The sequence below is a fragment of the Bos indicus genome, chromosome 3 (assembly GCF_029378745.1).
Source record: "Bos indicus isolate NIAB-ARS_2022 breed Sahiwal x Tharparkar chromosome 3, NIAB-ARS_B.indTharparkar_mat_pri_1.0, whole genome shotgun sequence".
Taxonomy (NCBI): domain Eukaryota; kingdom Metazoa; phylum Chordata; class Mammalia; order Artiodactyla; family Bovidae; genus Bos; species Bos indicus.
Window position 1 is genome coordinate 25,943,306 of NC_091762.1, and position 134,132 is coordinate 26,077,437.

A 134,132-nucleotide genomic window follows, 5' to 3' on the forward strand; every position below is an offset into this window, starting at 1 on the left:
ACAGATCTTTGCCTTCCCAAGACAGCTGCCCGTCACCCAACTGCTCTAGTCCAATCTCTCAGGAAGTGCTTTCCAAGTGCTTAACAAGTCTGACAGTAAAATGGGCTCCCTCCTGCAGAAGTAAATGCCTTCCTTGTCCCTAGGGCTGGTCAAGCCTGGGCTACACAGTCCAACTGGGTCTTACCATCCTTCCCTGAGGGTTTGGACTGGGAACTTGGTGCTGGGACTTGGTGCTGGTGTGCTAAGAGAACCAGAGCAGCTCTGTTGGGAGTTGGTCATGACCTCTAAGGCTCCTTCCTACTCTACAATGGACAGAATTCTCCTACTGGTTACAGAAGGAAAGAGGCTATCTTTTACCAAGGACCCTCTGGGTCGTGTAGGTGGCATTGGTTTTATGCACATCTAATTTAGTCCTAAGGGCTTCCCTGGTGGGTCATCTGTAAAGAATTCACCTACCAATGCAGGAGACGTGGGTTTGATCCCCAGGTCAGGAAGATCCCCTGGAGGAGGGCATGGCAACCCTCTCCAGCATTGTTGCCTGGAAAAAAATCCCATGGAGAGAGGAACCTGACAGGCTACAGTCCACAGGGCTGCAAAAGAGTTGGACACCACTTAGTGACTAAACAACAACAAATTTAATTCTAAACACAATGCACAAAGAAGACATCCTCATACCCACTGTTTTCATTAGTCAGGAAACCTAGGCTCCAGAGATCTAGTCTTTGCCCAAGCTCATGCAGCTCATCACCCACATCCTGAAGGCGGTGTCCTGTCTGCCCCGTCACACTGCCTCCAAAACTACAACTCCAGACACACACCTGGGAAGCTTTCGGGTTCCTGTGAGTCTGTAATTGAGTGTTCTCGTGACATGCACTCAATGTAATGGGAGGAGGTCTGGAAAAACAAAAATATGTTCATGAGATGTAGCGGCTGACACTTGGGTATTTCTGATCCACATGTTGTGGGGTATTCAAATCTTTACAAACCAACCTGAAAAAAAGTTGAGGGGGGTATGTGTGGTTGTGGTTGTGTGTGTGTCCACTCAGACATGGACCATCAGCACGTGTGTGAACAGTTTGGGAAGCATGTTTCCACAGGTGAACAGTTCATTTATTTCATTTCTCAAAGCACAGAAAATGAAACCAAACCAAAAAAGCACCTGCTTTTGTTTACAAGATGGTCTTCAAAGATCTATGTGATTTGCAATTTTAACTTTTTTTCCCTTTGGGGTTTTGAATCATTTATTAAATAGTTAAAAGTTACATGAAGTGGCATATTCTCAGTTCTTAGAAACCAGTCTCAAGAAAACACACATCACGACTTAGCCAAGGGAGTAGTAATTAAACTCTTGCTGGTCAGGTTCTCTGGAAATTCTTATCTAGGGTTTGCATGCATGTGTTGAGGCCAGGAAAATCAGACCAGCCCAGCAGGCTTAGTGAGGGCCTGGTAGAAGGGAGGGGAGGAGAGACAGGCTGGTAGATTTCAAGCCAGAAGACCTGCATTCTTTATCTGCTTTCTTCTGGAACTGCAAGAACCCAGCAGGACCCAGGGGCAAGCAGCTTATTTTTAGAAAGTGCTTCAAGTCCTCCGCCAGCATATGCAGGCATGAAGAGAAGAGCTTTCTGGCCCAATCAAGAGGCTGCCAGCATCCCCAGAGGGAAGAGAGTGGGAAGGGGCCCCCTGGTCAGGACTGGCAGCCTGGGGCCTCTGGCTGAGGATGCTCTCCTGCTACTGCTCGGCCAATGGTAAGCAGGCTTTGAACCTGGAGCAGAATTCCAACTCCCCCAGCAGGGAGGTGTCCTGGTGGAGAGGGCGCCTTAGTTCTGACCTCCCCCACCCATTCCAGGGCACACAGAACATCCTCAGCCTGCAGCACACTGCTCAGCCCATGGTGGACACCCAATAGGCAATCATTCCTTTTGACCTGCAGAGCCATCAGAGGAAGCGTGGATATCCTAGCCACTTAAGAGGAGAGAAGTTCTAAGTGGATTGCGTTTCGTTCAACCTTTAATGAAGACGCACAGCACATATGGGTCCAGGGAGCAGAGAGACACAACCGAGCTGTGGAGATGGTGAGGCGGTGATCCACCCATGACAGTCGTCAGTAACTCAGCACAGCCCTTTTCCTGCGGAACTAGAAGCAGCCTACGGGCCCTCTCAGCAAAGCCACTACATTGGATGAGGACTGGCTCTCAAGAGGGGACCTATCTGCTATCCTGATAGTGGTGTGTGCTCTGGCCCAGCTTCTGTGCTAAGTTTGGAAAACAAGGCATGAATGAAAGCTCCTGAACTCTAGAAACACATAACTGGGGGAAAAACAAACACCTGGGGGGCTGAGGGGCCCCTTCCTGCCTGCCTCCCTGACTTGGGCCACCTGCTGCCTGGTGTTGAAAATGAGATGCTTTTCAGCTCAGGAAACCAAGCATGCAGAACCACAGGAGACACTGGGGGTCTACCGCAGAGTCCCCCATCCCCCATGAGGCAAGCTCCCTTTCTCCTCATATCAGGACCCCAAGTCTCTCCTCTGGGGACCCTGTCACTCTGGGCTGCAGGCTGTGCCCCTTCCCCACCCCAGGCGGGCCCCCCTTTGCCTCAGTGCCCACCTTCTCCTGCCCTCATACTAGAAGCGACCAGGTTGCAGCGGACTTCCTGAAAGCCGCTGGATGTGAGAGTGCTTGGGAAACCCGCACCGAGCTGCTCCAGGGACTGCCTTTGAGCCATTCTTTGCGTTGGTAAAGCTCGGCTTCCCCGGAGGCTATGGTGTGCTGGAACGCTGTGCCCTCAGCAGTCTCTTCAGTTCCTCCAGTGTGCATTTCAGGGCCCAGGGGCCATGTGCACACAGCCAGCAGCCTGGGGAGACCCTTGTCCAGGGCATCCTCACAGGGGATCCTACATGAGCAGCAGGGAACCTGGAGCATGTGTACAAGGAGGAGACAGTGTTGTAATATCTTCATTTATGCTGTGCTCAGCACAGCCCCAGGCACTTTTTATTACCTTTGTCATCATCCTCAAACATGCAGGAAGCCCCTGCCTGGGGCACATGGCTTATGTTATGTGGCAGCTGCAGTCCTGTGGGAGAGGTTATTCACATAAAGTGACAAATGCCATCCAACAGCTTCTGTGCTCAGAGCTGGATCAATAGGACAGACACGCACAAGCCCACCCAAGTTCTGGTAAGCATATCAACAAAAATAAAGTCAGAATCTGAATCAAATTCAGGAGGAGAAGGGGGTGACAGAGAATGTGATGGTTGGATAGCATCATCAACTCCATGGATATGAGTTAGAGCAAACTCCAGGAGATAGTGAAGGACAGGGAAGCCTGGCGTGCTGCAGTCTACGGGGTCACAAAGAGTCAGACAGGACTGGGAGACTGAACAACTTAATCAAGTATCAGTTTAAGTATCAAATATATCATATCATACTTAATCAAGTATCATATATCGACAGTTGGTATTGCTTTCAGATTCCTTAAAAAGCTAAGTTGATTCCTTTGGACCCCAGGAGCAAAGAATTACTAGGCAAAGTTTTTCAACTTCTTTTTTTGTAAAAAGGCAGTAAATCATTTTATATTTTAAATAATGATTACTTTACAAATATCAAGTTTTTAAGCATTTGCCTTAAAAATAACATTCTATCTATCAGAGTCTGTGATCTGGACTTTTTTTTTTTTTTTTAATAATGGGAGAGATTTAGCTCAGGGATTAAACTAAGAAACCGATGGAAATTTGGCATCTGGTTGTGTCCACATCTTTGTCAACTCACCGACTCACACAGAACATCAGCTGCATCCCCCTCTTTCTCCCAGTACAGAGACTGTGCCATTTGGATCATGGAATGGGCTGAAAAACAGTCAGGTCCATCTGCTTGTGGAAAACTCACATGTTCCTGCTGTCTAAAAGAATCATATCCCCGCAGAGGGTCAACTCAGCCACACACATATTCTCTACAAAGGGCCTCAGAAGCGTGTCCCTTGACATGTCTTTCCCTGTGTCGATTTCACCCTAAGTAACCCCTCCTCTCACTTGGGTAATTCCCAGCCATGCTTCAGGTCTCAGGTTAAATGTTGCTTCTTCCGGGAAGTCTTCCTTGGCTCTTGATTAAGTCGCATTTCTACTTTACACATCTGACCATCATTCCTTACATTGGGAGCCTCCAGTTCTATCAGCTATATGTCCTAGAAAGGCAGGGACTTATCCACCTGTCTTGCCCAGGTTCAGCTCTGCATGAATACCACACAGCAGTTATGTTCAAAAAATATTCCATGAGTGAGGAAATGAATGAATGAGTGAGTGAGCAACAGACATTGAGGCCTGGGTACTCTCATTACTTTTCAGGCATGAGGCTCTCCATAGCCAGATACTTGGGGGCTCTTTTCAGGCAAACATATTTTATCTCTATATCGAGCAGAAAGAAATGTGAATCTGCCACAACACCCAGCCCCAGCACTCTTGAGGGCAAACTCCAGCCTACAGAATAGACTTATATGATCTTCGTCCATCCATTCACATGCTGTCTGTAGCTCCTTCCACCCCATGTTGGCAGAGTCAAGTTGCTGCAACAGTGTAGGCAATGACCTGACTGTTCACTATCCAGACCTCTGCAGAAAGTGTGCCAAGCCTTGATCTAGGACCACAGAGCAGATGAGGATCAGAAGAGGACGCAGGGACAAGCAGAACTGGAGAAACGGGCAGCACAGGGGTGAAGGAAGGCCCGGGGACATAGAGACCTCCTCCAGAGAGAGGGTGAAGGTGCAGTGGGGGCAGTGAGGGTGGGAGACTGTCAGGTGAGATGGTCAGAGCCTAGGAGGAGCCTCCAAAACCCTACATGTGCTGCGAAGAGCATGAGCTTTGCTGTAAGACCACTGGGCTGGAACCTGACGTCATCGTGGTTTACTACTGACTGATCTTAAGCAGGTCACCTCACCATCTGGATCTTTGATTTCACCTTTCAAAGAGAAACTGCTTACATCACAAGGTTTTGGTTAGAATTCGATGAAATAAGACTGATCAAGTGATTCTGAGGGTTAATACAGTGCTGAGTTTTCCCAGACCCAGGTTGGAATACAACCCTGCCTCTTTCTAACTGTGGGTCCCTAGGGAACAGTCTGCCCCCGTGTGCCTGCTTCCGCATCCCTTAGAGGAGGAGGTCACAGGTCCCAGCAGGGCACTGCTGTCAGGACAGATCGCCAGCCCACACAGATGAGCGCCTAGCACCGAACCCAGCACCAGGGGCCGGCTTCACTCTTAGCACTGAACCGTCTGGTGCAGACCTCAGTCCCTGGTGGGTGCTCAGAACTGTGATCCCCTCGCAGCCTTCCTCCTGCTGGTTGGCAGGACCTGGTGCCAGGGATTCACGGCTCACCCTACTCAAAACTTTCTGTGTGACTATGGGCAGCCAAGGGGCCTCTCTGAATGGCTAGAACTTGTCTTATTCAATGAAGGTGTTGGTCCAGGTTCTTTCTAAAATCTCCTGGTGGTTAAAAAAAAAAAATCTCTTGCAAACCTTGGATGAAACATCCAGCTTCCCCAACTTCTCCCTCAGGGATTTTGATGCTGGTTGTCTGGCCTGGGACCCAAGTTGGAATCTGTCATTGAAACAAATCCTTCAGGTGATCCTTGACATCAAGGTGGTTTGGGAAACACTGGGATCAATAAGGTTTCCCTGCACACTCCAGTCCCACAGCCCATGCATGTGTGTGTAGGGTGGGGAGGGGGTGGCGAGGTATGTCCTTGGTTAATGAAACTGTTAACTGAGCATTACGTTTCAAAAAGACTTCAGATTTTGGGTTGTCAGCTTTCGAGAATTAGTCACCACAGGATCACTTTGATGCCCGGGTAGCCAGTATTGCAGAAGAGACCTGTTTGTTTCTGTTCTCTGACTCATGGCTGATTTCTTCCAAGGACCTCTGCCCTCTCCCAGAAGAGTGCTGAGCCGAGACCTGCAGCTGGAGTATCCTGTCAGCCATTGCAGGCTTCATTTCCTAGAGTTTCTAGAAAACTCACCATCTTTCCAGCCCCTCAGCACAGAAGGCCGCATTTAAGGGAGGCAACCCACTCCACTATTCTTACCTGAGAAATCCCAGGGACAGAGGAGCCTGGTGGGCTACAGTCCACGGGGTCGCCTACAGTTGGATATGACTGGGGGACTGAGCACGCAGGCACCCCATAGCCCGGAAGGGAAGCCCCCAGCGGCGAAAGCCCAGTATCAAAGGCAGGAGGCAGACTGGTGGGGGCGGCAGAGAGCAAGAATTTGTAATTAGGGCTTGTTGGGGGGAGGGGGGGAGGCTATCTGAACCCACACCTGCCCATCACAGCTGCAAGCCTGGGGGCAAGTCTCTTTGCATGTCTACAGCTTTGTCATCTATAAACACTCCTGCACAAAACTGCCATGGGGTTAAAGGGAGCCTGTTTAGAGCTCCTGGGTGAGCCCATTGAGGTGTCATGTGCCTGTACCATCTACACACGTCACCACTCTCCGGTCCTCTTGAAAGCTGCACCTGCATGCCACCAAGTTTCTAGTGGCTAGACCTGGTTTTTCTTAGCCCCTTAGACTGTGGAGATGCAAATAGCTGTGCACCTGGAGAGTCATTTAGGTTATGTGCCCCTCCTAGCCCTGTTTCTGACCTCAAAGCAAAGGCATTGAATGTACAACCTTGTCTTTTGAGGCAGGACAGTCCCAAAGGGTGAGGGTAGATAAGCCATCACTTACCTGAAGAGTGGATGGGGAGAGACAGCTGGGTGATGGGTGGGTGGGAGGAGAGTTCCAAGCAGGGAAGACTCCTCATAGACAGGCCCTGAGGTTTGAAGGAACTTTACATGTTCAAGGATGTGAGAAGTACTCATTGGGGATGGAGAGATAAAAAGAAGCTGCCCACACGAGTGATCTCCAGGGAGAGCATTGGAGCTGGGGAACAAGATATTTTTATTTTATTTGTTTTTATTTAAGAAATATTTATTTATTTCACTGCACTGAGTCTCAGCTGTGACACTTGAGATCTTTGCTTACAGCATGTAAACTCTTAGCTATGACATGTGGGATCTAGTTCCCTGACCAGGGATCAAACCTGGGTCCCCAGACTTCCCTGGTGATTCAGTAGGAATCTGCCTGCCAATGCAGTGGACCTGGGTTCGATCCACTGGTGTGGGAAGATCCCACATGCCAGCTAAGCCCACGTGCCGCAACTACTGAACCCATACTCTAGAGTCCAGGCTTTGCAACAAGGGAAGCCATCACAATGAGAAGATCGAGCGCTGCAATGAAGACCCCGCACAGCCAAAAAAACACCTGCCCCCATTGGGAGTGCACAGTGTTAGCCACAGGACCACCAGGGAAGTCCCACAAGATAAAGATGATCTGGGGGGAACAGACTGACAGGAGCAGGGAGCAGAAACAGAGAGTTAGGTTCTGAGCCCCTTCTCAACGTGCTGTTACTTGCAGCAGTTCATTTAAGTCTCGTGACATCCTTATGAGGTGGCTGCTATGACCCCTGTTACTCTGGGCCTGGGCAGCCATGAAGGAATGGGGCTCAGAGAGGCTGTGGCTTGCCAAGAGGCCACCCAGCTGGTGAGCTGTGGAGTCAGCTCTCTGAGCCCAGGCTCTTGCCTCCTCAAGCCTTACTGCCTTTTCTGTAAATAAAACATCTGCACTTAGTGGTCCTCACCTCCCATTTACTCCTTAGCCCCCTACAATAGCGCTTTGTGCCCCTTTGGTCTCTGCATCTGCCTCTGCAGTCACAGGGATGTGCCATGTCTATGCTCTAATCCATGCCAACCTCTGATGCCGCCAACCAGCACCCGCTACTCTCCTTGGCTCCTGGGACATCACACTCTCCTGGTTCTCCACCTGCCCCTCAACAGCCCTAAGTCCAGCTCCCTGCAGGGAACTGAATTCTACCAACGAGGTGAGCTTGAAGGTGGATTCTTCCCCAGTCAAGCCCCAGATGAGACCGCAGGCCTGGCCACCTTGACTGGACTGTAGCCTTGTTAGACACCCTGAAGCCGAGGACTCAACTAAACTGTGCTCAGATTACTGACCCTTAGAAACTGTGAGATAATAATGTATTTGTCTTAAGGTGCTAACTTTGCACTAATTTATCCAATGGCAATAGGAAATGAAGACATTTAGACTCTTCAACTCTTTAAACAAATGGAGGTGAGCTCTTTCTGCTGTAAGCAGGATATACCCCTAACAGAAGTGTCCCAGCCCCGTGGGACCAGCTCATCTCACTGGCTTCTCCCACACATCTTCCTGTATACCTACTTTTCTATCATTCCTTGAGCCTATGCTTTCTCTGCCTAGAATATCTGTCCCTTTTCTTGAGCTGTGCCCTCACATTTATACCTGGACTATCTGAAACGACACCTCTTCCATGAAACCCTCTGAGATTGACCCCTGCTGGGGGATTTCACCACTATCTATTCCCTCCACCCATGTCCTGTGACTGTCTGAGCTGAGATCTCACCCACCACTCAGTGTCCTCTGACTCTTCTTATTGTATACCCAGAGCCTATGATGTCATAGGGATGCAATAATGTGTGTTGAATGTATGCAGAATCCAGCCCAGCATACCTCCTCCACCACGAATACCACTGCCAGCGGGGGAGTCTGTAACCACCTTGAGTAGAAGACAAGGCCTGGCTTTCACCATAGCAGCCCACTCGAGGAGTGTTATCATATGATTTTTATGTAAGTGGGGAGAACTACCTTCACAGCAGAGCAGATCTGGGCGAATGAAGGGCCCTTTTGTTGTGCTTGGAGCCAGGATGGTTCAGGATGCGTAATCTGACTCCCAGTAGAGCAGAAGGTAGGGGCGGGGAGCAGTGGCAAGCACCGGAGCCCAAGGGGACCACAGAGGTGACGCAGACCACAGGAAACTCCAGCTGGGGAAAAGCCAAGGACAAAATATCTGATGTTCATTCTGCAGTTGTCAGCATTGCTCTTAGGGTAGCAAGATTTAGAAAAAAATATTTGGGGCATGTTTATCTGAAATAAAGATTTAACTGGATGTTTTGGATACTGTTTGGATATATACTTGCTGTGATATAAATACCCGTTCCTATAAATTTTCAGTCAAGTCTACAATAAACACTGTGCCTTGTATGATTACATGTTATTTGTGCATATAATTAAGTAAAAATCTTTCCCTGAAACTTTTGTTATGAATATATCTCACAGACATACTAGGTTGCAAGGTAAAACGTATTTCTGAGTTGTGATCCAATTAGCTTGAAGGTCACCAATTTATCAAATGAACACCACAGACCATAACATGGAACATGGAAACTGGAACAGTATTCTTTTTCTTATCATCACCCAGAATGTCAGGCCACAGACGCTCAGTAAATGCATACCGCTTGAAGGAATGAAGCTAGGGGGTAAGAGAGAGGAGGAAAATAACACATGTCAGAGCACTGATTTGGCGATACTGAGAGCATGTATGGCCTTATCTCTGAGATTTCTGGGCACTGGGGAAGCAGAAGTCAGGCTGCAGAAGTAAATGGAGATGAGACAATGCCGGCAGAGACTGAGAGGCACTTGTCTTGCTTTGCATTGAAAACACGAACATTCAATATGTGCCCAGAAGTGATGACACAACAGCTGCTGCTGCTGCTACTAAGTCGCTTCAGTCGTGTCCGACTCTGTGCGACCCCATAGATGAGGGCCCACCAGGCTCCCCCGTCCCTGGGATTCTCCAGGCAAGAGCACTGGAGTGGGTTGCCATTTCCTTCTCCAATGCATGAAAGTGAAAAGTGAAAGTGAAGTCGCTCAGTCGTGTCCAACTCTTAGCAACCCCAGGGACTGCAGTCCACCAGGCTCCTCCATCCATGGGATTTTCCAGGCAAGAGTACTGGAGTGGGATACCATTGCCTTCTACTGCTACAAGAGAGGCACACTCTATTACTATGCTGTCCAATAGACGAACAACTAGTCACATGTGGCTATTTAAATGAAAATTAATTTTAAAATGCAGCTCCTTAATCACGGCTGCTGGGCTTCCCAGGTAGCACTAGGGGTAGATGATCTGCCTGCCAATGCGTGAGATGCAGGTTTGATTCTCTGAGCTGGAAGATCTTGTGGAGTAGGAAATGGCAACCCACTCCAGTATCCTTGCCTGAAAAATTCCACAGAGGAGCCTGGTGGGCTACAGTCAGTCCATGGGGTCCCAAAGAGACATGACTAAGCGACTGAGCACACGTGCGCGTGCACACACACGCACACAATCACAGCCGCTAGGTGGCTGCTGCACTGTGTCTAATGAAGTGTTAAATGGCTACCACATTGCACAGAGCAGGTAGAGAACATATCCATCATTGCATAAAGGTCTATTGGACAGTGCTGCTCTAGAAAAACATTTGAATTCCTCATGTCCACGTTGGCTTCAATAAAATAAGCCTAAGTTAAACCAGTGCACACTCCGAAAAAAACTCCTCCTACCTGAGACATTCTCCAGAACCTGCAGAAAAACTGTTGGGATTCCATTACAATTTATACACAGTGAAATCACATCAGGTCTCAGTGAGTGAGAGTTAACTCTGGGAGAGTTCAGTGGGGACCTCACAGATGCTGCTGGACCTAGATGCGGTCTGGGGGCAGTCTGGGCATTCCATGTCCTCGTGAAGTTCTCTCACCAAATCCAGAAAGGATTCGTGATGACTAGAAGCAGCTCACAATCTTCTGGACGAAATGAGCAGGGAAAAGGAAGGCTGGGTGTATTGATGGAAGGCATGAGGGTCTTGCTCAACAGAACAGGTTGGAGCATTCAGGCTGGGGTAGACAGAAAACGGTGAGTAAAAGGCAGTCATCACAGCCAAAGTCCAGTTCTACAAAATTCAAGTGACAGAGAACCAACAAATTCTGTCTGTGATTTCCATGTGTAAATTTCATGAATTTCATATGGCAAGTTAATAACAAAAAGAAATGTGATGGAAGACGAGATGTTATTATCCATCAGAGCTGTCCACTGAGGCTCTGTTATTAGGGATCCTCCTGACTTGCTGAAGTGAGAAAGTCACTTCTGAAATTTTCAAAATAAAATTTCCAGTGATATGGGAAAATCTCTCTCTGTTTTTGAAATCACCATGTTCCAAAAGATATTTTCCCTCCTCTGCTCAATGTATTGGAGAAGGAAATGGCAACCCACTCCAGTGTTCTTGCCTGGAAATCCCGGGGACGGGGGAGCCTGGTGGGCTGCCGTCTATGGGATCGCACAGAGTCGAACACGACTGAAGTGACTTAGCAGCAGCAGCAGCTCAATGTAAAGGTGGCTTTTCATCATAAAAAATTGTTTACTTTTGTGATTTATGACACCCGGCATTATATTCATCTTATCTCTTCCGCAATAAGATAGGAATTTGGAGGTGGCTCTAAAACCATCTCTGAACCATAGTCTGTGATGAGGCTGATAAAAGGTAAGTAACTTGTCCAAAACATGAAAACGACATGTTCAAAATCCCCTGCAAAGAAAAACATTCTATTCAATAATATAGTTGGATCGTACAAACATTCTGTTGAATGAGAGAGCATGTTCTAAAAGAATGAAATTTTAAATTCATTTCTATCAAGTTCAAAAGCAGGCAAAACTAAACAATGGCACCCAGAGGTACATAAAGAGGTGATAAAACTATAAGGAAAAGGGGGAAAAAACTGTTACAAAGGTCAGGAGAGCAGCGCCCGTGAGGAGGAAGAATGATATAATTCCGGGTTCTTGTGGGAAAGGTTTTATTGGTTAAACTGGGTGGTAGTTATAACAAATAAGAAAAAGTGAAGTATACATCTCCTCGTCTCATTGATTAAAAAAATTACTTTTTAATAGTACAGATGAACCAATTTGCAATGCAGAAATAGAGACACAGACAGAGAACAAATGTACGGACACCAAGCGGGGGAAAGGGAGACGGATAAGCTGGGAGATTGGGATTGAAATATACACACTGCTGTTATAAAACATAACTAGTGAGAACCTGTAGTATAGCACCAGTGGGAAAAAAAGAAGGTGCAGTCTGTCTGTAGGATATATTAAGTTAAGCTTAAAAAAGCATTCCAACATATAGTAGATGCAGACAAATACTGTTTGACTCCACTTATTCAAGATTCCTAGACTAGTCAAACTCATAGAGTCAGAAAGTACACTGGTAGATGCCAGGGGCCATGGGAGTGGCAGGGTGGGGAGGGGGAATGGGGAGCTAGAGTTTGATGGGGACCGTTTCAGTTGAGGCAGATGGGAAAATTTGGGACATGGATGATGGTGAGAGTTGTACAACGAGGTGAAACGTACTTAGTGCCACTGAGCTGTACCGTTAAATATGGTTAAAATAGGATGTTTTATATTATGTGACTTCTACCACCATTAAAAGAAAAAAATGCTAAAAAATTATTTTTTAAAAAGCTCATTCATTTGGATACACCTGTCCAGAATCAGTGGGAATTCCTGGGTGGAGCAGGCCATTTTTCTGAGAATTGAACCTTTCAAATATGGGGTGGGTGGCACGTGGGCTTTCATGGGGCTCTGCTTCTTCTGGCAGTGCCTCGGTTCCTCTTCCTCTACAGGGGTTTCGAAGTGCAGTCCTTGGGGAGCTCTGCAGGGGTGAGTCAGAGCTCCTGAAGGAGTAATCAGCACCCAAGTGAGGCTCCAAGTCCCAGACCAGCTGCAGCCCCGCTGCCTGCCTTCCAACTGCTTTACATATACTGGGAACTCACAAGGGACTTCAGTTTTAATATGACTTTTGATGCTAAAAGAAAAATGTAGGAGATCTCTGGGGTATCAGTTCTCCCTTCAGTAACAGACATACTATTAAGAAATACTAAAATTATTATTTTTTTAATTCTCTTTTCCAGATTATTCACGAAGAAAACTTCCTTCAGGCTTCCCTCTGGACCCTGGACCCTGAAGCCGCAGGTCCTGCTCCCTGACTCCCAACCTCCCCCACTTCCAACTGCACTCTTGCCGACTTCTGGGCTGAGGAAAGGGCTGCTTCCTTGGAGTTGTTCTTGTTCAGTTGTGAACTTGTGTCTGACTCTCTGAGATCCCATGGACTGTAGCACGCCAGACTCTTCCGTCCTTCAGTTATCTCCTGGAGCTTGCTCAGATTCATGTCCATTGAGCCGGTGATGCCATCCAACCATCTCATCCTCTGTTGCCCCCTTCCCCTTCTGCCTTCAATCTTTCCCAGCATCAGGGTCTTCTCCAGTGAGTCAGCTTCCTTGGGGACTGTGGGCCAATTTCAGCAATGCTGGCTCATCCAGTCTTCTTTAGGAAAGGTGGGGTTCCTCAGAGGTGGAACTCCAGTCCACCCCAGTCCACATGAGGCAGGGTGCATAACTAGGCCACAGGAGAAAGGAACTGGGGACCAGTTGCAGCCACTACACTCTAGATTTTGCAGGGCTAAGCCATGTGCTGCTAGGCCTGAGGTCACTGCCTAGATTTGTCTTGTCGCTGGGGCTCTGGGACTTTCCAGGTGGTGCAAACGGTAAAGAATCCACCTGCCAATGCAGGAGGGGACTCTAGGAGCCTCTGGCATAAGACCTCTGGCCTCCCCTCTGACCTTCTGGCTTCTAGAGCTGCTGATATAGGAGTCCTTCACCATGCAAGCTGCCCAATCCCAGCTAGAGTGAGCTGAGCACAGTGAGAACCAGTCATATGACTGCCTGGGAAGCCAGAATGCAAGGGACTGTGCTCAGAAAGGCTGCCCAGTAGGATGGCAACTTAGGCTGGAAGCTTGCTGGGCAGCCGCACCAACCCAGCCACTTGCCATTCAGAGAACAAGCTCCCTCCAGAGCAACTCGCCCATTGTGGCTCTGAGACTACATTCAAAGTCATGAACGGGATGTGTTATGTAACCAAAGGCAACAGTTCATCTCGGCCTCACTCCAGAACTTCGTTATTAAAAAGAGCTAGGACCATTTACTGAGTTATTACCATATTTCAGTCATTCTATTAAGGGTTTTATGTACATTTCTGGGTCAATCCAAATCAGTCCTCTCTAAATGTTAAATATTTCCCCCCATTTTAATAATATGGAAACTAGTCCATGGAGAAGCTTGGTAACTGTCAAGATTACCCAGGCAGCACAGGTGAAGCCATGTCTGAATGGCCCCATCCAACCCACCTAAGTGTCAACAGCCATTACTCTGCTGCATGCAAAGGGTGAGCCCATGGTTGCTGCCATCCATGGGTTTCGATATCCCCATCACCACATCACTATGGTGACATGCTTCCTCTACCATGCTGTTTCCAGTTCCCCTCTCCTTCCAGTGCCCATTATAGCTGCCTGACCTTCACTTTCTGGGGACATTCCCATGTCTTGTTTCTCTACAGGGCCCCATGCAGAGCAAATGTGGCCAATGCAGGGTCCTCACTGAGCCCCCAAGGAGCCTAATTTGGGGGACCCCAGGTCAATTCTCAAACTTCTAGACCTGCCATATGTGTGTCTACATGCATGGCTACAGTCCAATATTATATTTTGGACTATAAAGAAAGCTGAGCATGGAAGGATTGATCCCTTTTAATTGTGTTGTTGGAGAAGACTCTTGAGAGTCCCTTGGATTGCAAGGAGATCAAACCTGTCAATCCTAATGGAAATCAGTCCTGAATATTTATTGGAAGGACTGATGCTGAAGCTGAATCTCCAACAGTTTGGCCACCTCATGCAAAGAACTGACTGATTGGAAAAGACCCTGATGCTGGGAAAGATTGAAGGCAGGAAGAGAAGGGGACGACAGAGGATGAGATGGTTGGATGGCATCACCAACTTGATTGACATGAGTGTGAGCAAGCTCCGAGAGTTTGTGATGGACAGGGAGGCCTGGCGTGCTACAGTCCATGGAGTCACAAAGAGTCAGACATGACTGAGCGACTGAACTGAACTGACAATCCAATATTAGATGACTTGGTGGTATTGTTGAGTTACCAAGAAAGATAAAATTGCCCTTGGTGATTTGTGAGCCTCAGACAAATACTGGATCTCCTGTGTCTGTTCCCTTAAATGGTGGCAACACTTGTACAGACCTCACAGGGTTGTTGTGAGAATTATATTAATACAAGCAAAGTGCTTAAAACTGTGCCCAACTCATCATGTTAGGATTATTACTATCATTGGTATTGTCAACTTACTGCTCTTATTAAGGCAGAAAAGTACCTAGTGAATTTTAGAAATAATTCTATCAGGAAGGTAAAACTTTTGAAGGGCTGATACTCAACGGCTAATCTCTGGGTATGTGAGACCCCAGCTGGTCCCGCACTCCTATCGCCTAGGGGCAGGATAACTCAGAGGCGTGGCCCCATAAGGCCACTGGAGGTGAGAGATAAAGGACCAGGGAGTCCTGGGGTTAGTTTGATCTTTCTCAAATTGCCAAAGTAAGATTCCCTAAACAGCAATGCCCCTCCATCCAGTGTCTTAAAGAGATTGAATAGCAACCACTTAGAGGAAACTTTCTATTTATTTATCTTTAAATTTTTATTTATTTGTATTTATTTTATTTATTTGTATTTATTTTTAAATTTTGGCTGTGCTGGGTCTTCACTGCAGTGCAGAGGCTCAGTAGTTACAGTTCAAGGGTTTGTTTCTAGCTGCAGCACACAGGCTTAGATGCTCCATGGCACATGGGATCTCAGTCCCTGGACTGGGGATTGAACCCATGTCCCCTGCATCAGAAGGTGAATTCCTAACCACTGGACCACCAGGGAAGTCCCTAGAGTAAGCTCTTCGATCAGAAAAGCAGTATTGTTGTAATGATCTTGCTCTCTGATGGTTTCATTGCTTCCCACCCACATCCTTTTGCTACAGTTTCCAAAGACAGATACCAGACTTCTGGCCTTTGGGTGAAATCAAGCACAGCCTCAACTGCTGATTCTCTGGCTCCCACCATGGCAGGTCCCATTGGAAGAGGTGGGTGGATGACATGGGCTTCCTGGCTGGCTCCATCAAAACTGAATCCAACCTCAAGCTCAAGAGTTGTACTCAGTGAACATTATTTCTATCCTGACCACACTGTTATGGATTCTCTGCCTATGCTGAACATGGCAGGAATAAAGATTTGTTTTTTACTAATAGTTGGTCCAATTCAAAATGAATCTTCAGACCGCCACTTTCAGCTGTTCTTACCCTCTTGCCTGAAACCAGACAAAATATGTGAGAGACACTGGGTGTCAGGCAGTGAAGGGAAGTGATTCTAAAGAGATGAGAAACCAAGGAACTGAGCCTGAGAGGGTGTCATGGGCTTTTGGGGGGTATGTTGGGTAAGGGAGAGAAGACAGCTGATTTGGAGAGAATAGAGATGAATGAGAACATTCCAGGGAGTAAAATACAATGACTGATGAACATAAACAAGTATGCCACATGCCCATGGGTTTATAGAACAAATTCTATAAAGCTATTTTTGGTGATGCTCCCATTTGTAAAGGGCTCTGTGATTGTTCTGGGCCCACGTTCACGTCGACACCCACACCCACCACACCACTACAGAGCCTCGCTGGGGCTCTCCCCGCCTCCGATCTCACCTTTGCCCCTCCCTCCACTGCACAGTGACCACAGTGATCTTTGGCAAATCTGATGCTGTCCTTCACTGGCTCAAACGCTTTCAATGGTTTCCTGCAGCTTCCTTGGTCCCCAGAGCACACATAAACTCATTCCATAAGACCTAGCTCCGAGGTTGAGTTATTCCCAGTCATTCCTTCCAATGAACCCTACCACTGTACCCCTCCATTTTAGTATGATCCACAGTGTGACTCTTGTGTGCCTTTTTTTAATCATTAAAAAAAAGTTTTAATTTTTTTTGACATGGACCATTTAAAAAATCTTTATAATGTGTTACAGTATTGCTTCTGTGTTATATTTTGGTTTTTTGCCTGTGGGATCTTAGCTCCTCAACCAGGGATCTAACCCCATACCGTCTGGATTGGAAGGTGAAGTCTTAACCACTGGACAAGCAGGGAAGTCCCTCTTGTGTGTTTTATATAGTATTTCTCAGAAGCCCACCAGCTCCTCCCAGGCTGCTTCTCGTCTGCCCTTGGATCTCCAGGGCCCAGAACGGAGCCTGGCATGGAGTAAGCACTCCTAGAGCACCTACTGAAGAGAGTTGACCCTCATGAGAAGGCTGAGGTCCAAGAAAGGCCCCCAGGGCACTCCCATGTGTGACATGGCCAAGGGCCCTACCGTAGGTCAGGCCTCCTCTGAGCACCCAAGTCCTTCACAGCTGTTCTGAGTCACAAAGGTCACCATGACACCAGGCTCAGCTTAGACCTGTGGGCTAAGGCCTCTACAGATGGGCTGATCCAACACCTGCATTTTGCAGGTGAAGAAACTGTGGCCTAGCAAGGGCCGGTGCCTGGTCTGAAGCCACATGGCCTCACATGCCAGACTAGGATGCAGTCTCCTGGGCTCCAGGCCAGTGTCCTGCCAGTTTTTGCACCAGGTTTGATGGGACCAGTGGGAAACTGGTGAGTATTTTCCACATAAAGAGAGAGCTTCACCTCCCCCATCTTCCCTTATCTCCAGCAGTAGAAGGCTAAGGAGAGGAAAAATGGGAGGAGACTTGGAAGGTGATGCAAGGCCAATGGTGGAGAAACTAGAGCTTTCTAGAGGTACCAAGGCATTAGTGTAGGCTCTTCAAACAGGCTGACTTAATTGGAACAGGGCTTCCCACTGAAGTAGTGGTCAGTCGTATCCGACTCTTTGTGACCCCATGAACTGTATAGCCCACCAGGCTCCTCTGTCCATGGAATTTTCCAGGTGAGAATACTAGAGCAGGTCGCCACTTCCTACTCCAGGGGATCTTCCCAACCTGGGGCATCAAACGACTGCCTTTTGAATCTCCTTCATTGGCAGGAGTGCCACCTGGGAGATGCACGCCACCAGGGACCGTGAGGTTGCTGTAGGTGATGGGTCCTGACACCAGAAAGCAGCAGACCATATCTCACATGCACATCAAGGTCTTTGCTGGAAACTCTCAGCTCAGTGGATGTAGAAATCAAAAGAGAAGATCCTGGGTAGAGAGCAGCAGGAAATCTGTCCCTGGATTCTATGGTCTGGACTCAGGAAGGGTCAAAGGGTCAAGGAGGTGACCCTGGAGTAGTGGTGACAATCACTGTGAGTCCTACCAGTGAAGGCCAAGCCCAGGAGCCAGCCCCTAGTTGCTGGAGCACAGGACTGGCCAGCCAGGGATGTGGGCTGGAGCCCCAAGGACTAGTTGACCTTGGGGAGCACCAGGAGCCAATGTTTGTCCTATAGTTATAATCCTTGCTCTTTCTATATTTACTTTCCTCTGTTCTCCTTTAAAATGTAGTAAAGTGTTGTTTTAAAACATCCAGATTATCTCAGCTGGCTCTGGGAAACCAAGGGTGTTGGTGGTGCCTATGCAGGGACGGGGGTGGGGTGTAGCTCCAGAGAGAAGGCTCTAGAGGGGCAGGAAGAGCTGCTGGCCACTTTCCAGGCCCACTGGAACATCCTCCTCACAGAGTTAGGCCTCAAGACTGGGGATTTTACCATGGGAAGTGAAAACCTTTTACCACCACCCTCTGAGCGGACTTCCAATTCTTAGACTCAGTTTTATCCTACAAATCACAAATCCTCTTGATGTGATTACCATTCAGTACACAGTTCCTCCCCAGGAAGAATTTCTTTAAAAAAAAAAAAAAAATCTAAAGTTAAAACGCAATGTATTAACAATAGTCAACTAAAACCACAAAGACAAAACCATGTTTCTGCATCTGATCTGAAAGTCTAAGAAAATGACAGGCAGGTTGATCTCTCTTATTGAATATGGGTGGGCAACTGTTTAAAATTCAAACTAATTCTGAGTGTGTGTGGATGTCTAGCTTATTGGTTTGATGTTTCTGGTTACTCTTTCTCTTGCTGAGAACTGTGACATGTGATCCCATGAACGAGTGTTTTCTGTGCCCTGGAAGGTCATCGTAGGAGACTGGGACCCCATTTCCAGCTCTTAAGGACCCTCTGGCCATCCCTGTTCTTGTGGTACATCTCCTCCTCAACCCTGAGGGTGTGCGTGCATGTTAAGTCACTTCGTCATGTCCGACTCTCTGCGACCCTATGGACTGTAGCCTGCCAGACTCCTTTGTCCATGGGATTCTCCAGGTAAGAGAAATAGGTTGTCATGCCCTCCTCCAGGGGATCTTCGGACCCAGGGATTGAACCCACATCTCTTATGTCACTTGCATTGGCAGGTGGGTTCTTTACCACTAGTGCCACCTGGGAAGCCCAATCCTTAGAGCTGTGGTGTCCAAATGCCAAGTGATGAGAATTATCTGAGGTTGGTGTGACCCCAGACCCACTGAATCAGAATCTTGGGGTGGGATCTGGGGAGCCCAATTTTTAACTAGCACTTCAGGTGATTTTACCATGCAATCTGAGGACCAAAATGAAGGCTGAAGAATTGCCCTGTTTACTGAAGAATCACCCTGTTTAAACACACAGTAGATGTGCCTACATACACAAGCTATCACTTATTAACTATCTGTTTACTGCTAGGGTCTTTACTAACTTTAGCTCCTTTACACAAACCATAGCAGAGAAGCACCCCCCTTTCTACAGCCAAGGAAACCAAAAGGTTAAATAACTGACCAAAGGACACGAAGTTGGGAAACAGTGCAAAGTCCATCCAGCTCTTCGGCCCCCACCCACTTCTCATTCTCACTGCCTGTTCCCTCTTGAATGGGAAAGACAGGCACCCAGGAGGAACTGAGCGTGCGGGCTGCTGCACGTCGTCATCTGCTCCACTTTCTCCTTCCCCAGGTGGTGGAGCTTTGCCCACCACTTAGTGAAGCCCAGCGTCTTTCAGATATTCTCTTCATGTCTTTGAGCCCTCTTGGCTGATTCTTGACAGGGCTGAGCCTGTCTCTCATCATGGCCCCTCCATCACTCTGTCCCTTGAACACCTGAATGGCTGTAGTCACACTGATGTCATTAGTGCCCTCCCATCCCCTTCTGGACTCATCAGTTTTCCCGTTTGAAACCTCCATCCTTCTTGAGGGTTTGCTAGGTCAGGCCATCACTTCTCTGAACCTCTGACAACCCATGTGCCTGCTGCAGAAGTATGGGCTGAGCTTCTGGGGCAGGGCAGCCTGAGCCAGATGGGACAGACCCTGCCAGACACCCAACTGAGGTCACAGTTAGCTGCACTTTCAAACAACAGCCCCAGGGACCCCAGAGAGAAGTGGTCTCTGGAGTCTGAGAGTCAGCCCCAGGATGCCAGAATAAAGGGCTTGTTTTAGCCTCAGGGCAGCATTTTGGGATTCTGGGGGGTTATGGGCAGGAAGGGTACATTTGACTCAACACTGAGGGGTACAACTTGAAAGTCTCAAGCACAGTGTCTCAAGTCCTCTGACAGAAATTATAAGGAGTAGAACCAGCCTATCTAATAGGAGTTTCAATATTTGAGGGCTCTATGCAGAACCCAGGCTTCCTTGGTGGATTAGCGGTAAAGAATTGGTCCGTCGGCCAATGCAGGGGACGCAAGTTCGATCCCTGGGTCAGGAAGATCCCCTGGAGAAGGAAACGGCAACCCACTCCAGTATTCATGCCTGGGAAATCCCATGGACAGAGTGGCCTGGCAGGCAACAGTCCATGGGGACACAAAAGAGTCGGATACAACTTAGCGATGAAACAACAACAAAAGAACCACCAAGGGAGAGAGTCCAGCCTCTCGGGGAACACAGGAGAAGCTGTGATCCTCATGGGGAGTAGGAGGTATGGTGGAAGCTGGGCCAAGAAGTCCACCTGGGGTCAGAGGGCAGTGATGTCTATGTGGCTAGACCGCCCCCCCCCATTCAAGTTCAGAGTCATGGTGACAGCAACTGACGCTGGCAGGTGCCATGGGTCATCACAATGAGACCCTGAACAGGGAGCTCACAAGGAGGCTGTGACGTATGGGTGACAGGACTGGTGGTCTGCATTTCCATCTGGTTGAGGGACATGTTTGGAAGGGGGGCAAGAAAGAAGAGTTTTTCTCCTGTGCAGCAACCTGTCATCTAGAATAAGAGCTGCCAAACTATAGCCAGGGGCCACATCTGTCTTGCTATCTGTTTGCTTATAATAACTGGCAAATAAGAATGGATTTTTGCATTTTAAATGGTTGGGGTAAAAAAAAAAGTGGTATTTCACGACACATGAAAATTATACAAGTTCAAATTTCAGTGTTTGGAAATAAAGTTTTACGGGAACACTGTCATACCTGTTTATCTACAGGTTATCTCCAGCTGTTTTTGTGATTTAAAAAAAAAAATCAGAGAGGAATAATTGTGACCGAGACTGGCCCACATAAACCTAAATGATTGCTAACTGGTGCTTTACAGAAAATGATTGCTGACCCTTATGCTAGAAAAATCCTTGTAACATCCCCCAAAAGTTATTTATCCAATTGGTTTCCACGATGGTGGGATCAAAAACTCCCCCAAGCCAATCCCACGTGGCTGGGCAGAGTGTCCCCTCCACCTGGCTGCTGAGGCTGCTAGAAGCCACTGAATGCTCTCTGAGTCGAAGAGGCCCTTGTCTGGCAGAGAAAATGTAATAGTGTGTGAGGGAGAGGAAATCTCCGGCCGCGAAAGCCCTGGCTCCCTCCAGCTCCATTTGTGCCACTTTCCTGGGCTGCTAGGTCCCTGGGGGAGCAGCCCTGATGGGGGATGAGGGGGCTGGCTCTGGGGCTCAGGCAGGAGGAACATCTGAAACAGCAGCTTTGGAGAGAGGAAACGCCCCTGCCATGCAAAGTCCTCTTTGTTCATCATCACCATTATTAGAAATGTGCACATCCCAGCAAAACCAGTGGGTCACACAGTTACAAAAGAGCCTGCCACACTGGAGCAGGAGGGTTCTGGGCTTTTTCAGCATATAGGTTCTAATTCCCGGTACAGGGAAGTTGTTCAGTGAAAGAACAGAATGACTTCATTATACAGTGAGTTCACCGTGGTTGTCCAGAACAGTATCTTTCATTCTCTGCTGACCCTCTGCCCAAGGGCGGGGGAAGGAGGTCTGAAGTTCCAGGGAACTGTGTGAGTTGGCAACCCCTTGGAAATGGGGCTCATTGGTTGTACAGCAGGAATTATGATGATATTGCAACCCATGGGCCAATGGGCAACAATGGGGCGGTCTGCCAGGACACAGCACTGGCTGGCACCCCAGCTTCAGCCTAGCAGCTGGGCACGGTCCACATCATCTTGGCTCCAGGTGTGAAACTGTTCAGCCCAGGTTGAGCAACCCCTAAGCAGTGATGTGGGCTGCGACACATCACTTAACATCTCTGAGCCTTGGTTCCTCATCAGCTAAGTGGGAGGTGGGAGGAAGAGGCATAGACTACCCTCACTTACCTGGCAGAGCTATCATAGCATTATCAATAGTACAGGTGACACCCTTAACTGACCTTGTAGATTTCAATAAATTGTAGCTAGTGTTACCAATAACTTCCTGATGTCCAGCAGAACCAGGGAATCTGCAGCACACGTGTTAATGCCTTCACACAGTCTCTCTCAGTGCCCCAAGCAGACTGTAAGCTCCTGGAAGGCAGAGGATATCAAGGAATAGATATCATCTAGGAACATCTGGTATTGGGCTTGGGGTTTTAAATCAGATGCTTGCTTTTCTAATTCTCAGCAACCCCAAAGCGTGTACCACCATCATCGACATCATCCTGAGGAAAGCTGGGCTGGGAGCCATGTATGAGAGTGCACAAGGAGCCGGGGAGGCATACTGAGTTTGGAACTCTGGCCTTTCTCCTCACCTGGGGTCCCTTGCACCCTGCTAGGTATGGGGCTGGCACTCCGGCAAGAGGCTGGTAGCATAGAGCACACAGCCTCTGATTTGACATTTCCTGAAATAGAGGCTGTGGCCAAGCAGGAGCCAAACTTCTAAAGTCAAAGGCAAGGGAAGAATCCTTTTCCTTTGAGTAGTACCCGCAGTAGGATGGAAAATGAGCCCACTGGAGAGCTGCCTGTAGGACTGAGCTGTAGAGACGGGGGCTTCTCTCCCACCCCACGCTGATCATGTAAAGGCCAAAGAAACTGATCCCTCACCTTGGGGGAGAGATAAAAGGCACAAGGACAATCAGGTACATGGAGTCAGCCTAACAGAAGGGAAGAAGGGAACCTGAAATAGCAGGGGTAGCAGAGGAGTAAGAGTCTGCCAGGAGGCTGCTTCCCCCAGCCTCCAGCTGACCCAAGCCAATGTCAAGATTCTTTCTGAAAAAATCTTTGCCTAGCTGGTGTTTATTCAAGGATAAGATGACCCAACTACCACTATATTTAGTGCATGAAAATCCACAGGTGTGTGACTCCAGGAACTGCTTCAGGTTTTGCTATTAGTTTTCTGAGTCCCCTCCCCTGTGGGTTTCTTGTGCCGTAGCTGTGGGTGAGCTGATTTCCTGACTCCTGTACACTCTGCCTGCACTCCCTCACCCCCTTCTTTGGCTTGGGGGTAGTTTAAATACTCCTCTATCACGTAACTTCTTCTTTAAGGGAAAAAGGATGCTGTTTCCATTTTAATTGTGATATTAAACTGTATGCCAACCCCAATCCAGTAGAGGCACCTTATTTCAGCTTAGTCAGTTGGCTTTATTTTTGTTTTAAACTGATCAGTTTAGTCGGTCTCTTCGGCCTCCATTTAATAACATTTACTAACCACAGACTCAGGAGGTGTGCTCTTTGCTTTCCAAATGCTCCTGTTGGAAGTTGGGGTATTTGTTTTCCTCACCTCCTCCACATGCTACCCTGTAAAATACAGGTTGAAGGCCAAACAGCATATCATAGAAGAGCTAAAAGCTTGAGTCCCGAAGTTATTCACCCTATAGCCCTGTCCTGGCTCTTTCAGCTGTACCATGGTCTGGTTTCCTCTGTGAACAGAATCGTCCCCTCTGAGTTGTCGTGAGAGTCAGTGCAAACACTTAGCACAGGACACAGAGCTCAGTGACATTCCTGGAACATGGTAGCAAGCCTGCAGTAGGTCCCCCCACTGTCTGTCACCTGATTCACAAAGGGATGGTTGTCTGAGAAAAGCTGCTGGCCTGTCCAAGGAATACCTTTCCTGTACAAGTGGAAGCAGATCTATTACCAGGCAACTCAACACCTCCTTGGCCCTTAAGAGGGGCTGGCATAACAACTAATATTGTTAGGTGATCTGTGGTTTACAGAGTGCCTTTGGGGGCTTAAGAGGGGGAAGAACAGGGCCTTGGAGTCAGGCTATTGTGTAAAGGCTCTGCCTTGGGAGTGCTGGGAACTTCTGGTCCTTGTCTGAAATGTGGGAATACTGCTCCCTGTCACCAGGTCGCTGAGGTCCACAAGCTGACATGCATGTAATATAATATGGTAAACACTAAAGCCTTGGTCAAATGTGAGCAACAGTCATTCCATTTTTTCATGGCTTTAGCTTCCAACAGACCCCTTGAGCAAAAACTCAAGACACTACACATATCAAACAGATGCAAATTGTTTAGGAGACTCACTGTTCTGTTGTCTGTCTCCATCTCTGCCTGTCTCTCTCACACACACACACACACACACACACACACACACACACACACACAGTATAGCTTCAGAGCCCTCCTTCCCAGGTAAGGCGTCTGAAAGAAGGCAGGTGACACTTGCTTCTCATGCTTTCCCCTGGGACCCCTTGGAAGACACTTCCTACAGGAAAAGGCAGCCTGAGTGGTGACTCTGATGAAACAGACCTGTGACGCAGCCGTGGCCAGAATAGGTGAGCCAGCTTGCTCCTAGCCAGGTGCGGAATCACCTTCCCAGGCATGAAACCTAGCCTCCCACCATGGCCCAGCTTCTGTGGCTTTCTGGTGGCCCTCACAGCCATCTGCTCAAGAGAGGGATGCCGATCAAGCAGCTAAGAGACATGTGGTTCATCTGCCCGGCCAGCACATTCTTCCAGACAGCATTCACCCTCGGGAGGGGGACACAGCCCTGGGAGGCAGGAAGCCAGCACTGTGGGCCCAGCTCTGGCGCTGTCACTCAGGGCAGGAAGTCACTTGACCAATTCCCCCTTAGCTTTTGGGAGGTGGGGGACCACTCACCTTGGTGCTTTCCACCTCTTTACTAAGTCCCACCTAGACTTGCTTCTCGGCATCCTGTGCACAAGGAGGGGCAGGCCTTTTGAGAGGATGAAGGTTTAATAGAGGGCGTGTCACAGTTGCCTGTGCTTCTCCCTGAGGCACAGGATAAACCCTCTCAGGTGTTGTTAATGCTCTTAGCATCTTCCAGCAAATGCTAATCCTCAATTTCAAGTAAGTGACTCTTCCAGCCAAGTCACTCCTTGGAAGGAGTGAAGGAGGAAAACTGCCCACTAATTTCAAGTGTGCTCCTGGAGATCCTGGGTGGCCATGGCAGCAGTCTTCCAATGCTGAGGAATTACCCTCAGAGGTGATTCAGGAGTTCTACTAAAACACCATAGGGGAAAAAGTCTGTGGGGGATATTAGGTGGGTGGGGAGTTAGGAAGAAAATAGCAGAGTGTGAAGTTTGCAGCCGGTAAGTATTGACCTTGTTTAGGTCGAGAGCTTGTGGTCAACGGAGTTACAGCATTCAGGAGATAACTACTCATTCCAGAGAACTGAGCACCACCACTGTCCACATCAGTTGCTGTGTGTGTAAATATTGGTCTGGACGATGCCTGGACTCAAATGTCTCCTGGCATGAGAATGAGGCATGATAACACATCCATGTTGGTATCCAGGATTCAGCCTCCTGGTTGCTAGTGGCCCAAGTTCAACTCCTCTAGGGGCAAAAAAAAAAAAAGCGAAGTTCAACATTTGCACAGGTTCAATCTCTGCCAGTTGTGTGGGAGGAAGGCCGGAGGAAACGAAACAAGCAGGTGTTCACAATTCAGGTGAAGAACTAATGTAACCCAGTAAGTAAGCGAGTAGAAACAGAAGCGGGGGAAGGTGGCCTGGGAAGCCAGGAAGGTTCGAAAGCTCAGCTGAATTCAGGGGCTCTGGGACCAGAGGGAGGCCTGCTCAGCAGAGGAGGTACTGATACAAGGCTGAAGCTGGCTTGTATACAAGGTGAGGGACTCTCCCATCCTGGCACAGCAGAACCTTAAGCAGGTTTTAATGTCTGGGAGGAGCAAAGGCAAGTCTGTTTTAGAAACAGCCCTCGGATGAGTCAAGAAAAATGGAGGGGAGACCAATGACCTGACTCATGAAATAAACCAGGCGAGAGGTGGAGGCAGTGCCAAACATTTCAGAAGGAACACTCAGTGCAAACGAGGAGGAAAAGGATCCTGGTGCTGGCTGGTAAGCAAACAGAAGAGTGTAAAATTGCTCTTTGACGGATCCTGATGCCTGTGGCCAAGGAGGGAGCAGAGGGAAAGTCACTCTAAGCCTCACGAGCAGTTCGAGGCCCAGACCAAGTCCAGCCAGGGTGCATTGGTAGCTAGAATGGAGGTAGTCTTCAGTTCAGTTCAGTTCAATCGCTCAGTCGTGTCCGACTCTTTGCGACCCCATGAATAGCAGCACGCCAGGCCTCCCTGTCCATCACCAACTCCTGGAGTTGACTCAGACTCATGTCCATCGAGTCAGTGATACCATCCAGCCATCTCATCCTCTGTCGTCCCCTTCTCCTCCTGCCCCCAATCCCTCCCAGCATCAGAGTCTTTTCCAATGAGTCAACTCTTCGCATGAGGTGGCCAAAGTACTGGAGTTTCAGCTTTAGTCCTTCCAAAGAATTCCCAGGGCTTATCTCCTTCAGAATGGACTTGTTGGATCTCCTTGCAGTCCAAGGGACTCTCAAGAGTCTTCTCCAACTAAGACGCCACTGATTCAGTGTTGACAGCGCCGAGATGAAGGGGAGGGTGAGGAGGCAACAGGGATGGTGCAGCTGGGAGTCAGGGCTTCCAAGAAAGGGTCATTAGATAAACAAGCCAAAGCAGTGATCTGGGAGGACCACACATAATGGACTCCAGAGAACTCTCATCCTCAGACTGGAAGGTTTAAGAAGGAGCAGCAAGAGGCAGGTTGAAGAGAAGGGGATGAAGGATTTTACACAAAGACAACCACTCATGTTATCACTCCATCACTTCTACACTTTTCAAATGTGAAGAAACCATGATAGCACTGGTATCTAGTACAGCTGAGGTTGATTTGGTTCTTACTGAAACAGGTCTGGGGCCAAAGTCAAACTCCAGACAACCGAGCCTTTAGCACTGAATCAAACAAGATGCCATTGAAGGTGGATTTCACCACCTGTTAGCTGTAATAGAGATGCTGTGATCGATAACAAAGCTTAGTTGAAATCCAAATATTGTAGGAGCTACAGCCCCCAAACGTAACCACACATCCCTTCCCCTAGAGAAAGCATCATCTTTCAGACAAGTATCCAAGGCTGATCATGTTGATAAGCACTCACCACCATGCTACATACTTCCTGAAACGTAAAATAAGTTCACCATCCAGGAGACACAAAGAAATGAGCAGAGCTGACATGGTCTTTTTAAATAAATCTTTATTTCTCAAACTCAAAGCTTTATTTCATCAAGTTCTAACACATTTTGCGTTGACAAGTGATTTCACCTGCATCCCATGAGAAGGTCAGTGGCCATTACCCCAAAGAGGAAACCTCACACAACCTCGGAAATTAATATTGGAAAGGCTATGCAAGTACAGAATAACAAAAAGCTTTCAATTTAGTCTAATTTGTATCTTTTCATCTATAGTAATTTGGAAATTAATGGATAAAGACTTAATTTTCCTAAAGTAGCAATTTTTTTAAATTCACTAAAAAAAAAAAAAAGACCAGATGGCTTGAGTTTTAAAACGCCCAGAGATCCATATTATTTAACGACTTCCTCTTTAGTGGATGGTCTTCTCACCTTCGTATGCAAACACACTTGACGATTTACACCAACTCCCACTAGCCCAGGCAAAACTCTAAGCAATTTCTTTTGCTTCCACTTAAAACTATTTTTTAAGTGATAGTAAACAAGATTTAGAACTTGACCTCACAAAAAAGCATTTTCTTTCCTGATCCTCACCTTGGAAGTCTCCACAAATAATCCTGAAAGGTTGCCTGGTCTTTTAAAATATATCCCCTGCTATACACCCCTCCCTCGGTGCTCTGAATGGAACTGGCCGAACCAGAGTATGTTCCAAAGTCAGCTGTGACATTCTGGTCTCTGCCAGATGAAAAATTCAAATCCAGCCTTGGCAACTAGAAGCTCTTTCACCTCACAGAGTCCACACCAATGGTTCTTCCCCAGTGTGGAGCCCAAGTCACATACCCAGGAAGCAACTTCCCTGGGGAGCATCAGGGTCTCTGCTCACAACTACATTTGTTCTCTGGAAGAGGAAGTTTGAGCTCAGAATCCAGCTGCATCCTAAAACAAGGCACCGGGACCAGAAAGTTAACTAAAAAGGAGGTGTTCCTCAAGTTAGGAAGTCGCTTTTGAGTGGCACTATTTCCCAAAGTTCACAAGGCAGTACTAGTTCTAATCTACTGTGAAGGCAATGGGCCAGTGCCAGCAGAGAGGGTGAAGGACAAGAAGATCTGGGCTTTTAGCAATTTGATTACTAATGCATCACCACAAAACACAGGTTAACACACAGCTCTCCTGTGACTCTAATCCCCAGGGGGTAAAAAAAAGTCAAACTGGGGGAAAGAAACAAAAACAAACCTTGAATGCCAAACCACATCTGTTACCACATATTAGGAACCTAGCATCTTACCTACCCACCTCTCTCCATCTGCCAGGTCCCAGCTGTGAGCCATGCCACCTCCCACATGCAGTCAGCAGGAACCCTGATCTGAAGGTGTCAGTGATGTAGTTTGGTTTCAGAGCTGAAATTATGGAGTGAGGAATAGCGTCTCACTGCCAAGGGAAGATTTAAAGGTGAGATGAAGCTCAAGGCCAGGAATTTGATGTGTCCTGTTCTGCCAACACAAGGGGGGATAGGTACTGCTTTAATCCTGCGGCTGCTCAACCTGACTCCAAGAAGCAGGCTGGGCTAACAAGCTGCATGCCTGCAGAAAGCATCAGAAAACTGCTCGGAGCCCTGAAGCAAACGTGAGGCTGCTTGCGTTTATATTAGAACTTGCTCTTGAACTGTGGTGCCCTTGGCCACTGCCAAGTTTCACGTTACTCAATACACAAAGAAGAGGAACCACTGGACTCAGTACAGGTTCTGAGTACCTGGTGCTTGTGTGAGCAGCACAAAAGGCAGGTTCCAGCTAGAATTTCCAGACACTTGAAATTCAAGGTTACCTGGTTTATCCTGAGGCAGGCCAGAGGCTCCTAGAGCAGGTAGAGACACCGCTAACCCAGGAGGTGTTTGCGAGTGCAGCTTCGGAGAGTGCATTTTTTTTACCCTGGTGGTTCTAGAACACAGGTCTACTCTCCAACTTCAAAATGGCTGGGCTGACCAAGAACTTCAGGTGAAGGGCCATCCTGCAGCGGTGGTAAAGAACTCAGGGGCTTGAGATTTCTAGCAACTTCTGTGCCTCCCTTCATCCTAAAAGGATTAGTACCAGACAGGGAAAAAAAAAAAAAAAAGGAAGTAGAAAGAACTCCAAGGTCAAACTGGAAATTTAATTATTTGATGCAGTTCTGACCCCATCTTCATCTGGACCCTGGTTACCCTGATCCATGAGCCTTCTTCCAGTAGAAGCAATACTGACTTCTGTGAGCAAGTGCTTATGTTGGCGGCTTCATCATATTTCAAAGCTTTGGTTAAACAGATCTGTTATCTTTGTGTAAACATGTTGCCATCTGACCACAATGGCAGCCTTTTAAGGTTGTGGATGATCACATAGTTTTTAAAGCTGGGGTTCACTCTTCACTGCCCTTTTTAACACTGAAGCACCCCAGGGCCCCCTCCATGCAGAACCAGTCTTGACTCAAAGCCAGCAGAGTCAACTGTAACTATCAGCTCACAGGTAACAGGAGCTAGTTACACTAAGAAGTGGCTTCTATTCGCCTTGTCCACAACAGGGATACCAACTAAGCCCTGGGTTTCAGTCACACTTGATCTGCTTTCTAGAGGACCAAGACATCACATTCCAGAACAACAAGAACAAAAAAACCCTGAAAATATAATCTTTAGAAAAAGGTAAACCACTCCTTTTCTACTAAACATTATTGTAACTTCATTGCTTCAAGCAAGGAGAAAACAATCACTCAGGGCTTGGGATTCTTATGGCCACAGGAAAACATCAAAATCAGGAGTATGGATTTGATTAAATCACTTAAGAAACCAAGCTGGCTGGCACTATGGCGTTTCTCTGCCCTTGATACCCTAAAGTGATGCTTTCTAAGAGATCCCACAAAAAGTCTCAAAACACAAAGTCCCTTATCTAAACCTACTGGGAAAGCAACAGTGGCCTAGAACTCTCCCATTTACTAAGCTTGCTTCAGACTAGAGAATAACACTGTTTTCCTTCTAAAGTGCGAGTATAAACAAGTACAGTCAATCTACCAGCGTAAGGAAGATTCTTTTTCATTCTCTCAATTCTTCCCAAATACACCAGAAATAATCCTCTCGAGGTGCCTTGGGGGCTCGCACGCACACAAGGCCCCACCAGTGGAAGGAGTGTCCACCTCCCATGCAGCACAGGGACAGCAGGTGCGAATCTAAAGCAATTTCAAACCAGGTTGTGAGTACCTGGTGCTTGTGTGAGCAGCACAGTCCACACACGTGCGGAACGCTCCACAGGTCACTCGGATCTACTGACGTTCCTGTGTTCACCTGCTGTCCAAAAAGCCTGGAGAAGGAAACCACTATTTTTTGAAAAGAAAACAAAAACAAAAATCAGCCAGAGTACTCCAGAAAAAAACAGCCAGTCATACTTGGAATGTGACCAGAATGGGTTTCCAATTAAAACATGGGAAGCCCCTCATGTCAGTTACTGCAATGACTCTAGACTCGGCACCATCCTTCGTCTTGGGAAGAGCAAAACAAAAGCGATGAGCTGATAAGCAGGGGCAAGTGTCATTCAACAAGAATTCCTTACTTAAGAAAAGAAAGATTGAACATTCACGTTTCCTATTTACAATCACCCCCCACCACCACCACAATTCTACTTAACGTTATGTTGCATATTTTATTTTGTTTTTCAAGTTACATTTCAAGAAAAGGTCATTTTTTTTTTCTCTCAGCAATACCTCACAATTCCTTGAGATAGCATAGCATCTAAACCATAAACCATATCCAACCAGATCATAAATTCTCCAGCTATCGGCTTTGGTTTATTGAGACAAATCCTCAGCTCTGCTGACAGAGAATAAACATAAGCAATTTAGCCCCTTGAACAAAAAATTAAGCCACAAGAGCACCCTCATGTTTATCAGTTTTTCTGCCTGACTAAAACAGATACAAGAAAATAAGACCATCCGCACGACTTTCATGTTAAGTGCTGAGAATTCCAAGTGAGGGCTGACATCTCCTCCCCTAGGCTCCAGTGAGGAACCCAGCAACTGAGGCTCCTCCTGCACTGCCCACGTGCTTCCCAATCTCAACAACTGCCCGGAGCTCAGACGTTCAGGATGTGGCGTGTTACTGTCTGTTTTGGAAAGATGTGGAGAGGTCATACTTCCTTTAGCATTTTCCAAAGTGGCACTGGAATAGCAGGTCCCTTGGCTCATGATACACTGGAGACCCATTCCAATGGGCACACAAAGAAAAAAAAAAAAAAGCCGAATCAGAGCTGAGTTCTGCTTTAAAAGCCAAACACCTACATCTAGAAGGAGGCTCCCCTACCTGAGCCTTGCCCTGCCCGGGGTGGGGGTGGGGGGTTCCCCCCTGTGGAAACCCTCAGGTCTCAAGGTTAGTTACAGGGCAGCCAGGTGGGGTAGGGCTGGCTGTAGGTGAGTGGGGGGTGGGCCGCGTAGTAGTTGCTGAAGTTGCCGTCGCTGACGTAGGGAGCAGGCTGGTAGTAGCACGTGACGGTGCTGGCGTTGGGGATGATGTTCTGCTCGGCCAGCACGCGCAGGGCCAGCAGGGAGATGAGGTTCAAGGTCTGCCTGCGCTCATGGCCCATGAGGCACACGGTGCTCTCGTTGACCACCCTGCGCAGGGTCATGAGGTAGTCGTACTTGCTCCTCTCCTCCTCGGCGAAGTGGTTCTGCAGGTAGGTCTCCAGCTTCCTCTGCTGCTCAAGGATGTCGGGGAAATCGATGAAGAACCGGGAGCACATGTAGCGCTCCAGGGTCTTGATCTCATCCTGGTCGGTGGGCCGGAAGTCCCGCACCAGGAGGTTGCTGTACTTGAGCAGCCCCCCGCCCCGGATCTCCTCGGGGTTTTTGGTGGCGATGAGTCTGTTCTGCAGGTGGTCCAGGGCTTCCTCGAAGTCCCCATACACGCTCTCCCCAATGACCGTGGGGTGCAGATGCTCGGACAGGGGATGGCCAGAGCAGTCGTAGAAGAAAAGCAGGGAGTCCAGAATGATCTGGAACGAGTCCACGCTGAACTCAAACTGGCGCCGGATGGAGTCAACGAACTTGAGCTCCACGTTGCGCCCGTTCTTGTTGGAGAGGGAGATGAGGCTCCAGCGGTCAGCGTCTGTGCACACCTTCACCAGCTTCTGGACGTACGCCTCCTTCAGGGTCGTGGGGCTGATCTTGAGCTTATTCACGCCCTCCGGCAGGAAGTTCAGGAGAGAGCACAGCACCACATCCCTGACCAGCTGAAACTCGGCCTCTGTGGGAAGAGCCACGTGAAAGATGAGGTCCAGGTCTTTGCAACCCAACCCATTGTCTTTGACCAGGACGTGGCCGGCCGCAGAGCCGTTCAGCCGGATATCCTGCACTTTGATGCCTGCCTCCTCCAGCCGGCCACGGACAGTCTGCACGATGTCCTTGAGTGTGATCTCCAAGGTGGGGAAGTTGCCTCGGCCATGGATGGGCACCACCTCAGTCAGGACCTCGTGCAGACGGCTCACCTGGTCCCAGGTGAGCACGCTGAAGGACACGCAGTCCCTGGTACTGCTGCTCTCCTCGGCCATCTTGGGGGATGTTGTTGCCAGGGAAACTGAAAGGGAGGGGGGAGAAACAGAGTTAGGGTTCACTTCTCTGTGTCAAAGCAGCTCTGGGGACTCAGAAACGAGGCTGGTCTCTCTCTGAACATCCTCCTTACTGCCAAGTGGTACCTGCTGTCGGGTGCTATGGTGAGGATTAAATGAGTTAAACACGTCTAGAACAGTGTCCGCGTGGAGTGAGGTCAAAATACACATCAGCTTACCCTGTACCAATCCGACAACTTGAGCATTTTGTTTTCTATGCGGTGTGTTTGTTTTGCCCATTTTGTCTTCATGAAGGTAGGGTGGGGGTAGAATTTGTGTGTGAGGGCAAGCAGACAAACTTACTAAACCAAATAACCAAAACACAGCATCATTCAACAGAGGGTCTATAGGTTTTGCTAATTTTGCCTCTCCTGTTTTTGGCTCCCTATCTACATCCTGAGCTGGCTGACACACAGGCCACAATGCCAACACAGAACACAGGAGCCACAAAAGAAGATTTCTTCCTTCCATGAATAGATGGATTCTCAACTTTAGGCTTAGTCCTGCTAGAATCAAGTATGCTGGTACCCTCTTCACCTTCAGGACCCGTCAGCCCTGTAACAAACACTCCTGTCATCCAGGGCTGGGCCAAGAAATTGTCTGAAAGACAAGATTCCTGAGTAAGAAAGGGTTAGGTCACCTAAGTACTGGAACTGCTGACCCAGCAAGGAGGCCCCACCCAGGATGTGGGAAACCTCCTCAGGGAAGTGTGATTTTTCAACTCTATTTTGAAAAAGAATCCCTTCAACCTACCCAAGGAAAACAAAGTTAGCACTCAGTACTAGGAGAAAAAGGTTTCCCAGGTGGCTCAGTGGTAAAGAATCCATCCACCGGCCAATGCAGGAGCCACAGGAGATGCAGGTTCAATTCCTGGGTGGGGAAGATCCCCTGGAGAAAGAAATGGCAACACACTCCAGTATTCTTGCCTAGGCAATCGCATAGACAGAAGAGCCTGGAAGGCTTCAGTCCATGGGGTTGCAGAGTTGGACACAGCAGAGCAAGTATGCACTAGGAGAAAAGCATGCTTCTCCAACATCGCCTGCTAGAGCCACAAAGTTACCCTGGCAACTTGCAACTAAGTTATACTGTTCAGAAAGCAAAACAACAGATCCCTGGAAATTCTGATGTGGAATGACAAAAACAGATATATTAGAAAGTCCAGGTGCCGTGGCTCCACATGGGTCACGCATTAGCTAGATGGATGGAAGAGACTGAGGTGCTGTCCTCAGACTTCGCAGCAAACAGAGAGGTCTGCCACCCGCTTCACTTCTCTGACTTGCTACATACACAAAATCCATCCCAAGGACCTGCAGCTTCACTCACTGGAAGCTGCTGCCTTTGCAAGCACACCCAGGACGCGTAGTCCTGGGCTTCCAACTTGGGTTTTCGGTCCTGTGCTGGTGGTGCCCGGGGCCCTTGCCTTATCTGCAGAGCTCAGATTGATGGCACGGCTGTCGGTCTGTGTTGGGGGCACTAATGGACATACCAAGACAAGCAGCTTTCCAGGAGCTGGCCAGCAAGAAGGAGAGTGAGAACATGACATCTCAGTATGAGAAAGAAAATGTAATATGAAGGCAGAAGAAAGAAGTGTCAGTTGACTGGGGCAAACAGGAAAGTCACAGGAAAGCTCATTTATGGGGCAGGGATATGAGCCAGCAGAAAGGCCACAAGAGAGCTCCACTGCGGTAGAAGGCAGCAGGCAGTCAAGAACCTGGTGAGTTGTCCAATCTGGCCATCATGCGCCTCTCTCCTCAAGTCAGATCACAGGCTCCCTTTCGTAGGGAGGTTAGGGGACTGAACTTCCTGGTTGGCAGTGGGAAGGTGGATGATCATGTGATCAGAGTAGAGTCCAGGAAGACCGGTGCAGGATGGGTGCCCTTCTGCTTATTGCTGAAGCATACTTGTCAAGGGGAAGATGAAACTTTCCCTGCAAACCTGTTTGGACACTGTTAGAAAGCCCTGGGCTATCTAGATTATGCTATCAATACCAACTGAAATTTGTGATGAAATATTTGACATTTACTGTGGCTGGCCTTTGGCTTCAAGTCAAATTTGGGACAGTAGAGATCTCTCTTTAACATGCTCTTATGTACACTTGGTTCTTTGTGGCCCCTTTAATGATGATGGGCAGAGCATGAAGTACACTTGTGCCAACTGTGCAGGACACCACACAATTAAGTCCAAATGACTATAGAAAATCATGGCTCCAGCTCTGCTTCGACACCCTGCTAAATTATGATTTGGTGACACAGATTTCTGCCAGGTACGCTGACTTACCTATAAACACACAACTTGCTTTACACTGTGTATCAGATCTTAGTGTGTTTCCAAGGTTCGTATTTCTGATATGGGCATGAGAAGTCACAGCAACACAGGAGCTGAGATTCAATCAGTACTTGGAAAAGGAGGAACAATTAATTTTAAGAAAACCTCCAGGAAGAAACTCAATAATGCTGTAGAGGTGAACAGGTGTAGGAATCACTTTTGTCCTCACTTTTAAGGACTTGTTTAAAAAAAAAAAAAGTCATCTAGAGTTAAAGTCAGGACTGTTCCACCTCCAGAACAGTGACTCTTAACATTAGAACTAGGACATCTTAGACCTGGGAGAATATGAGGAAAGCTATCACTTGTTCTTGGTTGGCGGGGCGGGGGGCAGGGGGTGGGGAGCAGTGGGAAGGTGCGGGAGTACATATGCATGAAAATGTTCATATATTTTTAAATCTCTGAACTTGCCATAGATTCAAAGTTAGAATCTATTTTAGACTGAAATTTTGTAAGGTTCTAATGGGAGGAGGGGCAGAACAGTCAAAAAAGTTATGAAAAAATGGAAAGAGGTCTACTAGCCTGGTAGGAGATATGAAGCCACAAAAATTGAAACAGCATAGTACTGCCACACAAAGATGGACAAATTTATAAAACAGAATTTTTACAAATCAGAAGGAAAATCTAGTACATAAGGGGATTTACCGTATAATAAAGAAGGCATTCAAAATAGAAAAGGGAAAATTGAGACATTTGGATAGTTATTTAGATTTAAAAAATAAGACGCCTCTTTGCTTGTGTCAATCTAAGATCCAGAAGATGAATCAAAGACTTCATCTTCTAGTGTAAAAAAGATGAAGCCCTAAGAGTACTAGAAAAAACATGAAATTTATGTAAATTTACACAGAATAGGTATTCCTTTCTAAATCACACAGCAGTCACAAAAATTGATGCATTTGCCTATATAAAAATTAAAATATCTATAGGTGACAACACTATAAAGAAGTGAGAAGACAAAAGTAGGAAAATACTCATAATATTAGACAAAGTACTCACTTCCTTAACAAATAAGGAGCTCTCATGCATCAGAAATACTAGAACCCCAAGATAAAAGAAAGGGCAGAGGATATAACAGTGGCTCAGACACCTATAACATATTCAACCTTACCTTAAGGGATGGGCAAATTTAGACTTCATGTATCAGTTTTATCTATCAGACTAGCAAAGACCAATAAGCAGACACTTTTGGTACACTGCCCATGGGTTCCCTCTGAGGAAAAATGTGGGACTCTCAATTTTAAGTGGACCTGTTCTTTGGCATGCAATTCTACTTCTGGGAAGTCTACCCTGGATTTTATTCTATGAGTATACTTGCAAGTATGCACAAGGATATTCACTGAAGCATTATTTATAAAGCTACAAATACTCATCAGTAAAGAAGGTTAAATGACTTGATGCATCTATACAACAGGATACAAATGCATGCAGTTGTCCCTAAGAATGGTGGTAGCTCTATCTGTATGAATATGAAATGCTTATGAAGATTAATAAAAAATCAAGTCTGAAACTGTGTGTGTAAAGGCACAAGTCTATGCTTATACAATCAAAAATCCCTGAAAGGATACATAAGCTCAGCTTACATCAAATACCACTTCCAGGCTAGGGTACAAAGAAAACTTGTTTTATTTCTTTTGAATTTGGAACTTACATATATATTAATTGAAAAAAGTTAAAATCTTATGAGCCATGTTCCAAAATCTCTCCCCTATGAAACTTCTAATCTGCTACCTTGTTTATTCTCTTTAATTCCTTTCCTTGAAGCCCATCCCACTATCCCCATACCCATGTATCAACACCAAATGCACTTAGAAGCTTCCCCCACTTTCAGCCTAAAAACTGATCTCTAGACAGGCAGGATGAGGAGGAGGGACAGTTCTGATCTGGAAGGGCTATTATGCAATTTTCTACTTATGTGTTGTCTAAAAGAAGACGTCCATTGTGGGTCTTTTACAAAAAAAAAAAAACTCGTCTAGTGTCATTCTATTTAACATACAAAAATGTCTTCTGTAGTTTCACAAGAATTACTATTTCCCATTTCAGATGTACTATAGCTATGTCTATACACATAGCTATAGTGAGAGAGCTATATGTCTATAGCTATATGTGAGGTGGACCATAAAGAAGGCTGAGTGTTAAAGAATTGATGCTTTCAAATTGTGGTGCTGGAGAAGACTCGAGAATCTTTTGGAATGCAAGGAGATCAATCCAGTCAGTCTTAAAGGAAATCAACCTTAAATGCTGAAGCTGAAGCTCCAACACTTTGGCCACATGGTGCAAAGAGCCGACTCTGGAAAAGACTCTGACGTTGGGAAAGATTGAGAGAAAGAGGAGAAGAGGGCAACAGAGGATGAGATCATTAGATGGCATCAACTGACTCAGTGGACATGAATTTGAGCAAACTCCAGGAGAGAGTGAAGGACAGGGAAGCCTGGCGTGCTGCAGTCCATAGAGTCAAAGAGTTGGACACAACTGAGCGATGGAACAACAACAGCAGCTATCCTCATGGTGCTGCTGATTATTGCTTGCAGTTGCAAGAACCTTAATAAATGCAATAAACACTTTTTCAGGAACCCAAGATGCCTATGGTTGGCATCTTCCATGTCAACAACTTCTGACACATATATGAATAATGGAGTTAATTCTCAGAAAAAAAAACAGTCTATATAAAAGCACAGTGTGGGACATATGCTAAGTCCATGGTATAGTTGGTGTTTTGTTTTGTTTTGTTTTTGCTAGCCTTGAATTGGTCTATACACATTTGTCCATTTAGTTACTCTTTAGATTCAGTCGTGAAGCCTGAGGTTTTCTCTGTTTGTTGCAGATAGAAACATCATTTTAAAAATAGCTTTTATTTATTTAATTATTTGGCCATGCTGCTTGTTATGCAGGATCTTAGTTCCCCCACCAGGAACTGAACCCATGCCCCCTGCAGTGGAAACAGAGTCTTAACTACTAGAACGCTAGGAAAGTCCCCATGGTATAGTTTTTAATTCTCTCGATTTACCATGACTTAGATCTGGAGAAGCTCTTGAAGCTATTGAAAGCTCAAATTTAGGTTGTGTTTGTATTTGTGGTTTAGCTTATGAGAAGTGTCCCAAATAAGTTAACGATGACTATTAGAAATAAATCCTTCGTTTTCCCTCATCCCGCCAAACAATTTCAAATACCAAAGCACATTTACAAGTTACTTAGACAAACGTGGGATTACTAGAATAAATCTAAGTCATAGGCCCCAGTGCTTAGATTACACACCAGAACTTTGTGTCACAGTAGTTTTTAACTACTAGAGATCAACACTGATATAATCCCCATATAAGAGAATTACTTGAAACAGTCTCAACTCATGAAAGGCCCTGGTTAAAGGCAAATTCTAATTAGCAGAATTAACAAAATAGTAAACAGAACACAAAATAATTTGAAGCCTGGTAAATTCAAACTAAAGTACTTTTTACTGTCTTCTTACTGTCTTTACTGTCTTTTTACTGCCCTTTTACTGCCTGAGAAGCAGATTCATTGAATTTGCTCAATAGAAATTGGGAAAGCTGGCAACCATGATATCTCATTGATTTTAAGGCACCTTTTCAGGCACAAATGAGGATGAGCAGTTGCCTGCTCAGTTTAAGCTACTTAATCTTCTAAAGTTTGTCTCATGATGAACAACTATCTTAGGTACCCTTAAATTCCCTTTTCTTTTAGCATCTGGCTGAAGCAGCAGGATAAAATACACACATGAGTGGAAAACAGCTTTACAGAGACGGCAGCACAAGGTAAGAGGAAAAGATGAACTAAAGCCCGAAGATGAGACCAAGCTCCCTGAGGACAAGAGGATGTCTAACTTATCTTTGTTTCCCACTGCCTGGCACACTCAAGGCAGTTGGATCTGAAAACCACTCTGAGCCTTCACTGAAAAGAAAAAAAAAAAAAGCTATTTCCAGTCCCGGTGGTTCAGAGGGTAAAGCATTTGCCTGCAATGTGGGAAACCCGGGTTCGATCCCTGGGTCGGGAAGATCCCCTGGAGAAGGAAATGGCAACCCACTCCAGTACTCTTGCCTGGAGAATCCAATGGACGGAGGAGCCTGGTGGGCTATAGTCCATGGAGTCGCCAAGAGTTGGACACGACTGAGCAACTTCACTTTCACTTTCAGTCCTGCTCCCTAGTTTATCTAGACCCCAGAAACAGGAGTGACAGAGACTATGAAAGCATGATGGGACTTAGGGCAAGCAGAAGGACAGGCAAGTGGTCAGGTTGGAGACAAATGCTAAGAGCACTCGTAATACTTTCAAGCCTTATGGTCGAGGGCTAGTGTCAAATCAGCACTGATTCCTCTGTGCGCCCGGCATTACAGGAAGAAGTACCCAGAGTCCTAGCACATGTGGAGAGGTCCATCTGTGAAGTTAAAGAATGGTGTGTATTTAAGTCTAGGTCCCGACATTTGTCATGGACGTCCCAGAAGGTTCTGTGGAAAAACTGCAGTGTGAATCAGGGTGCTCTCGGCTGTGGCAGCCTCTCCATCCAGCCCACAGGCAACTGAGCGGCGCCTCTGCCCTGGACCCCGCTGTGGGCTCAGAACACAAAGACACTCAAACACTGTTCAGCATTCCTTTGACGACAACATGCCCTCATACTGTTAACCAGGTGTTAACTCAATGGTCTGGATCTTCCTCGTGACCCTTTCCAGCTCAGGGTCAGAGACTCGGCCGTGGACAGTGGACCAAGCCTGCTGTCAAAGTCCAGGGGAGGTGTGTGTATATGGAACAAAGACCCTCACCACCCCTGGTTCCTGGCCCTGGGGGGAACCTTGTGCCCGTGGCTGCCATGTTCCACATGAACTCTTCTCCTCTGTGGACAACCGAGGGCACTTTAAGCAAAAAGGAACTATTTCCTTGCTTATAAAATCCTAGAGAATTTAAATAGAAGTGAAAGTAGATAGCAACACACATCATAACATCCCATCCCACCTCTTCCCTCATCTAGCTGAGTGAATGGAAACCACAGCTCTGGGCCTATTTCTTTTTTCCTATAAAATGAAGGTGTACAGGTGTGCGGACAAGCAGACAGAAGAGCACTTAGTACAAGCCACTCCATGTCCAAGGCCATCAATCCGTACAAGCACTCTACATGAAAGTAAAAGTCATTCAGTCGTGTCTGACTCTGCATGGACCCCATGGACTGTAGCCCACCAGGCTCCTCTGTCCGGGGAATTCTCCAGACAAAAATACAGGAGTGGATTGTCATTTCTTCTTCCAGGGGATCTTCCTGACACAGGGATCCAACACCAGTCTCCTGCATTGCAGGCAGGCAGATTCTTTACCGTCTGAGCCACCGGGGAAGCCCACACAAAGGATAAGGATCAGGAAAGATCAAGTGAATTGACCCCAAGTCCTCAACTCTGGAGCTAATGTTCTGACTCTCAGAACTGGTGGCAAATTCCAGGCAGGTTGAGTTCTGCCAGTAGTGAGTGGCAGGTGGGGAGAGGGCAGTAAGCTCATGCTACACACCCACATGTACACTGGGATGACCAGTTCTTGCTGCTACCAAAGTGATCTTTTCTGAAACATAAATTTTATTGGTCTTATCCAAATAAGGGAGAAAGCTGCCTTCTGCTAACTATTTAACCATGACACCTTGTCTTCCCATCACTCCTCATCACCACCATTTACACTAAAGACAGCAAAGCTTCAGTCAACCAGCCTTCACTGCCAGGTTGAGCGCAGACTCCAGCTGAGCAAAAGATGTGAATCAGGATTCGGTGGCTTAGAGGTGCCCCTCAGAGAGGCACCAGTGAACTGAAGCCCTTGCCAGGGTGCAGGAAATCCCAGTTCTCACGGCGGGGGTGCCTGCACATCAGCTGTTTCATAACAGAAACATTTAACTAATTCTCAACCACATCCTTTCCTCACTGGCTTAATTTTACCATATGCTTAGATGCTCTGGCCAGTACTAAGAGGTGCAGAGCCTCAGGGGCTCTTCCTATAGAGACGGCCCCAGGTCGGTGCCCTATGAGCCACTAAACCAAATATCTGGCAATGTCCCAAACAGACGGCATCATCTACTCAATGGACATGAGTTCAAACAAACTCCGCTAGACAGTGAAGGATAGGGAAGCCTGGCAAGCTGCAGCCGACAGGGTCACAAACAGTTGGACACAACTGAGCGACTGAACAACAACAACAAACAGGCAGCAAAACAGTGCTGGAAGTTCATCTGGGTCAACCTGTTTGATTCCTTAAACAATCCTGCAAGGGAGATACTATTTCCTTACTTTTAAAGGTGGGGAAGCTAGGGAACAGAGAGACTACACAGTGTTAACTGTCCAAGGACACACCACTCAGAAGAGACAGAAATGGGACTTAGGAGGCTTCCTGGGAGGCAGGTAGCTTTGGCGTACATGCTGGGGTCAGAGCACGGATTTGAAGGTAAGCTGGTTGCTCAGGAAGCTGTAGGAAGAAGATGGCAATAAGAAGAAAAGAGAGAAGAAAGGTATGAAGCTTTGTAATAAGATGGTGGGAAAGAAGTTGGCCAGAAGTGCTAAGGCCCCCTAGGTGGAGTAATACCATACAGCAACTGGCAAAGCAAGGTCTTTAGAACCAAAGTATCTAACAATTGTCAGCACAGAACTCTCGCCCTCAAAAGCATCACGGATGTGAGGGTGTATCCAGCCTGGTGGGAGCCACCAGAATTGAACGTAACTAAGTACAGACATGCTAAATAGTCATGAGAATGAGTGTTGTAAAGGAACAATGGCTGAGAGGTGAAGGCCTTGGATACTCCCTTCTGAGGAAGCTCCAGGATGCTGGCCAGGTCAGGAGTGGTGGTGATTTCAGAGAAAGCAAGTGAGGAAGGGACAGGGAAGCCAAGAATGGAAGGAGCTGGGGCAGTCAGCTTGCTGAGCATTAAGAGGAAACAATAATAGCGCAGGAGGGAGCTTTTAAGAATGAGCTGATCCAGGTCTGGATCTGCAGCTAAGGTGCATGCTCTGCTCACAGAATAAAGGAGCAGCCTTTGGGAGTTGCTCTGGTGACTGGAAGATCAGGACTGTGAATCTGCTGACGAAGCAACAGAACAGGATACTTCCTGCAGACAAGAGAGCAATTTGATGGGATCTGAGAACAGATAACCCCACTGGAGCTGCAGAGAGGAGGTAGACAAATTGGCAAGAAGTGACCAGGACTCCAAGGGCTGATGCAGGAAGGAGAGCTGGAACACACCTGAAAACAGAAACTCCTGGAATAGACTGACAAACGCCTGCACATTGAACCTAAGGCTGGACACCTGCCTCTTTTCCCATCAGCATGTAGTCTGACCCCTGGCAACCTTTTATCCTCGAAAGAGAGTCATGCGCTTGGAATGACCATGGACTTCATATATGCTGCAGCAGATAAGTGGGCAGAAAGCAGAAAAACCAGGGTCAACAGGGATTCAGTCTTCTGCAGTGAAATCCTCCTTCACTCCTTGAATTCCTAGGGTGGTGAAGGCCAAAGTTATCTAGGACCAGGGAGCAGCCTGAGGAAGCCTTCTGTCTGCCAGCCCCTTGGCAGGCCTCCGGATGAGCCCAGCACCTGCAAGGCAGCTACATTCTGAAAACTCTCCCACCACCCCAAAACACACTACAAAGTCACAGATAACCAAGACGCACACCTGTGGTTTATGTACATGGAATAAGAGTTTACGTTAGCAGACAGCCCAGAGCAACAGAACCAGATACAATAATGCCCTGTTTATTAAAAGTATAAGAAAATACATTCTTTGTTGACTTTTTCCAAGAAATTATGTTTGCAGCTGAAGTTGTGATGTTGAAGCTGAAGCTCCAATACTTTGGCCACCTGATGTGAAGAGCCGACTCATTGGAAAAGACCCTGATGCTGGGAAAGAATGAGGGCAGGAGGAAAAGGGGAAGACAGAGGACAAGATGGCTGGATGGCATCATTGACTCAATGGACATGAGTTTGAACAAAGTCCAGAAGATGGTGTAGGACAGGGAAGCCTGGGTGCTGCAGTCCATGGCGTCACAAAGAGTTGGACACAACTGAGCAAATGAACAACAACAACGTTTACAGTTGCTTACTCAACCACCCGCAGACACACTCCACCTCAGTCAGAATAAAAAGTGCCCCTTGCCTCAAAGCCATGCCCAGTTCTCAGGTCAGTGATACAACAACTCAGCAGGTGGTCTTTTCTCATTCAGCCCCGGCACACTCAGCCAGAAGCCTCAATCTGTTTTCTCAGTTATCAGCCTCCTCCTGGCCATTTAGCTCTGATGTTTACTAGAGTCAAAAATTTTGGTTCAGTTCCCACTGTGACTGTGATGCTGCCTGAGCCAAAGGCAAAGAGTGTCCCAGGTGGAAGCGGAAGCAGGCACAGAGGCAAGTGTCCCCTCGCTCTGCCCAGGTTTTCCCGGAGAGAGGCACCTACCAGCCGCCCCTCCCCACTGATGCCAACATATAGTTTTCCTAGCTATCAATGCCTGGGCCCCACCCACAGACACCCACCCTAAGATGACTCCGAACAGAAAGCTCGCTCCTGTCTTTCAAAATAGGATGCTTAAGCAAGTGTGGCTGGAGAGATAACACTGGAAGAAGTCATGCTGTGGCAGCAAAACAGCATGAGACAGAATCAAAACACTGGCCCAGATGTTATAACAGGAACACCACAGAAGTTCAAGTGCTTAAAGGAATACCCTGAATCGTGGCAAATGCAAATATTAACAAGATCAGAACATAGATATCTTTGGAAGGGAGAGAGGCATAGAAGCCTTGATGTTTCCAAGGTGTCAGCATGATTATACTACATACACAACTGGAACTGGAAATAATCCTTGTTGCTACTGGGTACCTCCCTCCCTCCTACCAAATGCCTCTTTCTAAAGCAGAGATGTTACTGGTCTGAACTCATTTAAAGAGATCCCCAGAGCCGGTCCCACAGTTTCAGACATTGACTAGGCTGAGAAAATAGGACGATTCCAAGGAGACCTTACAGTAAAGATGAACAAGTTTACATACAATCCATAGGGTTTAAGGGCTGAGAGCTTCCAGGTTTTATCAATGGTTATGTCCACAAGCTACTTTACCATCTAACTTTCTGGTTCAGAGCTTTGAACAGTTGTCAGTTGTCTAAAAGGACAACTCAGTCAGCTAAAAGCCCCATCTCATCACAAACAGCATACTTGGGCCTTATCAGCAAAGGGACAATCAACTCTCAATTGCTCAAATGCACCACAGCACTTCTCTGACTCTGAATACATACACCCCCTTCGCTGATACCTAGCAGGAGCTGCCTTCATTTCCATGAGTTACATATACAGTTCCATGCCAGTTTTAGTTTTGCACAGATCCTTCCCTGCAGAGTTAACTCGCATAGCAGGTATCTGACCTCCAGGTACTGAGCATGGTGGCAGCCAGAGCAAAGACCACCAGGCTCAGTGGCCCCTCTGATACTGCTAAGAACAGAAATTTATTAGGTGGGAGGATGAGGAGGCAGGGAGGGACTGAAGGGATAGGATTTAAGTGAAGCAATGAGACCATGGAGTGATGTCTATTTCTGCACCAATGGCCAAACCACCCCCTTGTCTTTGGTGTCCCCCATTGTGTGAGCCCGACCATGCATTATGGCTCACTGGGATGCTTGTCATCAAATGAGCATTTACCAAGTAACATCAAACAGCATCATGTGTTGCTGTTATCAGGCATCTTGTAGACACCTTTTACATAACAGCTATTTCTTCTCCCATTTTCAAGTTTTAATTGTTGACTAATTAAATTTTGGATTCCCGATCCCCAGCCAGTCTCAGAAGATTTTTACCTGCAATTCTTTGAAATTCTATAACATTATGATTATTCCCTAGGAAACTATAGAAAAACAAGAGAACGAGTGCAGGACTGGGACTCAAACATCCTGTATTTCAGTGTCAGGTTTGACACACACAGTGAATGATTAGATAGGCCACAATGACTGAGCTTCCTTTCATTCTTTCGGATATCAGAGTGCCTACAGCATTCCGAGCACTGCTCTAGGAGTGTACAATCCGTGAGGAAGCAAGAGACCAAGATATCTGCCCTCACAGAGCTTAGATTCTAGCTCACACTCCTTCTCTAAAACCTCTTGTTATTAACTCTTGACTCCCACACACAGAGAATCAGGATTTGAGAATGAAACATTTCTTGCAGATGGCCTGGATCTGTGCCACCCGATAATGCACCACAAGTCGTCGGGCACCTGAAATGGGACAAGTCCAAACTGAGATGTGCTGTCTACATAAAATATACACTGGATTTCAAGCACTGCGTACAAGGGGGAAAAGTAAAATAACCCATTCATATTTTTATACTGATTACACATTGAAAAGATAGTATTTGACATGACGGGTTAAACAATTTTTTTTCACCTGTTTATTGTAATGTGACTACTAGGAATGTAATCGTGATTCATATCTCTATTGTCCTTCTTACAATGAAGAAACTAAAGAGGTCAAATCTGAAGAGATAGTGGTGCTTCCAGGGCCAGAACCCAGGTGTCCTCACAACTAAGGTGGCTTCAGAGGCGGGGGAGGGGGTGGGGGGAGTGGAGGAGGATGAAGATAACAAAGGGGTTGGGCATGGGAGACAGCAGAAGTGCCCATGCCTCATCCAACACCCTCAGGCCAGCACCTGGTCACACAGCAGGTGCCCAGGCAGCACCCAGTTCATCTCTGTGTCTGGATCAGCACCCTTCCCAGGGCTGGCCAAGCCCACGCACAGTCAGTTGGCTGCAGTGGTACTGACACCCTCAACCATCACAAGCATGGGTCAGGGATAAACAGGGCATGTCTGGGGGAATGGGGTGGCATTCCAGGCAAGGATCACCCCTGCTCCCATTCTAGTAAGGACTACGCAGGGCGAGAAACGCTTACGATGCTGATACGAGATGGTGGGAGCAGTTAGTTCAAGGTTCATGGATAATTTTCTTCTCAAAATGCGTTTACAGGGAGTGAATATAGAGACAGATGTGGAATTTTCTGTGCTCATCCAACGTTAAGATCAGGTTTGGGAAAAAAAAAAAAACAGAAAATAAGGTACAAGGTAGAACTGAAAAGAAGTACTGATGAGGAGGGGATGGGATACGGGCATCACCAGGTGGGGTAAGAACATAAGTTTCTGAGAAGGGTCCAGAACTAGGTCAAAACAGAATATGGGGAAGGAGGAGGAGCATTAGCTTGTTCAAATATTTGTGTGTTCCATGAGGTAAGGGAGGGCAGTTAGGAAGGGGGGTCAGGAACGAATGGAAGGTGGAAAGGTACAGGTCCCAGAAGAAGCCAGTCTTCTAGAGGGAGGCGTAGTTCCTATGAGGTTTGTGAAGGTGCTGGAGGTGGTGGGTGGAGAGCTGGCCGGAGGGAGAGAGAGGCTCTGGGCTGCCGCTCTCATGAAGCAGCGGTCTGCAGACCGAAACCAGGTCAGCGATGGCAGCGGGAAACAAAAAGTTCAAAAAGAGAAAGACTCAGCAGATCAAGCAGCCGAGTGAACATGGAGAGAAAGGCTGAGTGAGCACTGTGAGGCTGTGCTGGGTGGATGGGCAGAGAGGAAGAGCTTGAAGGGAGTGGGTTCTGGAGCTAGGCCTGAGGACTTCCAGCTGTCAGCCAATTAGTCGTCACTGCCCATGGGCTCCAAACCTACACCCTGGAGGCCTCTGTTTTTAAGAGGCCCCGAAGCCACCCAGCATTTTGGGCCTGCAGCTTTCGATCCAAAAATGTGTTCCAGCACCTTGGCCCACCAGGACACCATCCCCTGAAAGGTGCTTCCCTCTCTGGAGGAGTGGCAGTGGACCTAGTTAACAGGCACGCAGGCCTGGCACCCGGCATTCAGCAATGAGCACAGACTCCTGCCTTCCTGGGGCTCACATGCGAGTGGCTGCAACAAATCAGCAGAATCCAAGTGCCCGAGGACATTCTGAGGCTGGCCCAGCTCCATTTGCATCCAGAGCATTTCCACGGGCCTTTTCACATACCATTCCCTTGGCCTCCTTGGCACCTGGCACAAATGCCTGCCTCGGAAGCACTTAACCACTTACAGACTCGGTCACTGTTATCCAAGAAATAAACACTTTATACAGTTGGGTGACCAAGACTCCCAAAGGCTCCGAGACTAAAAAACATCCTACGTGGAGAGTTGCTTAACGTCAGCAATTATTTCTTCACATTTGTTTTCCCCTATTGTTCCAAGAGGTTCTGCAAACAGTTCTAGAACAGGCTACAGGGCCCAGCTGCACAAAATCTATGAATTCTAAACAATTCATAAGGCTTCTTTACACAGTTGGGCTATACAAAGATGCCATTCCCATTTAGAATTCCTCTAAACAATTTAAACTCCAAAATTGACTTCCTCATTAATCATGTAGTGAAAGGATAAAAAAGTTCGAGACCAGCAGCTCCGGAAGCATCACAGATCAGCACTACTGCTGTACCCAAATGGCTTTAAACACATAAGCGTTTCTTGAAACACAGAGGTGTTGGCTTCATCACAATATTGCTTATGCCAATTTATTTAACATGTTACAGTCAAAACACCAAGATGGCAGAAAGCATTTTTCTATGTTGTCTTGTTTACCTCAGTGACAACACACAAAAGCAATTGCCCTTATCTAACCCGAGTAATGTTTTATCGCAAGAAACACCTCAGATTCTGCGTTGCTTCCCTTTAAGTCCCGCCCCCATCCCATAACAACAAGATGCAGCCTAGAGTCTGGGAAACCCAAACACAGAGACTGAGAAACCCAAACACATCATCACAGGTTTAACTTAACTCATGAAACTAGTCCTGGGTATCTACAAGATGTTTTCTTGGTAACACTGAAAGGGTTTACCACATCCGTTCACTGTTCTTGGCTTGTCATTCTTTAGGGACTGACACCATACACATAACATATCAAAGATGAAAATCCAGACAAGGGTACTACATAATTGAGCAGCTGAAAAAATCATGACATTTTCTAATTTTGTATCGAATGTGCCAAGTTTCTGGCACTGGGAGAACAAGGACGCTATAGTCCACAGGAAGTTATCTTTACTGCCAGGCAGTTCCTCAGACTGTCATAAGTGTGAAGACTTCTGTGTTCTGATGGGCAGTGCTCAATGTGTACAAGCCGGCCTGGCTTTGAACAGGACGACGCAGACTCAGTGGGGCACTGCTGGGGGTGGGGGTGGGGCCGGGGATTGGCTGCAACTCAGGATGTGATTCGGATGGCTACTTGCACTCCCAGGAGAGCTGAGGATGCTAAGTAGGCAGAGCCGGGCGCTCGACTAAATCATGGCCATTCTGACAAACAGGCCAAGTGCCAGCCAATCCTTTCCTTCAATTGCCCCAGCTTAATCTCTGGATACAACATAGGTATCGTGGAAGAAACTCAGAGTGCTGCTGCTTATTCCCTGCACACACAGTAACTTAGGAAATTTGGGACTGTTGTTTGGGTAACAATTTAGAGGCAGAAAAAAAAGTTGTTGTTTTTTTTACTTTGATGTTAAAGTTATCCACAGCTACCTGAACAATTATATACAATATACCCAAATCTGCTTTCCAAAAACTTCTTATTGAGAATAAGTGGACTCTAAAGGTGTGGGTATACCTTAAGACACAAGCTTTGAGTTATCTCAAGTAAAAGCTTGACTCCAGAGATACTAAATTTTCTATCTTCACAAACAAGAATGTCAAAGGGCAGAACTCCTGCTGGCTCACCTCCAAGCTTCCCTGAAAGGGAGAGAGTCAGCGTTTTCCAGTGCCCACCCCCAGCCCCTTGGATAGCAGGGTCTCAGGGTCTCCAGTTCAGGACTCAGTCCCTCCATAACACCTCTGCGGATTTAAGAAGGCGCAATTCCTGGTAAGCACTCCTACCCCCTTGACAGCTCTGGCTCACTAGCCAGCTGGCTTCCCTGCCAAGTTACTCACGCTGAAAGGTTAGTGTAGCCAACAATGGCCACTCACATCCCACCCCCACCATCACCACCCGCTGCAGGCAGCTGGGCCAGGCCAGGAGCCTACTTCAGGAGGATTTAATAATCTTCACTTTACTTCCTGGGGAGCTTCAGGTTCCCATCCCACCTACCAAATCTCCTGAATACCAACTGTCACAATACAAATGATTACACGGTCTTTACAAAGGCTTCCTGTAATAAGTGCCCTGCAACACTCCACGGTGTGCATGTTATAACTCCATTACAAACAAATGGACATTTCAATGACAGCAGGTCCCTACCTAAGACAAAGATTTAGTCAACCCTTCAGAAGCCTCCCTTCGGAACAAAAAGAAAAAAAAAAAAAAGAAGGGGTGGGGGGCAAGGCAACTGAGCGGATCCCTCCCGCGGGGTCCAGCCCTAACAGTAGGTTCCAGTGAGCCCGGGTCATCTCACATTCTCCAGAGAAACTCGCCAGTCATTTCCCTGGAAATCCTCCCTTTCCTTCGAGGTAGCTCCGTTCTGTTTTCTCCGGCAAGTGTTCGGCCTTTAGGTGTGCAGGTTACCAACCTGTATCTCTTCAGGTTCGTCCCCCTCGTCCGACTCCCTCCCACCGCCGCGATCTGGACTGCGACACCTCCCGGGCACCGTGCCTCTAAGCCGCCCGCGGCTCCGCTAGCTAAATTGACTGACGGCCGTGGCTTTCAGTAGACAGGCTAAGCAAGTTTCACTCCTACAAAGGGAGGAACCAGATCACCGACGCACTATTCCCGAGGAGTTTCCGAGAGAGGAGCAGCGCACCAGTCACTCGACTGGATCTCTTTGCGGCTCTCAGGGTCCCCAGTCTAGTGAAAACCCAGGAAAAGTTAGGGATCTCCGCCCTCTCCTTCAAAACCCGGCTCGGGCTCCCAGGCCAGATACAGTCACCGACCGCTGCGTCCCTAACTGCGCCTTCCGAAACCGCCGCATTTGAATTCTCTCTTGACCGGTTGGCCGAGGTATGCACGCCCGCGGGAGCGCCGGGGCGAGCCCGAATGACCGCAAGGGAGGCAGGGGTGGCGCGGGCGCCATCGGACCGGGGAAGGAGCCGAAGGCCCCCATCACATACTCTTCGGCCGTCAGGCCCGCGCCCGGCCACTGCGCAGTCAGCGGGACGCGCGCAGCAGGAACTCGCTGAAGTTTGCCAGCCCCAGCCGAAGTCTCTGGAAAGTTGTAGCTCCCTCTCGGAGCGTCTCGCCTGGCCCACGGGGTTGGTCCGTCTAGGGGGCGGGGGTGACGTCGCGGGAGCGGGAGGGAAAGGGAGCATAGGGGCCCGGCACCTGTCCGCACCTCCCCCTCCGGCCCCGCGCCCCCACCAGGCTCGGCGAAGACTAGAGCTTTGCTGGGCCGGGGTAGACCCCCCCACCGAAGGCAGAGCGCGCGGCTCTCCGGGACTGTGCATCCTCGCACCTTTAGAGGAGGGGGCCGTGGACTCACCTGGGCGGCGGCGGAGACCACAGAGGCAGGTCCTTGGCGTGGGCAGCCCCCCAGTAGGAGCGGCGCGGTCACTACAGCCCCCGGGCAGCGGCACTGAGTGAGCCGTCTTGCCGCCGCCCCCTCCGTTCTTATACGGCCTAACCACGCCCCCGCCCTCCGCCACCGCCCCCACCCCCGCCCCTTAGCCTGCCCTCCCGGGGGAGCAAGGGGCGGGGCGGGGCGGGGCGGGGCGGGGCGGGGCGGAGCCGGCGCCCACAGGATCCTTCCGCCTGGGCGCTGACGGCCCGGGCAGGGCGAAAGGTGCCCTCTGATTGGCTCCTCGAGTGAATGGTTGCTGAGAGACGAGTAAATCTTCTGCGGCGGGAAGCTGCCGGGGTGCCCAAGGAGGTAGCACTGCGCAGGCGCAATAGACAGGGGCTGCGTCGACAACCCCATAACTTTGGTGTTGATAGGACTCCTTTCTTTCTACTTTCCGCTACCCTCTTTTCCTCCATTCCTATCATAACTTCTCACCCAAGTTTTTTCCATCTCTATTCCGCTCCCTCGCAGGCCTGTTTTTCTTTTGCTTCTCTGTGGATTTTTGCTTTAGGTCTCTCTCCAGGAATGGAGAATGAAACCCCCAAACCTACCTCCGACGTGTGTTTTGAAGTCGGAAAAAACTTCTGATGCTGAGCAAGGAGAGCCTTCCTGATTCCCCACGCAAATTGCCTGGAGGTCGTTGGGGAAAGGACCGGCACAGTTGGTTCTCTGGCGCAGTTACCACCTGTGTGCAGTTAGAGGGACTCAGGGCCTGGAGGAATCCATCGCCAAGGTTGGCAACTGCGACAGCGTCAGCCCAACTCGGAATGTCACAGGGCTCAGCCGTGTATGTTATACAACATGCAGGCGGGGCTTGGACGCCGTCCAGGCACTCCATAGCAAGTGGTTTCGAGTCCAGATTCTAAATTCAGATTAACTGAATCTCCAGTCACCACCTAACTATCTGTAAGGCCCTGGGCAAGTAACTTAACCAACCCTCCATAAATCTCCGTTTCTTCACCTGTACGGTGGAATTAAAAATCAAACAGCTTTGTAGGGTTATATAAGTATTAAATAAGAAAATGGAAAGCTAGCAGTGCAGTGCCTGATATAAAGTGTTTGGTAAATGTTATTTATATCAAGTAGTAGCTTTTGTTATTTATCAATAAACATTTTTGGAGCTTGTACTAATCTGCTGGGTTGTGGGGAAAAGATTACTTCCTACACGCAGTATTTCTCTACCTTGCCCCTTCCGTCCCTGCCTGATACAAGTGTGGTTCTCACTGTCTACCAGGATGGAGCTCTCAAATATATGCCTTCCCTGGGGAGGGCAAGGTCCCCTGGAACGCTAAGGAAATAGGATATCAGTATGAATGCTTGTAGAGAAAACCACAGTGACTATTATTGTACATGAAATCAGGATGGATGGTCTAATTCTTTTTTTCTTTTACTTTTTGTTTTTGAGGGTATCAATTTGGTTAAGTGCTTCTGTGTACTGACAATTTCTACGCATGTGTCAGTTCAGTTCCCTTTGATTCAGTCGCTCAGTCGTGTCCGACTCTTTGAGACCCCATGAATCGCAGCACGCCAGGCCTCCCTGTCCATCACCAACTCCCGAAGTTCACTCAGACTCATGTCCATTGAGTCAGTGATGCCATCCAGCCATCTCATCCTCTGTCGTCCCCTTCTGCTCCTGCCCCCAATCCCTCCCAGCATCAGTCTTTTCCAATGAGTCAACTCTGCATGAGGTGGCCAAAGTACTGGAGTTTCAGCTTTAGCATCATTCCTTCCAAAGAAATCCCAGGGCTGATCTCCTTCAGAATGGACTGGTTGGATCTCCTTGCAGTCCAAGGGACTCTCAAGAGTCTTCTCCAACACCACAGTTCAAAAGCATCAATTCTTTGGTGCTCAGCCTTCTTCACAGTCCAACTCTCACATCCATACATGACCACAGGAAAAAACCACAGCCTTGACTAGACGGACCTTTGTTGGCAAAGTAATGTCTCTGCTTTCGAATATGCTATCTAGGTTGGTCATAACTTTCCTTCCAAGGAGTAAGCATCTTTTAATTTCATGGCTGTAGTCACCATCTGCAGTGATTTTGGAGCCTAGAAAAATAAAGTCTGACACTGTTTCCACTGTTTTCCTATCTATTTCCCATGAAGTGATGGGACTGGATGCCATGATCTTAGTTTTCTGAATGTTGAGCTTTAAGCCAACTTTTTCACTCTCCACTTTCACTTTCATCAAGAGGCTTTTGAGTTCCTTTTCACTTTCTGCCATAAAGGTGGTGTCATCTGCATATCTGAGGTTATTGAGATTTCTCCCGGCAATCTTGATTCCAGCTTGTGTTTCTTCCAGCCCAGCATTTCTCATGATGTACTCTGCATAGAAGTTAAATAAGCAGGGTGACAGTATACAGCCTTGACGTACTCTTTTTCCTATTTGAAACCAGTCTGTTGTTCCATGTCCAGTTCTAACTGTTGCTTCCTGACCTGCATACAAATTTCTCAAGAGGCAGGTCATGTGGTCTGGTATTCCCATCTCTTGAAGAATTTTCCACAGTTTGTTGTGATCCACACAGTCAAAGGCTTTGGCATAGTCAATAAAGCAGAAATAGATGTTTTTCTGAAACTCTCTTGCTTTTTCGATGATCAGAGGATGTTGGCAATTTGATCTCTGGTTCCTCTGCCTTTTCTAAAACCAGCTTGAACATCAGAAAGTTCACGGTTCACATATTGCTGAAGCCTGGCTTGGAGAATTTTGAGCATTACTTTACTAGCATGTGAGATGAGTGCAATTGTGCGGTAGTTTGAGCATTCTTTGGCATTGCCTTTCTTTGGGATTGGAATGAAAACTGACCTTTTCCAGTCCTGTGGCCACTGCTGAGTTTTCCAAATTTGCTGGCATATTGAGTGCAGCACTTTCACAGCATTATCTTTCAGGATTTGGAATAGCTCAACTGGAATTCCATCACCTCCACTACCTTTGTTCGTAATGATGCTTTCTAAGGCCCACTTGACTTTACATTTCAGGATGTCTGGCTCTAGGTCAGTGATCACACCATCGTGATTATCTGGGTTGTGAAGATCTTTTTTGTACAGTTTTTCTATGTATTCTTGCCACCTCTTCTTAATATCTTCTGCTTCTGTTAGGTCCATACCATTTCTGTCCTTTATCAAGCCCATCTTTGTATGAAATGTTCCCTTGGTATCTCTAATTTTCTTGAAGAGATCTCTAGTCTTTCCCATTCTGTTGTTTTTCTCTATTTCTTTGCATTGTACCCCCTAATAATTGCCACCCAGATCAAGATACAGAACATCTCCAGCTTCCTCATGCCCTTTCCCATTCAGTGTCCCACAAAGGTAACCATGCTCTGATCTCTGTCACCAACATCTGAACTTGATTTGGATGAATTACATCGGATGTGCACTTTTGTGTCTGGCTTCTTTCACTCAACAGTGTCTGTGAAACTCATCTATGTTGTTGCACATAACAGTGGTTCATTCTTTCCCATTCCTGTGTATTATTTTATTATGTAAATGTTCAATAGTTTATGTACATATTCCACTGGTCGATGTTTGAGTTCCATCAAAGTTTTTACCTATCATGAATGAAGCTGCTGCAAACCTTTTTTTTTTCCAGCTTAAATGAGGTATACAAAAATTGTATATTTTTAAAGTATACTACATGTGGTTTTGATATACATGTACATTGTGAAGCTAGTTAGCCAAACTAATTAACTTATCCATCATTTCACATAGTTACTTTGTGTGTGTGTGTGTGTGTGTGTGTGTGTGTTTAAGCATAGGGAGAGGTGAGAATGATTAAGATCAAATTTCAAGTCTATAGTACAGGATTATTAACTATAGTCGCCATGGTGTTCATTAGTTCCCCAAAACTTGTTTTGAACCTCTTTAACCTGTCACTTACAAACATTCTTATATATGTCTTTTAGTGGACATAACATCCATTTATGTTGGGTTTACACTCAATGGTTGGAACTGCAGGATCATATGAGGCTTTAAGTATATTGCCAAACATTTTTCCAAAATGACTTAACAATCTCTAGTCACATTTAGACCTATGATTCATCTTGAATGAATGTTTTATGTAGTCTGGAGTCAAGGTTTATTTTTCCCATATGGATATCCAATTAGTCCAGCACTGCTGTCCAGTAGCTTTGTTGAATGGTTGAATGAATGGATAGTTATTGAATGAAAAATTCAATTAAAAAAACAAAGTGACCAGTTACTTAAAGTTTAGAATGCCCAGAAAAGTCCAGGATGCATGATCATAATAAGGTGAATGCCAATTGTTATATTACATTGGCCCTAGAATGATTTCTACTTTTTGGATACGTCATGCATACCATTAGCACAAGTAACCTCAGAAATTCTAACCTAGAATTTGATCTAGCCTGATTTGCTTATACCTTTGCTTAGATCAAATTTTGTTCAACTCCCGGACCCTTAGTCAGTTTTGTGGTAGGAAGGAGGGAAGAGCCAGAAGAGAAATTCCTTATTTGTATGTGTGTATGTATTTTTCTTTGAGGCCCCTTTTTTTCCTGGGGCGTTACTTGACTTTTATAGAATTTTATTTCCATTTTTAAAATTTGTTTGTTTTGTTTTTGAAAATATATACTATTCTTTCTACCCCATGTGGCATCCTGGAGCTTAAGAAGTCACCACGTACCACCCGTTGGACACAGAACCAGATATTGAAACTGTCGTTCCAAGACTCCTCCTTGCCAAATCAAAATGGTTTAAACACCCTTGCTTTCTGAGCAGCTCACTGATCTGTACCTAGAAAAGTTGAGAAGAGGAAAGGAAAAGGAGGAAATAGACTTTAAAATGCAGGCGTGACTCAACTTTGGCCATGACATTGGAAAAGTTGCATGTCTCAATAGGATTTAATTTAAATACTTAAGGAAACAAAGAGATTCCGTCATTAATCCTGTTTTTTAAGGCAAGAAAAACCTTTTGTATAGTGCCCAGCTATCCTCACTTAGCAGTTTTCTGAATTCTTGTGTATTTGTATTACCTTATCCCAAGATGGATCACCTCAATAAGCATTTATTAAAACGCCCTTGTCTAAATATCTTATCTTAAAAGGATTCTTAAGTAAAGTTTTTATTGACATAAAGAGAAGCACATAGAGAAGCACACAGATCGTAAGAGCACAGCTCAATGAGTTTTCACAAGCTGGACAAGCCTATCACTAGCAACTCAGGAGCACCACAGCACTAACAGACCTGTTTTAAAACCTCTACAATGGCATTGTCTACATCCTTGCAAGTCTCTGGTGGAGCCAAGGGATACCTTAACTTTCCACTTCCCACCTGGAACTCTCACCAGTAAACCCCTGTTTCTTCTCAGGTTTCTTTAGGTCAATATTTTTCTTGGGTATTGCAGAATGAGTGCTAGGTTAGATTAGAAGGTGTGAGTTTTATTGAGAGCAAAGCACAGGAGGAAAGGACCTAGAATGTCAGATCTCATGGGGCAGGGAGGAGAGGATGGCTGCATCTTTGGGCATGGCTATGACAGCAGCCTAAAGTACAGCATGGCAGGGGAAACGCCGGGGCACGGAGGCAGCATGAACCAAGAGAGGGGACCAGAAAGGGGAATGGAGTGATGGTGGCACTGCCAAAGAAATGAGCGTGCCCAATATGAGCAGAGCTGACCTCATCTCTCTGAGCTAGTGTCTCTAGACACCCTTCCCGCTCAACACCCTAAAGGGATCACTGGAGAAAGGATGTAAGATGTATCCAGAGGGCTAGTATCTCTTTCAAATGGCTTAACCCCTCTGAGTCTCAGCTCCCTAATCCAAAAATGGGAAAGATAACAAACTTCCCAGCTTCATGGAGGTCTCTGTGTGTGCTGATCAAGTGAGGTAGTGAATGCATGTGACAGCAGTTGCCGTGTTCACAAAATCCATCTCTTTGCCAACCTTGGACTCTTTTCTCCCTTTATTTAGAAGAGCTTGCCAAGCAAGTTGGATGAGAGCAGAGGAGGGTAAATTCTCAATGCCTTCCTGTGACTGCCTTTACCTCTAGGGCTCCAGATCTCTTATCTAAGGATTAATGTTTTCAAATGTCCCTTCAAGGAAAAGGGATTCCATCAAAGTGTAAATTGTTAACTGACCATTTCATATCTGTTCTGAACCTGCCTTACATTTAGGCCCCAGATGTCTGTCTTGCCAGCTGCCATAATGCCTAAACCTCCCCAGGCAGGAGTCTGTGTCTCTTGAGAAAGAGGCTCTTGCCATTCTGGTGTAGCTTGCCAGAGGAAGATGATGCCCACCTGCTAGTAATGTCTACCTCACCTCCCAGGGGATGGCAAACATTGTCCTCCAGCCTACATATTAGTCTAGATTTTTAGTTGCAAGCAATCACAAGTGACTCTGGATGATTTAAGAAAAATCAAATTTATTTTAAAGATTTGGGGGAGCCCACAGAATCAGCAGAATGGCTAGAGAACTTGGCTGATTGGCTGTGCTACTGGGAACAAGGCTTAAAAATCATACTGTAGGGAAGTAAAAATCATACTGTATGTCCAGGGAAGATGCCATGATGTCATCATAGATGTAGTCAATGCATGTTGCTGCTGCTGCCTCTGGAAATGATGTAACTGTCACCCTGAACACTACTGCCACCCGCTGATAGATGGAATCTTTGTGTCCCATAGCTAGTTTCTGATTCCAAATCTGGGTGAGGGCAGCTGATCAGCAAAGCCAAGGTCATGTGCCCAAGCCCTAGTCACAAAGAAGGCTCAAAACCTTCTGATTACTTGATGTTTTCACCTTTAGCTCTGAGAAGTGGGCTCTCCCTCTTCAGGTAGGAAATTCTCCAGACAGAGCAAGGAGGTCCAGATGCTGGATGGCCAGAACATGTACCTCTTCCTCCCAGCCTTTACATCCATCTCTTGTGAGCATGTCTTGAATGAGTAAGCATCCTCTGATCCATCTAGCTCTGGGACACAGATCCAGACAAATTTGTGAAGTTCATAAGTTGGAGGACCAGGAAATGGATTATTGGAAAGTTTTTGGGATGGAGGTCATCCAGCTGGCCCCACCTTGCTGATACTCTCTGCTCTTGGTCCAGTGATACTTTTCCTCTTCAAACTCCTTAAAATAGATCCTGAGTGGATGATGTTCACTAAAAGAAAGACAGAAAGAAAGAAGGGAAGGGAGGAAAGAGAAAGAAGGAAAGAAAGAAAATAGGGAGGGAGGAAAGGAAGGAAGGAAGGAGCCTTGAACACATCACCCACCCTTCCCCAAGTCTCAGATTTCATCCCTAGCTCTGCACTGCTTTAACCACTGCTCTGGGCCTCAGTTTCCCCATATGTTAACAACAACAACAAAAAGGAACCCAGTTTGGCTCACGCTCAGCACCTCCAGCTCCAGCCTCATCATGAAGGAGGTGAAGAGTGTGTGGCACGGCTGCCCAGCACACCATGGGGCTGGCTGTGTGTGATGACTGTCCCAGAGTCGGAGCTTGTGTAACAGGCGGATTTACCGAGAGGGTACGACTGTTTGCTCAGCAGCTGAGAAGTCTATAATTAGACTGTCACAACATCAGCAAAAGTACAGGATCAATGTAATCAGAGAAGAAATGGAAAAGAACACAGCATCAGTCAAAGTCTCCAGTGGGTCCCCGTGGTTTCCGGAGCACTAATCGCCCAGGCGGTTCAATGTCCCACTTGTGGGTTTCCTTCTGGTGATGACCAGATTGGTTTGGGCATGACTGCCTCTCACCACCACAGAGCTCTCCTCCTCTTCTTCCCCTTCTCCCTTCCTCTGCTCACTGAGTCTTAGGATGAGAGTTTGAAGGAGGCAGAAACTGTGCCCCAAACTCAGTGGCTGGGGCACCTTTATTCCTTGTGATGTGTATGTGTGTGGGGGTGGAGGACAGCCAACTATAGAATGCAGATGCCTCAGCCCCATCTTGCCTCTATTGGGTAAGTGCCTTAGAATCTGCATTTGGCACATCCTCAGATGCTTCTATGGGCTTCCCTGGTGGCTCAGATGGTAAAAAATCTGCCTGCAATGCAGGAGACTCTAGTTCAATCCCTGGATCAGGAAAATCCCCTGGAGAAGGGAATGGCTACCCACTCTAGTGTACTTGCCTGGAGAATTCCATGTACAGAGGAGCCTGAAGTGCTACAGTCCATGAGGTCGCAAAGAGTCAGACATGACTGAGCACACACGCACACATACACACACACACACACACACACACACACAGATAGTTCTGTGTGTGCTGAATCTTGAAGGCTACCAGGCTGAGCCATCCCCCCTGCCCCATGACAGCCCTGCCCTCTTGCTTCTACTCTGCACCTGGCTTGGTTATAACACCATCAGGATGGCAGCAAGATTCAGGGCAGCCAAGATTGAAGGGCCCTTCCAAAGCCAAAGAATGATAATGGGACTCTTATTTTCTTTTTAATCACATTAAGAATTCCAAGCTGCAGACATGTTTATCTCATTAATCCTCATGACATCTGATCTACGGGGCAATGGCCAGTGTCTTTAGTTTCTTTCCATCAGAGTGGATCAGGGCTCAGCTCTGTCCCCAAAGGATCTGGACCTGATGGTTTCTGGTCTCCCCTGACTGAGCCCAGTCCTCCTAGATAGAAACCATTGGATCTCATAAATCTGTGAATCTTCATTTTTCACACAATTTTTTAAAATATAAATAATGCACGTTGCCTTGTATAAAAATCAGAAAGTGCAGAGAAACAAAAGAAAGAAAGAAATCATGGCTAGTCCCACAGCAGCAATTCTGTGAATACTCTTGTGTTTGTCTTTTCACACTATTATGTGTGACACACTCTCACACATGTATGCTATCTCTGCTTTAGTCAGGTTCCCAGAGAAAATAGATGGCACACTTGATCATGGTTCTTGAGGAGAGCTTGATGAAGGGACCATTTACCTGGTCTTGGGCGAGGTCCAGGGAAATCTTAACAAGGGGTGGGGGGCCCTGAAGGACTAGCAATGAGCCATTTCCACACTACACCTGAAGGGACGAGAAGAGGGAGGGAACCAGAACCTGGGACAGCTAGTAGACAGACACCTAACAGGAGCTGTACCCGCTGGTTGAACAGCAGTCTGCTCCCAGCAGGGAGGGAGCCAGAGGAAAACCGCCTGACTGCTCGTTACTCATGCCCGCCACCCTCCTGCCTGAGCCTCCCTGTGCCCCGACTCAACCAGAAGGCAGCATCCCCTCCACCCCGGGATGCAGAGTGGAGAGTTCTTGATAGAAGAGTGGCTGGAGAGTCTGGATGGGCAGATGGACACTGTCCAACACACTTTCGTTAAGTGCACTTATGAGGGTGACGATTGGTTTTGAATTTCTACAATGCCAGATCTAGGAAATGCAGTGTTCTGAGTTAATTCTCTCTTTGACCACAGCCGAAGAGTGAACTGTTGGGGCTTTCCTGATGGTCCAGTGGTTAGGACTCCACACTTTCATTGCAGTGGGCACAGGTTTGATCCCTGGTCAGGGAACTAACATCCCACATGCCATACAGCCAAAAAAAAAAAAAAGAGAGAGAGAGAGAGAGGGAGAATTTCTTAAACAGAATAAAAAAACAGTATATCAACTTAAAATTATATGGGAAAAGTGACAAATTAAAAAAAAAAGCGAACTGTTGCTTTGTGGTATTGCTCTCAATACAGTGAGTTAGGAGGCTGGCAGCTGGCTCTGACTCCTCTATTTCTCATTTGAAGCAGAGCCAGTTGTTGACTTCTGCAGCCAGTGTGGCCTCCTCCATGATGTAAGATCCAGTACTGGAGACTAAGGTGGACTTTGAGCAGACTGGCCCCCATGAACCCACGTGCTCACAGGGAGCTTAGGGTCCCAACAGCAGTATCATAAGCCAGGCAGAGGGACAAGTCCCGTGGGGACAGCACAACCATCTATACTAACAATAGCGAGATGGTGATAAAAGCTAATGTTTTCAGCCAATAGCAACTAATATTTATCAATAATAGATAATGTTTACTATATACTAGTCTGTTCTAAAATGCTTTATAGGTATTTGTTTTATTTAATTTTCCCAGCAGCCCAAAAAGGCAGGTCACATTACTAGCCCAATTAGTAATTAGTAATTAGCCCAAATAGTAATTTCCATTAGTATGGAAAGGTTAATGAACTTACAGAGAAATTGAGGCATGGTTTTTAAGCTCAATTAAGAAATTGAGCTTAAAGGGTGAAGCCAGAGGGTGAACCCATGCTATCCAATTCAAAAAACCCACTCTCTCAAAATCGGTGTTCTATTTCAGTGAGTCTGGCACCAAAATGATGTTGATGATGATACTAAGTCATCATTTGCCTTTTGAACTCCCATCTTCTCATGAATGCCTAGGGAAGCTTCCAGAAGCTGCATGATGTGATGACATTGGGATCATTGGGATGCTATTGGGATGTTCTTTGTTTTAAAACTTTCTCCGTTTGAGTTTCTGACACAGTCGATACCCACAGACAGAACTCACATAACTAAGCTCCTCCATGTCTTCAGCTGGGTCCTGCAGGGTCCTTTCACGGAGTCTTGAGACCAAAAAGCTTGAGAACTACTGCAGTACTGTTTACCTGTGGGGTTCAGAGGAGGGCATCCTGTTGCATTATGAGATCAAATTTATTATCACTTGTTTCCTTGCCTAGCTCACAGGACAGTATAAGATAGATTCTACCCTAGAAAATGATAGAACCTGAAAGTCCCCAGAGAGGTCAACAGTCCATTTTCTTGGTTTGAGAAGATGGCTCCAGCTGGGCTGTGAGTTTCTCTGCCCCTGGTTGCAATGGGGGCTTGCTGATAACAGAGAGTGCCTTGCTGGTATTAACCAGGACCCCTGGGCCAAGTCCAGATCATGTCAGGGTTTGAAATTCTCCAGGGGAATTGAGAGCATCTGGTTTTAAGACCACACAAGTAGTATTTGTGATCTCATTTGTGAACAAAAGTGGAAGCTTAAGGCTTTGTAATTTTTCAGTTCAGTCGCTCAGTCACGTCCAGCTCTTTGTAACCCCATGGACTGCAGCACACCAGGCTTCCCTGTCCATCACCCACTCCCAGAGCTTGCTCAAACTCTTGTCCTGTGAGTCAGTGATGCCATCCAACCATCTCATCCTCAGTCGTCCCCTTCTTCTCCTGCCTTCAATCTTTCCCAGCATCAAGGCCTTTTCCAATGAGTCTTCAGTAGAAGAGTATAATTCTAATTATCTCTCAAGATTTATAAAACATGACTGCAAGGTACCTTATTTTTTTTCAGTCTATGAAATGGGGAGTACATAATAATAATAATTGCTTTTTAATTAGTTGTTTTTGTTGTTTAGTCACTAAGTTGTGTCCGACTCTTCTGTAACCCCACCAGGTTTCTCTGTCAATGGGATTTCCCAGGCAAGGACATTGGAGAGGGTTGTCATTTCCCTCTCCAGTGGATCTTCCCCACCCAGGGATTGAACCTGCGTTTCCTGCATTTACAGGCGGGTTCTTTACCAATGAGCCACCAAGGAAGCCTTTTTAATTAGTAGATAATAGAAATTATAGCAAATGAAGTTTAACCGATCATGGGGAAAGACTAGAATCTAACACTCGGGATGGCATAAAGTAATTGATGTTCCTTATTTAAAAGTGAAGAGATGATAGAAAAATGTGTATAGTAGGAATTCTACACTGGTGCCAAGCATCCAGTTTTCCTTTCCCAGCTGGGAAGCTGCTGTGTTGTTTGGGTTGAACTGATGTGGACATCCCAATGTCCTAATGATGGACCTATGGCCATCAGCGTAATCCTACCCCTTGCCCTTGATGAGTCAGGGATGAGAAGTTATTTCAAGTTCATGTTCACCAAGCCACAAATTCTCATCTCTTTTTGGACAGGATGGTATGCAGATGAGTCCTGGAATCTTGTTGCCATTTAGCTGCCATGAGAGAAGCCAATGTGTGAAGAAGTTTATATGCCAGAAAAAGCAGAGCCAAAGAAAGACCCAAGGACTCGCAGCCAGAAGGCCACACCGCCACTGAGCTCTTCTCTTCCGGAAGCCCATGATTCCCTGTGTTTTACCCAACTTAATTATTTTCTGATACTCAGCAAACAAAGCATCTGATAATAATTAAATACCTTTTTTTCCAACTTAAATACTGTCGGATAGAAAAAGTAGGACTATCATGTTGACCAGTGCCAGATCTGACAATTTAAGGACAATCAATCCTGATTTTTCTATCACCTTCACTCAAGCCCACCTTCTAAACCTTCCACTGTCCCAAAGTGCCCTAGCCCCATCTTCCACATAAGCATTTTGTATTTCAGTCTTTCTTTGCAAATAAAACACTCCTTCCCTCTTTTATTGTGTAGTGACCAAGTATCAGATACTTAAGTCTCAACATTCAAAGCTGATCAAGTGCAATGGAACACGGGGGTCTAGAAGGACAGCACACATGTGTCATGAGCATCATTTGAGATGAATTCTCTGCAACAGGATGAATGTGGCAGGGCAGGGGGCAGACTCATCGGACAGTTGAAAGCAGGGGGGTGGGGGTGGGGGGCGATTCCTGGATCAGACCTGCTGGCTTCAAGCTCTGCCTTCTGTCCCTCTGGGAGAATATTTGACCTTGCTAAGTAGTCTCAGCTTCCTTATCTCAAGATAACAAAGATGGTGATAATAAGAGGACCTCTCGCCTCTAGATGTATCATGGATTAAATGAGATAATGGATGTCCTGTGCCTTTGTGTGGCAACCAGGAATTTTCCCCAAAATGTCAGTTGGACACAATCCAAGAGACTTCCCCTCCCTGGGACTCAGGCTCCTCTCCTAGCGAAGGAGGAGGGATGTCCAGGGTCCCCTCCAGCTCAACGTGCTGCCCTTGGCAGAGACAGGAGCCAAGGGTTTTCTGGTTGGGCAGCAAGGGGCCCAAAGCAGATGGCTCCCCTGCAGGGAAGGACCCCCTTTGCCCTCAGAAATGACGCATGGGCCATCCATCAGGTGACCTTCTGGGCCTCTGGAAAGACACCAATGTTTGTTTGGTTTTGGTTTTAAGTGTAGAGGCTGCAGCAGAAAAAACAGGGCAGTCCATGCTGATCCTCATGTCCACAGCACATCAACAGCAGGAGCAAGCATGCAGAGAGCATGGGTTCAAAGGTCTAAAATACTGTGCTGTTCATTCTAAAATACTCTCACATCATTCACCCACATATAAGGACACCCTTTCTGTTGCTCAGAGGCACTGTGTTCATTACAGAAGATAAGCCACGCGATGTGGGAAAAAGCCTGTCACACTTGGGTGCTTTGGTGTCAGCGCTCTCCCTCCCTCTTTCTGGAGCCCAAGGCCACCAGCTGCCACTTCAGAGGGGAAGAGAGCTGGAAAGTGCCCCCACTGGGGGTTCTGCTGAATAAGCCCTCTAAGCTTCAGGTGGAGAGTTGCTGGGATCCTGTGGAGGCAGGCATCTCACTGAGACCCCCACCAGGGAAGAGCTGAGTCTGGGTCCTCACGGCACCCAGGATCCAGTGTGGGATCACACATGAAGGGGACATCTGGGACTCATATTCCTCATTGCCCTCTCAGCAGTAGATTAATGATTCTGCTAGCTCCTGAGACTGGCGACTTTCTTTTGGCTCAGCTGGTAAAGAATCCACCTGCAACACAAGAGACTTGGGTTCAATCCCTGCGTTGGGACGATCCCCTGGAGAAGGGAAAGGCAACCCACTCCAGTATTCTGGCCTAGAGAATTCCATGGACTGTATATGGTCCACAGAGTCGCAAAGAGTTAGGCACGACTGAGCGACTTTCACTCTCCCTCCATAAATCCCCAACTCCTATGCTATTTAAAATTCAAACTCCCATAGATGGATATGGACACACTGCCATATCTAAAACAGATAACCAACAAGGACCTGCTCTATAGCACAGGGAACTCTGCTCAATGTTATGTGGCGGCCTAGATGGGAGGGGAGTTTGGGGGAGAATTAAGTACATGTGTATGTATGCCTGCAGATGGTGACTGCAGCCATGAAATTAAAAGACACTTACTCCTTGGAAGGAAAGTTATGACCAACCTAGATAGCATATTGAAAAGCAGAGACATTACTTTGCCAACAAAGTTCCGTCTACTCAAGGCTATGGTATTTCCAGTGGTCATGTATGGATGTGAGAGTTGGACTGTGAAGAAAGCTGAGAGCCAAAGAATTGATGCTTTTGAACTGTGGTGTTGGAGAAGACTCTTGAGAGTCCCTTGGACTGCAAGGAGATCCAACCAGTCCATTCTGAAGGAGATCAGCCCTGGGATTTCTTTGGAGGGAATGATGCTAAAGCTGAAACTCCAGTACTTTGGCCACCTCATGCGAAGAGTTGACTCATTGGAAAAGACTCTGAGGCTGGGAGGGATTAGGGGCAGGAGGAGAAGGGGACGACAGAGGATGAGATGGCTGGATGGCATTACTGACTCAATGGACGTGAGTCTGAGTGAACTCCGGGAGTTGGTGATGGACAGGGAGGCCTGGCGTGCTGGGATTCATGGGGTCGCAAAGAGTCGGACACGACTGAGCCACTGAACTGAACTGAACTGATATGTATGACTGAGTCCCTTTGCTGTTCACCTGAAACTATCACAACATTGTTGATCAGCTATACCCCAATACAAGATAAAAAGTTTTAAAAAAATAAAATTCAAACTCCCAGAGGGACAATCTGAGGGGGAGGTTGGCATCAGCCGTCACCATGTGAGCACCTTCCCTCTGGTGGCCTCCCTGGACCAGGTGCTCTCAGTCGAGGTTGCAGGGATGGGATCACAGGCACAGGTGATCAAGGGACAGCAGAGGGGGGCCAAGAGCCTGAGGCTACACAGCTGAATGGGGCTGCAGGGATGGCAGAGTGACACAGCTGTCACCAGCGTGGGTGCCTTCCCAGGGCTGCTTCCTCCCTCCTTCCTCCTTGTCTTGTTCTGGGACAACTTCACTCCCAGCCAAACAGCCTCTCCTGTCAAGGTGGTGCCATCCCCAGAGCTAAAGGGATCGTGCTGCGAGAGCCTGGAAGCCATCATAGCCTGTCTCCCAAAGGGCTTGTTTCTGTATGAGTAATCACAGACCTGGTGCTTGCAGACTATGATGGTGAGGATTTAGTCGCTAAGTTGTGTCTGACTCTTCCCGACCTTATGCGCTGTAGCTCACCAGGCTCCTCTGTCCATGGAATTCTCCAGGCAAGAATACTGGAGTGGGTTGCCATTCCCTTCTCCAGGGGATCTTCCCAACTCAGGGATCGAACCTGGGTCTCCTGCATTGCAGGCAGAGTCTTTATCGACTGAGTCACCAGGGAAATCCATTTGCAAACTATACCAATCTGTTGGCCCTGATCTGTACACAGTGGTAAACCAGAAGATGAGATGCTGCTGTGACCTGGCCTGTGGGGTGCAGGTTTCCTGCTCCAGTGTTTAGAAGTCTGTTTCTGAGCTGTTCACAATCATGCACACAGGGTGAGCTGACCCCTCTCCCTTGTTCTTGCAGGTGGGACTGCGGCAGCCTAGATAACTGAGCAACACAGCACTAAGGGATGGCCCCCTATAACCATGTGGCAGAAAATGCTGTGGTCATTGTGCTGAGCCAGCATGCAGAACATACGACTGGGGACAAGCCTGCGCCTGTGAGGAGGGGGTGGCCACATAGCAGGGTGGGATAGGGAAGAGCTGTGTGTCTCAGGCTGGAAAGAGCTGAGCTTCAGGGAGAGAGCCCATCCCTGGCATCTGGACCTCAGTGCCTAGAGAGGGCATCCCATCTGTGGGCATCAACTTTGCTCCTTCAATTAGGAAACTGTTCATCAAACTTTGAGACCTACTGTTAGAACCCCTCAGGGTATTGTTAAAAAGGCACATTCCCGTGTTCCAATCCCAAGGCTCCTATGCTATAGCTCTGAAATGGGACCCAGAGGTCTTCAGACTTGACAAACACCCCTAGGAGGTCTGATCCAGATGACCATGGACCATAACTAAAGAAACCTGGTCTAGGCACTTTCCTGGTGATCCAGTGGTTAAAAAAAATCTGCTTCCAATGCAGGGGACATGTGTTCAGCCCCTGGTCAGGGAACTAAGATCCCACACGCTGCAGGGCAGCTAAGTCTACACACCACAACTACTGAGCCCACTCTCTTTGTGAGCTGTGATGAAGAGCCCATGCACAATCAGAAATAAATATATAAAAAGAAAGAAAGAAAGCTGGTCTAAGAGAAAGGTTTGGGTGTCAGGTGGGCTTGGATTCATAGTTTGGCTCTGCCGCTTGCTTGCTGTGTGGCCTTTGGTGAGCTCTTTAATCTCTGTGCCTCACTTTCCTCTTCTGAGGAATGGGAACAATCATGTCAACCTCACTGAGGCAGTGGGGAGAATAAATAAAGGGAGGTGCTGCTCTCAAATTCTGGGGAGGGTGGGCAAGGATGATAGAGCCTGACTGCAAGATCACTTGCAGAGCTGTACTTGTCAAGGGACACGTTGCAGGAATGAGTGGTAATTCGAATGTCCTGAAGAAATGCCAGCCCTGAAATGACAGTCTTCATTGATAAACAAGGCAATCCTAACACATGTCACCCCAGGCACGGTCACAGCCTCCTCTTTTCTCTCTCAGTCGGCTAAGCCCTCCATCTAGAAGCCCAGCGCTCCACTGCCTAGTCCATGGTCTACCCTGCAGCCCCCAAACAGACCACCTGTCAGCAGGGGGCCTGTCTTCTGTGCTGACCTCCCAACTGTACAGCCACCTTGAGTACTCAAGTCTTGGACTTCTGGTTTTTCAGATAGTATTCCAAGAATGGGTGGGTATCCAGCTTTTGGAGAAATAGGATATTCTCTGTGGTCAAATACCTGGGCACCTTGAGAGATGGTACAGTCAGTTTTTTTGGATGATTTTATAGACATTAATATGTGAGAATAGTTACTTTATACAGACTTTGCTGACAAAGGTCCATATAGTCAAAGCTATAGTGCTTCCAGTAGTCATGTACACGTGAGAGCTGGACCATAAAGAAGGCTGAGCATGGAAGAATTGATGCTTTCGAACTGTGGTGCTGGAGAAGACGCTTGAGAGTCCCTTGGACTGCAAGGAGATCAAACCAGTTAAATTTAAAGGAAATCAGCCTTGAATATTCACTGGAAGGATAGTTGCTGAAGTTTAAGTTCCAATACTTTGGCCACTTGATGCAAAGAGCCGACTCACTGGAAAAGACCCTAATGCTGGGAAAGATTGAAGGCAGGAGGAGCGAGCGGTGACAGAGGGTGAGATGTTTAGATAGCATCACCGACTCAATGGACATGAATTTGAGCAAACTCTGGGAGATAGTGGAGGACAGAGGAGCCTGGTGTGCTGCAGTCCATGGGGTCACAAAGAATCGGACATGACTTAGTGACTAAAGAACAACAAAAACAACTATATAGAGAGTATCTGGAAACTCCCAAACTCCTCTAAACAAATGGAATGTTCAAGTTAGAAAGTTAGATTAGAAAGTTAGAAAGTGAAAAAAAAAAAAAAAAGAAAAGAAAGTTAGAAAGTTACATTAAAATCTTCCAAAGTTCTGTTGTTCTTATTAGGAATAATGATTATTATTGTATCGGAGAATCCCGAAATGGCATTTCTAATCATTAGAATTCAGGGAAAGCCAGCTTCTACCCCATTAAGACTAAAGCCCTGGCAGACATCCAAGAATTATATCAACCCCAGACAAACCAGCTGAGGACCCGGGTGGGGAGGTTTCAGAGACCTGGGTCCCCATTCTTGGCTCTCACCTTGCTGTGTGACCTTGGGCAAGTGTCTCTGAGCTTTGGGGGCACCCATCCACACACCGAGGGGGTTATCCCTCAGTCTCATACCTTCTAACCTAGGGTCTGTGTGTCTGGGTGAGCTGACCTTTGTGTTACTGTAGAATGACGCTTGGTCTTGGTTCTAGTTTAACAGGCCAGAGGGCAGTTAGACTCCATCCTTGCTGCCAATGATCCAATACAAAATACATTTCTATTTGTTTTGCACTGAACCAGTTCCCCAGGGCGGCCATCCAGGCGGAGCGGAGTTGGTGGTAATGGAGAAAGACCAAGATGAGGACGCAGTTTCCAGCACTAAGGCCAGGAGCCAAGTCTTCTTGACGCCAGGACGGTGAGAGGAAGAGTGGACCGCTCCTCCAGGCACCCACTCTTTGAGCCTGACTTGTGCCTTTGGCCACTGTGCCGACTGAGTACTGTGTCTCTGGCATTGTGTAGAGGGGACACAGCTCTGAGGGGGCGGCTGAGCAACCACGGGTCCGTGCCACCCACCACGCTCCTGTCCTGCGGTGCATGTCCAGGAGAGCAAGGTCAGCTTCTTAATGACCATCATTTCCAAGATGGTGCTTGGCAATGTCAGTCAGAGGGTGAGGGCTCAGTCCGGCCTGTCCCTTCATCTGGCCAGTGTTCCATGGGCCCTTGGTCACACGGATGACAGGGGAGGACCTGTAGACTGCAGGGAGGAAGCAAGGCAGATTACAGAGCTTTGGAGCAAAGCTGGCCCACCCCTTCTGCTGAATTTGCTTCTTCTCCACACTCATCCTTGCGCTGGTTTATTCCTGGCTGGGTCTGGTCGTGAGCTGTAAAGCAGTAGCAGCTGAGAAGGAGGAGAGGCTGCTGGGGTTGGTGGTAGCGATAATCTGAACAGTAGCTCACAATTATTTAGCACACCGGGAGCCGTACCAAGGGCTGTTTCCTAGAGGTAGGATCTTTTGTTTCACATGGAAAAACTGATGTGGGAGAGTAAATGACATGTCAAACCCACAGGGCTAGTCAGCTGGGAAAAAAGATTTGAATTTAGGCATCCAGTTCCAGCTCTGGCGTCTACTGAAGAGCAGCACCTTTCTCGAATTTTCGAGGGTGGGACGGCCTCCAGACACCTCCTGGGCAGCTCTGGGCACACTGTCCTTCAGTCCCTTTTCTTGGAGCTTAATGCCATGGACAAGGGGAAAGCAGACCTCTCCTTGAGAAGTTCTCACCATTTGCTCCATTGTTCCCCTGTCAGAAGCTGCCAGCAGGGGGCACAACCTCTGCCGTCCTAGTCCCAGCTTTATAAATGCTCCCCAGGCCACCATCTCGGGGGACTGTTAGAGAAATCAACACCTCACACCCACCTCACAGCTCTGAACCTTAAGCAGGCAGAGCGCCTCTTTGGGGAACAGTGCACCAGCTTCAAGGTGGAAAGACCTGGGCTTATGCTCAGCCGGCTCCAAAACCCTCTGAACCTGTTTCCTCTGAAAATGTGGATAGTGATGACTGCAGCATGCCTACTGCAGCTTTATTTCAAGGGTGAAATCTGATGTGACAGCTTCTTCATGAACTTTGATAACCAGCTCACCTTGACTGAACTTTCAAACTAAGGACTCGACCATGAGTGCTGTGTTCATTTCGTTTAGATGTGCAGAAGGAAAGAGAGAGATGTTCAGGGATGGCCGGGAACCTGAAGCTTAGAAGCCGTAGGCCCAGGCTTGCTCTTGGCTCTGAGTCAGAGCTGTCACCTCCCTCCCCAAGCTCCAGTGTCCCACAGATGCAACGTAATGGTGATTCGGGACCCACTGGGAAGTGAGCCCAGTGCTCCAGAAAACAGGGTGGAGACGCTGTGGAGAAGTGTGAGAGCCATTCCAATCAAAAGCAGGCCTGAAAAACGTCTCCCGCTGATAGAATCTGCCACTTCAGTGACTGGGTGTGGCTGTGTCACTGCTCTGCCTGGTGACTGGCGTCTTCGGCCAACCCCAAGTCCACGCTCTGGGCAGTGCTTCACCCACTGCCTCCCTCACCCCTTTTGTCGGAAGCATTGCCAAAGAGCAGGGGGACACTGAGTCAGAAGGGCATCCCCTCTGTCACCTCTGCCACCCAGCTCCTCGTTGCTGAGTCCAATTCACCCCCAGCAGGCTTCTGCACCCCAGTCTTCCAGCCTCACTGGCCTGAGGGGCAGCCTTCATTGCCTCCGCCCCCACTGAGGAGCTTAGCAACCTTCCTGAGAACCCAGACACAGGTGTTTGTACTCTCTTGGGAAGCCCGGTCTGTAGCTGAGCTCTTGTCCCTGAATCTGCAAGCACCAGTCCTTCTGGGTCCCAGGGTGTGCAACGAACATGTTATTATTTTATAATAATGTTGGTTACAAAGGAATTGTTGCTGTTTTCCAGAGGACTAAGTCCACGTGGGCACTTCGCTTGCATTTTCTTAGGGAATCGTCCCAACTAGGACACTCTTATTCCCTTGGGACGGATCGGGAAACAGAGGTGCAGAGGTCAGAAGTGATTAGTCAAGCTCAGCAAACTAGTAAGTGACAGAGACAAGGAGCAAGCCAGGCCAATGGGCACCCAGGCCGCACTGGCATGGCCACTGTCCTTGCTCCTGGTCTGATCATCTGCCCGTGTCCAGACTCTGTCACTCCTCTGCCCTCCTAGAGATTGGAGTATGGGACCCACGCAGAGACCCCAGGACTTGCAGGTCCCCTCTTCTTGGACTTGGCTCCTTCTCCAGTCTCCCAGGCCTCCACATCATCCATTTGCCCAGGCTCTGGCTAGCCCTTAGCCAAGCCCAACATCTTTCCAGAGCCTCCCATCTTGTCTTCAGGCTTCCAGGTTTCTTATGCTTCAATACATTCTCCGGTGGCTGCCAAAGGCCTCCTCCTAAATTACGCATACCCCTTCCTCTGTGTGATGAACCTAGACGGCATATTAAAAACTAGAGACATTACTTTGCAGACAAAGGTCCATATAGTCAAGGCTATGGCTTTTCCTGTAGTCATGTGCAGATGTGAGAGTTGGACCATAAAGAAGGCTGAGCACAGAAGAATTGATACTTTTGAACTGTGGTGTTGGAGAAGACTCTTGAGAGTCCCTTGGACAGCAAGGAGATCAAACCAGCCAATCCTAAAGAAAATCAGTCCTGAATATTCATTGGAAGGACTGATGCTGAAGCTGAAAATCGAATACTTAGGCCACCTGATGCGAACAGCCGACTCATTAGAAAAGACCCTGATGCTAGGAAAGACTGAAGGCAGGAGGAGAAGGGGACGACAGAGGACAAGATGGTTGGATGGCATCACCGACTCAATGGACAGCCTGAGTCTGAGCAAGCTCCGGGAGATGGTGAAAGACAGGAAAGCCTGGTGTGCTGCAGTCCATGGGGCTGCAAAGAGTTGGACACGACTGGGTGACTGAACAACAACAACAACTTCCTCAGCATGAAGCTTCAGCCTCAGGCGCAGGTGACAGCCAGGCCCAGACTTTGGGCCTGGCATCTGAGGCCTCACGGTTCGACCTGAACTCCCTTCAGCCTGTCTACCGCCCTGTCCCTGCTGCCTTCAGTCCGACCATGTCTGCCTTCCCCTGCTCCTCACTGGGTACCTACGATTTCTCCCTCCAGTCACATCAAGGCACAAGATCACTCACTTAGCCACTCAAGAATACTCATTGAGCATACACACATGCTAGCATCATTCGGGCACTGTGGGGACCAAAATCCCAGCTCAGGTTGCATGGAGCTAATAGATATGCCAAGGAGACAGAGTTTGGTGTTTTTGAGGAGCTAAGCCAGGAATGTGGTGCAAGGTGGGCTGGGAGCCTCTTGGCAAGTTTGACAGCAGCCACACTGAGGTGGCTCCAGTCAATAGAATGCAGCAGAGCTGAGAGACGCCACAAGGGATGGCAGTCAGTGGAAGCCACAAAGCTCTAGGCAGCATGAGCGGTCAGAAGCACAGGAGACAGAGAGGAGAGAAAGATGGAGGGCAGGAGCCATGAGAGCAGCAGCAGCTGAGAAAGGTCAAGTTGCAAGGATGCTGAAGACATAGGAGCAGGGAAGAGATGTTGAAGCATCTGAGGGACAAGAAGCTGCAGGGCTGAGTGGGGAGGAGCCCAGAGGCAGCACTCCACAAGCCCTGCCGAGCCAGCCAGAGCTTCATTCCTGCTCACAGACTCTGCCAGCGATGCAGGAGGTTTCCCAAGCATGCGTCTGGTCCTTGCACCCCAAGAGCACCAAACACAGGCCAAAGCTGCCAGGAGCTGGCTACAGAGGCGGTTTCTTCAAGGCCTTCTGTGACAATTACCCGGACTGACCACAGTAGACCAAGATTCTGCCCGGAAAGTCTTCAGTGCAAGGAGCATTGGGTGGTAAATTGCAGGATTGGAGAGCACAGAAAGCCACAGGAAAATTCCCGTCAGGGCCAGGAGCAGACGCAAGGGGAGAGAGGCCATGAATGGCTCCCTGGCTGGGAGGGGATAGAAGCAGCCAGAGCCCAGCTAGATGGTATGGAGGAAAATAAAGAACTGATGGAACGAATGCCTGGAATCCCCGAGTGGAAAGGCTGGCATGGAGGAAGGGAACTATGTGACCAGATGTTTGCTTTGCCTCCCAGATGGCAAGCACTCAAGATGGAAAGTTTTCCCGGACCAGTGAGGTCAGAATCTCTGAGCAGTCCCTCTTCCAAAAAGCAAGATGGCAGTGTGGGCCAGACCCTTGGGACCCCTCAGGAAGGACTCAGGGGCCAGAGGGCAGGCAGCTCGGTCGAGACCTCAGCCCTCTCTGTCTTTCGTCCCCTCTGAGAAAAACGACTTCTGGACCGGAGGGAATGTGGCAACACACCATTTGCTCCCCAAGTTTACAGACCTGGCTCTGGAAGGAAGACCCACGGGAAGGGAACGGCATCCAACCGGAGGCCGGGAAATGTTTCCGTCGGTCTGCGGCGGGGGCTGGAGCTGGCGTGCCGCCTGCTCGTCCACAGCAGGATGGCATAAGTGAGGGCAAACAAAACGGGAGCCAATGCAGATGGCTTCTTGGGCTTTCTAATGAGAATGACCCAGAAACCAAGGCCAGGAGCAAGGGAGGAGCCCCCGGGGTGGGGTGGGGTGGGGGCGAGGCGACCTGTGGGAAAGCTGGCCAACTCCAGGGACTTGCTGAGTAGTGCAGGGCCTTATGGAAATAAAGGGCAGACTCTGCTGAGGGTTTCCTTGTGTTTCGTGCGTGTGTGTGCACATGCATGCGTGGGCACACACCTGCGTGTGCATGTGTTTTGTCTACTTCAATCCCCTCCTTGACTTCTGCTCCAAGAGCTGGCACCTCTCTTCTCAGTAGGTGGTGGGACATCTCCTTAGAGACCCTTCCCTCCTTCCCCTCCTCCACTTCCTCCTCCTTGTTCTTCTCCGCCTTCTTTCTTTTCCCCCAGCTTTACTGAGATGTAATTGACATCCAGCACTGTATGGGCTTCCCTGAAGACTCAAACAGTAAAGAATCTGCCTGCAATGTGGGAGACCTGGGTTCGATCCCTGGGTCGGGAAGATCCCTTGGAGAAAGAAACGGCAACCCACTTCAATGTTCTTGCCTTGGAGAATCCCATGGACAGAGGAGACTGTGGTCTACAGTCCATGGGGTCTCAGAGTCAGACATGACTGAGCGACTAACACAGCACTGTATAAGTTTAAGGGGTGTAACAATGATTCGACTTACATGGATCGTGAGACCATTACTACAATAGGTATAGTAAAATCCATCATCTCATACAAGACAACACTTGAAGAAATAGAAAAAAAAATGTAGTTGTTCCTTGTGATAACTCTTAGAATGTATTCTCTAACAATTTTCATTTAAAACATACAGCAGTGTTAATTATCCTTACTGTGTTATGCTTCACATCCCTAGTACTTATTTACCTTATAACTCGAAGTTTGTACCTTTGACCACTTTCATTTTATTCCCCTTCCCCTGTCCCTCCCACTTCTGCCTTTGGTAGCCACAAATCTCATCTTTTTTTCTGTGAGTTTGTTTTAGGAGTATATTGACCTACTATACTATGTTAATTCCTGGTGTACAACATAATGATTTGATATTACTATACATTTCAAAATGATCACCACCATAAGTCTAGTTACAATACATCACCATACAAAGACATTACAGAATAATTGAGTATATTCCTCACGCAGTGCCTTTCACCCCTGTGACTCACTTATTTTGTAACTGAAAGTCTTTACCTCTTAATCTCCTCCCCTATTTCTCTCCTTTCCCCTACCCCTCTCCCTCTCACAACCACCTGTTTTTCTCTGTATCTATGAGTCTATTTCTGTTTGGTTATGTTTATTTAAGAAAGCTGAGAGCCGAAGAATTGATGCTTTTGAACTGTGGTGTTGGAGAAGACTCTTGAGAGTCCCTTGGACTGCAAGGAGATCCAACCAGTCCATTCTAAAGGAGATCAGTCCTGGGTGTTCTTTGGAAGGAATGATGCTAAAGCTGAAACTCCAGTACTTTGGCCACCTGATGTGAAAAGCTGACTCATTTGAAAAAACCCTGATGCTGGGAAAGATTGAGGGCAGGAGGAGAAGGGGACGACAGAGGATGAGATGGTTGGATGGCCTCACCGACTCAATGGACATGGGTTTGGATGGACTCCAGGAGTTGGTGATGGACAGGGAGGCCTGGCGTGCTGCGGATCATGGGGTCACAAAGAGTCGGACACGACTGAATGACTGAACTGAACTGATTTGTTCATTTTGTTTAGATTTCACATACAAGTGAAATCATAACAATATTTGTCTTTCTCTGTTTGACTTATTTCACTTGGCATAATACCCTCTAGGTCCATCCACGTTGTCGCAAATGGCAAGACTTCATTCCTTTTAATGGCTGAGTGATATTCCAGCCCTTCTTCTTCCTAACAAATGTGTCAGTTTGGCTGCAGTAATAAGCAACCACAGCGTCTCAGGACCTCACAATCATACACATTTCTTTTCCCCGCACATCACCTGCAGCAGCCTGTAGGCTGTGGCTGCTGTGGCTTGGCCCCATGACTCCTCATCCCCAGGCCCTGGCTGTAGGAGCTGCCCCAGGGTCAGCTCATTTTTCTGACACACTTCTGAAGCAAGTGCAATGATGGAAACTCTCTTTAAACTTCTGCTGAGATGTGGAGCACCTCATCACATGCATTCACAATCCATGGGCTGAATTGTGTTACATAGTCAAGCCCAAAGTCAGTGGGGTAAGAATGTACATTTCTCTCACAAGGAAGGAGGGTGTGAATAAGTGCAAAGAACTGTTATTACATACTGAATGTTAATACATGTCCCTCCCTTCCAGCAGATCTTTCCACAACTCAGCAGTCTCCTTTGAGCAAGCCTGTTCTGTTCCCCTAACAAGCTTACAAAATAATAGCAGTGGCAAAACACACTTTCTTTGTGTCATTCTAAGTGCTTTATAGGCATTCTTTGAGTTAAAACTCACCAGTCCCATGAGTTCAAGACCAGTGTTATCCCCGTTTCACATGGAAGAAAACTGAGGCTGAGAGGTTAAGTGACTGACCCAAAGTCATACAGCTGCTGAGGATCGGGTCTGGGATTCACTCTGAGGGCACCAAAGACCGGACTTTCAACCCCAGCACTATATGGCTTCTTTCTATGAGGCTGTGCTGGGGTAGCAGCCCCATATGACAGATGTGGAAACTGAGGCTCAGAAAGGTGACTTGACCTGACCAAAGATACACATTGTAAACAGAACTAAAATGGAAATGACCTAGTGTCTTCTCTTCCTCAGCACCCCCTCCCCTATACCAGGATGGGGGCATTGCTGTCCAGCAATATGGGAAGGCCGACTCCCTTCCTGACCTAGAGCCCTGCAGAGGGAGGGCCTGGTGATGGTGCCCGCCCAGTCGGTTCGCTTTTTTGCACTGGTCAACCCAGAGACCACATACTGATTTGACTGCTGAGGGCCTTAGCAGGTTCCTCAACCTCTTTGAGCTTCACTATCCTTGTCTACGACATATGCCCCCCTCTAGTGACTGGCCTCACTTTTACTTGTCAGCTCCTCCACGCTATGGTGATGGTGGTTTAGTCGCTAAGTCTTATCCAACTCTTGCGACCCCATGGACTATAGCCCACCAGGCTCCTCTGTCCATGGAACTCTTCAGGCAAGAATACTGGAGTGTGTTGCCATTTCCTTCTCCAAGGGATCTTCCTGACCCAGAGATTGAAGCTGGGTTTCCTACACTGCAAGCAGATTTTTACCAATTGTTCCCTCAGGGAAGCCCCCTTCACTCTCCTGCTGAATTTCTTTGGTTAAAATACTCTTGGCCCCTGCCTTCACTTTATAACCCACACTCCCTCCCTTCTTCTGTCTGCTTAGAGGTTTTGAGAGAAGGTGTGTGATGAGGTTGGGACCACAGTTCCACCTGGGCTTCAACGAAGGACCTAATGGGCTAGCTCTCTGCACTGTCCACCCAGGTACACATATAGACGTCTGCACACACATGCACACATCAGACGTACATGTCTAAAATACACAAACACATATATGCCTGTACACAAACTTGCATTCACACATGTCTCTATGTGCACACATGCGTGCACACATACACATATGTACATGCACACACAAAACACATGTATACATATACACAGACACAGGTACACATATACGGAGACACACATATGCACATGCACACAGATATCCACACAAACGCCACATGCATGTACACATCTACACAAGACACTGGTGTATATGTGTACACACGTATCCACAAACACACACATGCACATATCCATTAATAGACACATGTATACACAAAGTTATGACCAACCTAGATAGCATATTGAAAAGCAGAGACATTACTTTGCCAACAAAGTTCTGTCTAGTCAAGGCTATGGTTTTTCCAGTGGTCACGTATGGATGTGAGAGTTGGACTGTGAAGAAAGCTGAGTGCCAAAGAATTGATGCTTTTGAACTGTGGTGTTGGAGAAGACTCTTGAGAGTCCCTTGAACTGCAAGGAGATCCAATCAGTCCATTCTGAAGGAGATCAGCCCTGGGATTTCTTTGGAAGGAATGATGCTAAAGCTGAAACTCCACTACTTTGGCCACTTCATGTGAAGAGTTGACTCATTGGAAAAGACTCTGATGCTGGGAGGGATTGGGGGCGGGAGGAGAAGGGGACAACAGAGGATGAGATGGCTGGATGGCATCACTGACTCGATGGACGTGAGTCTGAGTGAACTTCGAGAGTTGGTGATGGACAGGGAGGCCTGGCGTGCTGCAATTCGTGGGGTCACAAAGAGTCGGACATGACTGAGTGACTGAACTGAACTAATACACAAATATCACAGATATACTCACTCCATGCATGCACAGCCACTGGTTGGGGTGGCTTGAGTATATAATGCTGTCTGTCAGCCTCTTCTCCCTTGGAGGGCAAGAGCTGTTCTGGGGATGGGCCCCTTTCATAGCCAGAGAACTGGACAGGACAGGAGGGCTTTTGGTGGTCAAGACCCTCCCCCAGCTGCATCTTGCAGGTGAGGAAACCAAGACTCAGAGAATAATTACAGCTAGTACACAGTGCTTCAATATGCCAGGCTTGGAAGTGTCCCTGCTCTTCATAAGTACTAAACCACTGAACGCTCACAGTCCCCCATTATCTTGTTTTTCCAAAGTGGGACACTCAGATTCAGAGAGTTCCAAGTTAGTGGCTGCCCAGTGTGCAGTGGAGTTGGGCTCTGGCCCTAGCCTCGGTGCCCCTGCTCAGCTGAGCTGCCTCTCTGCCACCGACTACCATGGAGTGAGCCTAGGCAGAAGAACTGTGACGCCGAGTCAGGAGTCAGGGTAGACCCTGCTTCTGACACCTGCTGCCTCAGCCAGCCTTCCCGAGTGGCACCGTTCACCACGAGGTAGTTTACCAGGACACAGGACACATGCCAGACCGGCGGGGCTGAGGAGGGAGGTGCCCAGGCTGTGGGGCGGTAGGTGCGCTGCTCTGTCTCTGCCCCTCCTGCTCTCCGGGTGTGGACGCGCCACCTCCCTGCCCTGAGAGGGGAGCCCAGTGTCCGAGCAGGCCACATGTCTGGTTTCTTTGGCAACTCAGCTCACATTCTCCTGGCTGTGCTTCCTGGGGCTTGATTTAAGTTTAATTCCAGCCGGAATGACTGGAAATACCAAGTATTTCACTAGGATTAGTGCTTGGCTGGAAGAGTGAACTGCCTCCACCGCAACCAGGTATCATGGACCTCAGAGGAGTGTTAATCCTGAGGAAATCTCTGTGACTCAGCCCCGGTGGCTTCTCCGCCCCAGGAGGGCCAACCCAATTTACAGATGCCCAGACTGGGGCTCTGCTGAGCCGGGGAAGGGCAAGGGCCAACAGGATGGCTTGCTGAGTTCAGAGCAACCCAGCTCTCCCCTGCTCCCACCACAGGGACCCATCCTGGCCAGCCTCCACAGCACAGGCTGCAGGGAGAGTGGGGAGCAGAGGGCACAGGGCAGGCACACAGGATGGGCACTGGGGTTTCCCTTGCCCTGTTCCCTGGGGACGAGAAGGCACCATGCGGTGATCCGGGGCACAGCTCCCAGTCTCACCAGCACTTACAGCTTCTCGACCTTGGCCACCACATCTAACTGCTCTGAGCTGTGGTTTCTCATGTCTATGAGAGATGATAACAGCACCTCCTACACAGAGCAGAGCGGATGAAGATTGAGTGAGGCATTGTTTTCAAAATGCATAGCACAGTGCCTGGCACATGGAAAGCCCCAGATAAATACTAGGTATCTGCGTGAAACCTTCAGTTGTCACATCTGCCAAGCCTTCAGCATTCTGTAAAGGAAACAGTCCAAAATATGAAACACACCCCTTCTCAAAGGAATGGAGCTAGTTTTCCTTCCTACTTATTGGCTCCAGCCTGACGAAGGTCTCTACATCAGAGGAAGGTCTTCTAACTGTGGACTCAGCCCCACCTGGCAGCTCCTGGCTCCCATGTAGCACTCGGAGCCTCCCTGTCACTGCCCAGGGCAAGGCATCCTTAACTGATGCCTCTGCCCTACCCCATGGACTTGGCTCCATCTTTGCTGCCTTGGTTCCCATGCCTGGCTCTGAGCAGACCCCTGCTGGTACCCCAGGTGCCCTCCGAGGTGGAGCCCTGCTCTGAGCACCACTTGGTGATCAGTGATCAGCTGGGAGGATTGACCTTCCTTCCGTATGCTTAGCTTCACAGCTGGGTTCCTGTCACCCACAGACAGATCTCCACTAGATCACTCACTGGGCCTTAGCTGCCCACTGGAGTCCTTGCTCTGTACCTGTTCTCTCCACAAGATGCTGGAGCAGTTCCAGACGCTTCCGTGTGGCTGAGGGAGTCCTGAAGTGCCTTGCACCCAGGCCCAGGCTATTGTGGAAGGGGCAAACCCAGAAAGAGTCGGGTGCATTAGAGGGAAGAGAAGAGAAGGCCTTGGGGAAAGGATGGCAGATGCAGAATGCCAAGGAATGCTAATCCGGAATGTGAGGCTGAAAGCAGCCAGTGAATGATTGTCTACACTGCTCTCCAAGATGAATGTCTGCTTTCTCAGAATTTTCTGGTCACCCCAGTAACCCAGCAAGGACTTTATCAATGATTATAGCTTTGTACCCATCATGGACCTTCAGTCCTCCAGGCCCTGCAAAACCTATTTTTTCTGCTGGCACCATGTGCAAACTCCTGTTTATCCTTCAAAATCCAGCTCAAATGTTACCTCCTCCAGGAGGCTTTCCCTGAATACTCCCTCCCGTGTTCAATCACACCCTCTTGAGGTGTCCCACAGTATGCTCTGTATCTACGTATCTCTCTGTGTTGTGGTTTATTAGTTCATATGTCATCTTCTCTGTTTTTCTCAGGACAATGAGTGTGTCTTATCCATCTCCACGCCCCCAGCTCCTGTCACAAAGCTTAGCACTGACTGAAGGCTCAGCTAAAATTTGCTGACAGGGAAGGCAACAAGAACAACATCTTTTGACTCATCCTTCACACACACACACACACACCCATTTCAGCAAAGCAAATCTAAAGACCCAGCTCAAGGCCTCTGAGGGGCTGGGTGTGTAAGATGAACATCAAGACAAGTTCCAAACAGCACACAGCCTCACAGGCAGGATGTGCCTGCCATCTGGAAGGGTGAGTCAGAAGGAAGCTTCCAGAATGGCTCAGAAGTCACCCACTGGTGTCCTGCAGTGAGAAAGCCATCCTGGCAGGTGGAGATATGAAGCACCAGAAGAATGAAGAATACTAAGGTAAGAGTTCCCTGGTGGTCCAGTGGATAAGCCTCCACCTGCCAACGCAGAGGACACGGGTTTGATCCCTGGTCTGGGAAGATTCCGCATGCTGCGGGGCAACTAAGCCCATGTACCGCAACTACTGCGTCCATGCTCTGAAGCCTGTGCTCTGCAGCGAGAGAAGCCACCGCAATGAGAAAGCTGCGCACAACTACAGAGCAGCCCCTGCTCACCGGAGCTAGAGAGAGCCTGCACGCAGCAACAAAGGCGAATTAATTAAGTAAAAGTAAAATACTGAATTTGCTGTATGACTCAGGGAACTCCAACAGGGGCTCCGTATCAACCTAGATGTGATGGGGAGGGAGATGGGAGGGAGGTTCAGGAGGGAGGGGACGTATGTATACCTATGGCTGATTCATGTTGAGGTTTGACAGAAAACAACAAAATTCTGAAAAGCAATTATCCTTCAATTAAAAATTAATTAATCCATAAAAAATAAATAAAAGAATGAAAAAGCAGAATGTGGCCAGAGCTGAGAGGCTGTACTTGCAGGTAAGAGCAGAGGAGGAGCCCTGCAGGAAAAACTGAGCAAGGTGTGACCTCTAGCCCAGGGGGCTCCGGGCAGAAGGACAGCCTGGTAATGTCAGTCAAGCTAGGCACCTTGTGGGGAGTGAAACTGTCTCCTAAGAGCACTTCGCGATGCCACAGCTCCAGGCCTGACTCCATCAAGACTGTCCTGCCGGGGCCACCACCAGTAGGGGTTGGCAGCTCCAAGTCTGCCTCTTGGCCCCTAGCACATGCTGCTGCCACCTTATGGGGTCCTCTCCTCTCCCACCCACTGCCTAAATCCAATCTCAGTCACCATCGCCTCCCAGCTCCTAGCAGCCAGCCTCTGGGTCTGTCTCTCTTCCAGGCTTGCCCCGACGATGCAGCCAGATAGTCCCTGTTAACATGTGGATCAGAGCCTATTTAAAATTCTCCCACGCAGCCCCTCCTCTGGAGGAGGCTGCTTTGGGGAAAAAGGCAGGGGGTCTGATGCATGAGAAACTCCCTGCCCAGCAGACCTGATGCCCTCTGCTCACCCGTCCAACCGCTTCTCATCAGCCCCACCAAATGACCTCTGAGGCTCAGATGACAAAGCTCCTTCCTCCTTTTTCCACCTGCTGCCCTCCAGGTCTGTCCCCCCAACTGAAAGAGACCCCCCAATATTCCCCAACCCTCCACCCCTTCTCTGTTATCTGTCTCTCTGGACTGGGAATTTTGAGCTCCAATTCCTGAGCACCACCAGGAATACGATAGTAAGCCAAACAGAAAAATCACGTACTGGATGGAGCATACTTAAGATGCGTATGTGAGTGTATATATGTACACAAGATGTTTGGTGCTGGGGAAAAATATAAGCAGGACAAAGGGGAGTAAACGCTGGTGGTGATTTAAACAGGATCTGAGGAGGGGAGGCACCAGTTGTTGGGACACTGAGGGAACTTCGTGCTGTGGGAAAATGTTCTGTATCTTGACTATAGCAGTGATTACACAGTTGCATACATTTGTCCAAATTCGTCGAACTATACGCTTTAAAGCGATGACTCCTGCCTATATAAATCACATTCCTCAATGAGCCTGACATGATAACAGAGTGCCCCAGACAACAGAAACCCAGAGGCAGGAGTGTGCCCAGCAGATCGGCACAGGATTGGAGGAGCCACAAGCCAGGCGCTGTGTCCAGCACGTGCATATATGTGGTGTGTATGCGTGTGTGCACCTGTGTTTGGTGCTCTGGGCGGCTCTGGGCATCAGTCTCCTTCCAGCTGTCTGCCCGGGGAGCACCACTCATGTAGGTGGTGCTTGTCAGCATCTATGCTGGCAGCCCCTGGAGGGCAGGGACTATGCTCCACTCATCTCTGCATCTCCAGGAGGAACCGAGGAGGTGCTCGGGACACGGTGAGATTAAATGGCACTGACTCCCACCAAACCACGTTGCAGGAATCCGGAGCTATCTGTGGCACTGGAAGCCACCTGCGCCCACCCCACCCCCTGCCTCCAAGCTGGAGGGGCAGGGCCCAGCAGAGTTCATTGTGGATTTGGCCTGGGACAACCCTGTCTCTGAGGCTCACCTGTCCCAAGAAGATGTGTAAGGAGGGGCCAGTCAAGTCGTTCTGTCTGTCAAGTGGATGCTAAGCTTGCTCCCCTTCTACCTGACCCCGAGGGCTCCAGGTGGGGTGTGGGCTGACAGCCCTAAAGCTGGACTCTCTCATCCTCCTCTGTCTTCAGGGGCAAGAAGTAAAAGTGTTAATCTCTCAGTCGTGTCCCACTCTTTGCGACCCCGTGGACTGTAGACTGCCAGGCTCCTCTGTCCATGGGACTTCCCAGGCAAGAATACTGGAGTAGGTTGCCATGCCCTCCTCCAGGGAATCTTCTCGACTCAGGTATGGAACCTGGGTCTCTTGCATTGCAGGCGGATTCTTTACCATCTGAGCCATCAGGGAAGCCTAGAGGGTAGAAAAAGGCTGACAATCTATTGAGACACCTCTCCTCCTCAACTAGTCTCACATGAATGATGTTGATGGCAGTGGCTTATCTGTGTGCACGCTTGACGGGCAGGGGACTTCGCTTTGAAGACTCTGAGAGCTTACACCGGGAGAGGAGAGGAAACCCCACATTTCTTGAGCAAATGCCATGTTTCAGGCACTGAGCCAGCACATCACACATGTCATTTCTTTATCTACACTGCAACATGCAGGGCGCTGGGGTCCTCACTTACAGACAGGAAATGGGTCAGAGTGGTTGAGTCACTGTCCACAGCGAGCATGAAAGACAGAGGTCTTTCTGTTCCTAGGGTATGAGTCCCCTCTGAGGTGAAGGGAGGAAGGGGCCACTGGGAGGAAGGCCGCTTGCCAGGAGGCGCTGAGAAGGGATGGGGTAAGGTGGGGGGGTGCGGCAGTGGCCGCACATAGGCTGCTTTGGCTGGAAACCAAGGGATGTCCCGGGGTACTGAACAGAGAGGCTCTGTTTTCCCCAGACTAATCATGGTAAGTCTGGTAGTAGCCTGGGGTGGAAGTAGGGTCAGCTCGAGGCAAGGCCAGTGGCCACAGCAGGGGTCTGAGCCAAGGGTGACTGGAGTACAAAGTGGAGAGGAGTCTGGGAGACCTCACTTCCAGCCTGAGGACCACCAACCCTGATTCACTGGCTACACAACCGAAGTCACGCTTCCTGAGGGCTGCAAGGCATGTGGCGTTTTCCACGAACCTTCCAAGGGTCCACATGTGACCACGTTCCATCTTGCTAGCAGCCTCCCAAGGGTGTCAGGGAGGTGAAGCAACAAGGGATGGAGGGGTTAAGTGGCTGCCAAGATCACACAGCAGTAGGTGGCAAATCAGGGCTAGAGCAGCCCCCTCAAAGGGCAGCATCCATCTCCCATCCATCCATCTGTATAATCACCTGTGTGCTTCTAGAAGGCCTGGATAACCAGACTGGGTTGCCCTGGATGGAACTGGAAGAGTGCTAGAGCCTGAGTGTGCCCCCCACACACCCAGATTCATATGTTAAAGCCTAACCCCCATTGTGGGCTTCCCTATTGCCTCTGACAGTAAAGAATCTGCCTGCAATGCAGGAGACCCAAGTTCAATCCCTGCATTGGGAAGATCCCCTGGTGAAGGGAATGGCTACCCACTCCAGCATTCTTGCCAGGAGAATCCCATGTACAAAACATCCTGGCAGGCTACAGTCCATGGAATCTCAAAGAGTCAGACACAGCTGAGTGACTAAGACACACACAGCCCCCAGTGTGATGGCATTTGGAGTTGGGGCCTTGGGGAGGAGACTGGTTCCTGAGGGAAGAGCCCTCAGCAGCAGGATTAGTGCTTTTGCAAAAGAAACCCTGGAGAGCTCCTTGCCCCTTGCACCATGTGAAGCCATGGCGAGAAAACAGCTGACTATGAACAAGAAAGTGGGCCCCATTAGGCAGAGTCGGCCAGCACTTTGCTGTTGAACTTCCCCGCCTCCAGAACCATGAGAAGTAAATGTTTGTTGTTTAAGCCACCCAATCGATGATGTTTTTGTTACAGCAGCCTGAACAGAGTTCAATCAGGCCAAGGGTACCAGGACCTCATAGTTTGGAGGAATAATGTCAACCTCCCTGTCTGTGCTCCCTGGGGCTCAGAGCTGAGCTGGCCAAAGCAAGTTGAGTCAATGGTCATTTGGTTTGGAGCTGCCAAGGAAACATCTGTTTTAGCACTGGGGCTGGCAGACACGTTGAGACTGAAAACCATCCATCCTTCCCTCTAGCCAGCCAACAGCCAACAACCAGAGCTCCGGTGTTTGCATGTGTATAGGAGGAGACTTCTAACCCTGGGTCATCAGGTTATTCATGATTTCTCATCAGTTACCCCTTTGGGAGTGAGGGGGTAAGGACCATGCTGGTGAGCGCCTGGAAGGAAAGGAAACCCTGTCCTTCCCTGAACACAAATGCTAATGCCTCCGGAGCTCTGCTAGGAAATAAAAACTGCCTTCCATCCTCTCCCACCCTTCTAGGTTGTCACAGACCCCCAGTTTGAGTTCCCTGAGTCATACAGTAAATTTCCATTGGCTATCTATTTTTACATATGGTGGTGTGTATGTTTCCATGCTACTCTCTCTTGGGAGGTAAGAGGGAGGCTCAAGAGGGAGGGGACATACGTACACCTATGGTTAATTCATGTCAACATATGGCAGAAATCAAACCAATATTATAAAGCAATTATCCTTCAGTTAAGAATAAACAAAAAACAAAAACTTCTTTCCGTCTGGTCCCCACATTTACCTCCTCCCAGGTTCCCAGACAGGTATCCAGCAGATGGACCCTGGGGCCGATAAGCTCGGGGCATGGTCCTCCAGGCCTGAGCTAGCCGCTCCCTGATCCAGGCTCAGAGATGTATCCTTTGTACAGGGACCAGAGGATGCTTGGTCACTCCTGTGCTTCCCAAGCCTATCATTCCCAGGTCCCTGTTTTGGGTGTGCAGTACTTTTTAGCCTGGGACACCAGCTGCCACAGAACTCCCTGTATATCACCATGCCAGAAAAATTTCCTGCCTAAGGGCTTCCATTCCCTATTTTGGGTCAGCACTCGAGGGCTTTGCATGCACACCTGCAGGGCTCCCAGAATCAAAGTGCTTTTCTCATAAGAGGCATTTTTGAGTGTGCATCACGGAGAGTAGCTTTTGTGTTCCCCTTTTCAACAAATATTTATTGAGCTCCTTTATTGCTTTTCCTTTTGTTAAATAATTGCTTCATATGTACTCTGCAGCTGGATCCACAGGAAACAAGCATTTCTCACCAAGACTGACGCATTCCTGAGCCCTCGGCTCTTCCCTTGCTGCTCTCTTCATGGGCTAGAGGAAAGCTCTGGATCAGGGGTCCTGGCCAAACAAAGAACCAAGCCAGATTAAGCCTTCTGCCTGTGAGGTGTGTGGGAGAAGAGGGGAGGGCTGGGGTTTCGGAGATGCCAGAGAGCGGCCTTACGAGGTGGGAGGTGATCATGGGGTGGTCATGGAAATAGGCCCAGGAAGAAGCCAGAAAGCCTGACAGAGCTGTGGCCTAACCAAAAGGCGAAGAAAGGGAGACTTCTTAGGCAGTCCAGTGGTTAAGGCTACACCTTCCAATGCAGGGGCTGCAGGTTTGATCCCTGGTCAGGGAGCTAAGATCCCATAGGCCTCGTAGTCAAAAAAATAAAACATGAAAGAGAAGCAATATCGTAATAAATTCAATAAAGACTTTAAAAATAGTTCACATCAAAAACAGACAAAAAAAAGGCAGAAAGAAAGGAATGCTTTCTCTCCATGGGGCAAAGAACCCCAGAACTCAGTCCAGATTTGGGTTCCCTTCCAGAGCTAAGGGCTAAGGAAGTAGAGGTGGTCCAGGGGAGAATGGCAAAGGGCAGGGGTCCATGGGCCAGACCATGACAGAAAACAGCAATGCTGTGACAGCGGGTGTTGGGGGCCTGCACACTGAGTCACATAGCACTCACCAGCCAACACAGACTCTCGGAGCCTTTTACTGGTGACACCCAGGCTGAAGGGTGCCAGATCTCAGCACTGTCTTAGGTGGAACTAAGAGAAGGCCTGGGCTTCAAATGGCAACCTGCTCCAGTATTCTTGCCTGGAAAATTCCATGGACAGAATTGCCTGGAGCCTATAGTCCAGGGGGTCGCAAAGAGTCAGATATGACTGATTGCACACACCCAGGAGAAGGCCTGGCAGAGACGAGCCTAACACAGGGGTTCTCAAAGTGTGAATCACCCCAGAAATGGTTAGAAATGTAGACTCTCAGGCCCCACCCCAGACCCAAAGTCAAACCCTCTGGGAGTGGGGCCTATAGTCTGTTAACAACCCCTTCCCCACTGCCAGGTAGGTGCATTTAAGTTTGAGAACCTCTGGTCTGAAGGAATCCCTGATTCTCTTCTCCTCCAGCATCCCAAGGCGGGGCTGCATCAGGGCAGATGGGGCCTTCAGACTTGAGTTCTTGAGAAACCCACACAAGAGCACAGGAAGCCTGTGGTTGGAGAGTGGTTGGAGTTCATGAGCCATGGCCTCCCCTGGAGAGAAACCTGCCAGATCCAAGGCAGCATCTATCGTCCTGCTGCTCCACTGCTGGGTTTGCAGTCAGGCTCCCTGGGCCTCGGGTCCCTCTACCAACCTGCCTCCCAGGAAGAGGCCTGGGCCAGACACAACATCCCATGCTGGGACTTCCCAGGCCCTGAACAAGACCTGTCAGGGCACCAAGAGTGCTCCACCTCCATTTCATCCCCTTTTCCCCCCACACCAACCCTATTGAATTGAATACTCTCAGTATCCTGGTTTTACAGATGCAGTTTCACAGTTTCAGAGAGTTCAGTACTGCCTTAGTTGACACCGCTTACTCCTAAGCTGCAGGGGTGGGTCTTGAACCCCTTCTAGCTGCACACTGCTTCTCCTGATCTCAGCCCCCACTCCATAAGTCTTCACTCCAACGTTGCTTGCTGCCCATCCCCACAGCTTGGGGGTGTAGACCAGCATCTCAGTGACCCTCAGCTTCCCTCTTAGGGTGAGCATTTGACTTGGTTTTCTCATCCCAGAGCTTGTGAAAGTGTATTCTTTGTCCAGAATCTCTCAGGAGTTTGCTCATGGAAGGAGTCTCTATTTCCGAAGCTTCCTTTCCTGGCCCTTCTCCACCAGCCCCCCGCTGGCATCTGCAGCATGGAGACCAGCAGAGGAAGCCCACCTGTTTCTGGTGAGTCAGCCTGGTGGGGCCCCACTTTGACAGGACCCTGCTTTTGGGAGCTCTTGACATCTTGTTTCCACTGTGCGCTCACACAAGGACCCCACTTGTGGAGGAAAACAGAGGTGACTGGTGGTACGTGGGCAGGCAACCACAGGCCAGCCTCCCGCCTCATCCGTCCCGGTCACTGGAGGCAGCCCCTGTGCTGAGAGAGGCTGGAGGCAGCCCCTGTGCTACAGAGGGAAGCTCCCTGGTTTTGATGCTCCTGAGCTCCAGGCTCATCCTGGGGGGCACGGTCAGGGTGTCCCAAGGCAGTGGGAAGGTGGATCTCAAAGCTGTGCAGCTGTCAGTCGGAATGGCTAGAAGGGCAGATGGTTGGCCCAAACTCAGACCTACTGAAGCAGAGACTCCTTGGGTGCAGCCGAACAGCCTGCGTTTTAACAAGCCCTCCCAGCATCTGTGATGAACGCTGCAATGGGGGATTCTCAGACGGCCCCATCTGCACTTGCAACCTCTTCTCTCTCCACAGGCCCTCACCCTCTCGCTGCCTTCTTGCTGTGCTCACGCTCCTCCTCCCACCAGAGTGTCCTCTTAGCTCTTCGCAGCAGGCCAGCTCTAGGTTACCCTTTGTCATCCCTAACCCCCACAGGCAGCGTCTCACATCACTTCCTTTCACAGCTGTTTCCTTCCACATCTGACGTTCCCATCCTACGCTTATGTCTATTTTTCTAACACCAAAAAAATCAAAGCGTTTGTTAGTAGCACACCTGCCTCCGCCTAATGCTTGTCAACTGTTTACCACTGTGGATGTAGCAGCAGGCAAGCCATGGGACCCCAGCTCTCACAGAGCTGGCAGTGCAGTGGGGACCCCTGGACGAGGTGGGCAAAGACCTTTGCTGAGCTGTCTGTTTACTCAAGAAGCAACAGTTAGAACCAGACATGGAACAACAGACTGGTTCAAAACTGGGAAAGGAGTATGACAACGCCGTGTTTTTTTAACTTATATTCAGAGTACCTTGTGGCAAAATGCTGAGCTGGATGAAGCACAAGCTGGAATCAAGATTGCCAGGAGAAATGTCAACAACCTCAGATATGAGGATGATACCACTCTAGAGACAGAAAGTGAAGAGGAACTAAAGAGCCTCTTGATGAAAGTAAAGAGGAGAGTGAAAAAGCTGGCTTAAAACAACATTCAAAAAACTAAGATCATGACATCTGGTCCCATCACTTTATGGCAAATAGAATGGGAAAAAGTGGAAGTAGTGACAGATTTTATTTTCTTGGACTCTAAAATCAGCCAAAATCATGGTGACTGCAGCCATGAAATTAGAAGATGCTTGTTCTTTGGAAGAAAAGCTATGACAAACCTAGACAGTGTATTAAAAAGCAGAGACATCACTTTGCCGACAAAGGTCAATAGAGTCAAAGCTATGGTTTTTCCAGTAGTCAGGTATGGACGTGAGAGTTGGGCTATAAGGAAGGTTGAGCACTGAAGAACTGATGATTTCAAATTGTGGTGCTGGAGAAGACTCTTGAGAGTTCCTTGGACAGCAAGAACTTTAAACCAGTCAGTCCTAAAGAAAATCAACACTAGATATTCATTGGGAGGACTGATGCTGAAGTTGAAGCTCCAATACTTTGGCCACTTGATGAAAGGAGCTGACTCATTGGAAAGACCCTGATAAGGGAAGATTGAAGGCCAAAGGAGAAGAGGGTGACAGAGAATGATATAGTTAGCATCACTGACTCAATGGACATGAATTTGAACAAACTCCAGGAGATAGTGAAGAATAGGGGAGTCTGGCATGCTGCAGTCCATGGTTTCCCAGAGAATCAGACACAACTTAGTGACTGAAGAAGAACAACTGTTCACTCTCAAGGCACCCATCAGGCCCTTTCTGGATATGTCACTTCTGTGGGCACATGCTGTGCCCAACATCACACCAGGCCAACACAGTGCTTCCTCCCCAGGCCAGGCCCAGGGCTCAGTGCCGCATCAGCAAACCAGGAGGTGATGAGCACAAGTCACACACACCAACAAGTGTGTGCCCACACACTCCTCGCAGCCCTGCTGAGGAGGGGCCAGAATGCAGCAGGCATGGCTGGGCAGCACCCCGGATAATCTTGGTGTCCACATTCACCCTTAGTACTGACCACTCTTGGTACCACAGGGAAGAGGTAACAAGGAAACATCCCCCTTCACTGAACATAAAGGAAAATGGAAAAAAGCCATTTTCCATTTATTTTTAAAAATTTTTTTATTTTCTAAAATGCTTTTATTTTTTTTTAATTAATTAGTTAATTTTTAATTTTGGTTGCTCTGGGTCTTCGTTGCCGTGAGCAAGCTTTCTCTAGTTGCTGTGAGTGGGGGCTACTCTTCGTTGCAGTGCATGGGCGTCTCCTTGCTGTGGCTTCTCTTGATGGGATGCACAGGCTCTAGAGCTTCCGAAGTTGCAGCACATGGGCTCAGTAGTTGTGGCACACAGGCTCATTCACTCTACAGCAAGTGGAATCTTCCCAGACCAGGGATTGAACCCATGTTCCCTGCATTGGCAGGTGAATTCCTATCCACCTGGACCACCAAAGAAGACTTCCATCTGTTTTTTATACCTTGCCTCCTCTGATGGAGGCCAACTCCTCATTAGGTGGTCACAAGTGTTGCTGAATCTTCCTGTGAATGGTATTCTCAAAGAGGCTGACCACAGCTGGCCCCAGTCAGGCTTTGCACCCCCCTTCCAATTCCAAATTGACTGACCAAGAGCACCTGTTGCCCATTGCCAGAGAGTACAGTGGCTGTAGAGTGTGGTAGGTGAGGGTGTGGCCCATAGAGTCAGATTATCTGGAATCGAATCCCTAACTCTGCACCAACTTACTCACTCTGTGACCTTAGACACAATTACTCAGCCTTCCTGGGCCTTCATTTCCTCATCATACTGTTAAGATGGGCATAATAACAAAGTCAATGTCATGGGATTTTTACCAGGGTTAAATTGATTCATGCACACAGTTTATTGAGTAAACATTCAATACATGTTAGGAACTGTGATGAATGGCTGGTTGGATGACTCAAAGTCTTGTATTTCTGAGGACTGGCATTTTCAAGCAGCGGCTGTCACCTGAGATCTCAGCACAAATCTTCTGATAGGAGACTGTCTGCAGGATGGGTAACTCCCTCGTGATTGATTATCTACCTTACCAATTAGGTTTCCATTGGAAGGTGCCTGGGGGTTTTCATAAACCCATAGAAAAGATTCATGGAACTGAATATATCCAGTTACTAGTTAAGATGAGCTTTAGCAAGTGGGAGGTAAGGTCAGTTTTCAGGGGATCATCCAAATGGACAAGCCAGACGGACGCCCAAGCTGGTTACTAATCTACCTCCGCTGGCGCTGCCAGTGCTGCTCACACATGGGTTGATGTCTCAGCCTTTCTTTTCTGGAAGGACGCTTGGCAACACACAAACAGTAAATGAGTTTCTACCCTTTCACCTAGTAATTCCTCTTCCAGAAATCCACCTCAGGGAAACAAGCAGAGAGGTACACAAAAATTTATGTGTAAGTTTTCCCACCATAGCATCATTTGCATTTTAAAATAAAATAGGAACAAATGTCAAATACTAGAGAAGTTAACTCTGTTCCCTGGTGGGCTAGTGGCTAGGAATCGGTGCTTTCACTGCTGCAGCCCAGGTTTGGTTCTCAGTCAGGGAAGATGTGTTTGGGCTTCTCTGGTGGCTCAGAGGGTAAAGAGTCTGCCTGCAATGTGGGAGACCGGGGTTCAATCCCTGGATCAGGAAGATCCCCTGGGGAAGGAAATGGCAACCCACCCAGTATTCTTGGATGGATAGTCCCCGTGGACAGAGGAACCTGGTGGGCAACAGTCCATAGGGTTGCAAAGAGTTGGACACGAAGGGAAATTAAAGGAGGTGCCTAGCTTTTAATAATTTCTTCACCCTGAAGTAGGGAATGACCACCCACTTCAGTATCCTTGCCTGGAAAATTCCATGGACAAAGGAGCCTGGTGGGCTACAGTTCATGGGGTCGCAAAGAGTCGGACATGACTGAGTGCACACAGAGTCTCTTCAAGGATGTTTAACACTGGCACACAGGCTGGTGGGCCTTCGTTTTCTCTTCTGTGAAGGAGGGTGACCACACTCAATTCAAGGGCTCCCCCGAGCCCTCACCCAGCGAGGCCCTGAACCCCACAGGGCACAGGCCACCTGTTAAGTGCTCAGTAGAGGAGCTGCCATGACTAGGAGCTCCCAGCAGCTCCTGGGAGGTAAGGGCCAGCCTTCCATTTCAAAAACAAGGTGCACGAGAGGCTGCAGGCTGGGACAGTGCTGATCCAGACTCAGGGAGTGGGTGCTGGTGTGACTCTCCCTGACATGCCTTTCCCATCCTCTTTGGCTGGCACCCCCATCTGCGTAGCCCCTGTCGGCTCTCACAGCACACTCTACGCGTTACTGCCACGGATTAGTCTGCAACCCATGAGCCCACTGGACCAATGTCACTCCAAGTGCCCAGCTTGAGAAAACAGATTCAGATCCCGACACCAGGACTCAGTGGCTGTGTGAGCCTCGAGGGGTCTCAGATTCTGTCTCTGTGGCTTCAGCCTGTCCTGTCACGGGGAGTAGATGGGAAGTGTCTTTTCCTCTGGGAAGCGCAGTGCCTTGCTCTGTGCCATGCTTTTCAAAGGAGGAAACTGAGGCTCGAAAAGGTTAAAAAAAAAAACCCTGCTCCACGTCCTGGGGTTAGGTGGCCACACATTTGGGAAGCACCAGCTCTTCCACAGTCCTGACCTTTCTTTTCTTATTTTTTAAAGAGTTTTTAAAGTCTTCAGTTAATTTGTGGCAATATGGCTCCTGTGTTGTGTTTTGGTTTTTTTGGCCACAAGGCATGTGGGGTCTTAGCTCCCTGACCAGGGATTGAACCAGCACCCTCTGCATTGGAAGGTGAAGTCTTAGCCACTGGACCATCAAAGAAATCCTTTATTAAAAAAAAATTACTTAACGCATTTATGAAACATAATACCTATGCCATAAAACTTACTCCTCTAACCTGCACAGTTCAGTGGTTTTAGTGTATTCATAGTTGTACTGCCGTCAATACACTCTAACTTCAGAACATTCTATCACTTCCCTCCAAACAAACTCTGTCCCCACCAGCAGTCGTTACCCATTTCCCTCCAAGTCCCCCTGCGCAGGGCAACCATTAATCTACTTTCTGTCTCTAGAGATTGGCCTAACCTGGACATTTCGTTTAACTGGAATTATACTACATGGTCTTTCATGACTGACTTCTTTCATTTCGCATAATGTTTTCAGGGTTTGTTTATGTTGAGCATGAATCAGCTCTTCGTTCCTTTTTATGACTGAATAATATTCCATTGTGTGGCTATGTTGGTTATTCATTCATCAGTTCCTGGACATCGGATTGAATTCACTGCTTAATTATTATGAACAATCCCACGATGAACATTTGTGTACAAGTCCTGTGTGAACATGTTTTCAATTTTCCTGGGCATACACCCAGGAGAGTAACTGCTGGGTCACCCTGCTTTACCGTGCTGTTTCTCAGAACTTTTTGACATAATGTGCATTTTCCAAACTTACTTGTCCAGGAAATCTTTCTTTTTTTTTCCCAAAAAGCATCCCAACCCTCTCATTTTGGTGAAACAGAAGCCCAGAAGGGTTCAGCACCCTATGAAGATCACACAGGAAGTGAGAGGTGCAGTCACTGCATAAACAGTAAGGATGAATGACTATCTGAATAGGAAAGGCAAACCAGGAGGAACAAGAGTTACCCCTTAAATGTGAAAGATACTGAAGAAATCAAAAAGGAAAAGAAAGATGAACATGGTTCATACATTTAAACTTCTGAACCTCAAGCTGTGCTGTGCTGTGCACTTAGTCATGAGCAACTCTTTGTGACCGCATGGACTGTAGCCCACCAGACTCCTCTGTCCATGGGATTTTCCAGACAAGAACACTGGAGTGGGTTGCCATTTCCTTCTCCAGGGGGACCTTCCTGACCCAAGGATCGACCCTGCATTCTCTGCGTCTCCTGCATTGGCAGGTGGATTCTTTACCACTGAGCCACTTGGGAATTGACTGAATCTCAACCTTTATGTAAACAAAATTAGCAAGCAGATGATGACATAAAAATAGACTGCTGCTGCTAAGTCGCTTCAGTCGTGTCCGACTCTGTGCGACCCCATAGACGGCAGCCCGCCGGGCTCCCCCGTCGCTGGGATTCTCCAGGCAAGAACACTGGAGGGGGTTGCCATTTCCTTCTCCAATACATGAAAGTGAAATGTGAAAGTGAAGTCGCTCAGTCGTGTCTGACTCTGTGCAACCCCATGGACTGCAGCCCACCAGGCTCCTCCATCCATGGGATTCTCCAGGCAAGAGTACTGGAGTGGGGTGCCACTGCCTTCTCCAAAAATAGACCACCATAACCCTAATCCTCAGGAAAGTGAACAATTCACAGGCCCAGAACCTGCCCACAGAGAGGGATTTCAGTTTTAAAAGGTCATAGGTTATGGGCATCTGGAATTAAATGTTAGAGGACCTAGTGTTCATGTAATTAATAGATAAAGACTTATTACAAGATCAGTAAGAAAAAGTCCTGTACTGCAGCAGAAATGTGGACTAATAGCAAACACATTATCTTCTCTTATCAGAGAAGAAGGATAAGAAATATGAAAGTTCAACTCTACCTCTAGCCAAAGAAGTGGAGACAATATATTTATTAAGCATCTACCATGTTCCATATAGCTTACATTAAGGTGTGTGTTTGTGTATTAGTTTCTCAGTTGTGTCTGACTTTGAAATCCCCTAGACTGTAGCCTTCCAGGCTTCTCTGTCCATGGAATTTTCCAAGCAGGAATACTGGAGTGGGTTGCCATTTCCTACTCCAGGGAGTCTTCCTGATCCAGGGATTGAACACAGGTCTCCTGCATTGCAGGCAGTTTCTTTACCATCTGAGCTACCATGGAAGCCTCTCAACAATTCCATGGTGTAGCCCCATCCTACAGATAAAGAAACCAAGACCAGGGAGCATGGCCTGGTGTGAGCAGGGTTGTGCAGCGCTAGGGGCAAAGCTGTGGCTGTGCCCACCAGTCTGCTCCTAGAACCTGAACTTAAACCAGCACAGCATGTGGAGGCATGAGGCGGGGGGTGGATTTACCCATCACATTGAAAACACTCTGGAAAAGTTAACTTTCCTTGTTGAAGAGGACCCGGGGAAAGAAATGCTTTCATCCACTGCTGGTGGAATTTTCAACTCTGGATAATCTCTCTGGATAACCATTTGGCAATATGTAGTGCCTGCCTTGACATGCAGATACTCTTTGACTCTGGACATCCGCTGTTCTGAGGAATAAGTGCAGGTGAGGACACAGGACATTCAAAACAAAGCGGAATCCTGACCCCACTTCACAAAATGAGGAAACAAGGACTCAGGAAGATGAGGAATATGCCAAAGTATCTTGGGTCATAGAAGACCAGGGGTTGCCGTGTGGAGTCAGAGGCCCTAAGCCAAGTCTAGGGGTGTGGCTGGCACCTCTCGGAGTCCAGGGCTGGTATAGCCATCCAGGGGCCATGTATGATTCCTGTTGTAACAATCCAACTGTTCCAGAAGCAATGGACAGCCCTGGCTGAGCCAGGAGAGGGCTGGAGGCAGACATGATGGGGAGTAGGGTAGAGAGGGAGGGCCCACAAATGGAGTTTAACACGTGTCTCCCTGTAAAACAGAGCGGAAACACTGTCAGGAGGAGAAGGGGGCGACAGTGGAGGAGATGGTTACTGATTCAAGAGACATGAGTTTGAGCAAATTTCAGGAGATAGCGAAGGACAGAGAAGCCTGGCATGCTGCAGTCCACAGGGTCTCAGAGTCACACACAACTGATCAACTGAACAAAAACTCCTTGCATAATAGGTATAGGTATGCCTGATTATTCTTATTACCCAAGGCTTCCAGTGGAGCAATCCTGAGTCCATCTCTGGCTCCAAAGTCCTGGAGGTCAGGGTCTGAGGCTTGCTCCTATCTTAATCCCAGCCCCTGGCCTGATACTATCTGGATCACTGGAGGTCAGGGACAGAAAATGTTAAATATTTAATAATTGTTAATTATCCTTCAGTGACACTTGCCTGTCAGATCTGTTCTGCTGCAGGACAACGGCATCAAGGGTTGTTTGAGGAAGAAGTCCTCACAACAGAGGCTGGCAGGAAGGAGGGACCAGCCCTGTGTCTGGAGGTACCTGACCTGGATTCCAAACCATATGACCTTTGGAAGTCACTTAGCTTTACTTCTCAGGTTCCTTATCTATCAAATGGCTGCAATGGTAGACTGGTAGCCCGGAGGTATTAGGAAGATGACCAGCGTCATTTTGATTCTGGCATTTCAGGACCTGTCTCAGGCTGGAGGGTAGATGTGTGGTTTTCCACAGGCCTTCCCAGTCCCCTAAGATCACACACTTCTTCCCCATGGACCCATGTTCTAAACTCAGATGGTGCTGCGTGGCTCTGAGCCAGGACTGGGAACTCGTCCTGAGCTGCCATGCCTCTGCCCCATCTATGTGCTCGCTACGCAGCTTGACAGGGTCTCCTGAGGACAGCTGTGGTTGCTGTCCCACTCCGGCCCACCTGAAACCCACAGTCAGCACCTCTCTGGGCTACCCAGGCAGATGGCAGCTCTCCCTGACCCTCCCTTCCCCACACCTCCCCCGCCCATTCTCCATTCTGTCACCAAGGTGATGCTGAGCATGGTCTGTGAGAGCAGAAAGCAGGTGTTTTAGTTCTCTCAGATCCATTAGTCACTAAGCTGAAGTGCCCTGGAGCCTGGAGCCTAAGGTGTAGGCAGACACTGTGCACCCCAGGGGCGGGAGTGGGGCAGGTCTTGGAGGCCTGCATGTTTGCTGACCTCGTTCTAGTTCCACGTGCACTGGACGTGGACACTCAGAAGTGTCCAGTCAGCCCTGCAGGGGAGATCTGGCTGGGGAGACCCACCCTCAGCCCTGCAGGAGCTTCCAGAGGCAGGGAACATGGCCATCGGTAAGGCAGTCCCATAGCCCACTGCCCTTCCCCAAACTTCTCCCCCGCTGTCGAGCCACAGGATCTAGAATTCATTCTTTTTTTTAAGTTTTCTTCCTTTTTATTTAAAAAACAAATATTTTGTATTGGAGTAAAGCTGATGTACAATGTTGTGATTGTTTCAAGTGGACAGCAAAGGGACTCAGTAATACATATATGCGTATCCATTCTCCCCCAAGGGCTTCCCTTGTGGCTCAGTGGTAAAGAATCCGCCTAGCAATGCAGGAAACCTGGGTTTGATCCCTGTGTGGGGAAGATCCCTTGGAGGAGGAAATGGCAACCCATTCCAGTATTCTTGCTGGGAAAATCCCACAAACAGAGGAGCCTGGTGGGCTATAGTCCATGGGGTCACAAAGAGTCAGATACAACAGAAGTGACTGAGCATGCACACATGCATTCTTCCCCCAAACTTCCCTCCCATCCAGGCTGCCACATAACACTGAGCAAGTTCCCTGTAGTATACAGTAGGCCTTTGTTGGTTTTCCATTTTAAATATAGCATTGTGTACATGTCCATCCCAAACTCCCTAACTATCCCTTCCCTTCATCCTTCTCCCTTAACCCTTAGTTCTCTAAAGTCTGTGAGTCTTTCTGTTTTGTAAGTAATTTCATTTGTCTCATTTCTTTTTAGATTCTACACATAAGGGATGTTATACAATATTTCTCCTTGTCTGTCTGACTTACTTCACTCAGTATGACAGTCTCTAGGACCATCCATGTCGCTTGCTGTGCTGTGCTCAGTCATGTCTGACTCTTTGCAACCCCATGGACTGTAGCCCGCCAGGGATTTACCAGGCAAGAACACTGGAGTGGGTTGCCATGCCCTCTTCCAGGGGATTTTCCCGACCCAGGGGCTGAACCTGTGTCTTTTGGATCTCCTGTGTTAACAGGCAGATTCTTTAACACTAGCGCCACTTAGGAAGTCCAGCCGTGTTACTTAGCATTCATTTCAGTCCCTGCCTCATAGAACTCAAGTTTAGTCACCGACAGACAAAAAGAAAAATTGCACAGTATAAGGAAAGCCTGCTTTGGGAACAGGTGTGGGGTTGAAGCAGGAAGGCTTCCCCGAGGAGGGGACAGTGTCTTGGATTGAATGGGGGCTGTGGAAGGGCTGCTTTGTGGAACATGAGGCTGCACCCTGGCTTATGTAGGGAGCCTCTTGTTTGATTGGTGATGTCTGTTATGGAGAGGAGATAATGTCTTGTGCCAAAAACTCACTGACTCTGTATTGGGCCTTAGCATGAACAAGGTCATTAGATTCATTCTAAGGAGCTGACAAGTGGAACTCAGATTGTTTTGATTATAGCAAACCTTTATTGTTTTTTATATGTCAGGCATAACCCCAGATGATTTCACAACAATCGTCTGAGGTAAGAGCTATTTTTATTTCTATTTTCTAGATGAGGAAATTGAAACCTAGAGAGGTTAAATAACTTGCCCCAAACCACAGTCATCAAATGTCAGTATTTAACCTCAGTGATCACTGGTTGAAAACCCTTCTTTTACAGAGGACAAAAAGGAAGGTTGAAAGAGATGTGTTTTGCACCAGGTCATTCAGAACCAGATATGCAGACGACATCACTCTAATGGTGTCAAATCAATCCTGAATATTCATTGGAAGGACTCATGTTTATATTGAAGTTCCAATACTTCGGCCACCTGATTCAAAGAGCTGACTCACTGGAAACGACCCTGATGTTGGGAAAGATTGAGGGCAGGAGAAGCAAGTGACAGAGGATGAGATGGTTGTATCATCAACTCAATGGACATGAATCTGAGCAAACTCCAGGAGATAGTGAAGGACAAGGAAGCCTAGCATGCTGCAGTCCATGGGGTCGTAAAGAGTCAGAAAAGACTGAGTGAATGAATAACAAATTCAGAGCTGGAAGGATGAGGAGTGGGCCCAGACCCAGCCAGCTCAGGGGTGGGCTGTGGGCAGGCAGGGCCTGTTCGGGCCTTGTTTAGAGCAGAACCCTGAGTGGATCACTAACTACTCCAAACATCCATGTAACCATGTAACTTTGTTATTCTTTTTTTGATGTGGACCATGTTAAAAGCTTTTTATTGAGTTTGTTACAGTGTTGCTTCTATTTTATGTTTTGGTTTTTTGGCCTCAAGTCACCTGGGATCTTGGGCTTCCCTTGTAGCTCAGCTGGTAAAGAATCTGCCTGCAATGCCAGAGACCTGGGTTTGATCCCTGGGTTGGAAAGATCCCCTGGAGAAGGGAAAGGCTACCCACTCCAGTATTCTGGCCTGGAGAATTCCATGGACTGTATAGTCCATGGGGTCAGAAAGGGTCGGACATGACAGAGCGACTTTCACTTCACTTCACCTGGGATCTTAGCTCCCTGAAGAGGGACCAAACCCACACCCCTGGCACTGGAAGGCGAAGTCTTAACCACTCGACCATCAGAGAGGTCCTGTCTCCCCCGCAGTCCACCCTGCTCCCACTGCCTCATGCATTTTCCATTTGAATAATAAACCTTGCTTAGTTTCGGCTGGGGACAAGGCTGCTGCACTAGAAACAATTAATTTCCCAGGCATCTTTGTGGAATGCGTGGCCATGTGACAGTTTAGGCTGAGAGATGTCAACAAAAACAACTCAAGGTCACTTCCCTAAAGACCAGCTTCACACCCTTTTGTCCTCTTCCGGCTGTCTAAAAAACAGTGACATGAGGGGCACACCGGATGTGGAGGGTAGCAGGCTGCCCAGTACTGTTCCCTGAATGGCCTCTGGGTGTCCTCAGGAGAAAACAGAGTCCTTGATGGTCTCGTGCAGGTGATGTAATATGCATCTCAGAAGGAGTCAGTGTCACTTTAGCCCTAAACTAGCTCCACGCATTCACCCAATCATAAGAAGCCTGGAAATCAAATCCTACCAGATACCTGGAAGGTGGTGAGCCTGTGGCGAATAGCAGTAGTGAGGACCACAGCTTACTGTACAGTTCTGCCTGGGCTGGTTCACAGAAAGGCTGCCCTCCACTCCATGAAGTCCAAAAGCCACAGCCTCTAGAGCCATGGCTCACAAACACTCATAGATCAGTATGGGAGAACAAAGGCCTCCTGGGTTCCCTGGGTCACATACCCCAGAATGCCCAGAAGCTCCAGGTGAGGGCAGAGCTGGGTACCAGCCTCTCCACCCCCAGAACACCCTTCCCCTAGCCCCTGCCCACTTTTGCCTTCTCAACACCCAATCAGGACCTGACTCAGAACAGACACTCAGCCCCAGGTGATGGGTGGATGGATGAAGGGAAGGCTGAGTGGCATGGTGGCAAGTAAAGCTTAGGCCTCCCTCTTGCAGGGGGGCCCGCCCGGGGCTTGTCTGCTTCCTTCCAGAGTCCAGACAGAGTTGCATTTGCTCCTCAGGTTTCTGAGTTGCATCTGAATCTCGGATTGATCTCATTCAATTCCACAGGCATGGATGGAGCCTCTGTCAGGTGCCAGGCCCTTTCTGGGCCCTTTGGGGCCACAGGAATGGATCCTGCACAACTCCTGCTCTGGCTGGGGCTCTTGGCCTGGAAGGGCTGAGAGACAGTGCCAAGGAAGGAGTCACCCAAGATAAAACCGTCTGAGCGAGCAAGCAAGAGAGGACAGGAAGCAAGCAAGGATCCAGGAGCACAGGGAAGGAGCAAACACATCTGCAGCCTGGAGGCGGGGGCAGGGGAGAGAGCTGGGAAGATGTCCTGAAGAGGTGACAGGTGAGCAAGGCCCTGCATGATGAGTGGTCCATATGGGAAGGGAGGGATGCAGGTAGAGGGAACTGCAGGAGGGCAGGCTCCAGGTCATGCAGGCAGAGCCAGGAGGACAGAGGACCGCCTCTCCCTTCCAGCCTGGTGAAAGCTGACCCTCCCCACTGCTGTGAAGCGGAAGCCCTGGACAACCCTCACTGTTCTCTGGCTGTTTACCTTGGAGACCCATCTATCCCTCTGGGCCTCAGCTTCCTCCTGGTAAATGAGAGCCTTGAGCTGCATTAAGCCACCACAGGAGGAAGCTGTGTGTTGGGAGGCATGTCCATTGTCCCTAGGGGCTCTTGGTGCCAGGCTCTGCTCTGCCCCTGGGGACTCTGACACCTGTTGGGCTGGGCTGGTCGGTTGGTTCCCCAGGGTCCCACCCTTAAGGCCTGGGACCTGGGGTTCTCTCTAAAGGTGAAGTGGTGACGTCAGCCAGGGCCCCCGTGTGCCTTTCCCACTGGCTCTTCCTCCTCCTCGCAGGTGCTGATGACAGAAATGGACCCTGGCAGCGGCGGGGAGAAAGGGCCTTTGACGAAGGGGGGCTGGGAGGGGCTCGGCTTTATTTGTTGACTATAAAAATGTCAGCTCCTTTGGGCAGCTTCTTAAATCAATATTTGCTGTTCTGAGGCTGAATTGAAATGCTCAGTAATCTATCAGCCTGGCTTCTTCCTCCCTCACCTGGATGAGGACTCACCCACAAATATTTGGTAGGGCTCTTCACTGCCCGGGATGGGGAGCTTCCTACCCCATCCCTCAGAGGGGCTACCCTGAGAGCCCTGTGGGCCAAAGGTAGCTCCCAGAAAGGAGGGTTCCAGGGGAAAGGATTTCTGGGTGTCATTGGTTCATCTGAAAAATGGGTACAATAATAACTCCTCCTGCCCGTGGTGTTGTAGGCTAAAAATCCAAGAAGGGCTGTGCAAGCTTTTCAGCAGCATAACAAGCATAATGACGATGCTGGTGATGCTGGCGATTGTGAAAGCCATCTGCCGGAGCTCTCCACATGTTGCCGTGGGGCCACGTTATCCTCTAATCCAGTCTCGTGGCAGTGATCTGAGAGCAAACAGATTCTGGGAAACTTTTCCTGGGGAACCTCCACACCAACTGGTAGTTCTCAGCCTCCAGAAGCTGCCCACCTCCGGCCTCTTTCTGATGAGGGGCTAGTGGAATGTTCGTGGTGAAACATGGGACTCTGAAGGTAGGTGGATCCTGATTCTCCACTGAGTGCTGTGTGCCTTTTGGCCGATTACTTAACCGCTCTGAACCTCAGATCCTCTCCTACAAGACGGAACAGCAAGGCTAACCCTGAAGAGTTAAGGGGGCTCCGAGACAGTGCACATATGACACGCAGAGAGCATTGGGCATATAGGAGGTGCATCACAAGTATTCATGCTCCTGTTCCACAGTTGCTGGCTTGCAATCTAACACGATTCTCCCCCTCACACACTGTCCTGGGCATCAGCCTGGCAACACCCTCCTCAGAAACCATGAGGCTTCTTAGCTGGCACATGAGAGGCTATTACTACAGAGACTGCTCCCAAGTTACTGTCCCCTGCCTTGGTTTAGCTTCTGAATTGGCTTGGCTGCCAGAGTTGGCAAGCAGTTTGCCAAGTAGTGGCCAAGTAGTTGGCAAGCTACCTACAAGGCACAGACATCCACTTGGACAGGTGGAAGCCTGGAGTCTGATGCTAAGAGTAGCCTTGGAAGGAGGGGTACAGATTAGGTCTGACTCACATGGCACCAGCCTGGGGCTCATAGCATCGTCGCCGATGGACGCAGCACCCCACAGACTCTCCCAACACACTGCCATTTGCCACAAGGTTTCAATAAGAGGGCCGTGCCTTTGCAGAGACAAGGGGAAAAATCTCATGTGCTAGAGGGAATTAAAAAATGATACAACTACTTCAGCAAACAGGAAGCTTCTTTGAAAGCTAGACATACAGTTACTCTATTTTGTGAAGAACAATAACAAAACCATTCCCTTGCATTTGGAATGTATTTAAAAAGGTATCTTTTAAAATTGAAATTATAAAGGTAAATGGTTGAAGAGTCAAGTAACTCAGTAAGATAAAAACCAGAATTGGTACGGAGGAGGAAGGGGACACGTATGCCTATGGCCGATTCATGTTGGTGTACGGCAAAAACCATCACCGTACTATAATTATGCTCCAATTCAAATAAATAAATAAATAAAATATTTTTAAAAGAATTGTCTTCAATTCCCCATTTCCTTTTCCCAAGAGAGTTATCATTTTCTCAATTCTATTTGTTGCTTCCTTTAGTTTTTTTTTTTTTTCCAGTTTTTCATATTTTTCATTCTAACTGACTTTTCATGTTGGAAGATGAGAATTTAGGTCTCTTTAACCATCACTACCTCACATGGAGAAGGAAATGGCAACCCACTCCAGTATTCTTGCCTGGAAAATCCCATGGACAGAGAAGCCTGGTGGGCTACAGTCCATGGGGTCGCAAGAGTTGGACACGACTTAGCAACTAAACTGCTGCTACTACTACCACACATACCATCTCTTCCCCTCCCATCCTTCCGGGGCGGCTACATCTTGGGTTTTGTTGACTATTTAGCACTCATAATGCTATTACTATAATGCTATGCTATTAGTGCTTGAGCCATGTACTATATACTAGTATTATTTTTCCTTTCTTGCACTACTTTTATTTTTTGTTGAAGTTTCTCATTTCATCATTTGTTCAGTTTTAATCTTAGCCTGCTAAGCTGCCAAGTCACTTCAGTCGTGTCCGACTCTGTGCGACCCCACAGACGGCAGCCCACCAGGCTCCCCCGTCCCTGGGATTCTCCAGGCAAGAACACTGGAGTGGGTTGCCATTTCCTTCTCCAGTGCATGAAAGTGAAAAGTGAAAGTGAAGTCGCTCAGTCGTGTCCCGTGTCCGACTCTTCGCGACCCCATGGACTGCAGCCTACCAGGCTCCTCTGTCCATGGGAGTTTCCAGGCAAGAGTACTGGAATGGGGTGCCATAGCCTAGATCTTCCAAAAAGTAGAGTTGGAAGTAGGGATTTAAGTGTACAGACCTCCTTTGGGAGATGCAAATCCAGGTGTGTGAGGATGAGGAAGAAGGAAGGGAGACAAGGAGAGCGGGGGCAATACAAAGTGCTGTGTTATCAGGCTCGGCAACACGAGCGCCACTAAAGGACACGGTGGGCTGCTCAGCAGATATGCTCACCCACACTTGCCATTTCTCTAGCTGAGCCATGCCCAGTGTCTTCTATTTAAAATAAGGGAAAATTTATCTGCCTGTCTCCTCCTCCCCTCTGGTTTTCCATTTGGTAAAATTCACGCCATGTTCATTTATTCCCTCGTACTTCCCAATTGCACTCTCTAGTTCCTTAGTGGGCTGCCCACCTGGGGATACTAGATCCCACGCCCTGTGGTGTGGTGTTTCCTCCAACACCGGAAGTGATGGGAGGAGAAAAACTCAGGGAGTGTCTAGTTGGCTCAGCTACAGGAATAGCCAGAAAAGGCTCACAGAGTTTGAGTCTGATAGTTTTCCATATACTTATTACTAATGCAACCCCAGCTCTTATCTGTCCACTTAGAACTCCCTTGATCATTCAAACCATCAGGTTTTCTGTAAATTTTGACTTCCTAGAGCTCTGTCTCTGGATGCTTTTGACCTGCTCTATTTGGGACTGGTTGCTAGCTATACCTGTTGTACAACTATTGTCCTAAAATCTCCTTTTACCATCATTTGGTGAATTTCTTCCTCCCTCTCTTAAGTTGGAATTCCTGTTTCCCGAATCTCATTTTTTCTTCTTTCTTGGTTTACACCTTTGTTTTGCTAGACAATCTCCTAAGAAATGGGGTATAGTATGCATAAGGTGCATACTAGTTTGATTTTGGCCTTGCTATGAAGCCTCAGCCTTAAAAAGACCAAAGAGCCAAATGCATACTTCAGCATAATTCCTTGTATTCATGAGTTTCTGATATCAATAATCATGTGACTTTGAGAGTAACTATGATATATAATTAGTGCAAAAATGTCAGCGATATGAATATGTCATGGCATCCAAATTACTGATGTAATTAGTAATTACTGGGTTTTTTTTCCTGAGTCACAAGGCATGTGATCTTATTAATAGTTCCCCAACCAGAGAGTGAACCCAGGCCCCTTGAGTGGAAGCACAGAGTCCTCACCACTGGACTGCCAGGAAAGTCCCTAAGTTACTGCTAAAATTAAATTATTAATCTTCAGTTCAGTTCAGTTCATTTCAGTTGCTCAGTCATGTCCAACTCTTTGCGATCCCATGAACCACAGCATGCCAGGCCTCCCTGTCCATCACCAACTCCCGGAGTTCACCCGAACCCATGTCCATCGAGTCGGTGATGCCATCCAACCATCTCATCCTCTGTTGTCCCCTTCTCCTCCTGCCCCCAATCCCTCCCAGCATCAGGGTCTTTTCCAATGAGTCAGCCCTTCACGTCAGGTGGCCAAAGTATTGGAGTTTCAGCTTCAACATCAGTCCTACAAGTGAACACCGAGGACTGATCTCCTTTAAAATGGACTGGTTGGATCTCCTTGCAGTCCAAGGGACTCTCAAGAGTCTTCTCCAACACCACAGTTCAAAAGCATCAATTCTTCAGCGCTCGGCTTTCTTTATAATCCAATTCTCACATCCATACATGACCACTGGAAAAACCATAGCCTTGACTAGATAGACCTTTGTTGGCAAAGTAATGTCTCTGCTTTTTAATATGCTGTCTAGGTTGCTCATAACTTTCCTTCCAAGGAGTAAGTGTCTTTTAATTTCATGGCTTCAATCACCATCAGCAGTGATTTTGGAGCCCCCAAAAATAAAGTCAGCTACTGTTTCCACTGCTTCCCCATCTATTTGCCATGAAGTGATGAGACCGGATGCCATGATCTTCGTTTTCTGAATGTTGAGCTTTAAGCCAACTTTTTCACTCTCCTCTTTCACTTTCATCAAGAGGCTTTTTAGTTCTTCACTTTCTGCCATAAGGGTGGTGTCATCTGCATATCTGAAGTTATTGATATTTCTCCCAGCAATCTTGATCCCAGCTTGTGCTTCTTGCAGCCCAGCATTTCTCATGATGCACTCTGCATATAAGTTAAATAAGCAGGGTGACAACATACAGCCTTGACGTACTCTTTTTCTGTTGTTCCATGTCCAGTTCTAAATGTTGCTTCCTGACCTACATACAGGTTTCTCAAGAGGCAGGTCAGGTGGTCTGGTATTCCCATCTCTTTCAGGATTTTCCACAGTTTATTGTGATCCACACAGTCAAAGACTTTAGCATAGTCAATAAAGCTGAAATATTAATCTTTAGATATAAGCAATCCCTTAAGATGTATTTTGGAAAGAGAACCTCCTTCTGTTTTAATTCTACAAATTACTTGAATATAAATATATTCCAAAACTGAAATGCCACCATAATTAAAGAGTAACTTTGTGTACAGTAACAAGAGAAGCCACTGCAGTGAGAAGCCCAGGTACCGCAACTAGAGAAAGCCCACATGCAGCAAAGAAGACCCAGCATAGCCAGCAATAAATAAATAAATAAGAACTGAGTAAACTGCCATTAATTTTCAGTAATTAAAGATGACGCATTTTTGAGACTTGGTCAAGCTATGAATTCCAGATCAAAAAAAAAAAAAGCATATTATGATACTAGAAAATCTACTCCTAATATATGTTATTTAAAAAAGGACAATATTAGTAATGCTTCTGATATTATGTAATAACACCAACTTTCTTTTGATTCGTATTTTCATGCTGTACCTTTATCGATTTTATTGTTTATAATATTTCTTATCCTTGTATTTCAACTGAATTCCTTGACAGCATCATATAACTTAGCTTTTTTTTTTTTTTTTTGGTTTTTGTTTCATTTTTTAATCCTGCTGCTGATAGCTGCTTTTAATTGCAGTATTTAGTTTGTTTATATTTAATGTTGAGGCATTTGGATTTAAATGCCATCATTTGTGCTTTATTTGTCTTACCTTATTATGCGGCTTTTTCTCTCATAAATTTTTATTAATTATTTCTTCCTTCCATTCCATTAGCTTTTATTTTTCTTTTAATGATTCAAATCCCTTATGATTATACAGTGGAAGTGAGAAATAGATTTACGGGCCTAGATCTGATAGACAGAATGCCTGATGAACTATGGAATGAGGTTTGTGACAGGAGACAGGGATCAAGACCATTCCCGTAGAAAAGAAATGCAAAAAAGCAAAATGGCTGTCTGGGGAGGCCTTACAAATAGCTGTGAAAAGAAGAGAAGTGAAAAGCAAAGGAGAAAAGGAAAGATATAAGCATCTGAATGCAGAGTTCCGAAGAATAGCAAGAAGAGATAAGAAAGCCTTCTTCAGTGATCAATGCAAAGAAATAGAGGAAAACAACAGAATGGGAAAGACTAGAGATCTCTTCAAGAAAATCAGAGATACCAAAGGAACATTTCATGCAAAGATGGGCTTGATAAAGGACAGAAATGGTATGGACCTAACAGAAGCAGAAGATATTAATAAGAGGTGGCAAGAATACACAGAAGAACTGTACAAAAAAGATCTTCACGACCCAGATAATCACGATGGTGTGATCACTGACCTAGAGCCAGACATCCTGAAATGTGAAGTCACGTGGGCCTTAGAAAGCATCATTACGAACAAAGGTAGTGGAGGTGATGGAATTCCAGTTGAGCTATTCCAAATCCTGAAAGATGATGCTGTGAAAGTGCTGCACTCAATATGACAGCAAATTTGGAAAACTCAGCAGTGGCCACAGGACTGGAAAAGGGCAGTTTTCATTCCAATCCCAAAGAAAGGCAATGCCAAAGAATGCTCAAACTACCGCACAATTGCACTCATCTCACACACTAGTAAAGTAATGCTCAAAATTCTCCAAGCCAGGCTTCAGCAATACGTGAACCATGAACTTCCTGATGTTCAAGCTGGTTTTAGAAAAGGCAGAGGAACCAGAGATCAAATTGCCAACATCTGATGGATCATCGAAAAAGCAAGAGAGTTCCAGAAAAGCATCTATTTCTGCTTTATTGACTATGCCAAAGCCTTTGACTTTGTGGATCACAATAAACTGTGGAAAATTCTGAAAGACATGGAATACCAGACCACCTGATCTGCCTCTTGAGAAATTTGTATTCAGGTCAGGAAGCAACAGTTAGAACTGGACATGGAACAACAGACTGGTTCCTAATAGGAAAAGGAGTACGTCAAGGCTGTATATTGTCACCCTGTTTATATAACTTCTATGCAGAGTACATCATGAGAAACACTGGACTGGAAGAAACACAAGCTGGAATCAAGATTGCCGGGAGAAATATCAATAACCTCAGATATGCAGATGACACCACCCTTATGGCAGAAAGTGAAGAGGAACTCAAAAGCCTCTTGATGAAAGTGAAGGTGGAGAGTGAAAAAACTGGCTTAAAGCTCAACATTCAGAAAACGAAGATCATGGCATCCAGTCCCATCACTTCATGGGAAATAGATGGGGAAACAGTGGAAACAGTGTCAGACTTTATTTTTCTGGGCTCCAAAATCACTACAGATGGTGACTGCAGCCATGAAATTAAAAGACGCTTACTCCTTGGAAGGAAAGTTATGACCAACCTAGATAGCATATTCAAAAGCAGAGACATTACTTTGCCAACAAAGGTTCGTCTAGTCAAGGCTATGGTTTTTCCTGTGGTCATGTATGGATGCGAGAGTTGAACTGTGAAGAAAGCTGAGTGCTGAAGAATTGATGCTTTTGAACTGTGGTGTTGGAGAAGACTCTTGAGAGTCCCTTGGACTGCAAGGAGATCCAACAAGTCCATTCTGAAGGAGATCAGCCCTGGGATTTCTTTGGAAGGAATGATGCTAAAGCTGAAACTCCAGTACTTTGGCCACCTCCTGCAAAGAGTTGACTCATTGGAAAAGACTCTGATGCTGGGAGGGATTAGGGGCAGGAGGAGAAGAGGACGACAGAGGATGAGATGGCTGGATGGCATCACTGACTCAATGGGTGTGAGTCTGAGTGAACTCTGGGAGTTGGTGATGGACAGGGAGGCCTGGCGTGCTGCGATTCATGGGGTTGCAAAGAGTCGGACACTACTGAACGACTGATCTGATCTGATCTGATCTGATCTTGAATTTACAACAGGTGTCTTTGACTTATGAAGGTCTACCTATATTAATATTTTTACTACTTCTCAGATATGGCATAATATTGTGATATAATGAGAGATATAGTTTGATCTTCATCCTCAGTTGCTGGTTAGTGCTCCTAAAACTCTTTGTAATTTCCTAAGTAATGAAGGTGCTAGGTAGATCTTTGTCCCACCTATTACTTGGTCTTTGACTCTGGTTCCTGACAGAGAGTTCCTAAACCTCTTGGAATTTCCTGCAATAGCATCATCTTTTGTTCCAATGAGGGGATTTTTGGTGGGTTACTGAATAGCTTCAGGATACGGGCTGGTCATCAGAAAGACCAACCAATGATTAGAAGGTTGAAACTTTCAGCCCCAATCTATCTTTTAGGGAGGAAAAAGGGACTGGAAACTGATTTTGTAATCAATTATGCTATATAGTCCACAGGGTCGCAAAGAGTCAGACACGACTAAGCAAGTTTCACTTTCACATGCCTACATGATGAAGCATCTATAGAAATCTCTGAACAATGCGGTTCAGAGGGTTTCCAGGCTGATGAAGACTGCTTATGTGCTGGGAGGGTGACACAGCCCAACTCCACAGACAGAAGGTCCTGCTGTCAGGGCCCTCTGGATTTCTTCATGTATTTCTTCATCAGGCTGTTCATATGCCTCCTTTATCATATCCTTTATTATGTAATAAACTGAGACTACATAACTGTTCTCCTGAGTGCTGTGAGCTCCTATAGCAAATTACTGAACCTGAGAAGGGGGTCATGAGAACTCCCCATTTGTGGCCAAGACAGATAGAAATGTGGGTAACCAGGGGGACCCACAGTTGTGATTGGCGTATGCAATGGGGGCAGTCTTGTGGGGCTGAGGCCTTAACCTGTGGGGTATGATGCTAACTCCATGTAGATAGATTCAGAACAGAAACAAATTGCAGGACGCCCAGCTGGCACTGGAGAACTGGTTGGTGTCAAAGAAAATCCACACATTTGGTGATCAAGCACGGTGCGAGTTGTAGTGTTTTTCCTTTTCATCAGGTAACATTTTAATTCCTTTTACCACCTCTTGCTTTCTGTGCCTTTAATTATGTATTTTAAACACATATACATATATCTTTGACCCAGCCATAAATTATTGCTATTATTGTTTAATACAGTCAATATTCATTTAGATTTAGCTTCATTGATATAGACTGATCATTACTCTCCATTCCTCCTGCATTCCCAGGTTTCCATATGAGGTTTTTTTTTTCTTTTTTCCTAAGGAAGTATTTGTTTTAGTGTAGCATCAAATTCTCCCAAGCTTTGTCCCCCATAAAATGTCTTTATTTCATCTTCATTTTTGAAGGGTATTTTAAGTTTCCAGTTGTTTTCTCTTCAGCACTTGACAAATGTCATGCCAGCATCTCCTATCCTCCATGGTCTCTGTTGAAAAGAAAAGTCAGCTATCAGTATTTTTGTTGCTCCTTTGAAGATGTCTTTTTTTTTTTCCTCCTCTGACTGCTTTTGTCATTGATTTTGGTCATTTTCATTCTGATGTGTCAAGATGTGACTTTCTTTATATCTCTGCCATTTTGATTTCATAGAACTTTTAAATTGTCTGAATTTTAGAAAAATTTGGCCAGTAACTCTTAAAATATTGCTTCTGTCCCATTCTCCTTTTTCTCCTCTTCTGCGACTCTAGTTGCATTTATATTAGATCTTCCAGTGATTCACATATGTCTCATGTTTGTCCCTATATTTCAATCTTTTTTTTTCCTACTCTCTGCATTTCAGTATATATATTTTCTATTAGCCTATCTTCCTAGTCATGAATTCTCTTATCTTCTATCTTAAGCCTGAAGTTAATCTGTGTAATGCTTGGTTTCAATTACTTTATTTTTTCCATTTTGTAATTTCCATTTGACTCTTTCCATGGGTTCCAATTCGCTGGTGAAATTCTCCATCTTGTCACTTTTTCTTAAAAACATTAATCAATTATTTTAAAAAATCATGTCTGATAAACTCCAATACCTGGGTCATCTGTGAGACTGTTTTTAAGGTTTTTTTCCCTCTTGGATTTTAGTTATGTAGTTCTATAACCTACCTAGCCTGGTATTGAATGATAATTGGTATGCATAAAAAATTGTAGAGAGAATTTGAGGCTCTGGATGATGTTATATTTCTCTGGAGGGGAGTTGTTAATACTTTTGCTTTCTGATAGAGTTAGAGGATGGACAGATTATATTAATCCAGTGGGAGAGGGCTGTACTTGGGTTTCAGTTATTTGTGAGCACCATCTACTTCTGGTTTACTCTTGTCCCAGAGTCAGGCTCTTGGGGGTCCTAATGGAAACCGAGGGTGTTTATTACGGCCTATTCTTGGTGATCCCAGGACTTACTTTTTTCCCTTAGACTTTTTAGACTACAGAAAACTCTGTTTATCTCCCTAGCTTCTCAGCTATGTTGCTCCTAACTGGCAAACGGGCAAATGTTTCAAAGAAAAAGCACTGCAGAACGCTGGGTTCATCTCTACGCATCTTTTTTCTCTCAGGGATCTGGCAACTCAAGTCCCAGTTACCTTCAATCTAACTCTGTGATGCTGTCAAAAGGATGCATGTTTGTATTTTGTCTTGCTCTTATTTATTTATACTTTTTCTTGGTGGAAGAGTTGATATGCAATAAAACACCCCACCACTACTATTTAATGATGCAATTCAGTGTGCTCCTTCTGTAGCCTGTTCTTCAGTCCTTTAGACAAGCAGAACCAAGTAGAAGATTTTTTTTTTTTTCTTCAGAAATGGTCACCACAGTGGATTAATGATGAATGTTTGCCAAGGAGTCGGGGTGGGAAAAGGAAGCCTCACCAAGAGAATGGTGAAACTGATAGAAGACAGTCACTGAATAGAAAATCAATCTATAGAATGACAGTAGGGAAACCATAGAGAAGAAATTACAAGCAAAAAATTTTGTTCACATCCTTAAGTTGTGTATTTAGAGTTGTTAACAGTATGTCTTAACAGAATTCCAGGCTGAAGCAAAAAGATAGTGGGCCATTTTCATCATTTTCCTTTGTAAAAGAGAAACTATCTGACTTTGAAATTGATCTGTCATTTACGGATATGAGATTGTCAACCAAGATGGAATTGGAGTTATTACATATTAAAAATGACTTGACTTTTTAAAGTGACTTAATATTATATGTCAGGTAATAATAATACTAAGTTAGTGGGATTTGTTAACAACCCAAAAGTGAAAGTTTTAGTCATTCAGTCATGTCCTACTCTCTGTGACCCCATGGACCATAGCCCACCATGCTCCTCTGTCCATGGAATTTTCCAGGCAAGAATACTGGGGTGGATTGCCATTTCCTTTTACAGGGGATTTTCCCAACCCAAGGATTGAATCCAGGTCTTCCTGCACTGTGGGCAGATTCTTTACTGTCTGAGCCACCAGGGAAGCCATTAACACTTGAAGGTTAGATGCAAAGAAATAATTCATTTGTTGGGATCTGCTGGAAAAAATAACCAAAATAATGAACCTCTAGAGGGCAACCTTTTCTTAAACTGTACCTGTTGAAATTCTTTCATCTTTTTCCAGGGAAGATGCCAAAATTTGTAGGCATGCAATAAAATCTTAGATCCAGATGAAAAAAAATTTTTAACAACTTCAAAGCATCATGTTTATTTTTATTTTATTATTTTTAAAATTTTTGGCTGCATTGTGGGATCTTAGTTCTGTGACCATGGATTGAATCCAGGCCTCTAGTAATGAGAGTGTCAAGCTCTAACCATTGTACTACCAGGGAATTTCCCAGATGAAAATTTATAGAAGATTTTATTATTCTGAAACCCAGTTATGTTACTTCATTTCCATACTTGTTTATCCTTGGTTTAAAGAAATACAAATCTAAGTGAGAACAAAAATCTGAAGTTTTCTTATGAAAATATAGCTATAATACAAAACTTCAGTTTGCTTCAATCAGATGGCATCTTCATCAGCAACTAAATCTTCAAGTAGGTCTTAAAATAAGCATTATCTTAGTTTCAACAGAGACAAGGAAAGATTAATATGTCAGGAGCATCATTACCATCAAAGGCACCATGATGCTGGCAAGGAAACTAAAAATAGCTGCTGTTCCACCCTACCTTAGTTGAAACTCAGCATCTGTTTACATGACATATATAATGATCATAGGAGTAATCGAGCATCTTGATGGGCTGACAAATTTCATTTCTGCATTATAATGTCAAACTTTAAAAATTGACTTTTAATAATAAAATTATATTACCAGGACTTCCCTGGCAGTCCAGTGGTTAAGACTCCACATTTCCAATGCAGGGGGCATGGGTTTGATATCTGGTCAGGAAGCTAAGATCCCACATGCTGCGTGGCGTGGCCAAAAAAAAAAAAATTATTAAGTAAACTCTAAAAATAAAATTGCTGGTTTAGTCATGTGTCTCAAAAGTTCATTCAACAAATGGTGATTTATGGCTTCAGCCAACAGCCAATTTAGCTTGGCCATTCTTCAGCATCTCTTCTTAGGTGGTAAAATTTTAAGAGCTGGCTTGTCTGAAAAATGTCTTTATTTTAGCCTCTTCCCTGATAGTTTGAGCAAATATAAAATTCTGGGTTGGAAATAATTTTCCCACCAGATACTGAGAGTAATGCTCTAGATGTTCTTGTTTCCGGGGTTACTGTTCAGAAATCAAATCTATTTTGTTCCTGAACTTTGTATCTGACTTTTATACACTTGACCCTCTTCAGAAGCTCTTCAGATTTTCTTCTTTGTTCACACTGTTCAGAAATGTCAGTTTCACATACATGGTCTGTTTTCATCTCTTGTGATGGGCACTCAGAGCCCTCCCAATGTATTGACGCATGCTTTTTAGTTTGAGGCAATCGCCTTTATCTCTTTGATGACTTCCTCCTCTATTTTCTTTCACAGGAACCACTATTATTTAGATGTTGTCCTTCCCACGCCTTAGGAGCTGCCTTCCGCCTCTTGAATTGAGAAATCTGTTAAAGCCCAAATGAAAGGTTTTATATTTATCTAAAATTTTTCCTTATTTTGTTGGAAAAAAGCAAACCAAAGAAGAAAGACTAGTGGGTGGATGTGGATGGAAATAAAGCTGGAGTTGGCCAGTTTCTCTTTCACGGCTCCCTCCTGTCACCAAAACAAGCTCACACCTGACAACAGAAAGAGAAGCTGGCCCCCACACCAGACAACCTGGTTTCCATTCTCAGATTTACCACTTACTGTTGAGGCCAGCCACATCAATTTCTAGACTGGTGTCTCCTCATCAGTAAAAAGAAATGTGCAAAATAGTAACCCATCCAGCCTAGTAAAATAATATTGCCTCCCATGGTGAAGGGTGAAGGGCTTGTGACAGCACAGTTTTGAAATCATCCAAGCTTTGTTCATGCGGGAGAAAAATTTATTGCAGTAACATTAGAGTTGGTAGTTTTAAGATACTGTGTGTGTGTGTGTGTGTGTGTGTTTCTCTCTCTCTGTTTTTCTAGTTACTGAGAGAGCAGAGCCACAAATGACAATCCCAGAGACAGGGTTTCAACTTGACAATTTGACAACCACCTCCCTTGACAGCAGGCTTAGAAGGCCTGGACCGCTTAGAGTACTAATGATGTCAATTGTAAGTGAAAAAAGCTTCTCGCAGTTCCAGAGGCCGTCACATCGAGCTCAGAATTCACACCTGGTTTTGATACAATGGCTTACATGTCCCTGCTTGAGAGCACAGGCTTGAGGTTGTTATTTTGACTTTATCTTAGGATAACCACTGGTGGCTCAGAAGGTAAAGAATCTGCCTGCAGTGCAGGAGACTGGGTTGGATTCCTGAGTCGGAAAGAAGGAAATGGCAACCCACTCCAGTATTCTTGTCTGGGAAATCCTATGGACAGAGGAGCCTGGTGGGCTCCAGTCCATGGGGTCGCACTGAGCAACCACCACTGGGATAACTGACAGTGTCTTTTACATCTCCACCCTGCCTGTCCCTGCGGTCACTGCCACAGCCTCAGCTCAGACCTTCCTAGCCTAGACGATGGTGAAGCTTCCTAACGGTTATTCCTGCCTTCCATCTCATCCCTTAGTCCACACTCCACGGTGCAGGCCACTTCATCTTCCTAAAGCACAAGTCAGATGAGTCACACTCTGTTTATGTCAAACCCTTTCATCGGGGCACTTAACTTTTCCCTGTCCTTATCCATTCACTCTTGCTTGTCATTAACAGCATATCACTGTGTTTGTTTGTTTGTTTTTTTAAGTGCAACAATTTCTGTCTTTCTCCATTTTTCCTTTTTTAAAACAATTCATCAAGTTACTTTCTATATTTTTTTCCCTTTCTTTACACATTTGAAATATTCACATGCTGTTTTTGTTCTTTCAGTGGTTACCTTCAAAGTTTATCATACATCTTAATGACCCAAATAACCACAATGGTGTGATCACTCACCTAGAGCCGGACATCCTGGAGTGTGAGGTCAAGTGGGCTTTAGGAAGCATCACTACGAACAAAGCTAGTGGAAGTGATGGAATTCCAGTGGAGCTATTTCAAATCCTAAAAGATGATGCTGTGAAAGTGCTGCACTCAATATGCTGGCAAATTTGGAAAATTCAGCAGTGGCCACAAGACTGGAAAAGTTCAGTTTTCATTCCAGTCCCAGAGAAAGGCAATGGCAAAGAATGTTCAAACTACTGCACAATTGTACTCATCTCACACGCTAGCAAAGTAATGCTCAAAATTCTCCAAGAGAGGCTTCAACAGTATGTGAACCATGAACTTCCAGATGTTCAAGCTGGACTTAGAAAAGGCAGAGGAACAAGAGGTCAAATCTACTGGATCATAGAAAAAGCAAGAGAATTACAGAAAAACATCTACTTCTGCTTCATTGACTATGCCAAAGCCTTTGACTTGTGTGGATCACAACAAACTGTGGAAAATTCTGAAAGAGATAGGAATACCAGACCACTTGACCTGCCTCCTGAGCAACCTGTATGTAGCTCAAGAAGCAACAGTTAGAACAGGACATGGAACAACACATTGGTTCCAAACTGGGAAAGGAGCACATCAAGGCTGTGTACTGTCACCCTGCTTATTTAACTTATATGCAAAATACACCATGCAAAATGCCGAGATGGATGAAGCACAAGCTGGAATTAAGATTGCCAAGAGAAATATCAATAACCTCAGATATGCAGATGATACCACCCTTATGGCAGAAAGAGAAGAGAAACTAAAGAGCCTCTTGATGAAGTGAAAGAGGAGAGTGAAAAAGCTGGCTTAAAACTCAGCATTCAAGAAACTAAGATCATGGTATCTGGTCCCATCACTTGATGGCAAATAGATGGGGAAACAATGGAAACATTGGCAGACTTCATTTTCTTGGGTTCCAGAATCACTGTAGATGATGACTGCAGCCATGAAATGAAAAAACACTTTTTCCTTGGAAGAAAAGCTATGACAAACCTAGACAGCCTACTAAAAAGCAGAGACATTACTTTGCCAACAAAGGTCCATCTAGTCAAAGCTATGTGTAGTCACAGTCATGTGTGGATGTGAGAGTTGAATTATAAAGAAAGCTGAGTGCTGAAGAACTGATGTTTTTGAACTGTGGTGTTAGAGAAGACTCTTGAGAGTCCCTTGGACTGCAAGGAAGTCAAACCAGTCAATCCTAAAGGAAACCAGTCCTGAATATTCATTGGAAGGACAGATGCTGAAGCTGAAGCTCCAATACTTTGGCCACCTCATGCAAAGAATTGACTCATTCGAAAAGACCCTGATGCTGGGAAAGATTGCAGGCAGGAGGAGAATGGGGTGACAGAGGATGAGATGGTTGGATGGCATCACCAACTGAATGGACATGAGTTTGAGCAAACTCTGAGAGATAGTGGAGGACAGGGAAGCCTGGCATGCAGTTCATGGGGTCGCAAAGAGTCAGACATGACTGAGTGACTGAACTGACATCTTCCTTCCTCTCCTAGAATTCAGGTCCCTTCCTCCCTCTCTGAACACACATAGTGCTATTTGAATATTTTTTAACTCAGCAAAGACATTTTTGAGTTTCTTGATAGTATTACCATTTATTTGCTTCCCATTTTCCTCCTTAAAGCTTTTTTTTAATGTTTGTTTATCTTTATTCTTAGCTGCGCTGGGTCTTCGGTATTGCGTGTGGGCTTTTGTCTAGTTGCGGTGAGCGGGGACTACTTCATAGCTGTGGTGCATGAGCTTCTCATTGCCGTGGCTTCTCCTGTTGCAAAGCACAGGTTCTAGGGAGCATGGGCTCAGTATTTGTGGTGCCCAGGCCTAGTTGCTCTGCGGCATTTGGGATCTTCCCAGATCAGGGATCAAACCTGTGTCTCCTGCATTGGCAGGTGGATTCTTTACCACTGAGCCACCAGAGAAGCTCCTGAAATTTATTTTTTTTAAATAGTTCTCTTGGTGGTAAATGTTCTCAATTTTGTTTGTTTCCTATAAATACTTTGCCCTATTCTTGAGCAATACTTTTGCAAAGTGTACAAGTCTAAGTTGACAGCTATTTTCACTCAGTCCTCTATGGTCCATTTTCTGGCTCCTATTGTTCTGTTGAGGAGTCTGATGAATGACTCTCACATTAAATCCTTCCATGCTAGCATTATTCTGACTGTCCTTTTAAAGAGATCTGTCATCTCTTTCTGGCCGCTTTCAAGGTCTTCTCTCCATCTTTGATGTTTTCTCCTTTCTCTACAATGTGTCCAGACACAGATCTCTTTTTTATTTATTTTGTTCCCTGAAGTTCAGATGCAAGCATCCCAACTGCCTGCTCAGTATCTCCACTCAGCAATCTAACGACACTTTACACACGCCACATTCAGACACGAGCCCCTGAAGTCCCCCTCCCCCAGCCTTGCTCCTCTTGCTATTTTCCTGTATCAGAAAGGTCAACTTATTTTTGTTTCTCAGATTGAAAATATTTCACAAGTCCTCCTTGCTTCACTTCTTGACCTTTTAAAGTTTATTCTCAATCCACAGCCATAATCATCTCTTAAAAACACAAGCTGGATCATCTGAGTCCCCATCCAAACCCACCAGGGGCTTTCCATTCCCCTTAGGACACGACCCAAACTCCAAAGTCGGCTCTACTAACCTGGCCTCTGCTTCCTTCCCAATTCCTTGTCCCCTCACTGTTCTTCTCTTCATTCATGACGCTCCTGCCACCTGGCCATCGAACATGTTTCCATCTCTGCTGTTCTCTCTGCCTGGGGTACTCTTCCCCCAGCACGCGCAGGTTCATCTCCCACTTCATTCCGGTCTTTGCTCAAAACTCCTCACCTTAGAAAACCTTCTGATATGTCTGATATGGAATACACACGCCTTCCCCATCTGTACTATTTGTCTCCTCCACCTTCTTTTAATTTACAGCACTCATTGTCACTGACATGGTGATATATTTATGCATTCATTTGTTGGCATCTGTCATCCCTCTCTTCCCTCCTGGAATGTATGCAAACGGTTAGGCCTTTACCTGTGCTACTCATTGCTGCATTCCCAGTCTAGAACAGTGCCTGGGACATAAATATTTGGTGAATGTCTGGATGAGTGATTCAATGAATGAACAGACTTGGCTGGGAAAAGACAGAGAGGATAGGAAACAGCAGAAGGTACAATATCGAGGAAGGCTGTTTTAACCCTCTCAAGCTACCTTCTTCAGAATGTCCAGCCATTCTTATGGTTCTTATTCTTCTGCCACCGCATGTCATGCCTTTTTATGGCATATAATCCACCTTGTAGTTTGGATATGTTTAGACTGTGATCTCCTTTAGAACAAGGACTATATCTTATTCATTTCCACACCCCTGGTGCCTAGCCCAGTACCTTCCATATAACAGATGCTCACTCAATGCTGTTAAGTTGAATTAAAACCATATTGGCTAAACTTTAATTTAAAATTCTTTATCCTAATTGTTAGCTGAGTCACTTTTGCCCAAAAAAGCCTCAGATTTAAATTTTACTAACAAAAAGACTAGACGGAATGAAGCCCTTTCTGGGGCAATTTTCCTGATTCAAAGCATCCTTAGAACAAAGTTGAAATGACAATAGAGTCCTTGAGGCTAGATACTAAATATAACTAATCTTTGTAAACACTCTAGCAGCTTGGTACTGATGATCACTGAATGTGCTTTGTAAGTAAACAAAAGTTGCATGAATGAATTTTTAGAAGAGTCTCCTCTTTCTCCCACTTTTTTTTTTGTTTGTTTGTTTCCTAATTTGCAAATTATCTCCAAGGGGAGTATCTAGGATCCCTTCAAGCTAGATTTTTAAAAAAATTCTGACTTCTCTTTGACATATATACACTATCATGTGTAAAATGCCAAATAAATAAAAATAAACATTAAAGAAATTCTAGCTTCTTTTAGGAGGACATTGATGGTTAAGTCAAGAAAGAGAAAGCTAAGGGAAGTTCAATGTGTGGGGGAAGGCGCGCTGAATTTGCCCTTTGAATCCTCTTCTCTGCTAATGTTGCTGGGAAACGGGGAAACATGTCGATTGAGGTCCCTTCTGGCATCTCCTGGCTCCTGGAGAGGACAAGGAGGACTCTGCCTCCCTCCTCTTACTTTTTAAGAACCTTTGCTGGCCTAGGAGCTTATGATGCAAGCTCTGGGTGAATGCAGGGATTCTCCTCTCTCTGGTAGTCTCCCATGGTTTCCCCTTGCACCAAGGGGGCAAGGCCTTGTGAGCTAAGCGTGAACAGCCAATCTAAGCCCTCATCCTGAGCTGGGCTGACAGGGAGTGTGGGTGGAGGAAGAAGGAAAAGACTAGAGTGAGCGAGGTGTCACAGGGGCCATATAAATCATAGATGTTTGCCAAATGGAAAAATACCCAACTCTCAGAATGTCTCATTTTGCATTTCTTAGAAACATTTCATGAAAGAGGTCAAATGAAATGCACCAACTCTGCTGGAGCCAGGTGTGAACTGCTTCCCTCTGTCCTCCACAAACAGGGCCCACTTCCCAGTATTTGGTCTGAAGCGTACTGGGCCTGGAATGCCCAGAGGCAATGGCACACACGGTATCACTGCTCTTTTCAATAGAGTGTCTTCTACATGCCTGGGAAGCTTCCTGCAGTCTCTAGTCCTCTCTTCATTCCGGAGCTCTTCAGGGATTGCACCCTGGACAGCACAGCTCCCATCAGCCACAATCTGATCAAGCAGGAACCTCAGGGCTACTCGGAACACCCCTCAGAGCCCCCGAGGCTGGAGGCTGGTCAGGCTTCTGAGATCTGTTAGGTGCAGATCCCGGTGGGAAGCCAGCACTCCAGCTAGACTCATCCAGGCCAAGCAACACGCCAGGACCACGATGTGGAAGAAGCGGCCCACCTGGCTCTGACGGAGACCGAAGGATCCCCGTACCTTTTCCAGGGGGCCCTCAGGGAAGATTGGCTTCATGCTGTAAGCTAAGGCGGCCAGCACTGGGCCCGTAGGCGGACTCCATCTCATCAGAGGCGCTGCAGCTGATGGTTAGGAGCGTACTCGCTCATTTCAAATGACCATGGGGAGGCTACTTAGTGTGTCTGAGGCTCCGTTTCCTAATCTGTAAGTGGAAGTGATCATAGTCCCTACACTCCATGTTGTTTGGAAGATTATATGAGATAATATTTGGAGAAGGAAATGGCAACTCACTCCAATATTCTTGTCTGGAAAATCCCATGGACAGAGGAGGCTGGGGGGCTACGGTCCATGGGATCGCAAGAGTCAGACACTACTGAAAGACTAAACCATCACCACCATGAGATGAGATCTGCAATGTCCTAGCAAGGTACCTGGCATTTTAGAAGGACTTGGAATACAAGGGCATTATTGCTAAGCTGAATGACGACAGCCTGAATTATAGAGGGATTTATAGTCATTACAGGATGTACAACAACCACCCTCTGCCCATAAAAGCCGTGTTAGTCTGAGTTGTTGAGCAAGGCTGAAGCCAAGTGGTGGGTCTGTGAGTGAAGCCCTGGCTCCTTGATCTGGGCTCCTGTCCAGAACAGCTGTTCAGGAAGCAAGGCTGGTCTGAGCCTCAGCTGGTCTAGCCCGGTGGTGTCACATGGGACAAGCTATTTAATCCTCCCAACCACCCTGAGAGAGGTATGTAATATCCCATTTTTCAGATGAGAAGATTGAGACCTAGAGATGTTGGATTTGTGACTGGTGGTCACCAAGTGAATATGCACCAGACCTGGGATTTGAACCCGTGATGTTTGACTTTATAGAATATCTGTCTTTTCTGTTGTTATTTCTTGCCAGCACTCAGAACTTGAAAGTTTTGGGGGAATCCCTTACTATGTGAGTTCAGTGGGAGGAAAGCTCCTTGTCCCTGTCAGTCAGAGTGAGCGACTCTGATGAACATCTCCACTGTTCATCAGGCTTCCCTGGTGGCAATAGTGGTAAAGAACCTGCCTGCCAACGCAGGTAGATGTAAGAGACGCGGGTTCGGTGCCTGGGTCGGGAAGATTCCCTGGAGGAGGGCATGGCAACCCACTCCAATATTCTTGACTGGAGAATACCATGGACAGGGGAGCCTGGTGGGCTACAGTCCGTAGGGTTACCCAGAGTCAGACACAACTGAAGCAACTTAGCACTCATGCGCCACTGTTCACCCAACACAAACTTCAAACCTTGCCCGAGGCTGCAAAGCAAGTGGCTACTAAGAATAGGTCTGTGATGGTTCCATGGTGGAGGCTGTGTCTGACAGTGGCCTCCTGCCAGGGGCTCTCTGTGTCCTGGCTTCCTGAGTCCCTGCCTCCCACCCCTTCTCTAAACCCATGCCTCAAGATTTCTGCAGCTCTGCTCTCATAGGAATTGCAAAATTAGTGTGTTCAAAAACAAATTTCGAATTCAGCCCTCCTAAATCTTAATCATTTCCATACAGTAAATGGTAACTCTATTCTGCTGGTTGTTCAGGTCAAGAACTCTGGAGTCAAACTTGCCTTCTCTCTCTCTCTCAGAGTCATATCTAACCCAGGGACAAATCATGTGAGCTTTAATCTTCAAATCATAGACCCAATCACTGTCCTTGCCACTGATGTAAATCACCACCTTTCCTCACCTGGATTATTTCAGCAGCCTCTAACTGGCCCTGAACAATCTGCTCTCCACACAGAAGCCATAGTGGCCCTTTACAAGCACAGAGCAAACCACACTGCACCTCCCTTAGGCTTTCAGGGGCTTCTGTCTCAGTTATCATAAAAGCCAGTGATTGGGCCCGTGTCTCCTCTTGGGTCCCCTCCCCTTCTGTACAAACATGTCATGTAGCCCTGCTTGGAAGGACTGGTTGCTCAAAAGTATCATGTTCAACTTGCCTCAGCATCTTAAATATAATCATTTTAAAGATCATATTTCTTTTCCTAGAATGACTAAGATTATCACTCATTGGTGGCATATGTTCCTGGCTTCTTACTACTGAATTGCTTCAAAATACTTTGCCCATGCTAATTTGTTTTGGAGTCATCTGAAGGTTGAATGAGTATTTTTAAAAGATATTTCCAGGGGACTTCTTTAAACCTTTTCCTAAGTAACATTCATTTTGTGTATCTCATGGGCTCTTTGGTATTGGTAGATGACTAAACCCAGAATTTCAGAAGGGATAGCCACTCCTGGGATCTTGGTGAGTGCCCCTGCTTGCCTAGCCCAGACCATGGACAATGTGGTCTCAGGGTCTAAAAGGGTCTGCATGAGAGGATTGTTTTATGGGTCTCAGTGAAATGGGTGTCCTTTCTCAAGTTCAAGGCTAGTCTTCCTATTTGTGCTTTGGATCTCATATCCTCTCCTTTCTCAGGTAACTCTGCCTTATCAAATAGGCACCTTTCCTCCTTACCTTCAAGCTCTACTTCCTCGAAAAATTCAAATGTTAGGTTTTTAAAGAATCTTTCTTATTTTCTCCCCTCCTAAACCTCTCCTAAGCTTGACTGAGATGCTCCTCCTACTCTCCCCTATAATATGAATGCATTCCCTCTGTTAGACCACTTGTCATAATATTAAGTGGGCCAATCCCTGTTTGGGAATAGAGATTTTATTTTGATTTTTATATACTTGAAGCTTATTAGAGCTTCTGGAAAAAGGTGAAAGTGCAATAAATGTCTGTGCAATATTATAACCATATTAATTATGTCATGAATCACATGCAAATTTGTTAGTCCAGGTGCCTCATTTTATAGAAAATACATGGAGAGCCAGAGAAGTTGAATAAATTGCATAAGATTTTACAATCATTCAGAGGAAGATAACAGATAACAATCTTGGACCCTTGACTAATCAGAGGTCTCTGCTTATCCCATTAGGCCTTCTGACATTCTTTGCACCAACTGCACAGTGTCTTTCCCATATTTGCATAAAAAGGACACAATATATGACAAATCCCTTTTCTAATACCTAGACTTTTCTTAGTGTGTATGGTTTTGACAATGTTTTTATTGCTAGAAAAACTCCAAATCAAGATAAATTGACCCTAAACTGGGGCACCCTGGCTTGATGAGGGCAGTAGGGTCTGAGAACTGGGTATTTATTTGACAGATAAAGAAGTTGTTAAGTAGATTAAAAGATGATTACCATACTCTGTCCTTAAGTCTCTGTCAAGCTAGTTGGGGATTTAAAGGCATTCCCACAAGTAAACGTTAAGACAGAATGTAATAAAACAAAAGAGAGTGAAGATTAAGAGCAATGGATGTACAGTGTAGAAGAAATTGCTCAGGTAGGAACGTCAGGGAAGGTCCGGTGAAAGTTCCAGTGAGAACACAGAATGAGTAGAATTTTGATAGATGCGGATAAAGGCCTTTCAGCTGAGAAGAGTAAACTTTAAGGCTAAAATTTCTAGAGGAATTTATAAAGAATATCAATAAAAACATCCATCCATCCATCCTTTATTTATTTCTGGAATGGCAGATGGCAGAGTGAGGGGCAACTCTTTTCTCCCAAAAGGAATAAAATAGACAAACTTTCTAGAAATTGAGCCAGGGCATACAACAAATCAAGAAGCATTTATTCAAGAAAATATCACTGACCTTCAGGTAAGAACAGTGTGTCTGTAGTATTTCAATCTAGGGCTTAGCCCATCTCCTTAAAGCTCCATCAGCATGGCAGGTCTCCCAGGCAGGACAAGCTGGGGTGGAGGGAGTGCATTAAAGCTCCATTCTTCTGGGCATTGTTAGAAATAGCAATCTTAGTGGCAAAAGAATAGGAAAGATCAATGCTGCTAGCCTGAGATTTTGGTTCTGGTTGGGACAAGCAACAGATTGGCAGACTAGCCAGAAACTTAACAGGGTGACAGGTCCACGGAATGACACAACCATAGTGTACCCAGACATACCCCTGGTCGTGGGGAAGCCTGCAAACAAGAGCAAGGCAGAATATATTCAGGGGAGACTAGAAAGAGCCTTGATGTTGTTCAGTTGCTAAGTTGTGTCCGACTCTTTGCAACCCCATGGAGTGCGGCACACCAGGCTTCCCTGTCCTTCACTGTCTCCTGGAGCTTGCTCAAACTCATGTCCATTGAGTCAGTGATGCTATCCAACCATCTCATCCTCTGTGACCCCCTTCTCCTGCCCTCACTCTTCCCCAGCATCAAGGTCTTTTCTATTGAGTTGGCTCTTCATATCCGGTGGCCAAATATTGGAGCTTCAACTTCAGCATCAGTCCTTCCAATGGTGATTTCCTTTAGGATTGACTGGTTTGATCTTCTTGCTGTCCAAGGGGCTCTCAAGAATCTTCTCCAGAACCACAGTTCAAAAGAAAGAGCCCTATCTATCTATCCTGGCATACATTCCTGGCTGACTGTGAGGCCTTGGACACAGGCAGCTCTCACTAATGAGGGCCCAAGGTAAAGTGAAAGCTACTTGAACTTGTAAGCTGCACACAGTTTGATATGTTCCACAGCCTACACACAGATCCACTGGCAAAGGATGGAAGACCTTACTGGCTAAAGATATATTGGAGTAAAACTTCTAACAGATCACTGGCTGACCACTAAGCTATGCTGATGCAGGAATGACTCATAGGAGGTTGTATTTAAAAATACAAATAAGTTTCAAAACATACAACACTGAGCAGAGACATCGGTGACCATGAAGCCCAGGAAAGATGATCTCTGTAGAATTAGTCCAGACAAGATAAATGAAAGTCGCTCAGTTGTGTCCGACTCTTTGCAACCCCAGAAATCAAATTGCCAACACCCACTGGATCATGGAAAAAGCAAGACAGTTCCAGAAAAACATCCATTTCTGCTTTATTGACTATGCCAAAGCCTTTGACTGTGTGGATCACAATAAACTGTGGAAAATTCTGAAAGAGATGGGAATACCAGACCACCTGACCTGCCTCTTGAGAAATCTGTATGCAGGTCAGGAAGCAACAGTTAGAACTGGACATGGAAGAAAAGACTGGTTCCAAATAGGAAAAGGAGTTCATCAAGGCTGTATATTGTCACCCTGCTTATAACTTATATGCAGAGTACATCATGAGAAACGCTGGACTGGAAGAAGCACAAGCTGGAATCAACATTGCCGGGAGAAATCTCAATAACCTCAGATATGCAGATGACACCACCCTTATGGCAGAAAGTGAAGAGGAACTCAAAAGCCTCTTGATGAAAGTGAAAGTGGAGAGTGAAAAAGTTGGCTTAAAACTCAACATTCAGAAAACGAAGATCATGGCATCTGGTCCCATCACTTCATGGGAAATAGATGGGGAAACAGTGGAAACAGTGTCAGACTTTATTTTTCTGGGCTCCAAAATCACTGCAGATGGTGACTGCAGTCATGAAGTTAAAAGATGCTTACTCCTTGGAAGGAAAGTTATGACCAACCTAGATAGCATATTCAAAAGCAGAGACATTACTTTGCCAACAGAGGTCTGTCTAGTCAGGGCTATGGTTTTTCCTGTGGTCATATATGGATGTGAGAGTTGGACTGTGAAGAAGGCTGAGCGCTGAAGAATTGATGCTTTTGAACTGTGGTGTTGGGGAAGACTCTTGAGAGTCCCTTGGACTGCAAGGAGATCCAACCAGTCCATTCTGAAGGAGATCAGCCCTGGGATTTCTTTGGAAGGAATGATGCTAAAGCTGAAACTCCAGTACTTTGGCCACCTCATGCGAAGACTTGACTCATTGGAAAAGACTCTGATGCTGGGAGGGATTTGAGGGCAGGAGGAAAAGGGGACTACAGGGGGTGAGATGGCTGGATGGCATCACTGACTCGATGGATGTGAGTCTGAGTGAACTCCGGGAGTTGGTGATGGACAGGGAGGCCTGGTGTACTGCTATTCATGGGGTCACAAAGAGTTGGACATGACTGAGCGACTGAACTGAACTGAGGCTATAGTCCACGGAATTTTCCAGCCCAGAATACTGGAGTGGGTAGCCTTTCCCTTCTCCAGGGGATCTTCCAACCCAGGGATCAAACCCAAGTCTCCTGCATTACAGGCAGATTCTTTACCAGCTGAGCCACAAAAGAAGCCCAAGAATACTGGAGTGGGTAGCCTATCCCTTCCGCAGTGGATCTTCCCGACCCAGAAATCAAACAAGGGTCTGGCAGATTCTTTATTAACTGAGCTATAAAGGGAATTAGTCCAGGAAATCACTAAACAAACAGAAAATGGCAGTAGCAGGAATCACCACCTTCCTGGGTGGAGGAGATCAGATTAGAATCCAGAATTTCTATGATATTACCTAAAATGTCCAGTTTTCAGTAAATAAATATATATATATGTATGTATGTATATATATATATATATATATACATATATATAATATGCAAAGAAACAGGACAATGACTTAATTTTAGGAAAAAAAAAAAATAGCGAATAAACATCCCTGGCTTCCACCCACTAGCTGCTGGTAGCACCAGCCCTCAATTTCCAGGTCATGACAATCTAAAATGTCTTCAGACATTGTCAAATGTGTCCTGGAGGCAGGGAAAAAATTACACCTTTATTCATAACCACTACTGTAAAACTACAAGTAATCAACATAATGTGGTATTGGCATCAGTTCAGTCGCTCAGTCGTGTCCAACTCTTTGAGACCCAATGGACGGCAGGATGCCAGGCCTCCCTGTCCATCACCAACTCCCGGAGTTTACTCAAACTCATGTCCATTGAGCGGTGATGCCATCCAACCATCTCATCCTCTGTTGTCCCTTCTCCCGCCTTCAACCTTTACCAGCATCAGGGTCTTTTCAAATGAGTCAGCTCTTCACATGAGGTGGCCAAAGTATTGGAGTTTCAGCTTCAGCATCAGTCCTTCCAATGAATATTCAGGACTGATTTCTTTTAGGATGGACTAGTTGGATCTCCTTGCAGTCCAAGGGACTCTCAAGAGACTTCTCCAACACCACAACAGTTCAAAAGCATCAGTTCTTCAGTGCTCAGCTTTCTTTATAGTCCAACTCTCACATCCATACGTGATTACTGGAAAAACCATAGCTTTGACTAGATGGACCTTTGTTGCCGAAGTAATGTCTCCGCTTTTAAAAATGCTGTCTAGGTTGGTCGTAACTTTCTTCCAAGGAACAAGTGTCTTTTAATTCCTGGCTGCAGTCAACATCTGCAGTGATTTTGGAGCCCACCAAAAAAAGTCTGTCACTGTTTCCACTGTTTCCCCATCTATTTGCCATGATGTGATGGGACCAGAGCCATGATCTTACTTTTCTGAATGCTGAGTTTTAAGCCAACTTTTTCACTCTCCTTTCACTTTCATCAAGAGGCTCTTTAGTTCTTCGCTTTCTGCCATAAGGGTGGTGTCATCCACATATCTAAGGTTATTGATATTTCTCCCAGCAATCTTGATTCCAGCTTGTGCTTCATCCACCGCAGCATGTCTCATGATGTACTCTGCATATAAGTTATAAGCAGGGTGACAATATACAGCCTTGACGTACTCCTTTTCCTATTTGGAACCAGTCTGTTGTTCCATGTCCAGTTCTAACTGTTGCTTCCTGACCTGCATACAGATTTCTCAAGAGGCAGGTCAGGTGGTCAGATATTCCTATCTCTTTAAAAATTTTCCAGAGTTTGTTGTGGTCCACAGAGTCAAAGGCTTTGGCATAATCAATAAAGCAGAAGTAGATGTTTTTCTGGAACTCTCTTGCTTTTTCCATGATCCAACGGATGTTGATCCAATGGATGTTGGCAATTTAATCTCTGGTTCCTCTGCCCTTTCTAAATCCAGTATTGGCATAAGGAAAGACATAGATCAAGGGACAAACTTGAGAATCCAGAAATAAAACTTTACATTTATGATCTGTTGATATATTGCAAAGGAGCCAAAGCAATTTAATAGGGAAAGGATATTATTTTCAATAAATACTACTGGGATAATTAGATACTAACATGCACATATGAGACCTTTATCATATATAAGGAATTAATTTGAAATAAATCATACACATAAATTTAAGATGTAAAACTATAAAACTGAAGAAAACACAGGTCTAAAGTCTTTGTGACCTTGGATTAGGCAAAAAAGGAAAATCCAGGAAAGAAAATATTGCTATATTACACTTCATCCAAATTAAAGTAGGTTGCATTCGAAATAGAGCATTAAAAAATAAAGATAAACCACAACCTTAGAGAAAATAGATACAGTATAAAGAACTCATGCAACTCAATTAGAGAGTCCAGTTTTCAAAATGGGAAAAATATTTGAATAGACATTTTACCAAAGACATCTGCACAGCTAATAGCACAGATTCAACATCATTAGTCATCAGGAAAATGCCAATGAATGCTGTATTCAGATACAACTTCACACCCACTAGAACGGCTGTCACAGACAATAACAAATGTTGGTGGGGATGTGGAGAAACTGGTACTCTTACCCTTATACATTGCCGGTGGGAATGCAAAAACCCACTTTGGGTATGTAAAAGTCACTTTGAAAGACAGTATGGTAATTTCTCTAAAAGTTATAGATAAATTTGCCATGTTATCTAGCATTTCCAACCCCTGAGTACATACACAAGAGAAACAAAAACAAATGCCCATACAAAAATTTGTATGCAAGGTTCATAACAGCACTGTTTATAATAGCCAAAAAGCGGAAACCAAAATGTCTATTAATTGATGAATGGATAAACAAAATATGGAATATCCATATAAATTAAATGTTTTCAGCAATAAAAAGGAACAAACTCTTGATACTTTGCTACAGCATAACTATAGCTTGAAAACCCTATATTAGGTTAAAGAAGCCAACTGCAAAAGACAACATGAAATACCCAGAAAAGGCAAATCTATTAAGACCAGGGCTTCCCTGGTGGCTCAGACGGTAAAGAATCAGCCTGCAATGCAGGAGGACCCAGGTTGAATCCCCGGTTTGGGAAGATCCCCTGGAGAAGGAAATGGCAACCCACTCCAGTATTCTTGCTTGGAGAATTCCATGGACAGAGGAGCCTGGAAGGCTCGCAAAGAGTCTGACACAACTTAGAGACTTAGCAAGAAAACATAAAGACAAAAGGCAGATTAATGGTTCTCCAGGGCTGACGTAGGAATAGAAACTGGCTGCAAATGGGCATGGAGGATCTTTGTGGATTGTGGGAGGGTTGTACAATTCTATAAGCTTACTAAATATCACCAAACTTCCCACTTAAAATGGGAAAGCCTTATTTTGTGTAAATTATACCTCAATAAAGCTGTTAATTTTAAAAAGTTAAGAGGGTGGTCCTAAGATGACAGAGGAATAGGACAGGGAGACCACTTTTTCCCCACAAATTCATCGAAAGAAGATTTGAACGCTGAGTAAATTCCACAAAACAACTTCTGAATGCTGGCAGAAGACATCAGGCACCCAGAAAGGCAGCCCATTGTCTTCAAAAGGAGGTAGGAAAAAATATAAAAGATAAAAAGACAGGCAAAAGAGGTAGGGACGGAGATCCGTCCTGGGAAGGGAGTCTTTAAAAAAAAGGGAAGTTTCCAAAAACCAGGGAACACTCTCACTGGCAAGTCTGTCGCGAGCCTTGAAACCTCAGAGGGCAACACAACTGGGAGGAAAAATAAATAAATAATTAAAACCCACAGATTACGTGCCCAATGGCAACACCCAGCGGAAAAGCAGCGCATCTGCTCGCATCCGCCACTAGCAAGCGGGGGCCAGACAGGGAGGAGGCACGGGCTGTATTGCTTAGAGTAAGGACCGGGCCTGAATGCCCCGAGGGCAATCCGAGGGAACTAACTTGAGATAGCAAACCAGACTGTGGGATAGCTATCCCGTGAAAAGCCCTAACCTAAGACACTGCCAGACCCGCTCACAGAACAAAGGATTGAGCAGAGCTAGCCGGCTGTGGACAGTCCCATCTCCTGCCAGAGACAGGCAGGCGAGGGCAGCCAGAGCCAGAAGGGGGCAATTGCAGCCCCAGAGAGGCATCATCTACCAAGCTGCAAGCAGGCTTCATTGCTAACCAAGTCTTCTTGGGATTCTGGACGGTCGACATATGCCAGGAGGGTCGCAGCCAGAGATCAGCTCCCCAGAAGAGACACATGGAACACCTGAGAAGGTGCGCCAGTTGTACACCCAGAAAACTGAGTGGCAGGGATGGGGAAGGCGATAAGTCACAGCGACTGCGCTCACCAAGCACCTGGTCACGTGAGCTGCTCAGACCTGAGAAGAGCACAAAACGCAGGCCCAACCTAGTCTATGCCTCTGTGGAGTACCCGAAAACTTGAACCTGAGCAGCTTAGACCTGGGAAGTGCATACACCTCAGGGCCTGCCTCAGACAGTTCCCAGCAGAGCAATCTAGAGCCTAAGCAATGTAGACTGGGAAAGCACACACGCCATGAGCGGGGACAGACCCAGTGTGGCTGAGACACTGCAAGCACATGCCAGTGAATATTTGTTTGCAGTGTTCCTCCCTCCCCATAGCATGTCTGAACAAGTGAGCTTAAAAAAGTGACCACCACCGCCCCCTTGTGTCAGGGCGGAAATTAGACAATGAAGAGACCAGCAAACAGAAGCTGCTGCTGCTGCTGCTGCTGCTGCTGCTAAGCCGTTTCAGTCGTGTTCGACTCTGTGCAACCCCATAGACGGCAGCCCGCCAGGCTCCCCTGTCCCCTGGATTCTCCAGGCTCCCCTGTCCCCTGGGATTCTCCAGCCCACTCCAGTGGGCTGCCATTTCCTTCTCCAATGCATGAAAGTGAAAAGTGAAAGTGAAGTCGCCCAGTCGTGCAGCCCACCAGGCTCCTCCATCCATGGGATTCTCCAGGCCAGAGTACTGGAGTGGGGTGCCACTGACTTCTCCAGCAAACAGAAGAAGCTAAAACAAACAGAGGGGACCACCTTGGAAGTGACAGGTGCAATAGATTAAAAATGTAGTTAGCACCGACTACATAGGAAGGGGCCTATAGATCCTGAGAAGTAGAAGCCGGATCAAGGAACTCTCTGAAAATGAACTAACCCCACACTGTCCACAACAACACCAGAGAAAGTCCTAGATATATTTTTACTATTATCATTTTTTAAATAAAAATAAAATTCTTTATTTTATTTTTTTTATTTTAAGTCCTCTGCTGCTGCTGCTAAGTCACTTCAGTCGTATCCGACTCTGTGCGACCCCATAGACAGAAGCCCACCAGGCTCCCCCGTCCCTGGAATTCTCCAGGCAAGAACACTGGAGTGGGTTGCCATTTCCTTCTCCAATGCATGAAAGTGAAAAGTGAAAGGGAATTCACTCAGTCGTTCTGACTCTTAGCGACCCCATGGACTACAGCCTACCAGGCTCCTCTGTCCATGGGCTTTTCCAGGCAAGAGTACTGGAGTGGGGTGCCATAAGTCCTCTATTACTCCTTTAATTTTCATTTTTATAACCTATTACTTTGCAAAAAAATAAGAGCCTATTTTTTAAAGCAAACTTCATATATATATATATATATATATATATATTATAATTTTTGTGACTTTTTTTTCTTTATTATTGTATTTTTGAGAATCCAACCTCTACCCTAGATTTCTAATCTTTGCTTTTTGGTATTTGTTATCAATTTTCTACCTTTAAGAACCCAATCTTCAGTACCCATTTTTACTTGGGAGAGAGATTACTGACTTGACTGCTCTCTCCCTCTTTGGACTCTCCTTTTTCTCCACCAGGTTGCCTCTATCTCCTCCCTCACCCTTCTCTTCTCTACCCAACTCTGAATTTGTGTGTTCCAGGCTGTAGAGAACACTTAGGGAACTGATTACTGACTGGATCTGTCTCTCTCCTTTTGATACCCCCCTTTATCCTCCTGGCCACCTCTGTCTCCCTCCTTCTTCTCTTCTCTGTGTAACTCTGTGAACATCTCTGAGGGGTCCAGACTGTGGAGAGCACATAGGGAAGTGATTACTGGCTAGCTTGCTCTCTCCTCTTTTGATTCCCCCTCTTCTCCTCCTGGTTACCTCTATCTCCCTCCTCCCTCTTCTCTTCTCCATGTAACTCTGTAAACCTCTCTGGGTGTCCCTCACTGTGCAGAAACTTTTCACCTTTAACCTAGATGTTTTATCATCGGTGCTGTATAGATGGAGAAGTCTTGAGGTTACTGTAAGAATAAGACTGAAAACAGAGGCAGGAGGCATAAGTCCAAATCCTAGGAACACCAGAGAACTTCTGACTCCAGGGAACATTAATCGATTGGAGCTCATCAAATGCCTCCCGTCAGTCAGTTCAGTTCAGTCGCTCAGTCGTGTCCGACTCTACGACCCCATGAATCACAGCACGCCAGGCCTCCCTGTCCATCACCAACTCCTGGAGTTCACTCAGATTCACACCCATTGAGTCAGTGATGCCATCCAGCCATCTCATCCTCTGTCATCCCCTTCTCCTCCTGCCCCCAATCCCTCCCAGCATCAGAGTCTTTTCCAATGAGTCAAGTCTTCGCATGAGGTGGCCAAAGTACTGGAGTTTCAGCTTTAGCATCATTCCTTCCAAAGAAATCCCAGGGCTGATCTCCTTCAGAATGGACTGGTTGGATCTCCTTGCAGTCCAAGGGACTCTCAAGAGTCTTCCCCAACACCACAGTTCAAAAGCATCAATTCTTCAGCGCTCAGCCTTCTTCACAGTCCAACTCTCACATCCATACATGACCACAGGAAAAACCATAGCCTTGACTAGACAGACCTCTGTTGGCAAAGTAATGTCTCCGCTTTTGAATATGCTATCTAGGTTGGTCATAACTTTCCTTCCAAGGAGTAAGCATCTTTTAATTTCATGGCTGTAGTCACCATCTGCAGTGATTTTGGAGCCCCCCAAAATAAAGTCTGACACTGTTTCCATGTTTCCGCATCTATTTCCCATGAAGTGATGGGACCAGATGCCATGGTCTTCGTTTTCTGAATGTTGAGCTTTAAGCCAACTTTTTCACTCTCCACTTTCACTTTCATCAAGAGGCTTTTGAGTTCCTCTTCACTTTCTGCCATAAGGGTGGTGTCATCTGCATATCTAAGGTTATTGATATTTCTCCCAGCAATCTTTATTCCAGCTTGTGTTTCTTCCAGTCCAGCGTTTCTCATGATGTACTCTGCATACAAGTTAAATAAGCAGGGTGACAATATACAGCCTTGACGTACTCCTTTTCCTATTAGGAACCAGTCTGTTGTTCCATGTCCAGTTCTAACTGTTGCTTCCTGACCTGCATACAAATTTCTCAAGAGGCAGGTCAGGTGGTCTGGTATTCCCATCTCTTTCAGAATTTTCCACAGTTTATTGTGATCCACACAGTCAAAGGCTTTGGCATAGTCAATAAAGCAGAAATAGATGTGTTTTTTTTGGAACTCTCTTGCTTTTTCGATGATCCAGCAGATGTTGGCAATTTGATCTCTGGTTCCTCTGCCTTTTTTAAAACCAGCTTGAACATCAGGAAGTTCACGGTTCACATATTGCTGAAGCCTGGCTTAGAGAATTTTGAGCATTACTTTACTAGCATGTGAGATGAGTGCAATTGTGTAGTAGTTTGAGCATTCTTTGGGATTGCCTTTCTTTGGGATTGGAATGAAAACTGACCTTTTCCAGTCCTGTGGCCACTGCTGAGTTTTCCAAATTTGCTGGCATATTGAGTGCAGCACTTTCACAGCATCATCTTTCAGGACTTGAAATAGCTCAACTGGAATTCCATCACCTGCACTAGCTTTGTTCGTAGTGATGCTTTCTAAGGCCCACTTGACTTTACATTCCAGGATGTCTGGCTCTAGGTGAGTGATCACACCATCATGATTATCTGGGTCGGGAAGATCTTTTTTGTACAGTTCTTTACTT

At 46.8% G+C, this 134,132-nt stretch overlaps 1 protein-coding gene and 3 long non-coding RNA genes across 6 annotated transcripts; 2 read left to right on the forward strand and 2 right to left on the reverse strand.

Moving 5' to 3' along the window:
• Positions 1-3,645: 3,645 nt before the first annotated feature.
• LOC139182150 (uncharacterized) lies at positions 3,646-8,457 on the reverse strand. The gene is made up of 3 exons (XR_011565716.1): positions 8,343-8,457; positions 6,711-6,905; positions 3,646-5,586 (listed from the first exon to the last, which is right to left on the reverse strand). It is a non-coding gene; the product is annotated as an uncharacterized lncRNA (long non-coding RNA).
• Positions 8,458-8,560: 103 nt separating this feature from the next.
• Positions 8,561-16,098, forward strand: LOC139179985 (uncharacterized). The gene is made up of 3 exons (XR_011564293.1): positions 8,561-8,687; positions 12,837-12,897; positions 15,785-16,098. It is a non-coding gene; the product is annotated as an uncharacterized lncRNA (long non-coding RNA).
• An 11,323-nt stretch (positions 16,099-27,421) lies between these two features.
• Positions 27,422-51,352, reverse strand: TENT5C (terminal nucleotidyltransferase 5C). Of its 3 annotated transcripts, none has more exons than XM_070785835.1 (2): positions 51,330-51,352; positions 27,422-32,955 (listed from the first exon to the last, which is right to left on the reverse strand). In XM_070785835.1, the coding sequence occupies exon 2, from the start codon at positions 32,927-32,929 to the stop codon at positions 31,754-31,756; it is 1,176 nt and encodes a 391-aa protein (XP_070641936.1). In that variant the 5' UTR covers positions 32,930-32,955; positions 51,330-51,352; the 3' UTR covers positions 27,422-31,753. The 3 variants fall into 3 exon arrangements, with proteins under 3 accessions (XP_070641936.1, XP_019813746.2, XP_070641935.1); XM_019958187.2 differs by lacking the exon at positions 51,330-51,352 and adding an exon at positions 50,701-50,834; XM_070785834.1 differs by lacking the exon at positions 51,330-51,352 and adding an exon at positions 49,795-49,928.
• On the forward strand, positions 49,938-62,686 carry LOC139182151 (uncharacterized). The gene is made up of 2 exons (XR_011565717.1): positions 49,938-50,222; positions 62,598-62,686. It is a non-coding gene; the product is annotated as an uncharacterized lncRNA (long non-coding RNA).
• Positions 62,687-134,132: the final 71,446 nt, after the last annotated feature.

Excerpts from the sequence above, each read along its gene's own strand:
- TENT5C (XM_070785835.1), bottom strand. The coding sequence starts at position 32,929 with ATGGCCGAGGAGAGCAGCAGTACCAGGGACTGCGTGTCCTTCAGCGTG.